Source organism: Notolepis coatsorum, assembly GCF_963971535.1.
Source record: "Notolepis coatsorum genome assembly, chromosome: 10".
Taxonomy (NCBI): domain Eukaryota; kingdom Metazoa; phylum Chordata; class Actinopteri; order Aulopiformes; family Paralepididae; genus Notolepis; species Notolepis coatsorum.
In genome coordinates, this window is record NC_140174.1 from 52215490 (window position 1) to 52344884 (window position 129395).

A 129395-nucleotide genomic window follows, 5' to 3' on the forward strand; every position below is an offset into this window, starting at 1 on the left:
CTCCAGTCTCTCCTTGATAGACTGTCGGCTTCGACGGTGAGGGTATATGCAGCAGCTATATCCTCCTATCATGAGGGATTTGAGGGGGATGTCTTGTTCAGCCACCCTCTTGTGAATCGTTTCCTGCTTGGCGCTCGACGCGTTAAGCCGGTGCAACGCTCTTTGGCTCCGAGTTGGGATCTTCAATTGGTCCTCGGTCGGTTGTCCTAGGCCCCGTTTGAGCCTCTTGAGCAAGCGCCGTTGGAACAGCTGTCGTTCAAGACCGCGTTCTTGCTGGCCGTCACCTCCGCTGAACGCGTGGGTGTGCTTTGTGCTCTCTCGGTACGACCAGAGTGCCTGTCTTTCGTTCCGATTGCGGTGCCACTCTGCGGCCTAATCCTGCCTTCGTGCCTGTAAATATCCGGAGTTCTTCCGCTCCAGGGATATTGTGGTTCAGGCGTTTCATCCGCCTCCTCACGCTAGTGAGTTAGATGCGGGCCTTCACCTGTCATGTCCGGTCCGTGCTTTGGGAATGACCTCAGCCGTACTCAGGACCTCGGGGTCACCGTTCAGCTTTTTGTCTGTCACGGTGGTTCTCATGCCGGTAAGGCACTATCGAACAACGCCTGTCCCATTGGTTGTGCGAGGGCATTGCCCTCTGCTACACGTTGGCCGGGCTGGATCCCCCTGGGGGCGTCAGGGCGCACTCCACTCGTGGGGTGGCTGCCTCTGCCGCTCTGCTGGGTGGGGCCTCGGTGGAGGACATCTGTGCTGCAGCTTCATGATCCTCCCCGGGCCCCTTTGTAAGGTTTTACCTCATGGACATGACCGGGGGTTCTGTCTCCCAGGCGGTTCTGGGGTCTATGGCCTTTCCTGCTTCCCGTCCTTTGGTAGGGTAGCAGGAGTGTGTGGGTATGGGCCACAGTGTGTTAGGTCACACGTGGTTCCGCCTGTGCTGTGTGTTCAAGGGGTTCTAGTTCCCTCTTGCTCGCACTCAGGTGGAGTTGACTGCGCCCCCCCTTCATTAGGAAGGATGGGGTGACGGGGCTCCCCAAACCCCTTGATGTGGGCTTACGGGTCCTCAGGGGGTGCATCTGTCGGGCCTTGCGTCCGCTCTAACCCATATCTCGATAGGCTTAAGAGCGGGACGCGATGGCCAAGTACGATAATATAACGTAAGGTTATGTATATACCCTAGTTATATGAGTACTGGCTAAGCGTCCCGCTCTTAAGCGGCCCTGAGTTCCCTTTTGAGGGATCTTTTACTGGAAACAGGATTTTTGGCGAGGAAGAGTGTTTGGTGACCATGCCTACTGTCTTATAGGCTACGCCTCCATAGGGGCGGGACCCGGCAGGTGTAGGTGTACTTGTTTTTTTCGTTGATGGAGTACAATAGGTACATGAGATGAGGTATATCTCGATAGGCTTAAGAGCGGGACGCTTAGCCAGTACTCATATAACTAGGTTATATACATAACCTTACGTTAACTAGCTAACGTTATTTTGTCAGCATCGCGTTAGCTGAGGTAAGCCCACATTGCTGTGAGTGACCTGACCTAGGTCCATATCGTATCATCATAATATTATTTAAAAAATCATTAGGATAAGGGTTCCTTGATAAAGATGCACAAAAAGGCTGTATAATATACAAGACCTGTGGCTCAACTGCAAAAACTGCTTTTTTGATTTGATTAGATTTGTATTTGGAAATTAAAAACACATCATAAAAACAAATTATCTGGACCAATTTGTATTCCTGAGGATATCACCTAAAAGCATTCATTAAAACACTTATTTCCAAGGTGGTCCTCGATGGAAGACATAAAAACATAAAAACACAGCACATAGCCTACTCAACTGAAAATGTTTGCACAACTGCAAAAATGTATGCCTACTTATGAAGCCTACAGAGAAAAACACATTCACAACAGACAGCAAAGTTTATTTTCAGCCAAGTATGGTAATAATGTAACTATTAGGATATGTATGGTATGGATTACTTACTCTTATAAATTATTACTATCTGTGGTAGCTCTAGTCTCCACCTACACAAATTGTTTTTGTGCTGTCCATTGAGCATGCACCTTCATGTGGTAGGCACATTAACTGTAGGTCAAACTCCCCAAACAAACAAGCACACCATTGCCATATAAATCACATACAAAGATCGACATTGGTATACGTTTATTGTTTAAGGCACTCTTAAACAAACGATGCATTTACATTATTACTTCACTACTAGATTTCAATGTAGGTGTTATGGGATGTGGTGGTGCGGGACCCAAATTGTGCAGACAGAGTACGAGGAAGTAGACTGGAGACGAACATTAAAAAATGAATATGTCTTTAGTACTGAGGTTGACAAAACATGATGCAAGACTGTTACAGAGACAGGAGAAAACAAAAGACTAACTAGACCTAACCAGAAAACACGGACTTAGACAACGAAAATGAAAGAGGACTAAAACAAGAACACTAACATACACTTACTGAAACGAGCAATACAAAACAGGTAACAAACACGAGGGCAGAGCGTAGACTCACAGGAACAAAACAATAAACTAAGACGAGCAGGGCGGAATACATACAGAGGCTCCAAACGAGCTGAGTTGCACTGATACGAGGATAATGCTCACACGAGCTGGGTTACGAATACCGATACAAGGTATGAAACCGTAACAGGAAACAATGAACGAGCGCCGAACATAGGCGGGGCAGGATCCTAAATACTAACACTGATTACCAAACAGAAACAGCTGGGACAAGACTAGGATACAGAACCCCTATCACTAGGGGTGTAACGGTACGTGTATTCGTCCCGCAAATTTACGGTACGGCCGTCACGGTGCGGTACGCGCACCCATGCGACGAATACGCCCCACAGCGCAAACACACAAGTCCCACATGCAGGCACTCGCGAGGTCCATGCGAGAACAGCGCACGTGGTCGGGCACAACGAGTCAGACTTCAGAGCGGGCGAAAGTGCACGGAGAAAGGCACATTTACATTGGAACAGCTGCTGCAGGGTCATTACAATTTACAGTTATATTATCGTACTTGGCCATCGCGTCCCGCTCTTAAGCCTATCGAGATATACCTCATCTCATGTACCTATTGTACTCCATCAACGAAAACAAAAATACGCCCATCACCTGCCAAACATGCCCCGAAGATTCCAGGGGTAAGCAAACCTCCGGTAAGCATTCAACATTACGCAATTTCTCTAATCTTTTAATAACAACTAGTTACATAAGGCGCCTTGCGACCGATTTATGATGGAAATGAAAATAGAGGAAGAGTGTTTGGTGACCATGCCGAGTATCTTATAGAGCACGCCTCTATAGGGGTGGGGCCCGGCAGGTGAATTTGGCGTATTTTTGTTTTCGTTGATGGAGTACAATAGGTACATGAGATGAGGTATATCTCGATAGGCTTAAGAGCGGGACGCTTAGCCAGTACTCATATAACTAGGTTATATACATAACCTGTCGTTTTCTTTCGTTTTCTTGTTCGCCCAATAACATTAACCAAATGAAACCAATGGAAAGAAACACACACGCGTCGCCGACACACACACGCGCGCCAACAAACACATCAACATTCTCCCCCGTCGGACTCACAGGCACAATCAAATAAAAAGAAGAAACATACTTTTCCGGACAGATCATCTGAGCTCCACTGTGTTTAAATCCAAATAATCCAGCCATTGTTGTAATATGTCATCTGTTCTCTAGTATTCAGTCTCGTCGTGAAGTTAAATTCTCTCTGGAAGTGAAACTGAAACTTAGCAAGGATAAGTTTAAAGGGGCAGTAGGCAAGTGGATGCCTGAACACAGAATGACACCAGTATCACTGACTACCACGGCAAGCCTATAGAAAATTATTATATTTAATAATAATAATTATTATAATAATTATCATAAATATATTATATACATTTTAAAAAATTAAGAAAATGCTAAAAAAGAATTTACAAAAGATTATATTAACACAGTGAGTGCCACGGACGCATTTTGTCGTTAGTTCATGCCGACCTTTGAGTCCCCCCGACGCTATATAGCGTTTGTTTGTCTTTTTTATTTATTGGCAGTTTGAATTCATATTTCATCAATCGAGCCTCGGGTTAGTGCTGCAGAGTCTCTCTGGGCTCAATTGGGACAATACCGCCCCCTATCATCTCTCCCTGTGTAACTGCACCCCATTACTTTACACTGCTGAAGGGGGGGGTGGCCAGTTTGCTCATTTTACTTTTCCCTCAAGCCAACTGAAGGATCGATTGTGCTCGCCGGCCCGGAAAACACGTGGATTATGTATTTACAGTACCCAACACTGTAATCAATAAGCGTGATCGATATTTGGAATGGCGATCAGGAATTGGAATAATCTTTTTGGATAACATCTGATCTCAGGTAAGGAATTTATTTTACCAGTCTTAGGATAATCAGAGCTGTTTTCACAGAGATATAAGCGTTTGCCCTATGCGTGTGTGTCTGTGTGTGCGCGATCAGGAAATGAGAGAATCGATATTTCAGCCCGCCTCTATAGCGTGCATAAGTACACATATACTATCGATAATCTAGCGTTTATTTGAAAACGATTCATGAATAGGCCGAAAATGACGTTTTTGTGTATGCTAGAATATTCCAGTAAATGCCTTTTATCACGGAATCTATATATTTTCCTGAAAAACGAGGGCTTTTCAAAATGCTATAAAACGAAAATGAACCGATTAAAAAACAATCCGTTTAGACAATGTTGACTGCAAACAAGTCATTGATAAGCGACAGGCAGATTATGAATGATTATAACATGGGGGCTCGAGCCGGTCTTCAAACAGGTGAGTATGCTCTTAATTTATAATTTGATTTGACTACTGGTATGCTTTAAAATATTTAGTTTAGTGGACACCACAGGTAGGTAATTTCATTGTTTTCTGGCTGTTGTTAGCTTCCTGTGTACCACTTAACCCTGGGGCAGTCATTGAAGGGATTAGTACCATATACTTGTCTTGTACTATACCATATACTTGATGGGTTTATGGTCGATATGATCTTTGGCTGGTAGCAGGGTTGGTTGAAGAAAGCTAGGTCTACAGTGCATTAGCTTTCAGTATAGGTAGGTTAGGGGGCTGGAGAATATAATTAGTGTGTTAGGACCTGATGTAAGTATTTGTTAGATTAGACATGTGGTGGGCCTAGCAGTCCTTCATTGACTGCAGTGTAGGTTTTAGAAGCTATTTGTGAGTCATATCAGATTGTAAGGAGCACCTGTTTGAATTGTTTGAATTTGTTTGTTGAATTTGTTTGTTGAATGTTGCTTGAGTGTAACACAAGAGGTTTTGCCTCACTTTGTTTGTGTGTCCACTAAACTAAATATTTTAAAGCATACCAGTAGTCAAATCAAATAATAAGAGCATACTCACCTGTTTGAAGACCGGCTCGAACCTCCATGTTACATTGAAGCCTAAAATATGGCTCGTGTAGGCCTTGAATGTAAAGTGGTGGACACAGGACACTGGACAAGAGTTTATCAAAAATAACAATATTTATTTGAACAGCTATCTAAATGGACAAAAGGAGTGGGAGCTGGGTGTTCCAGACTCCACAGTTCAATAACAAAAACTAATGCAATTGGGCAAAAGAGAACAAACAGCAAAAATAGACAGGTAAGCAGTGAGAGCAAGTGAGACTCTGGAGAGCTGAGATCTCTTGTGAAGTGGGAGACACTGCAGCCTGCACTCTGCTCTGCTTTGTAGGGCGTGGTGCCTCATCACCACACCTGGGACAATTACAAGAACGGCCATTTGAATTACATGGAAAACAAAAACAGGAAGAAACAGTGTGTCAATCACAGACCACCAATTAGTGACAGCACACTTAAACAGTCAGTCAACAGTCAGTCAGAGAAGAGCGCTATATAAATCCAATCCATTATTAAACACAATGTGAATATGCACCACAGACAGTAAGTATCCCTCCACCATGTGAAAGTAATACGTAACAGACACATAGCCATAATTTATTTTTCTGTTGTACCAAACTCGTACCGAACCGCGACCCCAATACCGAGGTACGTACCGAAACGTGGCTTCTGTGTACCGTTACACCCCTACCTATCACACAAGGAACACATGAGACTAGACTGGAACAATATTACAATAGACAGAATGAATACAACAGACAGGACTAATAGGGCAGGGAACATTACATACACATAACAATAGGCAGCAAGACTTGAGAGAACTTATTCTTTTTCTTTCGGCTTTTCCCGTCAGGGGTCGCCACGGCGGATAATCCGTTTCCATCTGTTTCTGTCATCTGCGTCATCCTCCGTCACTCCCACTGCCTGCATGTCCTCCTTCACTGTGTCCATAAACCTCCTCTTGGGCCTTCCCCTCCTCCTCTTTCCTGGCAGCTCCATCTCCAGCATCCTCCTCCCGATGTATCCCACCTCCCTCCTCCGCACATGTCCAAACCATCTCAGTCTTGCTTCTCTCACTTTCTGCCCGAACTGCTCAACATGGGCCGTTCCTCTGATGTAGACATTTTCGATTTTGTCCAACCTTGTTACTCCCAGAGAGAACCTTAACATCTTCATCTCTGCCACCTCCAGCTCCGCCACCTGCTTGTTGGTCAGCGCCACTGTTTCTAGACCATACAGCATAGCTGGTCTCACTACCGTGCTGTAGACCTTTCCCTTTACTCTTGCTGGTACCCTTCTATCGCAGATCACCCCTGTCATCCTTCTCCACCCGCACCACCCGGCCTGCACTCTCTTCTTCACCTCCCTACCACAGTCCCCATTACTTTGGACTGTTGACCCCAAGTACTTAAACTCATCCACTTTTGGTACCTCTACTCCTTGCATCATCACCACCCCTCCGTCTTCCTTCCCATTCACACACATATACTCAGTCTTGCTTCTGCTCACCCTCACCCCCCTTCTCTCCAGTGCATGCCTCCACTTCTCCAGGTTCTCTTCCACCTGCTCCCTGCTCTCACTACAGATCGCAATGTCATCTGCGAACATCATGGTCCACGGGGACTCCTGCCTGACCTCGTCTGTCAGCCTGTCCATCACTACTGCAAATAAGAAAGGACTGAGGGCCGACCCTTGGTGTAATCCTACCCCGACCTTGAACCCTTCCGTCACTCCCACTGCACACCTCACCACAGACTTAAGAGAACAAAGCAGAGATTAACAAGACAGAGTAAATAAGACGAGACATGAGCAGTAGCGCCAACAGGCCACCAAATGATAAATGTTCATGAGCAAAGCAAACCTGCTCTCAGGACATAGTTTAGTTTAGTTTTCACACAGTATAAAAACAAGATAAAAAAACAACAACACAATGGGTCTCATTGCCCAATATTTTCCAAAGAGTTCTCTTGGAAGACTTATCTTGGAACCGACTGAGACAGAATCAATGACAAGTTCACTCTGAGTCCTCAACACGCTGGGAACATGTCTTAATGACTCAAACTTGTCTCAGCTGAAGTGCCGCAATGAGGAATTTCACCGCTCTGAAACATGAACACGTGTTCCCGTCTGAAGCTCCTTATAAGGCAGCCAATACGGAAGTGTGCAGGTGAAATCGCAAAAAGTCAATAGTTAGACACACCTGGCCAGCTCATTAGAATGCAATTGACGATGCAGCCGTGTGAAAATGGTTGCCGATAGGAAGCGCTTTGCAACCGATCAAAATGAGATTAGATTAATACTTTGGTCGCCGGCCAGAAATCCGGAAATGACATTGCATGTGCATTGCCAGGAATCCTGGGCGATTTTAGCATATCTCATGATCTTAGCGGAGCTATTTCTATATTTTATATTATAACTATGGGGAAATGGTTTGGCTCATTTGACGACGACGAGTTGATGTACACAATGAAAAAAAACGTTTGTTTCCGCATGTCTTCGTTCGTTCACAATTACAAGTAAAAAAAAGGTAAACACAGGTAAAAATCCAGGTGGATTCTTTAGAAAGGGAGTTACAAGCCTTTTTATGAACGGTGCGCCGCCCCCTGGTGCTGCTGCTTGAAACAGACGAGAAGATGGGCGGGGGGGGGGGTGATAATAGTTACTGAACATGTTATAGAGCAATTTAGACTGGGATGGATGGATGGATGGTTTGATTGATAGATTGTTTTATTGGTTTGTTTGATAGATTGTTTTATTGTTTGATTGATAAATTGTTTTATTGTTTGATTGATCGATTGTTTTATTGTTTGATTGACAGATTGTTTTATTGGTTTGTTTGATAGATTGTTTTATTGTTTGATTGATAGATTGTTTTATTGTTTGATTGATAGATTGTTTTATTGGTTGATTGTTTTATTGTTTGATTGATAGATTGTTTTATTGTTTGATTGATAGATTGTTTTATTGGTTTGTTTGATAGATTGTTTTATTGTTTGATTGATAGATTGTTTGATTGATAGATTGTTTTATTGTTTGATTGATAGATTGTTTTATTGTTTGTTTGATAGATTGTGTTGTTTGATTGATAGATTGTTTTATTGTTTGATTGATAGATTGTTTTATTGTTTGATTGATAGATTTTTTGATTGTTTTATTGGTTTGTTTGATAGATTGTTTGATTGATAGATTGTTTTATTGTTTGATTGATAGATTGTTTTATTGTTTGATTGATAGATTGTTTTATTGGTTTGATTGATAGATTGTTTTATTGGTTTGTTTGATAGATTGTTTTATTGTTTGATTGATAGATTGTTGATAGATTGTTTTATTGTTTTATTGATAGATTGTTTTATTGGTTTGTTTGATAGATTGTTTTATTGTTTGATTGATAGATTGTTTTATTGTTTGATTGATAGATTGTTTGATTGGTATATTGTTTTATTGGTTTGTTTGATAGATTGTTTTATTGTTTGATTGATAGATTGTTTTATTGTTTGATAGATTGTTTTATTGGTTTGTTTGATAGATTGTTTTATTGGTTTGTTTGATATATTGTTTTATTGTTTGATTGATTGAATGTTTGATTGATTGAATGTTTGATGGTTTGTTTGATAGATTGTTTTATTGTTTGATTGATTGAATGTTTGATGGTTTGTTTGATAGATTGTTTTATTGTTTGATTGATTGAATGTTTCATGGTTTGTTTGATAGATTGTTTTATTGTTTGATTGATTGTTTGATTGAATGTTTGATGGTTTGTTTGATAGATTGTTTGATTGATTGAATGTTTGTTTGATTGATTGTTTGATGGTTTGTTTGATAGATTGTTTTATTGTTTGAATGTTTGATGGTTTGTTTGATAGAATGTTTTATTGTTTGATTGATTGAATGTTTGTTTGATTGATTGAATGTTTGATGGTTTGTTTGATAGATTGTTTTATTGTTTGATTGAATGTTTGATGGTTTGTTTGATTGATTTATTGTTTGATTGTTTGATTGACAGTCCGACTGACTGACTGACAAACTTGAAATGCAGTAATACTATTATATCGATCAGGTGGGAATATATTGTATTGATCAGGTTAGTAGATATTGTATCGATCAGGTATTATAGATCATGTGCATGCAATAAACTAAAAAAAAAACATTTTGACTGTTTCTCATTCATGTACTGTGCATAATCTGCTCCCGTGTTGTAGACACTGTGTTGCTCTGTACCTACCTGTTTTCCAATTTATTCGTCCATACATGATAAACACATTCATAAAGTAATAATAGCTTGTATTGATAATATATCAATTAGTTTCACTTGGAAATACTACTACCTTATCAACCACCATGCCTGGCGCTAATGAACAAGTAAGTTATAACTACTGGTGTAGGTCCAGAAAACATTATTATAAAATACAGAATACTTTACAATGCAGAAAACTTGAAACTTTGATGAAATGAACATTTTTATTTCAAAATATGTTCAATAAACTGGGTGACAAGTCATCAGTACCAACCATTGTTGCTGTGCATTAGACACATGCTGGTAACATTCACAGTATAAAATTATGGTAATTTACCAAGACAATACCTTATATAAAAAGTGAACACTGGCTGATGATAACCAACCATTGTTTCAGTGCATTTAGAAGTTTGGTGGTAACATTCACAGTATAGGATTATGGTAATTTACCAAGATAATACCTTATAAAAAGTGAACACTAGATGATAACCAACCATTGTTTCAGTGCATTTAGAAGTTTGCTGGTAACATTCACAGTATAAAATTATGGTAATTTACCAAGACAATACCTTATATAAAAAGTGAACACTGGCTGATGATAACCAACCATTGTTTCAGTGCATTTAGAAGTTTGGTGGTAACATTCACAGTATAGGATTATGGTAATTTACCAAGATAATACCTTATAAAAAGTGAACACTAGATGATAACCAACCATTGTTTCAGTGCATTTAGAAGTTTGCTGGTAACATTCACAGTATAGGATTATGGTAATTTGCCAAGACAATACCTTATAAAAAGTGAACACTGGCTGATGATAACCAACCATTGTTTCAGTGCATTTAGAAGTTTGCTGGTAACATTCACAGTATAGGATTATGGTAATTTACCAAGACAATACCTTATAAAAAGTGAACACTGGAGGATAACCAACCATTGTTTCAGTGCATTTAGAAGTTTGCTGGTAACATTCACAGTATAGGATTATGGTAATTTGCCAAGACAATACCTTATAAAAAGTGAACACTGGCTGATGATAACCAACCATTGTTTCAGTGCATTTAGAAGTTTGCTGGTAACATTCACAGTATAGGATTATGGTAATTTGCCAAGACAATACCTTATAAAAAGTTAACACTGGCTGATGATAACCAACCATTGTTTCAGTGCATTTAGAAGTTTGCTGGTAACATTCACAGTATAGGATTATGGTAATTTACCAAGACAATACCTTATAAAAAGTGAACACTGGAGGATAACCAACCATTGTTTCAGTGCATTTAGAAGTTTGCTGGTAACATTCACAGTATAGGATTATGGTAATTTACCAAGACAATACCTTATAAAAAGTGAAAACTGGAGGATAACCAACCATTGTTTCAGTGCATTTAGAAGTTTGCTGGTAACATTCACAGTACAGGCACATCACATGATCAACTACAGGGCATACCTTACAGTTGGTCTCTCGCATCAATGACTGCATTGTCCATTGATAAATGGATGAAGCGCCAGATGATCTGTCGACCAAAAAATATCCAATACATGCTTCCAAAGTATATAAATAAGAGGCCAATGGACTGCATTAGAAAAGCGTGGCATGTTACCTACAGTATATACTTTTATAAACTGGGTGACTGTCAGCAACCATTGGTTCTGTGCAAACGGTAAAAATGAGGGGGGAAAAAGATAAATAAAAAAATAAACTATATACACACACAATGCAAATGATGAATGGAGTCGACACAGCTAGATCGCTAACATAACGTCTCATCTGCAAGTGGTCCAAACATGCCTATGCAATATCGACAACCGTGGCCCAAATACATGTGTTCAACGCATTTGTCTTGTACAGAAAACAGTGCAACTACCGATACACTATACTATACTATACTATAATACACTATACTACACTATACTACTCTCAGCTAGCTATACTATGTACACATGGTTCTGTCTGTATCACACAATGATGGATTATTTAGAAGTAATCTGTACTTCTGTGTGCCGGATTATTTAGAAGTAGTCTGTACTTCTGTATGACAACTAATAAAGAAACTATTTAGAGAAATCCCTCTTTGTGTGGTACAGAGCGAAGCATTTGTCACGATGCAGGGGGACTTTGCACGATGTGCAAAAATATCTGGTCTCACTCCTGAGGCCACGCCTACTGCACACCCGACATTTCCTACATGGTAGCTTTTGCTTGGGGGTGGCTTTGTATGCAACCATTACATGCTTCACAAAGCCACCCACTAATCTGCTCTGCGGGTCCCCCGGTGGGGCCCTAGGGTCGCGCTGCCCGTCACGCCCCACCTGCTCAGCCCCTGCCTCCTCCTCACCCCCACCCCCTGCCTCCTCCTCACCCCCTGCCTCCGCCTCCATCTCCGCTGTCACCCCAGGAATCTTCTTCTCCTGACCCCCTGTGTAGGTCCGCGCCACAGCCCTGGTGAACCGGAAGAGGTTGTAATAATAGCCTTGTGGGTGCCTGGTTTTGTACAAGACAAAAGCGTTGAACATACATATTTGGATCAGATACATCACAAACTTTTTGGTCCACTTTCCAGTCTTACGTGCAGCCGGATAGTATGAGATGTTTTGATCCAGCTGGTCGACGCCGTTCATGAATTTATTGTACGACATGATGGATGACGGCTTGAGCATCTCCACCCTCAGCGCTTTGTCCTTCTTCTGCTTCTGCCACACTTTCGCCATTTCCATGGTGTCCTCGTGGTAGCTGCTGATGGTCTTCACGATCCTCTTATCGCGCTATGCCACGATCAGGACCTGCTTATTGTTGACCGCAATGCGCTCCCCCACACGGATGTCAGCTTTGGTCAGGTTCTTGATGATGGCTGGCTCCCCCCGGTGCTTCCTGAGGGTACCACAGACGTCGGTCCTCAACTGTCGGAGCCTGGCGGACATGTGTACACTGTTGTAAAAATTATCCATGTACAGCGTATAACCGGCCCCAGACAAACGTCCAAGCAGACCGACGACCGTGTCCCCCAGGTTCGCGCCATCCCGGCAATATGGCTTGAATGCAAAGCAATATCCTGTGCGTGATTCGCACTGGAAGTACGACTTGATGCCATACCGGGTTGGCTTGTTGGGGTTGTAGACCCGGAAGGTCAGGCGGCCTCGCCATGCCATCATCCCCTCGTCAATGGCGAGCTCACGTTCGGGTTGGTACAGTTCCTTGCACCTCGCGTTGACATGGTCGACTACAGGGCTTACCTTACACAATTTGTCTCTAACATCCAGGGATGTATTGTCCGCAAAGTGGAGGAATCGCCAGATCAACTCATACCGGTTGCGTGGCATGGTGTCTGAGTAGTATGGTGTGAACATCATATCGTCAGTGGTCCACATCATGTCCATGCGAGGCTTCCAAAGGACACTGCTCAGGAAATTGAGTCCAAGGAACTTCTTCAGCTCCTTCAATGTGAGGGCCGTCCAATGCAGTGCCCTGCTACTGGTTAGCGTGGGGTCCAGCCGGGCAATGCACTGATCAGCGTAGAGGTTGGTCTGGGCAACAATGGCATTGAGCAAAGCATCCGTCAGGAACAGATCTAGCCATTTTGCAGGCCGGTACGATTTCAGTGCCGCGGCGTCCTGGAGCAACCCCGGTTGGGCTGTGAAGGGGATCCTGTGAGGCACCCAGCCCTCACGAGACCAGGCATTCTCCTCTTCCTGACGGATCGCAGACCTGCTCTTCACTCCACGACCTGTCAATTATACAAATATACTATAACACCCCTACTGTAGACAAACATTCATATGCCACGTAGTTACAAACTGTGTGTGAGTGAATGAGTGAGTGTGTGTGGGGTTCAGATGTCAGAGCTGGACGTGGTGTGGGGGTCAGAGGTCAGAGCTGGAAGTGGTGTGCAGAGTGAGGCCAACTTACCGCGCTTAGATGTGCGTTTCCGCCCTGCAACGGGTTCCGGCATGTCCCGACTAGCATCCAGTTCTAGAATCACATGATGTAATACATTACACTAGGGCAACGTATTGTCATTTTATTTACATGATATATATATATATATATATATATAGCATTATGTGTTATATTTTATGTACAATTACCTGCAGGAGTAGAATGTGATGCTATGTCGTTGCCAGTCTCTGTGTCACTCTCTGCGGAGTCTGCGCCAGAATCTGAATTGGATTAAATTCATTCAGTAAGTAAGTCTCATAAAACACAATAGTAATACATTTACATACATGAATGTAGTTAGTACATACCCAAGTATGTTGGTGTACCACCGCCGGACTCGGTGTCGGATCCTGTAATGAACACAAAATAAATCAGTGGCCATTGTACATCAAAGCATGTACATGTGTGTGTGTGTGTGTGATATGCAGGTATTGATGCAGTGATCTGCTTATTTGATTTGGATGTTATTTCCATTATTATATTCCTGCATGTTCAAATCGATACATAGAGGCTAAGCTACATTATTGGATAGTATAGAAGCCTCGCCATGTGCTGTGAAGTTCAAAGGGGTTGGGGGAGTGTTCACTGCTTTGATCTTATAGGCCGTGTGTGTGTGTGATATGCAGGCATTGATTCAGTGATCTGCTTATTTGATTTGGATGTTATTTCCATTATTTTATTCCTGCATGTTCAAATCGATACATAGAGGCTAAGCTACATTATTGGATAGTATAGAGGCCTCGCCATGTGCTGTGAAGTTCAAATGGGTTGGGGGAGTGTTCATGGCTTTGATGTTATAGGCCTTGTGTGTTGTGTGTGTTGTGTGTGTGTGTGTGTGCTGTAGTAATCAATGCTATTGGGACTGTGCTAAATGCTATACACAGTAGAGGTTTTCTAGCATCAGATGTTGTTTGTAGGCCTGTTTGAAGTGTGAGATGGAGGGCGCCCGATCCGCTGTCGGTCTGTCGCCTCGCTTACCTACACTACGTCTCCTCATACTGATCTAAATGGAACTACTAACTGATCAAACTACTATTACTACTACTACAATATACTAACTAAACTGCACACTAATCCCTCACAAAAGTACTACTAGTTAGCACGACTAAGTACTTCTAAAGCACAGCTGAAACCTTACAATTATTCTGATACTACCACTATACTGTATAAAACTATAAATATAGACTATAGGCTGATCACAATACAAATATCTCTCTCTCAATCTCTCTCTCTCTATCGCTCTATCTATCTCTCTCTCTCTCTCTCCCCTACAAAACCTCGTCGATTCTGGGATGCCGCAAACTTTTATACCTCAGGTATGCTGGCCAATCAAATGCCAGCTTCATTGTGGGGTGCAATATTCATTCTCTTGTGATAGTGTTAGAAAATAGGGGGACACTGCCACCTAGTGTAATTTGAGAGGAACTGCAGTTTCCGGTCCAAACTCGCTGCCAAAAGCTCTGCGGTGAAGTTCAGACTGGGAAAATCGAAAATCGCGTTTTCGGCGATTAAAGTGTTAATTGTATTGTCATCATATAATAGAGCTTGTGGTGCGCGCGCGACACACACAAACACGCGCGTGCAGTACTGTATAGCCTACGCACGTAATGAATGAACGCAGTATAGGCTTATATTATTCTAATCATGACTTGTTTTATTAGGAGAGCAGCAAATATACTGCACTGCCCGCCCCGTAGACGTAGAGAGGAAGGCGCTCCAGAGGGTCGTCAACTCGGCCCAAAAGATTATCGGCTGCCCTCTCCCCTCACTGGAAGGACTATACAACTCCCGCTGTTAAAAACCCTTGTGCCTCCCTGGTCATGAAAACTACTTTCGTGTGTGTGTGTGTGTGTGAGCACAGCGGTGTTTATTATTATTTCATGAAATTGGGCAAATATCTTCATTTTACATATATGTTCATTGTGTCAAAGGCTTATAATTTGAAACACTCTAAAAAAATAGTTATAGTGGTTAGAACCAACGGGGGTCCTGGTCATGTTTTCTACTCCATCCGCTCCCATGTTAAACGGCATTTTTAATCTGCTCTCATTCGTTAAATTCTCGATATAATTACCAAATGCATTGCATATTCCACAACCTAAGGACCCCGTCTAACGTTAGGATGTGCTGTTACCGATGTAAAACACACGGTGGCGTAATTGCTCTACAGCTCACTTTGCCACAACTCAGGGGACCGTGGGAGGTGCTCAAGCGGGCCAAAGTGACTGAATGGTGGGATACAGGCATTCGGGGGGTGGGGGGGGGGAGCGAGCGGATTTTCAACATACTGTAGTGCACCAGGAGAACCGGACGCGAAACGGACCCCCGTGGTCTATAGCGTGTCACACGCTGAAACACGAGCCCCCCAGGGCCGCCTCGCTCCAACGAGGAAGTGCATTTCACGGAGGACCTCTGGTCGTCTGCCCACCAGCGACCAGTGTTCAAGATTCTACCGGGGGATTTACTTGAGACCGCCCGCAGGACTTTCTGGTATTTATAAGCGCCTACTAACGTTTAGCGTCTCTGCTATTTCTGGCCGAATTAGTCAACGTTTATTTTTTTTTCTTTCTGATTCTTATTCAGAGGTATTTCGTCGAGATTACATACCGTGTAATGTGGGATCGGAAATGTGTAGAAATATGATAAATATGGCTATTTATCAGTTTTTTTCGATAAAAACGGACGTGGTATCAAACAAACACAGATTTAAGTGGTTACTATTCCGAAATATATGTAATCTGTTAGAAATATATTGAGATTAGGCTATTACTGTTAATCATGGGGATTTTTTTTTTTTTTAAATAGTAAACAGTTAAAGTTATATGGCTTTGATCCAAGGCTCATTTTTGTCAAAATCCTTGGAAATCCTTAGGGAGTTACAAGGAAGCAGTAAAAATACTGAAAGACCCACATCACCTGGGCAACAAACACCTCGTACGGCTGAGCTCGGGCAGGCGTTTTAGCGTCATGCCCACCCGGACTAACAGACTGAAGTTTAGTTTTTATCCTAGGGCCATATGTGCACTAAACTCAGCTAAAATCTAAAACAAGTCTCCATTGCACCCCCCCCCCCCCCACGCACACACACAACATTAAGGGATAGTGCAATTATATTTTACACCCCCCTGTTTATGCTAATGTTATTTATGTCTTACTCTTACTCTTGTTTTTATATTTAATACTGTGTTTAGGACTGTGTTTTTATATTTTTAAGATCCAGGACTGTGTGACGGCTAGCACCTAGGGCTGCATTTTTTTATTTCGTTGTAACAACTGTAACAATGACAATAAAGATCATTCATTCATTCATACAGTCCACCATGCAGTCCGCTGGTACGCCCGACTCTGGCGGCCTTATGTGTATACTGTACTTACTGTACGTAGGTAGGGCAGAGCATATAGTATCTACTAAATCCTAATGAAACAAGTAATTAGAATAATATAAGCCTATATACTGTTCATTCATTAGACACGTAGGCTATATACTAGCGCCAGTGTTGGCGCCATGGGGGGGCATTCGCGGGCCATGCCCCCCCCAGATGGCGCACTGTGCCCCTCCAAACGTCATGGCAATTATTATAGAAAAATTAAATAATTAAACATTTAATTTTTTTTATTATAGTAAAAGTCAGATGTTTTCCTTTATAAATAGGCTATTTAGCCTATTATTAAACTAAATTAAACAAAAAAAAGTCTTAAAAGAAGTGTATGTTTGATCGCACGCTGATTGGTGTGTGTGTTTGAATTTGTTATTGCGTAATTGGTCACGTTGAGTTGATGGGTATAGGGTAGTCAGAGCGTGACTGCATGACTTGAGTGAGCGCGAAAAGTACAATAGAGTCAGTGGGTAAAATATAACACTTGGAGACGGACATAAAATGAATATACGAAAATGGTTGCATGGTGGGGCATGGGGGGCACTTAAGGCTTCTTCACGGCCTCCTCCAATGCCTCCTCCTGGTGACGGTCCTCCAACATCTAACGTTGAAGAGCTTTCGGTAAGGCCATGAAGACGAAGTCTGCCAAGAAGCGCCCGGTGCTGCAGCTGCATCTGTTACAGCAGAAGCTAACGTGGTCTATAATCATAATAATAATAATAATAATAATAATAATAATAATAATAATAATAATAATAATAATAATAATAATAATAATAATAATAATAATAATAATAATAATAATAATGGATAATATAATGGATCGCCTATAATTGAGGCAGAGTTTGAAGTTGCAAAAAGGTTTTTCAAGACGGAAAAGGAATCACAGCCAATCGAGGAGGGGATCTGGACCACAAAGTACATTTTGTCACACTAACACAAATCTCTTGTGGCAATGCCAGTGTATTGACTGCGTTCAAGCACGCATTAACCTTCGGCGCGTCCACTGCAATGTGCGAGAACTCGTTCTCAACGCTTTTCTTGATCCTTCAATCACAACTGTCGCTTACCTCGGACAAACAAAGTTTTTACCTCGGACAAACTTAAGCGACAGTTGTGATTGGAGGATCAAGAAAAGAGGGCAGGGTTTGAGATAGGTCCATTGGTTTAGCTGGCATTTGAGAAAGACCTCACGCGAAAGTGGGACACCGTCCTGAGGAGATTCAGTGCCACGACTCGCCACCTCCAACTCTTCTAATGGGTAAGTCATACGACTCATACTGTTTAATTTAAGCCCCTTGGCCCTTGTTATTATTAATAATACTTTCACTTGTTAATGAATTTAAGCTCAGCCTCGGGCTATTTCATACTGTTTAATTTAAGCCGCCTTGCCCCTTGTTATTATTAATAATACTTTCACTTGTTAACGAATTTACGCCCAGCCTCGGGCTATTTCATACTGTTTAATTTGTGTGTGTGTGCGCGAGACGCGAGTGTGTTTGTGACATGAGAGAGAGAAAGAAAGAGAGAGAGACTGTCTTATCTATTATGCGCACTCATGTTTTGAAATGTGTGTTGGTTTGCGGGAAATTCGTTTTCTGAAGCCTATATTTTATTTAGGGGATGTATGCCCCCCCGAAATTACCATATGCCCCCCCGTTAAATTGGTTCTGGCGCCGACTCTGACTGGCGCACACAAGACTTATGGAATATTAATGCAGTCTATTTCCACGCGATTAGCTTTAGTTCTTATTTATCCACTGTCATTTCAGTGTTGGTGTATTAGGCTATATAGTGTATTTCAATATAAGTTTAATTGATTAATGATATATTCGAAGGAATGCAGGTTTATAGCTATATCAAACAAAGGTCTGTCCCATTGTATACCAATATATTGCATGTTGACCTGCATTCTTTCAAATGTATAATTAATCATTAAAACAGATATGTAACAAATAAGAAATACAAATTCCACAGAAGGCATTAAATTATTATTATTTTCAATCATTTCACAATAATTGCATAATTGTGTTTGAATATCTGAGTAATTAAAGTAATTATACATTTGTCCAAAATAGCTGGTTCAGATATGGTTAATCCAGCTGCCCTGTGATCAGATGAATCCATATTATTTATTTTTCCGACATCAAATGCGTAATTTCTTATCGTACAAATATTGTCATATTTATTTTAATTATGATTAAGTAATAAATTCCAGCGAGGCCTGTAGCGTTGACATGAAGGAATCACTATGAGAACACAGTCTCTCAAGTTAATAAAATGTTAAATTAGTCAATCAATCATAAGTGTGCTCCTCAGCACTCTTAAATTATGCTCTCAGCCACAGTCAAATCCGATCTCAGGAACATTTGGGGAATCGCGCTACTAGCGCTAATATGTCTTAAATGGGCAGAAATCTGCCTAAGAGGAAATCTTTTGTCATAAATCCATTCGGGAATGACTCCCCAATAACGACAACTGTAAAGTACAAAAGATATAGGCCTACAGTGCAGGAAGAGGCAGAAAAGCCCAGAAGGCTTATAAGAAACCTCCACCTATAATACATTACATTTTACATTTTGTCATTTGACACTTTTATCCAAAGCGACTTACAAGTTCTGTATAACAAGTCAGTAGGAAGGGTACAACTCTTACAACTGAGTAATAATTTGCATTAAACAGTGCTGAAACTTGGGTGCTGCAGTGTTTAGTACTAGTAAAGATAATAATAATACTAATACTAATAATAATAAACATAATTATATTACATATAGCAAGTTGGAAAACAAGATCAATGTAAGGACCTTGTCGGAGTGTGTGAGAGTAAGTAAGTAAGTAAGTAAGTATGAGTGTGTGTGAGAGTGTGTAAGTAAGTACATGAGTGTACAAGTTAAAATACAATACACTGATTACAATACACAAGTTACTTTTTTGTACGTTTTTGAATTTTTTTTTGCCAGATGGAGAAAATCATTCCATAATTTCACAACTCTATATTTAATAGATGTAATGTAGATAATGTACCTCTGCATGTAAGAAATTGAAGATGAAGATGTAAAGATTGACGAGTAGAGTATGAGTGGGACAAATAGTAGGTCTTAAATTGCAGGAATGTTCCCTTCATTATAATGAATCTTTTAAATAAAAACACATGAAAATTGAAAAATATTTATATTATAGATATTTAGAATCTGAAGTTTCTGAAATAGAGGGCCAGATGAGGCACGAGACTCAGATCGAGATGCGATCCTAACAAAGCGTTTCTGGAGGACTAATATTTTGTGGAGACTAGTTGGGAAAGTGCTTGCCCATACTAAATTACAGTAATAAAGATAAGGATAAACACACATCTTCCCATCTTCCTACTCCTACTGCATGCACAGAGAAGAAAAAGGTATGTATCTTCTTGTCTAACTCCAGGGTAGATGGCAAATAAGCTAATTTCCCAAAATGTTGGAGTGTTCCTTTAACAAATACATGGCTTTTAGTGACCTCTGGTGGTGAACAGAGTGAGCTGCACCTTTCAAGGAACCAGTACAATGTTCATGGACACACCTGTTAGGTCTGTGCCCCAGCAGAGATGGTGAAGTGGTTAGGGGCCGGGCCCGTGCCTCTGGGACCACAACTACCCCTGTTGGCCTAGGATCCAATCCCACCAGAACCTTCTCTTATGTGTCTCCCCCTCTCAGTCTTACAACTGTCTCGATAAAATGCTTGGGTGAAAAGAGAGACCATACTCTTTAAACAAAAAACACTACACCTGTTACCTGTTAGTCCTGAAAACCTTATCTGACATCCACTCTTAGAGGGACCTGTACGGTCAGTTGTATTCTAGCTGGATATGGCATAACTAAGAGGGCCTTGACCTCTTAATGTCACACACACACTTGTCAAGTTATTTCTGTGAGATAAGTAAGCAATTGTTATTATTTTGTTATTTATAAACGTTTCCCCGGGTTCAGACATGACAACATTATTATGCAACAAACATTCACATTTGACACGATTCTTCGTTAATTGTGCGCTTTTTATATTATTTCTTGGACGAGAGTGAGCGGCAATTGACTCTCCTTTAAACACGCATGCTCAGCGTGAAGGGCGATATAAAGACCCATTTTTCTATCATTTGGTATCGCTGCCATCTAGTCACGTTTGCTTCATTCGCAATATATAGGATATTGCAATCAGGGAATGATTAAGAGTTAATGATGTCACACAGGTCAAGAATGTTCAATATTCAATATAATGGGAATGTTCAAAGGTTTGTTTTGACAAAGTTTATCAACATGGCCTATAATGAACCACGTTTAGACCCAGCTGTTTGTTGAGTAGATGAATAAGGAGAACAATGTCTTAGTATTAGTGATGATAATGATGTAAGAATCTTGATATCAAGGTGTCTGTGATGAGCTGAAACATGATGTTTTCAAAATTGATGGACAGACGAATGCACTATAGTCTACTCTGTCTTTAGTATTATAATGTATTTATTTACTTATTCATTGGAACTTTTCAACTTCAGCGCTTTTTGTCTGTCAACTGCACTGAGCTACCTGCATTTCCCAAAGGGGATGAATAAAGTATCTATTTATCTATGTGGATTTGCTATTGTAGAAGTCTTGCAAAAACCTTATTGACATTTCTTAATCACGTGCATGTTTCTTTGTCGTTTTCATTTAGAGCCTAGACGAGGGTGAGTTTTTTTTGTCTGTCATGTTGATTTGTAGGCCTAGGCTACATGAAAATTCAATTAGGGTGACTTTTTTGTTTTGTAATTGTTGCTTAAAATAGACCCTGGATCATTTTGTTTTGCCTGTCAGGCTTATTCATCATAGGCTATATTCCGTGATTGAAACAGACTGTCCTATAGCTGGTAGAGGCTCCAGGGCCAGTTATGATTGATGACCATGGTGTACTAACAACACTACTACAGCCTACATTTTTCACTAGCCATTATTATGGTTATGGACGGCTAAATACCGTGTCTGTGTTCCTCTCTCAGCAATGTTGTGTGCAAACAGGAATGTCAATCGAAGTGCAAACACTACAGCAGGTTGAGCAGCGGTCTCTCTGGTGTCTCTGCGTCCTCTCCGCCTTGTGTATCGGTCTCCGGGTTGTTCCTCTATCGGGGGAGTCTGACCGGCGGTGGGCGAGTCGGGGTGTGTCTGCGAGCCAGCGAGGGCGTGCGTTTCAGACACACACCGTGCATAGATAACAACAACAGGCGGCGACTCAAGTGAGTATAATAAAATGCTGCAAAATCAGACATTGACAAGACTCTGGCAGTAACCTGACACTTGTTTGTTCGGAGGTTAGAGAGAGAAGGGCAGCTAGTTGGAACCATGAAGAAGTACCAGAGTCCTGCGAAGCAGCAGCAGCAGCAACGAGCCCCGCCACCGGCTGCTGGTGTCCCCGCCGCGCCAGACAGCGAGGTCTCCGTGCAGCAACTCAACGAGCTTCTGTCAGACGGCAGCGGATTCTACAATTTACCAACACAGCATTTCAACGAGGTTTTCCCCCGCATATACATCGGTAACGCGTAAGTCGTTTTTGTTTTCATCAAATACGGGTTTAACATTCTCTTCTCCGTTCATTCCCCCCTCGCCTCCTCCAAATAGCAGCCCCCCATGTCTATCATGACACAGACAGGTAGCTACTAGCTGTTTCCGTGCTTTGTTGTGTCAGGATGTTGCAGAGCCAGGATCTACTTATAGGAGACGGCAGCCTGTTGTTGTAAACAAATATCTAGTAGTCTGAAATATTCCTCCGAGCAGAGCTACACCTGCAGATAGAGCGCCTCGTTAGAAAAAACACATCTCTAAATTGAATTTACTTTTATTCCCGCCACTATAGTCTATAGCCTCGTATACAACATTATTATTATGCTACAAACATTCGCATTTGACACGACTCTTGTTAATTGTGCGCTTTATATCTTGTACGAGAGTGAGTGGCAATTGACTCTCATTTTAAACACTGAGTCTTGCTCAGCGTGAAGGGCGATATAAAGATAAATTTTTCTTCAATGAACCCCCCCCCCCATCGTTTGGTATCGCTGCCATCTAGTCACGTTTGCTTCATTCACGACTCGAGCCCCCCCCCATCGTGTATCACGAATCACAATATTTAGAATATTTTTTTCACCTACGATCAATTAAAAACAAAACAATTTAAAACACTTCAAGTCCTCGTGATATCAAAAGGCACGTTGCGTTGACTGTCCTCCTGGTGAACATTTTGTGGAGAAATTGTGCAGTCGTGATCTTGAAGGGCTGCATTAATTACACTGTAGAGCCAAGAATAGAACACACTCACTGTCAAACTGACACCTTTGGCTGCTCTGGGCTCAAACAATAGTCTATAATCTATTTTGAAAACACATCACGTTTCAGCTCACCACACACACACGCACGCACGCACACACACACACACACACACACACACACACACACACACACACACACACACACACACACACACACACACACACACACACACACACACACACACTTTGATATGAAAGTTCTTATATCAATAATCATCACTAATTCCAGTTGGTGAAGACATTGTTCTCCTTATTCATCTACTACTCAACAGTCGGGTCTAAACTTTGTTCATTATAGACCACGTTGATAAACGTTGTCAAAACAAACCTTTAAACTTTGAACATTCCCATATAGATCTTGAGCTGTCCCAGGTGGCCAAAAAGTTCCGGCCCATTAATGGCCTGTATCCGGCAGGCCGGAAGAAATTAGTCGGCCCAAGTCCGGCTGCCAGAGTCGGCCAAGTAGGCGGCAATGACTGACTGGCCGATTCCGGCCCGAGTACACTGGGCCAGGTCCGGGGTTGCCGGAAGCGGTGAACGTCCGGATCGGCCGAGTAGGCGGCAATGACTGACTGGCCGATTCCGGCCCGAGTACACTGGGCCATGTCCGGGGTTGCCGGAAGCGGTGAACGTCGGGTTGCCTAAAGCAGCCCAGATGCGACCCACACACACTGGGCCAGGTTTGGTTGCCCGAAGCCTAGCCGACACTGCCAATGCAATGGTACTACACAGTAAATTCCGCAGAGTACATTTGACTCAAACTGAGTAAAGAAATTTTACTCAGTTTGAGTGAAATGTACTCAGTTTGAGTCAAATTTACTTTGCGGAATTTACTGTGTACCCAGTATTCTGCCAGAGCTACTCCACTATCTGCCTATGACCATACATTACCGGAAATACAGTAGGAAATGGTTGATTAGTAATACAATGCCACATATTTAAGGACCCTTCCCTTTACCAATGGAGTATTGGCATGTCCCGCATTGAACAATTCAGAAGTTTACATGCTGTCTCCTACCTCACTGAAATATATTCTCAGTGTATGTGCACATTGTACACAATTTATACAACGGCATGCAAATTTCTCTATTCTGATTGGCTGAAACAGTCCATTTACACGTATGTATCCTTCATAATCCACGCTCCTGGTCCCAGGACCCGCCCACCACCGAATCACATCACTCCGCCGGATCACTCCGTCGGAAAAAACAAGATGGCGGACAATAATCTTTAACAAATGGATATGTTGATAGCGTCATAACGACTAAATATAAAGCGATTCTGTCAAGGGGAACGTGTTAGTATTTTAAACAATGTTGGATGATGTAATTGATGGGTCTTGACTCAATCTAGAACAAAAGAAAAATCGCGGATTGATTGATAGATTAATTGATTGATTTAAATTTCTTCCTTCCTACTTTCCGACTGCAGCGTTCTCTCTCACACTGTCCGACGCTGGCGGATTGATTGATAGATTAATTGATTGATTTAAATTTCTTCCTTCCTACTTTCTTGCAGCGTTCTCTCTCACACTGTCCGACGCTGGCGTACCCACAAACACACACACACACATACACACACACACACACACACACACACACACACACACACATACACACACGCACACACACACTGTGACACACACACACACACACACACGCACACACACACACACACACTCCTGTCTGCAACAGCGGGGGAGTCAGACTGAGAGAGAAGCAGCGCTGTTTTAAGTGAGCATGGTCTATTGAATTGATTGATTGATTGATTGCTAATTTTATTACTGTACCCCTGGTTTCCAACTGGTTAAGTTTAGGCTAAAAGAAATAAATAAAAAAATAGGGCGAAGAAAACGTTTTTTTCCTATAGGGCAAAGAAAACGTTTTAATAAATTTTCAATCAATCATTCCAATAATACACAGTTGGATGTGTTAGTTGGTTGGATGCACTTCAAGCTGCTTCCACATGAGGCAACTTCTCTCAATCATTCCAATAATACACAGTTGGATGTGTTAGTTTGGTTGGATGCACTTCAAGCTGCTTCCACATGGAGTTGTGGGAACTACTTTTTCTGGCGGATGGTTTTTTCAATAAATCTTCGATTAATGTGTGTTTATTGTATAGAAATAAGGTTGGATGAATCTGGCAGTTGTATAAAAGCTTTACACCACGTGCAGTCGTGATTTGTGACCAATAAACCATGCCTAGGGGGGTCTAACGACCCTCGGCTGCGCCTCGGGCCTAACAACCACCCCTAGGCATGGTTTATTGGTCACAAACCACTCCTGCGTGTGATGTAATGCTTAAATACACCATTCTGCAGTGAAGCTCAAATATCAAGTAAAGTAACAATTACCCCCATACATGCTACTTTTTCCAGTTAAAAATGACAACTTGAATAGATATTTAAACATTTATTAACAAAAAAATATCACATCCTCCTCTCTGAACCCAACGACAAAGCCTCCAATGAAATTAACCCATTGTTCCCCTGCAACAGCTTCTCCCACAGGGGATCTTTGATTAAACACCTGCTATCAGAAGAATATAGACAGTCAGAAAAAAAGTTCAGTTTACTACTTAAGTACATTTAAAAGTAGAAACTTTGACTTTTACTCAAGTGTGTACTTTCACTTAAACTTTCATGTTAGTCTAGCTTAGCAAATTTTTTTAGGAGAATTAATACAAAAACGAGTGATATGGCCGTTCAGTTGTAAATGAAAGCCTGCATTTAGTAAGACGTTGTTTATAAATGTCTTTTGGTTTAGTTATGAATGAATGACAGCATCTCTATAGCACAGCTCTATTACTAGGACATAAAGTGCTTTGTAATGACTGTATACATCATTCACAACGGGTGGCCCCAGCAGGAATCAAACTCCTAACCGTGACAGTGTTAGTGCCATGCTCGGAGTGCCAAGCACAAGACCCCAATGTTATGCGGGGCTCTGCTCATAGGCGGGCGGCTCGTGGCGTGGCTCGTAGTCCTGGTTGTAGAAGCAACCGTCGCCCTCCATGGAGACCCCCCTCCTCCCGCGTCACCCCAGCGAGGTGGCGGGTGGCGACCCTGACGAGGTGAGCCATGGTGGGGTGGCGGGGGGCCGGCAGGGGGAGGCCCCTGGGGGGGGCTCCGGAGAAAAGCGCCAGGGGGCCGGGCCGGGAGGCGCCCCTGGGGCACCCCGGGAGGCGTGGGCATAGCCTTACGGACCACGGGGGAATAGGTGACGTGGGGGCGTAGCGTGGCGGGGGTCTGGGGGAGCTGTCGCCGGCCCCGGCGAGGCGTGCTGGTCCCCGACGTGGAGGGGACGGGACTTCCACTCACTGCCCTACACGAAAAGTGAAAAAGGCAAATAAAAAGAACGAACCACAAATTCAACGACAGAAGAGAAGAGGATGAGATAGAGAGAGAGAAGAGAGAGAGAAGAGAGAGAGAAGGAAAGCAAGATAACAAAATACAACAAGAGCCAGTATGGAAGCAAATGAGTGACAGAAGTATTTGAATTTGATCAGACACCGAATTTATAGCATTGAAAATAATTACTTTGAAAACATGTATCTGAATTGAATTTATAGCATTGAAAATAATTACTTTGAAAACATGTATCTGAATTTTTTCAGACACCAAATTTAAAGCATTGAAAATAATTACTTTGAAAACATGTATCTGATTTTTGAATTTTATCAGACACCGAATTTATAGCATTGAAAATAATTACTTTGAAAACATGTATCTGAATTTTTTCAGACACCGAATTTATAGCATTGAAAATAATTACTTTGAAAACATGTATCTGAATTTTTTCAGACACCGAATTTATAGCATTGAAAATAATTACTTTGAAAAATGTATCTGAATTTTTTCAGACACCGAATTTATAGCATTGAAAATAATTACTTTGAAAATCATGTATCTGAATTTTTTTGCTACGAATTTACCTATGTGAAATAAAAATTCAATGTAAAAAAATTCGAATGTATAATAAAATTCAATGTAAAAAAATTCGATGCATAATTGCGGTGTATAAAATTCGATGTAAAAAACCATCATCCGGGCTACCCAGACAGGATAAGCAATCGCGCCTGGATGCAATCGAATTGACTTCTGGCCTATCACTGCACGGCTTTGTCAGTCATGTGATCACACCAACCCGGGAGAAAGATGGCGGTATATATACATACGTTGGGGGGAGAATATACATACGGTGGGGAGGAGACTGTACATTAGGAGGGGGTGGGTGGGAGAGAAATATACATACGGTGGGGAGAGAATATATACATACGGTGGGGAGGAGACTGTACATTAGGAGGGGGTGGGTGGGAGAGAAATATACATACGGTGGGGAGAGAATATATAAATACGGTGGGGAGGAGACTGTATATTAGGAGGGGGTGGGAGAGAAATATACATATGGTGGGGAGAAAATATATACATACGGTGGGGAGGAGACTGTACATTAGGAGGGGGTGGGTGGGAGAGAAATATACATACGGTGGGGAGAGAATATATACATACGGTGGGGAGGAGACTGTATATTAGGAGGGGGTGGGAGAGAAATATACATACGGTGGGGAGAGAATATATACATACGGTGGGGAGGAGACTGTATATTAGGAGGGGGTGGGAGAGAAATATACATATGGTGGGGAGAGAAATATACATATGGTGGGGAGAGAATATATACATACGGTGGGGAGGAGACTGTACATTAGGAGGGGGTGGGAGAGAATATATACATACGGTAGGGAGGAGACTGTACATTACGAGGGGGTGGGAGAGAAATATACATATGGTGGGGAGAGAATATATACATATGGTGGGGAGAGAATATATACATACGGTGGGGAGGAGACTGTACATTAGGAGGGGGTGGGTGGGTGAGAGAGAAAATACATATGGTGGGGAGAGAATATATACATACGGTGGGGAGAAGACTGTACATTAGGAGGGGGTGGGAGAGAAATATACATATGGTGGGGAGAGAATATATACATATGGTGGGGAGAGAATATATACATACGGTGGGGAGGAGACTGTACATTAGGAGGGGGTGGGAGAGAAATATACATATGGTGGGGAGAGAATATATACATACGGTGGGGAGGAGACTGTCTATTATATGTATATTTCTCTCCCAACCACCCCCTCCTAATGTACAGTCTCCTCCCCACTGTATGTATATATTCTCTCCCCATCATATGTATATATTCTCTCCCCACCGTTCTCTTGGTGTAAAAAGTTTAAGACCAGGGTGAGGCCAGGCTATGGATGGCTTTGAAGGTGAGGAGTAGTGTTTTGAAGTTAATGCGTTCCTTGATCCGCAGCAGCAGCGATAGAAATATATGGCGAATGTAGCTGTGCATTCACTGTACATGTATTGCAGGACAATGTGTGTACTGCCTAATATCTGTGTTGGTACAATTATATATAAAACGATATATATATTTGAGCGACTAGCCCACTAGCGAGGCAACCTCCTGCACCATCGCAGCAGCGCCGAGCGTGGTGATACAAGCGGGCTGCTCTGAGGAAAGGAGCCCCTTCACGCTAGTGGGCTAGTCGCTCAAATATATATCGTTTTATATATAATTGTACCAACACAGATATTAGGCAGTACACACATTGTACTGCAATACATGTACAGTGAATGCACAGCTACATTCGCCATATATTTCTATCGCTGCTGCGGTCTACAGTGAAATGCAATATTATTATTATTGTAAAGATCATTACAATTATTATTTTGTGCACGTTGTGCAAATTGAGAGGCTGTGCTCTTTGCACACAACCCTCGTACACTTGTAACATTGCCTCTCCAGGCTGCGATTGTAATGATAATCTTTACAATAATAATAATAATAATAATATTGCATTTCACTGTAGACCGCAGCAGCGATAGAAATATATGGCGAATGTAGCTGTGCATTCACTGTATGTATTGCAGGACAATGTGTGTACTGCCTAATATCTGTGTTGGTACAATTATATATAAAACGATATATATTTTAGCGACTAGCCCACTAGCGTCCTGCTAGTTAAAGACAGCCGAGGTTGAGTAGTTTCTTCTGATATCACTTTCAAACTCCAAGTGATTCGTTGCAATGTACGCGGAAATGCTGCGTTGTGTTGCAATGTACTACATGCATTTGTCTGAGCGGGGCGAAAGGAAAGGCGCATTACCGTACTGGCGTGCGGTGACGAATGCGGAAGCATTCTTGCACTCTTCCGCTGGCAATAAGCTACACGCATACTGTCCTTCTGAAGCTCTGAAGTCATTAGTGGCCATGAACCTAAAGAGAGAGAGCGAGAATACGTTAGTAGATAGTCTAAGGCCAGTGATTCTCAATATTATTTTGCATATCTAGGACCTCTAATTTAGTCCATGTCATGCACATCTACATAAAATATACTGTAGCATTACAAACCATTTGACAGCCAGGTCCAGCACCTCTCCGTTCTTGTCTTCTAGGAGCCATCGCAGCATGGCCAAGACCTTCCTCATCCAGCATACTGTCCTTCTGAAGGTCTGAAGTCATTAGTGGCCATGAACCTAGAGAGAGCGAGAATACGTTAGTAGATAGTCTAAGGCCAGTGATTCTCAATATTATTTTGCATATCTAGGACCTCTAATTTAGTCCATGTCATGCACATCTACATAAAATATACTCTAGCATTACAAACCATTTGACAGCCAGGTCCAGCACCTCTCCGTTCTTGTCTTCTAGGAGCCATCGCAGCATGGCCAAGACCTTCCTCATCCAGCATACTGTCCTTCTGAAGGTCTGAAGTCATTAGTGGCCATGAACCTAGAGAGAGCGAGAATACGTTAGTAGATAGTCTAAGGCCAGTGATTCTCAATATTATTTTGCATATCTAGGACCTCTAATTTAGTCCATGTCATGCACATCTACATAAAATATACTCTAGCATTACAAACCATTTGACAGCCAGGTCCAGCACCTCTCCGTTCTTGTCTTCTAGGAGCCATCGCAGCATGGCCAAGACCTTCCTCATCCAGCATACTGTCCTTCTGAAGGTCTGAAGTCATTAGTGGCCATGAACCTAGAGAGAGCGAGAATACGTTAGTAGATAGTCTAAGGCCAGTGATTCTCAATATTATTTTGCATATCTAGGACCTCTAATTTAGTCCATGTCATGCACATCTACATACTGTAGCATCCATCAACACAGGATGACCCTTTCCAGCTGTTGAAATGAAAGTCCCAGATTGAAAAGTATATATATACACAGTCACACACACAATAAAACATTGTATACATCACTTACAAGCATGACCACTTGAAGATCTTGAAGACTTGGTAGATCTTGACCGTCTTGGGAGAGAGAGAGAAGGCATTACAGGATGACTCTTTGAAAATGATGTCCCAGATTAAAAAGTATATATTATATATACACAGTCACACACACAATAAAAACCACAACCACTTGAAGTATACGGGTAGTTGTTATTGAGCTGTCTTCTGCTTTCATGTCGTTGTTGAGAGACAGCACTGTAACAGTATTTGCTACATTAACAATGAAATTATATATTTTATAATTAAATTAAACCATGAAAGATCTGCGTGATATGCATTGGTTAGCTAACGTCAGTATTCTACAGTCTAGGCCTGCTAGCAGTAGTGCTTGTATTACAGATCCCGCCAGTTTCATAATATCGAGCAAATAACGTTACAGTAGACTAGTCACTGAAACACAGACTAAACAGCATTTATATCAGCAGCACGCATTACTTATAAATAATAAAATATATGTGTTGCACAATTACCCGAGATGAGAACAGTTGGTGACAACGTGAGGCTCTGCCTGTAGCAGTGTATGTAGCCTATATATGTGTTGCACAATTACCTGAGATGAGAACAGTTGGTGACAACGTGAGGCTCTGCCTGTAGCAGTGTATGTAGCCTATATAGCTAACGTGAGCTCGCGCTACACTCAGTGTATGTAGCATAGATATCTATAGATATCTGTGTTCTATAGATATCTATGGTATGTAGCCTATATAGCTAACGTGAGCTCGCGGCCTCGCGCTACACTCAGTGTATGTAGAGCTAGTAGCTAACGTGAGCTCGCGCTACACTCAGTGTATGTAGCCTATATAGCTAACGTGAGCTCGCGGCCTCGCGCTACACTCAGTGTATGTAGAGCTAGTAGCTAACGTGAGCTCGCGCTACACTCACTGAAACACAGACTAAACAGCACTCATTTATATTAGCGGTATTACTTATAAATAATCAAAAATATCTGCATAAATTACCTGAGATGAGAAGAAATGCAACCGTGTCATACTGGTCTGGTCTGACTGTGCCGCGCGCGACGCGCGTCAATTCAAAATTTCAAAAACCACAATGCATTGTGGGGATCCCCCCCCCCCCACAATGCAACGCAGCTGTTAGTCAGTGTTGCCAAATGACAATTATTATTTATATTATTTTATATAACAGTTACTCAATCAACTTGCTTTATGCCTACAATCTCTCTGACAAATCTCAATGGCACAAGAATAACTTAAAATAATACTAATAATAATAATAATAATAATAATAATAATAATAATAATAATAATAATAATAATAATAATAATAATAATAGCTCTCTTTTCAAGTAAAATAATATGAAATAATGTTCGAATTAATACATCTTTAACAAATTATAGGCAGTATAGTATTTGTTTCAAGTTTAAAGTTCAATAACTTCGTTTTTATATACTTTACAGTGAAAATGTTGGTTTTGATTGATTGATTGATTGATTGATTGATTGATTGAAAACTTTATTAACAGATTGCAGAATGGGTACAATACAGTACAGCTCAATACATACAATTGTTAAGGGCATGCAGACCAGAGAAAGACGTTCGTCTTGTTTACATCAGGGACCCCCATTTTCAATTCATCATAACATGACATGTGACATACAGATAGACACTTCTATACATTTATGACATACCAGATTTGCAAATACAGTAGGCCTACTGTTTGTGATACAAAAAGAGTCTAGAAAAGAGAGTATATATTTGACGTAGAACCGTACATTATAGGTGGGGGGGGGGTAGGAGGGGTGGGGGGGGGGGGGGCACTGTACAACTGCACAAGCACAACTGTACATTGGAATATTGACAAAACCATGTTTGGTACTTTACTGTACATTGGAGGGGGTTGGGTTAGGACATTTACAGGGGCCAGTTTCGAATTGCAGTCTCCCGTAGGTGTTCTTTGAGAGTGTTTTGAAAGTGGGTAGTGATTCACATTCCTTTACATCTTTGGGTAGGGCGTTCCACATTGATGTGGCATAATTGCAAAATGTGTTTAGTCCCTGTTTGAGCCGAATCTGGGTTTAACATGATTTGTGGAGCTCCCATGGTGTTGTGGTCGTGGTATTCACTGACCTTTGGGAAGTATTTTGACATGTACACATATACCTTGGTCGTGTATGTATCTTGTAGACAGGCCCATTGCAAGTTGCTGTACTCTGTCGTCTACTCTAAGCCATCCTAGGTTGTCACGTGGGCAGGGGCGAGGTGGGTTCTAGAAGTAAGGTCAAGCAGTAGTCTGACCAGTTTGTTTTGAGATGTTTGTGTAGCAGGGTGGATTATCCCTACTTTATGAGATGTACACTGTCACCAGGTAGGGGGGAACGCAGCAGATCTGATTCCAACTGAATCCCCGACTTTAGTGCAGGAGTGGAGCTTTAGCAGAGGGTCACAGCCTCTTCACCCTGCTCCCCTCTGGGAGAAGGCTGAGGATCCCAAAGGCTGTGAAAGCTCGACACAGACTGAGCTTCTTCCCCTCAGCCGCCAGGCTGATCAATGCCTCAGGTCCCCCCCCCCCCCCCCCTCGGTACCCCCCCCCCCCCTCCCCCCTCTGCCCCCAAGTGACACTGGCACAATGACACTGACTGCACTGCACTAGTCCGTACTGGATCCCTGCACTCTTCACTTTATATATATATATGTATTTATTGATTAATCCCCCACTGCACTGTTTCGTTTCTTGTCTGTGTTGGTGTTGTTTTCTGTGAAAAAAGAAAGGAAATGCATACACTGTATTGCTGCAACAATTACCAATGTGTTTTACACAAATGGCTAAATAAAGGAATCTGAATCTGGGGCCTAGGATTTACTAACCTAGTGTGCTAGTCCAGCTTTAACAAATTATCTCTGTATCTTTTCAATGTAAATAATAAATCAGTAACCAGTATTGTTATGTTAGCGTACTGAGCTGCGGTTAAAGGCCTTAACCACAGGTTAAAGGCCTTAACCACAGTTGTTATGTTAGCTACTGAGCTGCTGCAGGCCTTAACCACAGTATTATGTTAGCTATGAGCTGCTAACTATAGAGGCCATAACCACAGTATTACATATACTCTTGTTAGCTTTATGAGGCTACATCAACACGCTCCTATGAGTGCAGCATATGCAGCTTTATGAGGCTACATCAACATCCTATGAGTGCAGCTATAATGTTAGCTTTATGAGGCTACATCAACATGCAGGCTCCTATGAGTGCAGCTATTTAAAGGCCTTAACCACAGTTGTTATGTTAGCTACTGAGCTGCTGGTTAAAGGCATTAACTACAGTGTTGTTATGTTAGCTACTGAGCTGCTGCAGGCCTTAACCACAGTATTATGTTAGCTATGAGCTGCTAACTATAGAGGCCATAACCACAGTATTACATATACTCTTGTTAGCTTTATGAGGCTACATCAACACGCTCCTATGAGTGCAGCATATGCAGCTTTATGAGGCTACATCAACATCCTATGAGTGCAGCTATAATATTAGCTTTATGAGGCTACATCAACATGCAGGCTCCTATGAGTGCAGCTATTTAAAGGCCTTAACCACAGTTGTTATGTTAGCTACTGAACTGCTGGTTAAAGGCCTTAACTACAGTGTTGTTATGTTAGCTACTGAGCTGCTGCAGGCCTTAACCACAGTATTATGTTAGCTATGAGCTGCTAACTATAGAGGCCATAACCACAGTATTACATATACTCTTGTTAGCTTTATGAGGCTACATCAACACGCTCCTATGAGTGCAGCATATGCAGCTTTATGAGGCTACATCAACATCCTATGAGTGCAGCTATAATATTAGCTTTATGAGGCTACATCAACATGCAGGCTCCTATGAGTGCAGCTATTTAAAGGCCTTAACCACAGTTGTTATGTTAGCTACTGAGCTGCTGGTTAAAGGCCTTAACTACAGTGTTGTTATGTTAGCTACTGAGCTGCTGCAGGCCTTAACCACAGTATTATGTTAGCTATGAGCTGCTAACTATAGAGGCCATAACCACAGTATTACATATACTCTTGTTAGCTTTATGAGGCTACATCAACACGCTCCTATGAGTGCAGCATATGCAGCTTTATGAGGCTACATCAACATCCTATGAGTGCAGCTATAATATTAGCTTTATGAGGCTACATCAACATGCAGGCTCCTATGAGTGCAGCTATTTAAAGGCCTTAACCACAGTTGTTATGTTAGCTACTGAGCTGCTGGTTAAAGGCCTTAACTAAAGTGTTGTTATGTTAGCTACTGAGCTGCTGGTTAAAGGCCTTAACTACAGTGTTGTTATGTTAGCTACTGAGCTGCTGCAGGCCTTAACCACAGTATTATGTTAGCTATGAGCTGCTAACTATAGAGGCCATAACCACAGTATTACATATACTCTTGTTAGCTTTATGAGGCTACATCAACACGCTCCTATGAGTGCAGCATATGCAGCTTTATGAGGCTACATCAACATCCTATGAGTGCAGCTATAATGTTAGCTTTATGAGGCTACATCAACATGCAGGCTCCTATGAGTGCAGCTAATGTTAGCTTTATGAGGCTCTGCCCCCCCCCCCCCCTCCACTCCTATAACACCCACCTCGCTCTGCCCCCCCCCCCCTCCACTCCTCTAACATTTTATTTATTAATTTTATTATTATTATTTTATTTGTTGCCATTAAAATAATAGGCAAGCATAGGGCTAAAACATTTTCATAAACAATAATATAATCTTTTGTTATTTGGTTATAATAAGGGCTTTTCTATGCATTTGTCTGATTGATTGATTGATTGATTGAAAGCTTTATTGACAGACTGCAGAGTGGGTACAGTACAGCTGTATTCACTTGTTGCGGTGGTCTCAACGGAACAATTTTGATTGACAGTCGATTCTGCCAATCACACCGCTGTTGTGTGTGGGGGCGGCGTCGCTTGACTGAAACTTCGGCTCTGCCCCGGCAACCATTGCCGGGCCAGAGCCGGTTTATCTTTGGCGAGCCCGAGTCGGCTCTGCCCCGGCAAGCCGAGCCGGGCCAGAGCCGGTTTATCTTTGGCGAGCCCGAGTCGGCTCTGCCCCGGCAAGCAGAGCCGGGCCAGAGCCGGTTTATCTTTGGCGAGCCCGAGTCGGCTCTGCCCCGGCAACCATTGCCGGGCCAGAGCCGGTTTATCTTTGGCGAGCCCGAGTCGGCTCGGGCACGGCAACCATTGCCGGGCCAGAGCCGGTTTAGCTTTGGCGAGCCCGAGTCGGCTCTGCCCCGGCAACCAGAGCCGGGCCAGAGCCGGTTTATCTTTGGCGAGCCCGAGTCGGCTCTGCCCCGGCAACCATTACCGAGCCAGATCCGGCTCATCGTTGGCGTGCCGTGCCGGACATATGCCGAGTGTGCCGACCGGTAGCCGGAATTGGGCCGAGTATGCTGGCCACCTGGGGTGTGACATCATTAACTCTTAATCATTCCCTGATTGGCTTTAGCCCCTGTATTGCTCTATAATAGCACAATTATAAAAATTCCTGCTATCATACCATGACCCCGGTATTGAATATCAAATCAAGTTGTGAGCTGAGCGTAGTTAGGTCACTACCCTAATACACAAGCACACACACACATGCATGCAAAGTTGCAAACACACACACACACACACACACACACACACACACACACACACACACACACACACACACACACACACACACACACACACACACACACACACACACACACACACACACACACACACACACACACACACGCACACACACACAATTAACATGATATTGCCCAAACCATAAATCCATGGTGGTTGGTTGACTGGATCCTATAGATATAATGAACTCAGGAAATTTATAACCCTCCGTTCCAGTAAGATCAGTTCCTGGTACTGTACCTCCTACAGCCTACTGGGTGGCCCACCATTTGTGCATGGGTTACTGGGTTAGTGTCTGCTGGGAAAAGGGAACCTATGGTACTGTTACTGTACTTGACAAACAAAAGAGTTTAACCCAGGAGTCTAGACGCCTTTGGCATATTGTATGATTCAAAGTGAGGTAAAAGAAAATAAATATGTAAAGTTTTATCCAGAGTTTTATAATTTCTTTGGTGTATTTCACATGCGGTTCACATCACAGTTTACAACAATAGGCCTTGTTACAGAAAATATGTTTGGAATATGTGTTCCACTGAGCTCTGTTGCAGTGTGTGATATTTTGGACTATACGGTTTATCCTCCCCTATTATAGATCCATATACTGTATAGAAACAATAGGACGCCCCCTGAGAAACCTAGTGTCTCTGTCCAATCCATCACTTGGCCCCTGCCGGTGCCAAGGGACCAGCTGGAAGGGGCGAGCGGGACTGAATGTGAGCACATTACCTCAGTTCTACTACAAAATCAATCTGAATATGCCACTTTCTGCAGCCAAGTCTTAAAGCAAGAGTGGTGGTAGCCTTGTCCTTAACTCATGTTAAAGACACAAGGCTATTCACCTCATGTCTCTACTCTCTAGGCCAGGGGTTCCCAAACTTTTCAGGCCGGGGCCCAGAAAATAAGGCGTCAGAGAGAGCCGCGGCCCAATGCACATCGTCTGGCTTTTTTTTTTTTTTTTTTTTGTCAGGCGACCGATTTTTTAAGCCAAATATCACTTCAATCCTATTAAGTTAGTTCAAGTTAGTTATTCATTTATATGTGCTATTTATGAGAGGGCTAACTTGTTGCAAAATAATAATGATAATAATAATAGCCTCATTAAAATACTATTGTTGCTTCGGTTGTTTTCAGCGTTTTATGTGCATAATCTGTTATTTAGTTTGAAATGTTCGTTGAAATAAGTAGATTTTTCGTTTTTGTTTATTTATTAAGTTAATATAAAACCATATAGTCACATTTTAGAATACAATAGAATAGAATTTTAGAATACAACTAGAAACACTGTCCTGGCCTGCTTCTAAGTTCAGTGGCCTGACAAAAAAATTTAAAATAAAAAAATAAAAAAATAAAACATTTTTTTTTTTTTTTTAAATCATCTCGCGGCCCACCCGTGGCTGCTCGCGGCCCACCTTTGGGTCGCGACCCCGACTTTGGGAACCACTGCTCTAGGCAACGAGGACGCTGCCAGCTCTCTTAACCCTTTCACTGCCACACTACAGAAGGTTAACCATTTACTATCACACTACCGACGGTTAGAGTAGACGACAGAGTACAGCAACTTGCAATGGGCCTGGTCTACAAGATACACTACACGACCAAGGTACCCATGTACATGTCAAAATACTTCCCAAATGTCAGTGAATACCACGATCACAACACCAGAGGGAGCTCCACAAATCATGTTAAACCCAGATTCGGCTCAAACAAGGGACTAAACACGTTTTGCAATTATGCCACATCAATGTGGAACGCCCTACCCAAAGCTGTAAAGGAATGTGAATCACTACCCACTTTCAAAACCACTCTCAAAGAACACCTACGGGAGACTGCAATTCGAAACTGGCCCCTGTAAATGTCCTAACCCAACCCCCTCCAATGTACAGTAAATGACCAAGTATGGTTTTGTCAATATTCCAATGTACAGTTTTGCTTGTACAGTTGTACAGTGTCCCCCACCCACCCACCCCTCCTACCCAACCTCCTACTCTACCTTTTTCTCCCATCCCCAATTGAGTTGTCCCCCCTCTGGTTGTTATGCTGCTCTACTATCAGTCTGGGGAGGGTATAGACTACCACATGCCTCCTCTGATCCATGTGGAGTCACCAGCCGCCTCCTTTAGCCTGACGAGTGAGGAGTTTCACTGGGAGAGCATAGTGCATACAGAGGTTTACGCTATCTTCCTCCAGATCCCCTCCCCACTGAACAGGTGCTGAATCGATCAGTAGGAGTTACTGTTTCTCATGTGCAATAATGAGTCTCTCTTTAAATCTCACACGTACCAGAGTTGTGCTTTTCATTAGGAAAGAAAATACACAAGAATCGACTAGTGTAATCGACTCATAATGTCTTGGTCGACTAAGACCAAAACAACCGATTCATTGATAAATCGACTGAGAGCGAACAGCTCTAATCTGCTACTGTGTTTTGAAATTCTATTTTGAAAATATATATATTTTTGGCACTTCTCAAGTATTTTCACAGAGATATAAGCCTGTATGTTATTTTGATGTAATTTACAGTAATGATTCACCGCATATTTCACAATCATATATCCTAGTCCGACTAACATAATTGAGTCAAACTGAAAGTGCAATGTGATATTGTGAGATACTATAGTCACATGATATTCCAAGTCTGATATTGTGAGATATTATGGTCACATAATACATGCGTGGAGAATGGCACAGAGAGAGGTTGTAGGCTATTGATTGTCGATTAAGGCCTACGCTCTGACCACTGTTTTCTCCTCTGGGATCTGTGGAGACAATGATGATCTATGTTCGCTCGGCTTTACGTTGTTACAACATGCTTTTTTGTGTAGTAGCTAAATGACACCACTGTCAATCCCAAAAACATGTTGCGCCATTATTTCAACACCAAAAAACTGCTATTGAGTACATCCTGTAGATGAGAAATACATTGTTTATCAACAGTTTTTACGTTTATTTATTTGCACAATGAAACAAAAGAAGAATATCAAAATGTGCAGGTGAGATACAAACAAAAAACCTAGAGGTTTATGAAGGTATCTAACCTAATAAGCAATACAAACAATAATGAAACAATCAACTGAAGAAAAAAAGATAAAATAAGGAAATAAATAAACAAGAACATAATGGGTTAATAGGTAAACGGTTTCTTTCTTCTTCTCTGGCTGTGAAAGTCTGTAGAATATAACCATGCTGTATCGCTGGCCCTGTGCAAAACAATTCTCTGTGCAAAACAACCACCTCCAATGCTTAGAATTGAATATTGATGGAGAGGATGATGTACAGTGAGCCTGGGCCGCTGCTGACAGGAGATGCTTTTATCAAAGCTCTCTTTGGCCCTCGTGTTATGAGAGTGCTCTTTCATAGGCTTTCATACAGCGCAGGCCACTTCCCTACAGTCATTAGCCTGGGTATGTTCCACCGGTAGAACGGTTGTGTTCTGGTGAAGTACTGGACGGACTGTATTCATCAATATTTATGAATAGCAATGCAGACCTGAGACCTGTTTTTAGAGCTGAGCAATATTTATTGTAAAAAAAAAATAATTCACGACCAAAGCTGTAGGTCTTTTCTTTATAGAAACATAGTCAGCCTAAAATACTTGCTCGGCTGTGAGGTTTTTTATTCATGCAAGTATCGAGAAAAAAAACAATCGTTGTGGTATCGCATGCAAGGTATAGGGAGGTGTAGTGGTTACGTCATTGGTGTTTCCTGCACGGTCCACCCTCCTTGAAATGGCCATGTATTTCCAATGGTCCCATTTCTAAATCGTCTCCTTTAAAACAAATAAAGCATGAACATTGGCATGGTGTACCTATCTGTGTGTTCATCCACAATCTATAGCTCAACATGAAAGAATTCGCAATTAATCGTAAAAGTAGCAAAATAACAACGTTTATGTTTTCGTTCACTGATGAACTACACTCACTTTGGTGCTGCTGACTGACATCACCACAGTGTAGATTCCTGACTGTATTAGGCGACAGCACTGAACGACAGGCGTTCTACTGGTAAGTGTAGTTCTTTTTTAATGACAAATCAAAAACCTTATAACTAACTTTATTTCAACCAAAAATGCTTAAACAATAATGTTAGTGATAGAGGGGAACTCATTTTGTGCAAAAATGAAAAGCTTGCCAATGTTCATGAGGCAGAATTATTACAATAGCCGATACTACATTTTCCCAATGATAAATCCCTATACGGGTGGACCGCGCGGGAAACCATAGTGATGTCAGACTACACCTCCCTATTGGTGTAGAACATTTCAAACGATACCGAGCTCATCTGCAAGGCTAGCTCTAGGACACCATGTTGAGGCCCCTCAGTTAAAACCCTAAGTAGGGTTGTGGATTATGTACGTGTTTATTTAAACACAAGCATAGATAATAGCATAGATAATAGGTTACATTTATGTTGTCAATATAAACAAGATTATTGGTACACTGTCTTTATTTGTCTGGCCTCGTGAGACAGGCCTGTCTAAGTCAAGGCCTTTATGGATGAATTTCCTCCTGACCATGTCACTACCGGTGTGCACACTGCGGACTCATCACCAGGGCAACAAGTGATGGCAATCAGAACAATGGGGAAGACTATAGGGATGCAAAGACACAGATACTGGTATTTAATATCGATGCATGCATATATATATATATAATATACAAGACTAAAATAAAGAATCTATGCATTTTTATACTGTGACACTGATGGTCTAATCTCTAATGTCTATACATTACTATAAAAGTAATGGATCGGAATGGGTCCTGGTATCAGCCAATACTGAAAGTTTACTAGGCTACTCAGAATCTGTATCAGGCAGCAGTGAAAAAGTGGTATTGGTGCATCCCTAGCCAGACTACAATGTCTTCACATTTGTTAGCCATGGTAGTGATGTAACAAATGTGTAACAGGTGAAAAAGTCACATCCATGCTGATTTGGCAAAATTTACCATATTCACATGGAAAGGAAGTATGTTTGCACGAAAGGAATCCCAACCTGAGCATGGCATAAGAGCAAAATGGCCACTGTGTGAATATGGTCAATGGCATCCAAAATATTTTCAGTGCAACAGTTGTTGAATATATTATTATTAACATATTTCAATAACAGACGGATACATGTTCATGATACAGTACAGTACCTTCCTAACCTTAAAGTCCCAATCAGTGATTTATTGGTCTGGATCATAAAAATAGGGCAGAATAGAGCCCATGATTGTTTGGTTTGAGGAACACTTTGGCTCTTTGTGAAACTGCTGTTGAATAATGGATGCCCTGGGACTGCAGAGACCAGGTTTATACTTTAGTTTAGGTAGTAAGTGAGGCTGGGTGATATCACAATATTGTTCTTATTTACTGTTTAGACATTATTTGCCGGTATTTAGTTTTTCAGTACAAATCAGAATGTGATATGACATCTTTTTACATTCGTATCGTGTCACGGTCCTATTCCTTTTACCTTTTTAATACTGCTGCAATTATGTCATTACGTCAAGTAGTAATGTTTTGATTAACTTAAAAATATATTTTACAATTAATTAAGCAATAATACATGAGAACCAGTGGAATATCAGCAATATTGCCACGGCTGTGAGAGCGAAGCTCGAGTGGCGTAGGCATCACAGAGTGGAAATATTGCTGATATTCCACTGGTTCAAGTGTATTATTGCTTTTATACAGCAAGTTGCACCGTCGGGGAAAATATAGGATGAATACAGACAATTCTAGGGTATTTTATATCGATTTCAGTGTTTCAAATGGAGTAGGCTATCAACCAGGCAGTTGGCAGTTGGCAGTTGAAACTTTCTACAACATTCTAAAGCCAGTGCAGTGGTATATTCATGGTGATTTAACCGTGAGTGTATCATGAATATACTCACGGCTTAAAACGCTTTCGACCAATCACAATGCGCGGTCGGACCTACTTGTTGTATAATATATATATATTTGGGAACAAGGGTTATTGCATGGATCTGTAGTAGAAAATGTACTAGTAGGGCTGGGCGATTCTTGCTCAAATGTGAATCACGATTTTTCTCTAAAATCATTTATTGCACTCTTTCTTAAACAGACAACATAACATATCAAAGTGCTTGACTTAAACTTAAACATATATGATATATAACATATATTGAGATCGCGATTTTATTTCGATTACTCGCCCAGCCCTAACTATTAGTATGTTCATAGAATCATAATTACTAGTATTAATCTACAATTCTGTGATATTGAAGTCATCTAAAGACACTGGCCTCCCCTCGAGCTCTGTAAACACTGACGTTGACAGATCTCTGTGTGAGGGGTTGTGTTTGTCTTCACCAAACAATATTCGAGGCAGTTGTGTACAAAGCAGGTCAAGATAACATAATCTAGAATGTTGAAGCCAGGTCACCAGGGTCTTGGGTCAGGATTAATTAAGGGGGGACTCGTCGAAGCCCGTGATCTTTGTCCGATGATGTAAGATCGCATGATTTGAGGGAGGACACACCTGTTTAGAATAGTCATTTGATCAGCTGGTCTTGAATGTCTATAAGTATCAGTATTGTGAAATGACTCACTTCCTTCTGGGGCACCGGCCGGTATCCCATTCTATCTTTCCATTCTTTTGTAAACTACAGTACCTATAATTGAATAAAGTACTAGATAATCTGATTAAGGTAGCCTCGTCTATTTCTCCTTCAGATCCATGATGATATACCTTCATATTCGGTACACCTTCCCAGCCCTAGTAGAGAAGCATTAGCCATGCACTCTGTTCCACCCTGTGTGCATATTATGCATTCAACCGTCTACTACTAGTAATAAATGTGTATATGCAAGTGCTTACTAGTATTCACACACGTTCAGATACGCATGCGTGTGCAAACACGTCAGTATACTCTCATACACACCGTACATTACGCACAATGAATGAATATACACAACCCACGTGGTTATGTGCATACGACGTGTCTGCGCACAAGTGTGCTAGTGTGCATACACACACACACACACACACCTGAGCATAAACACTCCAAAACGTCATATTCCTGTGGCGCACAGTATGTTCCTCTACTGCACACCCAGACATATTCATGCAAACATGCTTACAGTGCATAACGCACACGTTCTACACACATGAGTCATCAGCGTCGCAGGAGAAATATGACTGCAAGCTGGCTCCGTGAAGGCTATAACGTCACTATGGGATGATTGGGATGGGGAAAGAGTAGGATGTGTGTCTGTGCATGTGTGTGTGTGTGTGTGTGTGTGTGTGTGTGTGTGTGTGTGTGTGTGTGTGTGTGTGTGTGTGTGTGTGTGTGTGTGTGTGTGTGTGTGTGTGTGTGTGTGTGTGTGTGTGTGTGTGTGTGTGTGTGTGTGTGTGTGTGTGTGTGTGTGTGTGTGTGTGTGTGTGTGTGTGTGTGGTATAATGTGTCCTCATGTAAATATATCCCCCTCCCCTGTGTTCCCTTTACCTGTGCCCCCCCCCCCCTCTCTGTGGAATAATCACCCCCCTCCCCTGTGTCCCCAAACCTGTACCCCCTCCCCCCCATCTGACCTATCAAATGGGACCACACCCCCTCCTGTTAACTATATAGATCTCCTCTTGAGATCTATCCAGGGTTTCTTACCTGGGTAATTTCAGCTGATCACCTGGGGCGAGAGCCTCAGCCATTCTCTCTATGTATTCTATCTGTTTGGTTAATAAACCTTGTTATTATCCAAACCTCGGTTGACTGAGACATTCTTCATCAGGATATCCACAAATATCCCACAATTGGCGTCTACGAACTTGTGACGGACTTTTTGCGTCCTCCCGGCGTGCTGTATCATTCAACTATACAGAGAAAAGTGAGTATAATAGGATGGTCGACAAAATGTATGGAAAGGAATTGAAACCTTCCCGCTTTTCTCTGTGCCAGGTGAATATTACAGAATGTTGTCCAATATTGAGATCATGGCTGAGTAGAATAATGTGCATTAATATATCTGATCTGTATTGAGAATCGTTACCAGGGCGCGCGTGCACCTGGGTCCTTATCAGGAGGTTCTGAAAGGATGGGTTATATGTGCTAGTCCCAAAAAGTTTAGGCACAAAGGTTGAAGTGCTATTCCAGGTCGAGTCGGAGCCGACCAAAAGTTAAGGCACACAATACAGGTTGTTGGATTGCTACCCCAAGTCTAATTCAGACTAAAAAATAGGCAACAAGGCAAGAAACGTGGGCTTATTAGATGTGATATCCTTGAAAACGCTACTCTGTTAAAAAACGTTCTGTGATTCCTTTGCAAAGAGGCGGGAAGTAGGACCGAGAAGCTGATAGAATCATAATTAGAAATTACCAGAGTAGCGTCATAATATTCATTGTTTCAACCTCAAACTAAGCTCACAATCTTTTCCATTCCTGAAAACGATGTATTTTGGATTAAATTAACCAATTGATCAATACAGATAGCGGGAAGATGATCACGCGATGTCCTAGTTAGTACATGATTACGCGATGTCCCGGGAGTACGTAAATGTACATTAAACGGGACATCAATCGCGGAAAGTACATTAAACAGGACGTTAGTCGCGGGTTAAGAGGCCGAGAGTATGATTAAAAGGTATATATAATCTAATATATCGCTGGTAAATTTCGAAGTCAGGTTCGGTCGTTATGATTTTAATAACGATGTGTAGTTATATATCAAGGGTATGAATGCCTTGTCGCAACAGATGTTGGACGACTAAACGTACAGCGATCCAATACAGTCAGATATACACACACGTTAACTTATATGTATTATTGTTTGTTTGTCTGTTTAAGTCTCGTTTGTATGTGCACAAGTATTATAGGACCCGTCGCGTTGCTTTATTGAGTCAAGAACCGGCTGCGGATAGCGCGACGAGCATTGAGAGACGAGTTACCGTTATACAAAGAATAACATTGAAGTGCAGTTCACGAGAACAAACTAGGATAGTAATTTCCGGATTCCGCAGAACACCGACCCACGGGAACGGCCATTTGGGGAAGTATAGTTTTATCGTTTCAGTTTGTTTACGTTTCACATATGCACAGGCGCGTTCATTCGGTAACAAAACGCTGGTATAGGAATTCCAGGCTATTGAGAGCTCGTGGAAAAATACTGTATGAATTGCAAAGCGTTATTTCCGAGGCGAATGAGAACACACGAACATCGCATGGAGCAATGACGTGACGCTATGCGCGCCGTGAAGTTATTATTTTATATTAAACTATCCATAAGCGAACGTAAAGTGTAATGTACCCAAGGCCAAGGGTGCGTGAAATCCACGTGTAGTATATGTTTTATTTGTATATGTATGTGCGCGCTGCTATTGGAAAATGTTGAGTTGAGGTGGCGAGATGCGGGTTGCTGACGACACGTAACGGATCCAACCCAACACAACAGCTGTCCCCGGTGAGTATGAAAATCATAAATATAGATGCATTGATTGATTGAAAACTTTATTAACAGATTGCAGAATGGGTACAATACAGCACAGCTCAATACACAATTGTTAAGGGGATGCAGACCAGAGAGAGACTTTAGTCTTGTTTACATCAGGGTCCCCCATTTTCAATACCAGATTTGTTTACATCAGGGTCCCCCATTTTCAATTTATCAGAACATATTATGACATACATGACAGACAGATAGTCAGTACTGCTACATCTGTACATTTATGACATACCAGATTTGCAAATTCAGTACTTTTTGTGATACAAAAGGAGTCAAGAAAAGGGAGTCATTTGACGTAGAAACTGTACATATACACAACTATCAGTTAAAGCAAATTACAACTATCTCAGATCACTTGAGTGTTTATGTTGCTTTAATTTACACATTATAAGTCACATAAAGCTAATTACAATGTCTGTTTCAGAATTATAATACATCTGTGGGCGTACCTTGTAGTCCACATAAACAGCGTTAGATTAGACTTTATAAGCTTTCAATGTTGAAAAACTTGGGCACAAACAACATAGATCATGTTTAAAAGTAAGATGTTTAGGTTATATTCACTTGAGTTAATGTGTTTATCTAAAGAACCAATGAAAGATAACTAGCCCTTTCCATTGTAAGACATTTTAAACATGATTCAAAATGTGTGGGTCCACATTCATATGATGCTTGTGTACATATGCGATATGATTGATAAATGATAACACTATCATTACATCCAAGAACGGGATGGATGAGATCTAGCTAATGTTTGTTGAGCACACAGACAGTCAAAGAGGATTAAAATTAACATGTGTTTGTATTTACAGATCTGGCTCTGAGGCGAGATGCAAAACAGTGAATGACTACACCCAAATTGTATCACAAAAGACAGAAAATCCAACAATTTGCATGTCAACCGAGAGACAGTGCAGAGCTGAGAGACAATCGATTGACCATTTGGAACAAATCTACATCCAAATACCCACATGTAAATTCTTCAGAGTGGGCACTTGGGAGACAAAGCAATGCAAATGCCTACACTCGTGACCACAGACTTGATGAACTCACCTGGCGGTGGATGACAACAGAGAACCACTTAATTAACATGAATTAGACACCGGTGATGAATTTGCAGTTATGAAAATCTACCTAACTCCCATACTAACAATAACTAACCAGTCGTTTTCATCATCTCTTTTCAAAAGACACATGAATTAGAGAAGTGCCCGAGATGAAAGATTAATGATGAAAACAACTACTTACAATCCCCTCCTTCTATTCTCTGTTTATAACCAATAACATGCATGACTTTCCTTAGACTATTCTTTTAACAATTAATACTTTCCATGACTGCAAAATTATCAACCACCAAAATTGCAGCACAATTATCTAAATGTACAAGATATCAACAACATTGATCATGTAGCTGACACTTTTATCCAAAGCGACTCACAGGTTCTGTACGACAGGACATCAGGCAAGGCACACCTCTATCAGCTGAGTAACAATGGTCATCAAAGTGTTGAGTGCTACAGTGTAGGTTAGTTTATTAGGACAAATGCATGACAGTAAGGTTAATTAGGGTTAGATGACAAAACGAATGATTGTTATGCTATGATGAGCCACACTGAGATGTGAAGAACAACCGAGAAGTCATGGCGAGGTAAGTATCTTGAAGAAGCACACCATCGTACGCGGCCTGAGGTAAGATCAACTTCAATTTAAGACCCAATATGAAGACAAGGAGCTATTTTATCTGATTCAAGACTTTGGCCATTCATTTACAAATTTTATTTAAAGCCTAATGCTGTAAGATCTAGTTAGACACAAGATCTGATAAAATTGTAGTGAATGTGACCTTCTTGACGTAAGGAATCACTGCTAATGCAATTGGCTTGTATTTCCTATTGTCAATTAAGTGATTTTATTTACAATGAATTGAATTAATCCCAAAATGATTTTCCACTTTAGCAGAAAGGCGTTGAATCATTTATGTGAGGAGTTTTCTAAGGCAGTGTTTATCACCCTCAGATCACGAATTGATGAGAGGACAGGACGAGTGAGACGACGCGTGACCTGAACCACGAAGCTGCGGACACAACCAGAGGCGACGACAACAACCGTGGGAGAACCATCCAACCCAGCCCACAGACATCCCCAAGAAAGTGGAGCAGAGGACCACGAAGGAGACTGACCAAGGAGACACTGACGAAGAGGAGATCAACCTTTTGACGGCCTCCACCCCGGCACTGCATGACCACGACAGACCGAGATCAAGACGGAGTCTAACGTGGCTCTGTCGGACCACGGCGGGGAGCTGATCGTGGAGTCGGACAGCGGGATGGTGATCCACGAGACCCACGGCCTGGAGTGCAGCGAGTGCGGCGAGATCTTTGGCAGCATCGCCGACCTCCACCAGCACTTTGAGATCCACAAGGACATCAACCCGTACATCTGTGTCCACTGTGGCGAGAGCTTCGCCGTGGAGACCAGCCTCAAGCAGCACATGAAAATCCACACGAAAGGCGTACGCCCCCACCGGGGTCGAGATGGTCGGCAAGGGCGTCATCGACGCCTTCAACCTCAAGTCTCACCAGATGCCGGAGAAGCCCCATCAGTGCTCCGAGTGTAGCAAGAGCTTCGCGGCGGCCATCTCTCTCAGAGAACACATGAAGATGCACTCGGATGACAAGCCGTACAAGTGCACCCAGTGTAGGAAGAGCTTTGTACGCAGGAGGCATCTGAAGAAGCACCAGGAGCTCCACACACGCGAGAAGCCGTACACCTGTGGCCAGTGCAGTAAAGGCTTCACCACATCCTCCAACCTGAAGCAGCACCAGAAGACCCACGACGCGGGGGCCGGGGACAAGCCCCGTCGTAAAGGCTTCGCCACCGCGTCCAGCCCCAAGCAACACCAGAAGACCCACGCCGTGGGGGTAGTAGGGGACAAGCCCCATCGATGCACACAGTGCGCGAAGTGCTTTGCAACCGCGGCTAACTTGAAGGAGCACCAGAGGGGGGTCCACTCGGGAGAGAAGCCGTACAAATGCAACATGTGCCGGGAGAGTTTCGTTCGCAAGCGCCACCTGAAGAAGCAAACCCATCACCTGCAAACGGCAAGGTGGATTCCCATGACAAGATTGTCATCCGTGTGAGAGAGAGCGTCCTACTGACTAGCCACTACACCGGCGGGCCCTCGCCCTCCATCAAGTGGTACCGCAATGACGAGGAGAGGACAGCGAAACCAGCACAACACATTCAAAAACGCCCTGACCACCATGTCTCTGGGCCTGATGGGAGCCAAGCGTGAGCACAGTGGCGGATGTGTGGTGGTGATGGAGAGCAGCGCAGACAAGTGACCCTTGACAGGGAATGGACGGCGACCAGCCAATATTCCCGACTGCATCGTCAAGAAGAGACACATAGCAAATGAGACTGTCTTACTGCCACACGACAGGCTCACAGAAACATCAACTGAATGTACGATACGTTCAACACACAGCAGGTCACACAGAAGGACACATCCCCGACCGAGAACAGATGATCAACACTTCACAGCAACTGTCAGATTCACAAACAAGAACTGTAATTTTATAATGACAATGAGAAATGATCACAGAGTCACATTGCAAAATGGTATTGTTAAACAGGGCAGAACCAGTTGGATTGTTCCAAGACACCAAGTTTGTTTTGACCACAGAACAATGCATAACGATTATCATAATCACCTTTTATATTAACCACTAGGTTAACGGTTTTCAATTTTATTTTGACACATTAGCCACTAAGGTAATGTCTATTGTATGTATTTATTTAATTTTTATGTGTTACTGTTTGGCCCTGCCACACGACCGACAGAGAACACCTTGTCAACAACGACGCAACATCATTCAGATTAATACCTTCACAAGCAGGAAACTTTTCACACAATTGTATGTATCTGCAAAACGATGAACTAGGGATGTGATGAAAAGAAATCAATGAGAAAGCATTAACGATGGTTAGTAATAATGAGCTAAAATGTATTGCTGAAGGAAGAAGTGACCACATGATCACATTACATCACATTAGAATTACTTAGGTTACAAAATTGTATTGTCAGACAAGAAATAATCAGTTGTTTTATTCTCTCATAGAAGAGGACATGTAACGTTGTTTTGCACCTGTATGGTGAACCATTGATAGTATATGCACTAGAATTACATACAGAAGCGATGCATAAGACGTTTTATCTCCTCATTTATAGAGAAGAAATGGAGAAAATTGCCTGATTCTAAGTAAAGACCAACAAAGCTGAGGCAATCACAGATGAAAGTGACACTCAAACTCAGATTAAATACAACTGGATCCTAAGTAATTTCATCAAGAATCATCACAAAATGTGCAAAAATATATATATATATTTGTGAACAGTTTCCCATAAGCAATCATGTTAGTTTTATTAACCACCAGGTTAACGGTTGTTAAAATGTTTTTGTACACATTAGCCTTATGTGTAAATCCGATTCCTAATAATTATGAACACAATTTTGTTTTTTCACCCTGTGCACTCTGACCACACAGACAGTGCATGTATTTAATTGGTTTATTACGATGCCTGTATGCACAAACGATCACATTAGCTCCCCAGAGTCACGACATGAACGACTGAAGGTATGCCAAGATATTTGCACAGCGATAGCTTCTAATGATTATGTTAATTGTTGTTTGATATCAGAGATGAGGACCACTCATTGATATAGGTATTTTGAGCGATTAATAAAAGAAAAGGGTGATATCTATTCCCACATCTCTGATATCAAAATAACACAGTCCAGTCGATCATGTCATGAATCATGTATGTAAATAATTCTATTAATCATGTATGTAAATAAGTCTATTTTAAACTATTATCCCCACTTTTACCTGTTCCAAACAATCCTGGTATATTATACATTAATCTCACCCACATTATAAGAAAGAAAAGTGAGTATTGTGGTATAATGTGTCCTCATGTAAATATATCCCCCTCCCCTGTGTTCCCTTTACCTGTGCCCCCCCCCCTCTCTGTGGAATAATCACCCCCCTCCCCTGTGTCCCCAAACCTGTACCCCCTCCCCCCCATCTGACCTATCAAATGGGACCACACCCCCTCCTGTTAACTATATAGATCTCCTCTTGAGATCTATCCAGGGCTTCTTACCTGGGTAATTTCAGCTGATCACCTGGGGCGAGAGCCTCAGCCATTCTCTCTATGTATTCTATCTGTTTGGTTAATAAACCTTGTTATTATCCAAGCCTCGGTTGACTGAGACATTCTTCATCAGGATATCCACAAATATCCCACAGTGTGTGTGTGTGTGTGTGTGTGTGTGTGTGTGTGTGTGTGTGTGTGTGTGTCTGTTTATGCATGTGTGTGTGTGTGCGTTTGTGCTAGTCCCTATGTGTGCATGCATTGCACATGGTTGAGAAGGTTACTTTGAAAATGTAATCAATCAAAGATTACACAAGACTGGTTAGTACTACCAGTTACTCAATAACACAATCTTGTCCTGTACATCGTGTGTAGTTGATCCGGGTCCATGTGGAGCTCTGCGGAGCTCCATCACCTTTGAAGGAGCCTTGGCCCCTGCAGGCTGACATACAGACGGATGGGACGCCTTGACCCCCCTTCCCCTTGCCGTCGTAAAGCAAAATGGTGGCAGGCTTCATCTTTATTAGTCTATCCAGGGTCACCTATCCTCGCCTCGCCAGCATGATACCAACCTCAACGCACTGGGGAGCGCCATTATAAGACAGGGTTGGCAGGGCCTCTCAGGCATTTCACGCCTCTCGTAGTCAGAGCGCTGATATGAGACCAGTCATGGTGAGGTGTATTATGGTCGTATGACCAGAGCAATATGATCCTAGGTCTTTACTTACAGGTATGCTTCTGGTATTATCAAGAAAGTACCTTGCTATTACTCAGATATCTTGTTTTAATAGTACATTTAAAGTACACACAGTGGCTCAGGAGGTAGAGCGGTCGCCTGGCAATTGGAAGGTTCTCGCTTCGATTCCTGCTCCTCCCGGCAGTGTGTCGAAGTGTCCTTGAGCAAGACACTTAACCCAAAACTGCTCCCGATGAGCAGGTTGGCACCTTGCATGGTTTCTTCCGCCACTGTGGTGTGTGATTGAATGGGTGAATGTGAGGCACATGTTGGCGCTTTGGATAAAAAGCTCTATATAATGCAGATGCTGTCTTTGCTTTATCATTTGGGGGGGGGGGGGGGGGGGGGCACATGTGAGGCGCTTTGGATAAAAAGCTCTATATAATGCAGATGCTGTCTTTGCTTTATCATTGGGGGGGGGGGGGGGGGGGGGGGGGGGGGGAATAGGCAGCCCTCTGTTTTTAGGGGCAACACACCAAAAGACAAGTTGAGAACCACAGATACAGTATAGTAGATGTATATAGTAGATTTGAGAGGCAGGGATGGGGTGGAGGAGGAGGAGAGAGAGAGAGAGATTTATTGTAGAGTTGAGTAGATGAAGATGGAGGAGGTGGAGCTGGGTATCTAAAGAAGGATGGAGCTCTTAAGCCATCTCTATCTCGCTTTCCCTCTCACTTGCTCTCTGTTGGTGTCTTTCTTTTTCTTACCTAAAATATATGTTCTCTCTTTTTACATCTCTTGTTCTCCCTCTGTCACATTCTCTCTATCCTGTCTGCTTTGTGCCTCTCTATCCAACTCTTTTCTCCTCCTTCTCTCTTATTTTCTGTCTTCTCCTTCTCTCCCTTCCATTCCTTCCGCCTGGATGCAGTGTTTCCAGTGGAAAAAAATTCAACAGCGATGCTGTGCTGCGCGCACTCTGCCGGAATCCATATTTGTGCGTGCGCACGTGCCGCCGGAATCCATATTAGCGCACGCTGCCGGAGAAATAACTCAAAACGACCTTAGAATTGTTCGAGATAGGTTATTCATGTTCATGGAGTCATGTGCGTGTGAATTTGCTATGTTTTTGGTGTGTCCGCTGACACTAGAAGTGCTCTGGAGGCCCAGGCAGGTATACGCTGCATATTTGTACACTGCAAAAATAATGTATCTTATCAAGTGAACATATCTTGTATTTGGTATAATAAGTCTATATTGAGTAGAATTATCTTGAATTATCTTATTCCACAGATAATTTAGCTTATTTCTTTCTTGATTTTGGTCAATTTAATCTTGTTTTAAGAAAATGTTAATCTTGTTTTCTTAAAACAAGATTAAATTGACCAAAATCAGAAAAAAGCTAAATTATCTGCCAGTGGAATAAGATAATTCAAGATAATTTTACTCAATATAGACTTATTATACCAAATACAAGATATGTTCACTTGATAAGATAATTCCTTTTGCAGTGTAGTTGTAATCAAAGTAAATGTCAAGATTAATGACATGCCTCAACACTATTTGTATTGAACATAGATATAGATGATTTAATAGATTATATAAATACTAACATACTAACTGTCTAACATACACAAATCATAACACTACAACAGCACTTTACACCTAAGAAGTCTCAGTGGCATAGGCTACATTCTGCCTTAGGCTTAGAGCATTTCATTTCCCCTCATTTATCAACAATTCTTAGAAAGTGTTCTATCTTTGTTCTTAAGCACATAATTTAGAATGTGTGTACGCACAAAAAAAACTGGATTTATCACACGTGCGTACACAGGTCGTACGCACACCTGTCTTGATAAATATCACTTTGATCCTACGCTGCAGCTCGTGCACGGTTTTACGTATTTGCATATAGCACCGCCCGTAATTAACCATATACGGTAATGGAACACCCCCATGAAATGTTGAAAAGTGGACTAAGCCGAGGGAAGCGTGTTATGGAGAAATACGCAGGCTGACAGACATGTATACGTACGGTGATGTTGGATCTGATATCTATTAACTTAAAGACCATATTAACTAATAAAGACTGTGCTGGAATATGACTGCCTTTTTCCGTTTTGTTCGATTAATACCCAGGGATTAAACTTCTCCTCAATTTTATTCCAAATCGCGACGGATTTTCCGTAAATCTTCTACCTGCTGCATATGATTTGTAGATGCATACAATCTATTTTGATGTCGGTATTGGGTAGCCTATATAAACAATAATACGAGAGCATATACAAGAACAATGAATCTCACTGCCATGTATTGTAGCCTATACGCAATGTGTAGCCTGCCTATATGTGATCAATACAAACTTGCACTTGAATTCCATCATGTCTGTGTGCGGGAGCTCACAAGGCTGTTGTCACAATGTAAATAAGAACGTGCACTGAAAAGTTACAGTATGTAGTTGGTTGATTATTTGCATGACAGTCAGTAAACCCTTGCAAAAAGTATCAGTTTTATTTAATGAATTGAAAACATGCAGCATGCCTTTCCTCCCGGCAGCGACGACATTAAATGAATAAATTGTATCAGGCAAATGCCCATCACTGAGTGGAATCCCTTTCTATTCACATAACTGCATTTGTGATGGAGCTTTGACAGCTACATGGGTGGTACAGTAACAGTCTATTCATCTATTGCTCGATCCATCTACAATATCACAATGGACCGTGCCATGTATAGCCTGCCTATGTGATCAAAAAAAACTTGAACTTGAATCCCATAATCATATTTATATGTTGTGACTGTCCACTATGTTTATTACTTTGTTATTCCCCCCCTATCTATGTAAAGCGACATTGGGTCTCTTGAAAGGCACTATATAAAATGAAGCTATTATTATTATTATTATTGTTGTTATTATTATTATTATCACGTCTGTGCGCGGAGCTCACAGAAAGAAAAAAAATACTGTCTTTTACTTTTAGTCTCAGTGAAGTTTCAACGGAGGTATCTATTCTAACCAACAAATTGAAGTAGAAAGCATTTCGTTGTGGCTAATCTTATTTGGAAACATGACACAAAATAATAGTATGTCGCTTTTTATTTGAAACAATATTTAATCGCGTTTGGAGGTGGGTGTTCTGCGTCTGCCCCCCCCCATGCCAAACAAGCAGGCCAACCTGTTGTTCGCGCGTGAGCCCGTTATAATTACACTACTGTCGCTATTTTACAATGAACTATAATGAATTACGGATCATACAGAAGTTGAACACGCCAGTGTTGGAAGTAATGCACGGAAGCTTATTTCCGCGTTGCAGACATGCAGGCTTCATATTCTACCACCGGGCGTCAGCTACGCATGCTCCGAGCTGTGCTTAGATATACGCACAAAGTCAAGCACAAGTTCAATTTGATAAGTCTCACACTTTGCTTAGAAATGATCGTACGCAGGTGTTACGCACATATCTGTGCGTACGCAACGTTGATAAATGAGGGCCCTGGGCTTTTGAAAGAAAAGCTCCATGGGCCCTCATTTATCAATGTTGTGTACGCACAGATATGTGCGTAACCCGTGCGTACAATAATTTCTAAGCAAAGTGTGGGACTTATCAATTTGAACGTGTGCTTGACTTTGTGCGTATATATACGCACAGCTCCGACGTGCGTACCTGGCGCCCAGCGGTAGAATATGGAGACTGCAGACACGGAAATAAGCTTTCGTGCATTACTTCCAACACTGGCACGTGTTCTGTATGAACCGTAATTCATTATAGTTAATTGTAAAATAGCGACAGTAGTGTAATTATAACGTGCACTGCTCACACTCGAACAAGAGGTTGGCCTGCTTGTTTGGCACGGGGGGGCAGACGCAGAACACCCACCTCCAAACGCGATTAAATATTGTTTAAAATAAAAAGCTAAATACTATTATTTTGTGTGTTTCCAAATAAGATTGGTCACAACGAAATGCTTTCTACTTCAATTTGTTGGTTAGAATAGATGACCTCCGTTGAAACGTCACTGAGACTAAAAGACAGTCTCCCGCACAGACATGATAATAATAATAATAATAATAATAATAATAATAATAATAATAATAATAATAATAATAATAATAATAATAATAATAATAATAATAATAATAATAATAATAATAATAATAGCTTCATTTTATATAGCGCCTTTCAAGAGACCCAATGTCGCTTTACATAGGGGGGAAAATAACAAAGTAACAAACATAGTGGACAGACACAACATATAAATATGATGATGGGATTCAAGTTCGCGTTTTTATTTATCACATAGGCAGGCTATACATGGCGTAGGCTTCATGGCAGTGAGATTCATTGTTCTTGTATGCTCTCGTATTATTGTTATAGTATATGCTATTGTCAAGAAGGAAGTACATTATTTTCAATCGTGGCTTTAATTCGTATAGCCGAGAAGCAGTCTCCTATCAGCTTCATTAATCCCGACCCATCTCAGCCACAGCGCATAACTGAGACCGGCTATGGAAACAAATCATAAATAGACTACTGTAAATAAAATAGCCTATAACATTATAAAGGATAGGCTATAGCAGGGGTTCCCTTTCTTCCCTGAGCCCCGCGATTCCCTGGAGACATAATGAATATGATATAGGCTATACATGGGTCCGTCAGCGAGGAGATTTAGCCATTTGAGAATAGGCTATTATGGCCAAACGAGGGCCTATAGCCTATAAATATTATTAAATGTTTTCATAAGCGTAAAGGAACACCACAGCCCACTGGGAGGGGGGGGGGGGGGGGGGTAGGGTACCGTTTAGGCGTTTACCTCCACCGTCTGTTCTCTCCCCTCCAGGTAGGATTGCATCCAGCTCACTGATAAACTATCAAAACCAATTGTTTTTAGCTTGTCAATCAGAATGGAGTGATTGACAGTGTCGAAGGCCTTTTGTAGGTCCAGCATGACCATGCCGCAGTATTTGCCCGCGTCCACCTCTTGTTTGATGTGGTCGTTCAAATAGAGAAGGCATGTGTCAGTGGAGTGGGATGTTCTGAAGCCAGATTGGAATTCGTAGATTCGATTTTTTTCCGCAAGGTACTTTTCGACCTGTTCGTATACTATTTTTTCCATGACTTTCGAGATGGAGGTAAGAATAGAAACAGGGCGGTAGTTACCTGGGTCTAATTTGCTGCCCTTTTTGTGCAGGGGGGTTACTCTCGCAATTCTTTGGGTACGTGTCCCTGTTTTATGGAGAGGTGTGTGATGACTGGGGTGATGGCGGCTGCTGAGTCTCTGAGGAATTTGGAGGGGATATTGTCATGGCCAGTGGCCTTGTTTGGTTGGAGGGCGCTCAGTTTTTTGAGTACATCAGCTGTTTCAAGTTTGAAGTCGTCTTTAATAATAGTAATAATAATTCATTTATTTTGTATAGCGCTTTTCAAAGACCCAAAGTCGCTGACAATAGGCAAAAAAGAAACAAAGAAAACAAAGAAACATAGAACCACAGGGAAACGGAGGACAATAGGAATACACAGGAACATAAAACCACAAGTAACGGATAGCAAGTACGGGAGTGAGTAGGAGAGACAGTCGGGAGGAGAGTAAGGGAAAACCAAGGGGGGGTGGTGGGGGGGGGGGGGGGGGGGCAGGAGACGAGAGAACGTGGGGCAGGGGGAAATGGTGGCGAGTTGGAGGGTGGTTATGGCTTTGGGTTATGGTCTTGACTCTTTGCGGACCCCTAGTTTTTTGTGTGTGTTCTACCCCAAAATGCCCTGAGTGGGAGGGTAGTTTATTAACCAGTGTTGTGGCTATGTTTGTAAAGAATATGTTTAGGTATTGGCCACATCCAGTTTGTCTGTGATGAGAGTGTTTTCTGGCTTTATGTTTATGTTTGTAAATCTGGTTTTAAGCTTTTTGCTGCAGCCTAGTTTGTTGTTGAGTAATTTCCAAAGTTTGCGGGGTTTGTTTGTGTTTTCCTCTGTTTTGTTTTGAATTCTTTTTGCGGTTTTTATCATGGTGTTTACGTCATTTCTTCGTCTGTTTCTTTGAATTTTTTGTTCAACCACGTGAGCTTGGAGTTCACTGTTTGAGCTTTTGGTAAGATTTGTCTGACTTTTATCAAGTTCCGAGCATTTTTTGTCTCTGCTTTTCATTGCGGTCAGTATTTCAGTGTGCATCCATGGCTCAGCGCGGTTTTTAACCCTGGTGGTTCTTAGGGGTGCCATGTTGTTAAGTATTGTTGTGAATTTGGTTTTGAATCCAAGCCATGTTTCTTCAACTAGTGTACCACTGAGCTCATCTGACCAGTCCATGCTCTCCAGTTCTAGGTTAAAGGCCTCACTAGAGTAGGTTTTGAGGTCCCTAGATGTGACTGTTTTGTGACAGCCGGCCTTTTGTTTTAGCTTTTTGCGGGTACAGAATATCATGTAATGATCACTTAACCCGCAATGATCACTTAACCCGCATGCTATCACCCCTTTGTTGGAGATCATGGACTTGTCAGAGGTCAGAATTAGATCAATGGTAGTTTGTGTTGAATCACATATTCTTGTGGGTTGAGTGATTAGCTGGATGAAACCGTGCAGATCACAAAACCTACCGAAGGCCTTGAAGACGGGTGCTTCTTTACGACGTAGTAACTGTCGACCCTGGTTTTGGTCTCTCTCTCCCAAATACTTAGCTAACTTAACAGTATAAACCAGGGATGCCCCGATCGATCGGCCACCGATCGTTATCGGCCGATAATCAGTATAAATATGCGATCGGGGAATTCCGATAATTAGTCATATTCGCCGATCGCGGAAACTGATCAAGTGGATATCTCACTCGCTTGTCTCAGACGCACAGGACCTGCAAACTGCTCCTCCTCCCTAGCCCCGCCCGTACCCGTGTAGAGTTTGTAAACACAGAGGAGGCGGACCTCCTCTGCTGAGTCTAGATAGTGCATTCGACCTGAGCTAACGTTAGCTACCTAGCTATCGTTACTGTTTAAACAAAATTACCCAGTCAACTATTCACTTTTAGTAGGCATTGTCTAACGGTATTTAGCCGGCTAGCTACTGATAGCTCCGGATATCAACAAATGCCCCAGGAAGTCTAGTAGCCCATGTTGATATCTCCGTTAGCTTGCGTTAGCTTGCGTTAGCTGGCGTTATTTCACGGTTCAAAACGAAATGTCCGATTGAACTAAATAGTTGTCTTAACGTCATCTAGCCGGCTAGCAGTAGCTACAGATAGCTCCTGATATCAATGTCTTATAACATTGATTGAATGCGTATTCGAGCTGAGGGCTTGCTGAATGTGAAATGACCAAAGCATAACGTTACCAATAGGGTCCCGCTGCAGCGCCGGAGAATCCTTTTTGGAGCTAGGGCTACTAGAGTACACACAGACAGTGGAGCTGTTTGCAGATAGCGAGCATTTTGACTTGTTGCGTGGTGGCGATGTCTCGCAGATAATACAAGTACAAGTCTAATTATATAATATATATATTTTATAAAAAAAAAAAAAAAAAAAATTATATAAAATAATTTTTAATTTCTTTTTAATCAAAAACTATCGGTATCGGATCGGTATCGGCCCATATGGCTCACGACGATCGGTGATCGGTATCGGTGGCAAAAAACGTGATCGGGGCATCCCTAGTATAAACAAACACGGTTCAGAATATCAGTATCTCAAGTGTGCTCTGGGTACCCTGTGTTGACGTTGTGTGGACGTGTGAGTGTGATTGATGTTGATGTCAAGCTAATGCTTGTCGGACGCCACTAGGGGGCAGAGCGGCTGTGTGTGAGTAAATGAATACATTTAAGTTAAAAAAGAAAAGAAAAAAAAAATCTTACATGGATTCTTTGTGACATATATGTTGACAAAGGTGTAAAAACGCTATGGTATTGTAAAGTCGATGACAATACAATTGTAGAGCAGGCCAGGCGTATATATCCCTCTCATTGCTACTATGGCACATCCACTCTAGTCATTCTAGCTTTGTGGTCACAGCGCTCTGGGCAGCCGCCAAGGTCTCACTGGTATGTCTGCTCTGCTCCAGCCTAGAGCACTGTGTTGTTCCCCCCCTGGGGGACCTGCTAACACGGGCAGACCACTTCACCATCTAAACCATGTATTCCTTTCAAGCTCCAGGCAGCCATGGGCTGAGCAAGGCAGGCCAGACAGTGCAGTTCGGCAGGGTCAAGTAACGGTGATCTGATGGGCTTTAAGAAGGTTGCATTGAGGGGTTAACAGAACCTATGGCATTTAGTTGTTACTTAGAGTCACGTTGTAACTAGTCTTGCGTAGCCATACATCTCTCCGCACTACGTTACACTATGCTAGCGCAGTGTCAGCGCTGGAGAGAGGTCTGGCGGAACCCATTATCATTCTCATAGGGGGGGGGGGGGGGGAAACATTCTTGTTTGTATTTATTTAAACCATTAAACCAATTGTAACCTTCCTGGGTGGTGCTGGTGCTAAGCCCAGGATGCAGTGATGGTGCCCTTGCAAAATAGTGTAATAGCGAAAGGGGGGGGATTCCAACTCAGTCTATATCCTGTGAGTTAGACTATGTTGTAACTTATCTTCGTGGTGCAACCACTTTGATTGCATGTTAAGTATTTATGTTACTGACATTCTGAGCCTCTACATTAGTTAAGTATTTAAGTCACTGACATTCTGAGTCTTGTTTCGCTATTGGCTATTTGGTGATTTGGAGGAGAGAGAAGCCAGTTCAGTCTACATGAGAAATGCTTCGCCTCTATGTGTGTCCTAGTTATTTTATGGCCACATCAGGCTGATGCTATACAAGCACGTGGGTGCCGTTTGTCACTGATTGTCCCAAAAGGGTGACTACATCATTCTTGGAGGACGACATGTTTATTGTGTCCTTGTTTTTTATGGTAGTGTCTAGATCCCATCGCCTGAAAGGACATTGGATCATAATTCTCCCATAAAAACCTATCCCTTGATTGATTGATTGATTGAAAAGTTTATTAACAGATTGCAGAATGGGTACAGTACAGTACATCTCAATACATACAATTGTTAAGGGGATGCAGACCAGAGAAAGACTTTCGTCTTGTTTCCACCAGGGTCCCCCATTTTCAATTCATCATAACATATATGACATACATGACATACAGATAGACAGTACTGCTACATCTATACATTTATGACATATCAGATTTGCAAATGCAGTACTGTTTGTGATACAAAAGTGTCCAGAAAAGGAGTGTATATACATTTGGCGTAGAAACTGTACATTGGAGGAGGTTGGTGGGGTGGGGTTGGGTGGGTTGGGTGAGGGCTGTACATTGGAGGTGGGGGGGGGGGGGGGGGGGGGGGGGGGTTGGGTAGGGGACACATACACATTTTACACTGTACATTGGAATGTTGACAAAGCCTTACTTGGTCATTTACTGTACAACTAGGTTAGGACATTTGTAGGGGCCAGTTTCGAATTGCAGTCTCACGTAGGTGTTTTTTGAGAGTGTTTTTGAAGGTGGGTAGTGATTCACATTCCTTTACAGCTTTAGGCAGGGCGTTCCACATTGATGTGGCATAATTGCGAAACGTGTTTAGTCCCTTGTTTGAGCCGAATCTGGGTTTTACATGATTTGTGGAGCTCCCTCTGGTGTTGTGATCGTGGTATTCACTGACCTTTGGGAAGTATTTTGACATGTACATGGGTACCTTGGTCGCGTAGTGTATCTTGTAGACCAGGCCCATTGCAAGTTGCTGTACTCTGTCGTCTACTCTAAGCCATCCTAGGTTGTCAAAGTGGGCAGGGGTGAGGTGGGTTCTAGGAGTCAGGTCAAGTAGTAGTCTGACTAGCTTGTTTTGAGATGTTTGTAATTTGTTTTTTAGTGCCTTTGAGGTGCTTTGGTACCATGAGGTGCAAGCATAGTCGTAGTACCCTTGAATGAGTGCTCCTGCTAGAGTCTTCAGGGTATTCTTGTTTACCAGAGAGGAGATCCGGTACAAGAATCGCGTTCGTTGGTTGACTTTTTTTATTACATTGGATGCCATTTTGTCACAGGAAAGATTAGCCTCTAGGATGGAACCCAGGTAGGTAATTTCATCTTTCCTTGTGACAATATTGTCACCCACTGTAACCGAGAAGCCGTCAGTCTTGCTGAGTTTGTTATTTGAACCGAAGAGAATGGACTCTGTTTTGCCCATGTGTAATGATAGTTTGTTGTCGGCGAGCCATATGCAGATTTTGCCTAGTTCCGAGCTGAGGGCTTTTTCAACCTGTAACTTGTTCTTGTCAGAGACCAGCAGGGCTGAGTCGTCCGCAAACAGGAACAAGTTGCAGTCACAAGCTGACGACATGTCATTTGCATAAATTAGGAATAGTAGCGGTCCTAGTATGCTTCCTTGTGGAACACCACAGCTCACTGTGAGGGGGGGGGATAGGGTACCGTTTACTTCCACCATCTGTTCCCTCCCCTCCAGGTAGGATTGTATCCAGCTCACTGATAAACTATCAAAACCAATTGCTTTTAGCTTGTCAATCAGAATGGTGTGATTGACAGTGTCGAAGGCCTTTTGTAGGTCCAGCATGACCATGCCGCAGTATTTGCCCGCGTCCACCTCTTGTTTGATGTGGTCGTTCAAGTAGAGAAGGCATGTGTCAGTGGAGTGGGATGTTCTGAAGCCAGATTGGAATTCGTAGATTAGATTTTTTTCCGCGAGGTATTTTTCGATCTGTTCGTATACTATTTTTTCTATGACTTTCGAGATGGATGTAAGGATAGAAACAGGGCGGTAGTTACCCGGGTCTAATTTGCTGCCCTTTTTGTGCAGGGGTGTTACTCTCGCAATTTTGAAGTCCTTGGGGACGTGTCCCTGTTTTATGGAGAGGTTTATTATGTGTGTGATGACTGGGGTGATGGCTGCTGCTGAGTCTCTGAGGAATTTGGAGGGGATGTTGTCATGGCCAGTGGCCTTGTTTGGTTGGAGGGCGCTCAGTTTTTTGAGTACCTCATCTGTAGTTACTATTTCCAGTTTGAAGTCGTCTTTGTGGACGCCTAGGTTCATGTAGTATGCTACTATGTGTTCTACCCCATACTGCCCTGAGTGGGAGGGTAGTTTGTTTACCAGTGTTGTGGCTATGTTTGTGAAGAAAGTGTTTAAGTAATTGGCTACATCCAGCTTGTCTGTGATGAGCGTGTTGTCCGTCTTTATGTTTATGTTTGAGAACCTGGTTTTGAGTTTTTTACTGCAGCCTAGTTGATTGTTGAGTAATTTCCAAAGTTCACGTGGTTTATTTTTGTTTTCCTTATCTTAACCCTAACCATAACCTTAACCATTCCAACTACCTACATGTTTAAAATGCCTTCAAAAGCGCCCTGCCTAGCGATGGGATCTAGACACTACCTTGTTACCTGGTATTCTAGGCATCCCCTAATACAGTGTTTCTCAACGTGTGGGGCGTGACAGGCATGACAGGGGGGCCTTGAGATTTTATAAATAAAAAAAAATATTTATTTTTTTATTCTTTTTGGATTACAGAACATTTTCACTAAAGTGCTATCTGTTGCAGCTGCACTGTTCTCCATGAAAATACCATATTTGGATAAGTTTGACCATTTCTCAAAATCTGAAAATCATTATTTAATAAAACACAGAAAAGGATCACCAAGTTACTCTGGATAAAAAAAACTTTACAGACAACATTGAAGACAAAGCACAGGTCTAAGCTCAACATTGAGCATGACTTGAGACTGAGTGGCAGTATCAAGCCTGCAACCTCGTTTTGAAAAGATGTGCAGTGCAAAACAGGCTCATTGCAGCCACTAATGCTGTGATGACTCACATAATTTACTTACATGTTCTCTTTTTTTGCACAAATTGCAAAGTTCTTTCACAAGTTTTTTCACAAGTTCTTCACAAAGTTTTCTATCTATTTTCTTTTTAAAAGCAGTGTCCTTGAATTATATTGCAATGTTACAAGATGTCTCTATTTTTGAAAAAGCAGTCTTGAGTGTCCATTGGATTGTATTGCAATGTTACAAGATGTCTATTTTTGAAATAGCAGTCTTGAGTGTCCATTGAATTGTATTGCAATGTTACAAGATGTCTCTATTTTTGAAAAAGCAGTCTTGAGTGTCCATTGAATTGTATTGCAATGTTACAAGATGTCTATATAAAAAAAAAAAAAAAAAAGCAGTCTTGACTCTTGAGTGTCCATTGGATTGGATTGCAATGTTACAAGATGTCTGTATTTTTGAAAAATCACAGTCTTTGAGTGTATTGGACAGTATTGTTATGTTGTTGCACAATTGCACAGTTGTAAAGTGGTTGCACAATTTGAAAGGTCACGATATTGGTGTTATTTCAATACATTTTATCATGGCCCATTTCATGACTATTTCGTTGGGGGGCGGGGCGGGGGGGGGGGCCCAAAATATTTTGGTCCGCCAAGGGGGGGCCTGACAGAAAAAGTTTGAGAAGCACTGCCCTAATATAACTTATCTCCCCCCCCCCCCCTCCAGGTTCGTAGCTCAGAATGTGATGCGTCTGCAGAAACTGGGAGTGACGCACATCCTCAACGTGGCGGAGGGCAACTCCTTCATGCACGTCAACACCAACACAGAGTTCTACTCCGGCACTAGCATCACGTACCATGGCATCAAGGCCAACGACACAGTGCAGTTCAACATCAGCTCCCACTTTGAGGAGGGGGCCGACTTCATCGACCAGGCCCTGGCACACAATAATGGGAAAGGTGAGTTTTTTTTTCTTGTGCCATTGAAGTGGTTTTAGCTGGTAAAGCGTATCCTTCAGCTACTCAATGGGAACATGAGTAGAAGAACAGTAGAGGCTCTGAGGGATTGTGCTGTATTGTATTGTTTTTTCATATTGTAAGATCCTGATCAAACTGGCCAGTATCACGTCTTCGTCTGTTTGGCCCTCTATCCAATTCCTCTGCGTTGTGTACTTTTAATGGTCCTGACGTCTACGACACTGGCTGATAAGATCCTTATCTCCCCCGTTAGTGCAATCCATAAACCATACTAATTCTCCACCTCCGTAAGAATTCGACACTTCGACACTGTGAAATACCTTATGAGGAAAAGCGTTGTTTTATTGCTATAAACAGAACCTCATAATCAGATGTTATCAGATGTTATCAAATTGTATCGTCCTTGAAGAGTCTATTCTAATGATCTTTCGGTGTGTCCGTCTATCGTCCTTTTGTTATTCAGTCCAATAGTGGTCAGGCCTGTTCGTTAGCCGAGACCATCCTCGTGGTAGCCGAAGCTAATGCTGATGTGGCATTCTTCCTCCCCCCCCCCCCCCCTCTCAATGAGAGGAGAGAGTGTCTTCGTGTGATCTCAGTCCTACTCGCTCTTGGTCAGATTCTAGTCTGCCCTACCCGGAACCACTGTCAGCTTTATAGGATCTTCGTCATAACTATGATAGCCCACCCCTTTCTGGTTGTCATGTGCCGCGTTGTCATGACAACTGCTAACCTTTCACACATTAAAATGCAGTTTCTACTGTTTCATTAAAATAAACCGCTCTCCCTCGCTCTGGGAGACACTTGCTATCAGTGTTATGTCTCCGAGGAATTAAAAACAAACCCCCTCGCTGGCAGTGTGCTGTGACACCGCTTCTTCTCCACCGTCAATATCATCCCGTGATGATAATGATATTACCCTCTTAAAGCAGTTTATAAACCAAATATACATTGAAAAAACCACCATTTTCTCTCAATCCCCCCTTGATTCTTATCACCCCTTCAGAATCATAAATCATTATTTGGGTTTTTAATTAATTATGCCAAAAATAGACTGTGGTTGAAGCAAACCAACCTCATCTCTCGTGCACAAGAAATGAAGACGGCCCACGGTCAACCCAGTGATCTTGCTGCCTGATGTCTGTTTGCGCCCCCCTTCGTGCACAAAGGGAACCGAAACCGACCACCAACACCAACAACATCCAACGACTCATAACAATTAGAGCTCCTCTGTCTGCTCCCAATAATTCTATCCTGTTGTTTTACTGTTTTCCCTCTTATCTACCTTCTATATATATATATCCTTCTATACATATATCTTCTATATGAATCCTCCATTTATATCTCATACTCCTAATCAATGAACACAGGACTTCTCGCTGTTGTCTCGTCTCTCGTTCTCCTGATTGACTCTGAAAGGAAGTCCCTGCTTGTCCATGATTCACCGCCCGTGCTCTGTTGTTTCAAAGCGCTCTCTAAACAGCGTCTCCGCAGGGAAGCCCCCTCCGATGTCCGCCTCGTTCTCCCCTGGGCAACACCGCCTGCGACCGCTGGACTCCGCCCCGTCGGCCGTCTCCGCCCCGTTGGCCGTATCCGCCCCGTCGGTCATCTTGGTTGAGGCTCATCTCCACCGCCGTCGGCCTTCTCCAGACTCTGAAAGCAGAAACACCACGCCGGCAGTTTTTCTGTACACTCGACCCGGTGCTTTCTATTAGTCTACCGTGGCTTTGGGCCTGCAGCTCGTTCCATGGAGTTATCTCCAGTTCTCTATATATTTTTCCTCTGCAAGCCCCGGCCATGGCCACGCCCTTTCAGACTGTTGGACGGTGTGAGTGTCCTACAGCCCATGGCGCTATTTGTTCTCTATTAGTCCCCCCACCTTCTCAACACCCATATCTAATCCTACAGGGCTGTTCCCTGTTTTGTTGTCTTCCGGCGTGACACCAGCAGCTAAACGATACCCACTCGGCGCTCTATGTTCGTCCCACGGGTGACCCCCAGCGCGCGCCAGTTCTTTCTGGTGACGTGTCCCCTCAAGACTCTGCCTATTTATTAGGTGTGAGAAGGCCCCACTGGAGATCGAACTCCCTCTTATTTCATAATTAAACTTATTTAATTAACCGCATCTCCTCTCTCTCTGCAATTCTTATTTAACCCATTCAATAATTACACTCTTTAATTAACCCGTATATCGATATTATTATTATGATAATAACATCCAACCGAGCATCGCTCTAACATACAACAGAGCAGGTTGGTTCCCTGCCCCTAACTCACATACACATACTCGTACTATTATCTAACATACAACAGAGCTGTCCGTTGCTCTACCCTACGGGGCTGTCTACCGTCGCCCTGGAGCTGTCACGTCGCTCTATACCCTACGGGGCTGTCTACCGTCGCCCTGGAGCTGTCACCGTCGCTCTATACCCTACGGGGCTGTCTACCGTCGCCCTGGAGCTGTCACCGTCGCTCTATACCCTACGGGGCTGTCTACCGTCGCCCTGGAGCTGTCACCGTCGCTCTATACCCTACGGGGCTGTCTACCGTCGCCCTGGAGCTGTCACCGTCGCTCTATACCCTACGGGGCTGTCTACCGTCGCCCTGGAGCTGTCACCGTCGCTCTATACCACACTTTGAGTTCCTTTACAAAGTTCTCACATACACCATCGTGTATACACACAAGCAGTTGGTAATTTTGAAAAAATTAAACTCCTTAATTAACTTAAACTCTAAATATTCCCCTATGGGTAATGGAAACTCCCCAGTACTACCCCCCCCCTCCGCAATTAAACTCCTTAATTGAATTAAACTCTAAATATTCCCCTATGGGTAATGGAAACTCCCCAGCACTACCCCCCCCCCCCCCCCTCCGCGACCTACTCCTCCTCCATTTGCCTGTATTATCCCACCGCCCCCCTAGATGGCGGCCAAAACTCAGTCTAGAGGATTGTAGGTGACGTGTCACTTCCTGATTCTAAACCCCTCGTGGCTCTGCGGCCATTTTGTCTGCTCAATTTTTCCCTTCTTTTTTTCCCACCGTCCCTTTAATGTCTCAAACATTCTCTCGCTACCGACCACACCCGTAACGTTTGTTCACTGCTCCCTTCACGTCACAGTCCCGCTTCCCGCTTTCTGCGTTTTGAACAGTAATCAAACTAAATACGATGTTGCCCCTTTAACTGAATGAACATCTCCCCTTTGCCTCCCTTCCCATCTCCTATACAGTGGCTTCTGTGCTCTGTAGATAAGACTCTCGATTTTCAAAACAAAAACCGGTGCCGCTCTGCTGTTATTCAAACACACTATTACAGCTGGCATTCTCTGTGTCAAACTAATTACGTTTACGGATACACTATTGTTCGTTTTCTTATTGGCTTGTTAAGTTGTTGAGACTCACTTTATCTTTTCACCGTCAGTTGTTCTGGTCCATGGCGCTGTTTATCTCTCCGGCCTTGCTCGGCTCGCTCGCTGGGTCCATGGCGCTGGCCTTGCTCGCTCGCTGGCTTGGCTCGCGTCCACGGCTACCCCTTCACGCCTCGGCACTGCACACAGTCTCTTCCTTTCAAGCAACTTCAAAGCAAGCAATAATCCGGGTCCAAACGGCATCAACTGTAAGATCCTGATCAAACTGGCCAGTATCACGTCTTCGTCTGTTTGGCCCTCCATCCAATTCCTCTGCGTTGTGTACTTTTAATGGTCCTGACGTCTACGACACTGGCTGATAAGATCCTTATCTCCCCCGTTAGTGCAATCCATAAACCATACTAATTCTCCACCTCTGTAAGAATTCGACACTTCGACACCGTGAAATACCTTATGAGGAAAAGCGTTGTTTTATTGCTATAAACAGAACCTCATAATCAGATGTTATCAAATTGTATCGTCCTTGAAGAGTCTATTCTAATGATCTTTCGGTGTGTCCGTCTATCGTCCTTTTGTTATTCAGTCCAATAGTGGTCAGGCCTGTTCGTTAGCCGAGACCATCCTCGTGGTAGCCGAAGCTAATGCTGATGTGGCATTCTTCCTCCCCCCCCCCCCCTCTCAATGAGAGGAGAGAGTGTCTTCGTGTGATCTCAGTCCTACTCGCTCTTGGTCAGATTCTAGTCTGCCCTACCCGGAACCACTGTCAGCTTTATAGGATCTTCGTCATAACTATGATAGCCCACCCCTTTCTGGTTGTCATGTGCCGCGTTGTCATGACAACTGCTAACCTTTCACACATTAAAATGCAGTTTCTACTGTTTCATTAAAATAAACCGCTCTCCCTCGCTCTGGGAGACACTTGCTATCAGTGTTATGTCTCAGAGGAATTAAAAACAAACCCCCTCGCTGGCAGTGTGCTGTGACACCGCTTCTTCTCCACCGTCAATATCATCCTGTGATGATAATGATATTACCCTCTTAAAGCAGTTTATAAACCAAATATACATTGAAAAAACCACCATTTTCTCTCAATATGATCTATTTTTTTTTTTACTATTCCTTTGGTGAGGCAAAAGCCAAGTTACACTCTGTTCTGTTCAGTTCTGTTCTACTCAGTTCAGTTCTGTTCAGTTATACTCTTTCTGTTCAGTTCTGCTCCACTCTGTTCTGTTCTGCTCTGTTCTGTTTGTGGTCTGTTCTCTTCTTTTCTCCATTCTGTTCCCAGCTGTTATTGCTCATAAGAACGGGCCTTAGAACCAAACAGGGATTGAGAACGTATGTCCAGAGTGACACATTTCAAGCCCCCTCTTAACCCATTCTCTGCCACCACTTTGATCATCCTAAACCATCCTCTGCCAGCGCCATTTGTCTATGGAGATGTTCACCTTCTTTGCAGTGCTATAACTTTTTAAATTGTATTGCTAAATTGACATTACTATGGCCCATTCAACATCAATTGTCTATCGTTCAGGATGTAGGAACGTTTTACTTTTTCATTCACACATTCATACTAAAATACCGTCTAGAGTATAAATATGTTTTGATCGTTTTCTGCAGTATTTCATAGAACGTGAGATATAGGCATAAATGCATATATTAGATTATCAAATGCAGTTTGATACCGATCCATGCTATATAAAAAATTTCAACTGTACATGGTCCTAAACGTCATGACTGATCATCTGCGGGTGAACGGAGGGGGGGGGGGGGGGTCGTTTATAATTCAATGACCGACGTTAAATGATTTATGTAGTATGGGTGATATATTGATCAGAGCAGTTTGTATAGAAAATTATAAAGAAAAACGCTGAAACTCACCCCAGTCTCCTCGCAGCATTGGGTGATGAGAGTGGAGCAAACAGATCCCAATTATGGGATGTTGATCGATGCAATCCATTTCCGGTTTGTATATTACTAATACACGTCCAAATCATGTTGATTATTGAGTTATGGCAAAGATCCATATCGACGGTGTCTGTATTGAGCCACGGGACGATAAATGAGTGGCTGGACGAAAATAGGGGACGGACCGAGCTCCAATGGGCACTTCCGGTTTGGCAACTCGCCAATCGGCCACCAGGTGGCGGTATTGAACCGTTGCAGAGTTGTGATGGCTCAGACAGCATCAGCCAAGACTCCGTGGGTGAAATATGAATACCATGACGAAAATATGAAATATTGATCTCAAACACGCCTGGCAGACAACGCATGGCGGAGAAACCTGCCTTAACACGTGATTGGCGGAGAATGGGTTAAGGTGGAAAAGAGCAAAGGAGAACACATTGGGCCTCATTCATGAAGTGATATAAGAACAGATTTAGTTCTTAACACTTTCTCTGCCAATAACGTCATACAACGGGTTTCAAGTTCATGCGAATTCTGCCAGATCACGGCGTACGACGTTATTCTGATCATATTTCATATTTTCGCCATGTTATTCATATTTCACTCACGGAGCCTTGTGGGATGCTGTGGGACTCGGCACAACTCTGCAACGCTTCAATACTGCCACCTGGTGGATGATCGGCGAGTTGCCAAACCAGAAGTGGACGGTTGGGTCTCGGTGCGTCTCTGAAATCCGTCCGGCCACTTGCTTATCGTTGCGGGACTCAAGACACACGTCCATGTGTAGCGATCGCTGCCATAACTCAATAATCGACATGATTTGGGCATGTATTAGTATTATACATACCGGAAATGGATCGCCTCGATCCCCATCACATAACTGGGATCTGTTTGCTCCAGTATCATCGCCCAACGATAAGAGGAGGCTGCCGTGAGTTTTAGTGTTTTTGTTTATTATTATCGATGCAAACTGCCCTGATCTATATATCACCCATACTACATAAATCATTTAACGACGATCACAGAATTATAAACGACCCCCCCCCCCCCCCCCTCCGTTCACCCGCGCATGATCAGTCATAACGTTTAGGACCATGTACAGTTGACATTTTTAATATAGCGTGTATCGGCAACAAATGGCATTTGATAATGTATATATGCATTTATGCCTATATCTCATGTTCTAGGATTTACTGCAGAAAACGATAAAAACATATTTATATTCTAGACAGTATTTTTGTATGAATGTGTGAATGAAAAAGTAAAACGTTTCTACATCCTGAACGATAGATAATCGATGTTGAATGGGCCATAGTAATGTAAATTTAGCAATACAATTTAAAATGTTATAGCCCTGCAAAGAAGGTAAACATCTCCATAGGCTTAGGTCGCTTTCACATATAGTTTTGGTGGACTCGGTGCGGTTCTGGTGGTGAAGTTGCAACATTTTTGCATTCTTCATTTGGTTCGCCTGCGTTCACATTAGGGATGCACGATAATTATCGGGCCGATAATTATCGGGCCGATATCAGCAATTATGACGTCATTCCGATAAACTCGATAACGTTATTGATAGCTCCGATAACATATAATACATTTTTTGGTTAAAAGAAATCCGGTGTGGGTGGATTTGGATGAAGGGCGCTTGTTTTTATTATAGCCTCCTCCCGTTTTGCCAGTACTGTGGTAAAACTGATAGCGTGTGGTTTAGGAACAGGGAGTTTTTCACAAATCCAGCGCTCCCTTTCTTGGCTGTGACGTAGTCACGTTACATTCGGAGACAGACAGTCGATCTGCCAATTACGTCCCACGGCTTGCACCCACCTCTTCTTCTTACCACCAATCAGAAGCTCTCGTTCATTTATTTACCTCCGGATTGTCAGCCATTACTCTACTCGGAGCTAACGTTATCTCCCCGCCAGCCACATTGACAAGTACCAGCGCTTATACATTACTGGCAAATGTATTGTTGCACTTGTGGCAACGAGCGTTGTCAGCATCGACTTTAGTAAAATAGACCCAGACTTTTGAACATTTCGTTCTGTCCGCCATTATGAGAGCAGAGCTGTCTGTACTCCAGCGCAGCACCCGTGTGAGTGAGTGTGTGTGTGTGTGTGTGTGTGTGTGTGTGTGTGTGTGTGTGTGTGTGTGAGTGTGTGTGTGTGTGTGTGTGTGTGGGAGGGGAAGAGAGGAGAGAGCAGGCAGCCCGCTCCCCGCGCAGGCAGAGAGACACAGAGGCAGGAGAGATATAGACAACGGCCAACAAGATTAGTTTGCGACGTTTAAATTCCTCAAAAAAAACCTCCATAATTTCTCGAGTACCGATAGCAGTACCGATGACGTCGGAGCTTATAAATACTCAATATACACTATATATATATATACAGTTAAAAAAAATATTATAATACAATAAATATCGGTTATCGGTATCGGCTTGAGGAGCATAAAGTTATCGGTATCGGTGTCAAAAAATCAATATCGTGCATCCCTAGTTCACATAGCAATCTGTCAGGCGCACCAAACTATCTGAACAATGTCACGCGGTCGAAAAGGGCGCTCGTCTATTGGACAGTGGAAATGTGTGTGTGGCTGCGAGCCTGTGTGCGCTCGCGCGTGTGTGTGTGTGTGTCTGTGTGTGGACTGCGAGCCCTCCAGATCAGCGGAGGCGAGTTGTTCTATTGAAGCCGATTACCACCATCCTCTCGCTAAACAACTTGTACACCACGTTGTTATATATATATAATAATAACAATATAATAAGCCGCGTTTTTACTTCCTTCTTCCCAAGATGCACAGTTAGATATATAGATATATAGATAGATAGATAGATAGAGAGATAGATGCAGTGTGCTTGTTTTGCATTGAATGCTGCGAGCAGTGGTAATAATAAGCACTTCCTATATTTGGTTCGTGTTTGGTCCGATGAAGCGAACCGAGACCTACGTTTTCAGGCGGACCATTCACACAAACCCGAAAACCCGGACTATCGAATTCTGGTCCGATAATCCGGACCAAACAGCCCCTGTGTGAAAGCGACCTTAGACTGGTGGCAGTGATCAAACATTGATGGATATAAGCGTGGCAGAGAAATTGTTAACACTTTGATTACTACTGGTGAACATGGTAAAACGTGGTTAAATGCCAGCACCCACTTCAATTTGTGAACGCATAATCTCTGTTTTAAATTATGGCTATGTGTCTAATCTGCCCGTCGCTTATCAATGACTTGTTTTCAGTCAACATTGTCGAAACGGATTGTTTTTTAATCGGTTCATTTCCGTTTTATAGCATTTTGAAAAGCCCTCGTTTTTCAGGAAAATATATAGATTCCGTGATAAACAGCATTTACTGGAATATTCTGGCACACACAAAAACGTTGTAATTTTTCTGCCTATTTATGAATAGTTTTCAAATAAACGCTAGATTATCGATAGTATATGTGTATTTATGCACGCTATAGAAGCGATCTGAAAAGTATATTCTCTCATTTCCTGATCAGCGAGCACACACACACACACACACACACACACACACACGCACACACACACACACACACACACACACACACACACACACACACACACACACACACACACACACACACACACACACATATGGGAAACGTTGATATATCTGTGAAAAAAGCTCTGATTACCCCAAGACTGGTAAAATAGATTCCTTACCTCAGATCTGATGTAATCCAAAAAGATGATTCCAATTCCTGATCGCCATTCCAAATATCGATCACGTTTATTGATTCAGCGTTGGGTGCTGGAAATACATAATCCACGCTGTTCTGAGGGCCGGCGATCACTTGGTCTCTTCAGTTGGCTTGACGGAAAAGTAAAATGAGTAAACTGCCCCTCCCCCCCCCCCCCCCCCCCCTTCATCAGTCTAAACTAATGGGGTGCAGTTACACAGGGAGAGACGATAGGGGGCGGTATCTTCCCAATTGAGCTCAGAGAGACTCTGCAACACTAGCGTGAGGCTCGATTGATGAAATATGAATTCAAATCGCCAATAAAAAAAATACGACAAACAAACGCTATATAGCGTTGCCGGCACTCAACTGGCGGCATGAACTAACGACAAAACGCGTCGCTAACATCCAAAGTGTTAACTAGCATTTCCTCTTATTTTGTTCTTACCTGGGATTCAGCAATGTTTTCTTATTGTTGCTTTTCTCTCAGGCAAGATCAAATTCTAAGTGTGGTCGAGAGCACTCTTACCCAGATAAGAAACTCTTACCCAGATGAGAACTAGGGCTGTACCGAATGTCATTTTTTAACATTCGAAGCTTCGATTGAAGTATTCGAACGAAGCTTCGAATGTCTATAAATTTTTTTTTACTTCAAACTTTCTCAAACTAAATCCTCAATTTTAATAAAGTGATTAATCTGATAAGTCTTTTTCTTTTATTAAATCAACTTTCTTTAATGAATATAACTCATCAGTTTCGTCAACATAAATAATCCAATAAGGGCACGGTTGGTATGAAAGTGATGGTGTCGTCTTATGTATAATATTATTAATATTAGTGTAGCCAAAAAGGGAGTGTGTCTGAAAGGAGAGAGCATAGGATCAGCGGCATATACATAATAATAATACATACATATAATACTGCGCGATTGGTTCTTGACATACTGTAGCCTACTTTGCTGGAACGATTTATTTCGCACTATACAGTACGTATACGTATAAGTACAAGTATAAGTCTTTATTTGTCATCAGATTAACACACACACACATGCGATGAGCGACCCACAGGAACACACACACACACACACATGCACTGAGTCGCAAGTCGTGAGACGTGAGTGTGTGTCATTTTGAGACTAGTCGCAAATCGCTTCCTGTTGAATATATCAGACAGGGATCAGATGCCGAATACATGCAAATCTATTTAGCGCGAGCGCGCATTTCAGTTTAAGAATGAGTGGGATTCATCATGCAAATCTCTGGGTAAGCACAGATTTCGACGTCAAGAACGGCTTGATGAATGTGGCGGTGGCTTTACTTATTGTTCTCTTAACAGACAGGTAAGCAAGAATATAAGAAAAATAATAAGAGAGTATTCTTGAATGAGGCCCATTGTGTATTGCACTTCCGCTGCTTCTTCTATCAGAATAGTTTCTGCCCGCGTGCCGCGACGTGAGAAAGAGCCTCCCGTTGTTGCTGCGGACGGTACAAAAATACAGAGGTGTTCTTCTTCCCCGCCAATGAAGTATTCACCGCCCAAAGACCCAATACCGTGGCAACAACTACCGCACTACCGGTAGAATAAGTGCCGAGAACCGTGGGAAGTGATGCAAACTGTCTTGTCGTGTTTTGAACATTTATGTTGTGTTGATGGAATCACGTTAATATAGAGAGGCGAAAACAATACGTTATTTCGATTGATATGAATTGGATAATGCTGGCTGCAGGCTGTTAGCAGAACTAGCGTAACGTGCTGTTTGGGCGTAGAGTCAGTGGCCAATCAGATCGCGCAAACCGAACGCGGAAGTGCAACTCCGTTAGGGAAAATATACACGCGTTCGGGACACCGAGCCTGACATTTTTTCTTTTGACCTGGGAATCGATACCGGTACCCAACGGTACCTTTTTTCTGTGCTTTACTCTCCCTCTCTGAAGTCTAAACTTCACAACACACAATCTAAAACCCCTTACCTCCCTCTCCCAAACTTCCTGGTTAAATAAAAAAAATATATATATATTTTCTTTATTTTTTATTTTTTTTATGATTTACTAATTGCATCATTCCAAATCGCGATTTCGATTTAAAATCGATTAATCGTTCAGCCCTATACCACACTACATACGGTTAACCCTTTGTCGTGTGGCAGTGAAAGTGTTAACCTTCTGTATTGTCACAGTGAAAGGGTTAACCCTTTGGTAGTGAGGTAGTGAAAGGGTTAATGATGCAATCACCTTCTCATCATTCCTGTGGATCTAACGATGTGAAGACGGAGGAGGGAAGAGGCAGTGCTGAATACAGCAGAGCCGAGGTGTCTCGGGCTAAATCCGACACACTCCCGAGTCCTGCCCTACATTCCATAACGAGGTCATGTCCCCGTCTGTCAGACATTCCGCGAGTGATGCACCTGTTGAGCAGAGAGGAACCAGATCTGCCACATTGTTCGAGGCTCGTTATGTCAAACAAGTGCAGCAGGTATTGTTCACCTGCGGTGGAACAGGTGACAGAATAACAAGGGCAGCGTTTGTAGCTGAGACGATAAAACATCTCGTTTAGGCATCGTGTGCTGATTAGTTGAGCAGTTCATAAGCATTTGTCTTGTAGAAAAACACTAGCTGACATTTCTGATAGCGGAACATACTGACGATATGGTTCACTTCAAAGATCGATCCCAGAAAGCTGTGGTTTCCCCCCACACACACGCACGCACGCACACATACATACGTATACATTAGGAGACCAGAACGCGTCTATATTAATGCCAGCCCAAGAGTGCAAGAGTGCTTCCGCATTCGCCGGTAACCAATGCGCATTTTCTTTTTGACGCCCCACAAACGCATGCTTCCCTTGTAACATTAACACAGCCCAGCTGTCAACTGTACTTTGTAACGTTGTTATTTCGGGCATTCATAACATTATTTCGCGCGACTGTACATTGTAATGTTAACACAGCCCAGCTGTCAACTGTACTTTGTAACGTTATGTTATTTCGGGCGTTTTATTCATAACAAACATTGACGCGATTCCGCCAACACATATGTAATATTAATAGGTTTTGCTCACAGAGAGATAGACATAATCACGGTTATCTACCTCAACAACTGCATGTACTGTAGAAATGTATGTTTCAGTGCAGATAAAGGTACTGTACAAAATAACCTCTAAAACACTGCTAGAATACACAAGAGAGATAGATAAATAAATAAACATAATCGCAGTTATCTACCTCAACAACTGCATGTACTGTAGAAATGTATGTTTCAGTGCAGATAAAGGTACTGTACAAAATAACCTCTAAAACACTGCTAGAATACACAAGCAGTTAGGGTGCGCTGTGTTAACATTACAATGTACAGTCGCGCGAAATAACATAATAACGTTATGGCGTTATGAGTGAATCTGGTCCTCGTTTGGATAATATGTAAAGTAACAGTTGACAGCTGCGTTGTGTTAACGTTACAATGTACAGCGAAATAACGTTATCCCGTTATGGGTGAATCTGGTCCTCGTTTGGATAATATGTATTCCATTTCCGTGTGTGAGTGGCAAAAAAGAAAATGCGCATTGGATTGGGGCCAATCAGGCGAATGCGGAAGCACTCTTGGGCTGGCATTAATATAGACGCGACCAGAACAGTCACAGGTTCCATTCACACCAATGGGGATGTAGAGGTCTTTCTTTCTGTGAAGGTGCACTGAATGGACAGTAAGTTAATGTATTTCTGACTTGTAGATCCAGTAGAAAACTACTTTTTCAGCTATCTCAGACTGTCTGAAATAGCGCCAGTGTGAGAGTGAGAGACCACCACGCCCAGTCGCCCACTTAAGAAGCAGTAGCCATGGCCGTTCATCCTATTTGGCATTAATCGTCATCTTCCCATATATCCAACATCTTTTCTCTCAGCCCTTCCAACAACCTTCCAGTTTGCCCGAGACACCCCTCCCTCTATAAGGAAGAACAACAATCTCTGTCAGAGCCGGAGCCCTGAGACCTCTCTCCCAAATTTACTCAGAGTGTTGACACTCTCGGGGGATGCATTTAATTGGTGTCCTGAACCCTGTGTTTTATGGCATGGATTTAATGTCATCTTTGACACAGAGGAGCAATTATAAAGCATCTTAATTCCCAGGCAATTTGGCAGCGGCTCCCTAACACCACAATAAATCAGGAATGATGGGCTACAGTAGCAGGGAGAAGAGCGAGGAGGAGAAAGAGAAGTAAAGGAACAAAGGAGAGAGGGGAAAGGAGGAAAAGAGAAGACTAGAGGAGGGAGAGAGGAGAAGAGAGGGGAAAGTAGGGCAGAAGAAAAGAGGGAAGAGGAGAGAGAAAAGGAGAAGACAGAGAGAGTAGAGGGGAAATGGCTGCTTTTTTATATAGCGCTTTTATCCAAAGCGCTTTACAATTTGTTACTCAAATTTTTTACACATTCACACACTGACGGCGGAGGCAACCATGCAAGGTGCCAACCTGCTCATCGGGAGCAATTAGGGGTTAAGTGTCTTGCTCAAGGACACATCGACAAGCTGCCCAGGAGGAGCGGGAATCGAACCGGGAACCTCTGGATTGCCAGACAACCGCTCTACCTCCTGAGCCACTGTCGCCCCTGGAGTGGAACAAGGGAGGAGAAGAAATGAGAAGACTAATCTTTCTAATGAGATGCCTTGTGCTGCAGCGCTGCCTGTTACACTGTGTCTTCCTGTAGCATGACAACATGCTGCCTGTTACACTGTGTCTTCCTGTAGCATGACAACATGCTGCCTGTTACACAGTGTCTTCCTGTAGCATGACACCATGCTGCCTGTTACACTGTGTCTTCCTGTAGCATGACACCATGCTGCCTGTTACACTGTGTCTTCCTGTAGCATGACACCATGCTGCCTGTTACACTGTGTCTTCCTGTAGCATGACAACATGCTGCCTGTTACACTGTGTCTTCCTGTAGCATGACAACATGCTGCCTGTTACACTGTGTCTTCCTGTAGCATGACAACATGCTGCCTGTTACACTGTGTCTTCCTGTAGCATGACACCATGCTGCCTGTTACACTGTGTCTTCCTGTAGCATGACAACATGCTGCCTGTTACACAGTGTCTTCCTGTAGCATGACACCATGCTGCCTGTTACACTGTGTCTTCCTGTAGCATGACACCATGCTGCCTGTTACACTGTGTCTTCCTGTAGCATGACAACATGCTGCCTGTTACACTGTGTCTTCCTGTAGCATGACAACATGCTGCCTGTTACACAGTGTCTTCCTGTAGCATGACAACATTCTGCCTGTTACACTGTGTCTTCCTGTAGCATGACAACATGCTGCCTGTTACACTGTGTCTTCCTGTAGCATGACACCATGCTGCCTGTTACACTGTGTCTTCCTGTAGCATGACAACATGCTGCCTGTTACACTGTGTCTTCCTGTAGCATGACAACATGCTGCCTGTTACACAGTGTCTTCCTGTAGCATGACACCATGCTGCCTGTTACACAGTGTCTTCCTGTAGCATGACAACATGCTGCCTGTTACACTGTGTCTTCCTGTAGCATGACACCATGCTGCCTGTTACACTGTGTCTTCCTGTAGCATGACAACATGCTGCCTGTTACACTGTGTCTTCCTGTAGCATGACAACATGCTGCCTGTTACACTGTGTCTTCCTGTAGCATGACAACATGCTGCCTGTTACACAGTGTCTTCCTGTAGCATGACAACATGCTGCCTGTTACACTGTGTCTTCCTGTAGCATGACACCATGCTGCCTGTTACACTGTGTCTTCCTGTAGCATGACAACATGCTGCCTGTTACACTGTGTCTTCCTGTAGCATGACAACATGCTGCCTGTTACACTGTGTCTTCCTGTAGCATGACAACATGCTGCCTGTTACACTGTGTCTTCCTGTAGCATGACAACATGCTGCCTGTTACACTGTGTCTTCCTGTAGCATGACAACATGCTGCCTGTTACACTGTGTCTTCCTGTAGCATGACAACATGCTGCATTACACTGTACGTTAATTTACGTTATAAATTAAAACTTTATTCTGGAGCATATAAGTGCAGGTTCTATTCTCTTTATTGTGATTACCTAACCCATACAGCACCCAATGGAGTGATGTGCTTTGGGGGGAATATATAGCATTGCCCCACCGCTACGATCCAGGCATCTAAGCTGGCTTTTTAAGATGCCAAATGTGCGCTCGATCAAATGTGAGCGTTCTGACTTCTGATGTGAGTCCGATTGTACGCCGCCTCTCCAACGTTGGCAGGATTACGCAAGGCAAGTGGACCCAGGGAATCTGGCAACCACATTCGTTATTAAATTACTGGTGCTGCACACTACCTGTGTTGATTGAATACGTTTGCTTCCTATTTCTAAAAACATGTTCGTTCTCGCTTGGTGGTACAATTGGAACCTGAGTGCAGTCAATAATAATAATAAACTGTATTTATATAGCACCTTTCATACAAGGATTACAGTTCAATGGGCTTTATATAATGAAGACATAATAAAACAAGGAGCAAGAGCAATGCATAACACAAATAAAAATTGCAGCATGATGCATCATGCAAAATCAAAATCTCGTTACAAAATCAATCAATCAATAGCGCCGACAACATTGGGGAAGCCGACAACGTTAAATAACAATATTTTAATAATAAATAAGATTCCATGGGATCTCTGGGTGGCTGGCTCATTGTGGCTCAATATCATCCTTGATCGAGTAGATCAAGAATAGCTTGAGCTGGCAACCTGTGTCTCTGGTCTCGCTTAAATCAAAAAGGGATATTCTCCTTAGAAATATTCTTTCACAAGCACGCCTGGCATTACGATGCCTTCGCCTGGCAACAATTACTGCTGCCATGATCACCTGAGACGCTGGCAATGGCACCCCTTTATAAATGTGTTTATTTACCTCCAAATCTCTCAAGGCGTAAATAGAGTCGCTTTAACTGCGCGTGGCAATTAGCGCTGACCTTTGTGAATTGGGAGTGTTTTTGGATTAGACTAATTTGCATAGAAAGGGGCACATGTTCCGCCCATATTACCTCATTTAAATACCCGCAAATACCACCGAGACGCAATGCTGATTGCAACGCAATTACCACCGCATTTCACCCTTTGCGCTTGCTTTGTGAATAGTAAACAGTGTTTCAGAGCTATTTGCGCCGGCATAGCATCAGAAAAAGCCACGCAATCCCTTCGTGAATTCACCCTTGTGTCTTTCTGTAGCATAACAACACGTTGTCTGTGACATTAACTCCAGCAACAAGCTCTGGAATGAGTGAGCGAATGAGTGAGTAATGCTAACTTATAAAGTCAGTGAGTATGTGAGTACAGTATGTACTGTAAATGAGTTGGTGTGAGAAAATGAGTGTGTGCATATGAGAAAGCAAGCAAGTGAGAATGCTGAAATGATCTGTTCAGGCTGTAATTAGCATTTTGTGTAGGGGTCAAAGGGCTCAGGTTACAGTCTGCATGCTATGACACAGCCCCCATCTACTGAATAGACCACTGATGACTGACCGGAGATCAGAGAAGCTCGTCATGGCAACAGCAGTCGAACGGGAATTTAACCCCTAACCCTGGCTGCGTTGGAACCTCACGCAGAGCTCCAAGCCCTCAGCTACACCGGAGGAGGACCTCAGTGTGGCTAGGTGAGGGGAGGGGAGGAGAAGAGATGAGAGGTCAATGGGGGGGACCATAGGAGAGGGGAGAGGAGAGAGTAGATGAGAGGAGAGGGGAGAGGAGAGAGTAGATGAGAGGACAGGGGAGAGGAGAGAGTAGATGAGAGGACAGAGGAGAGGAGAGAGTAGATGAGAGGAGAGAGTAGATGAGAGGACAGGGAAGAGGAGAGACTAGATGAGAGGAGAGGAGAGAGTAGATGAGAGGAGAGGAGAGAGTAGATGAGAGGACAGGGGAGAGGAGAGGAGAGAGTAGATGAGAGGAGAGGAGAGAGTAGATGAGAGGACAGGGAAGAGGAGAGACTAGATGAGAGGAGAGGAGAGAGGAGAGGAGAGGAGAGGAGAGAGTAGATGAGAGGAGAGGAGAGGGTAGATGAGAGGACAGGGGAGAGGAGAGACTAGATGAGAGGAGAGGGAAAAGGAGAGACTAGATGAGAGGACAGGGGAGAGTAGAGAGTAGATGAGAGGAGAGGGAAGAGGAGAGATGAGAGGACAGGGGAGAGTAGAGAGTAGATGAGAGGAGAGGAGAGAGGAGAGACTAGATGAGAGGAGAGGAGAGAGTAGATGAGAGGAGAGAGTAGATGAGAGGAGAGGAGAGAGTAGATGAGAGGACAGGGGAGAGGAGAGGAGAGAGTAGATGAGAGGACAGGGGAGAGGAGAGAGGAGATGAGAGGACAGGGGAGAGGAGAGAGGAGATGAGAGGACAGGGGAGAGTAGAGAGTAGATGAGAGGAGAGGGGAGAGGAGAGAGTAGATGAGAGGAGAGGAGAGAGTAGATGAGAGGACAGGGAAGAGGAGAGACTAGATGAGAGGAGAGGAGAGAGTAGATGAGGACATGGGAGAGGAGAGAGTAGATGAGAGGACAGGGGAGAGGAGAGAGGAGATGAGAGGAGAGGAGAGAGTAGATGAGAGGACAGGGGAGAGGAGAGAGGAGATGAGAGGAGAGGAGAGAGTAGATGAGAGGACAGGGAAGAGGAGAGACTAGATGAGAGGACAGGGGAGAGTAGAGAGTAGATGAGAGGACAGGGAAGAGGAGAGAGTAGATGAGAGGAGAGGAGAGAGTAGATGAGAGGACAGGGGAGAGGAGAGGAGAGAGTAGATGACAGGACAGGGGAGAGGAGAGAGTAGATGAGAGGACAGGGGAGAGGAGAGAGTAGATGAGAGGACGGGAGAGGAGAGAGTAGTTGAGAGGACAGGGGAGAGGAGAGAGTAGATGAGGACAGGGGAGAGGAGAGAGTAGATGAGGACAGGGGAGAGGAGAGAGTAGATGAGGACAGGGGAGAGGAGAGAGTAGATGAGGACAGGGGAGAAAGCGAGGATAGGAATGGTGAGGAGGGGAGAGGAAAGGACAAAGGAGATGAAACAGAAAGCGAGGAGAGAGAGAATGCAGGAGATGAGGGGAGAGGAGATGGGGGGGGTTCTTGTGTGAGTTGGCAGGGTGACAACCTCCAGGGGCGAAGGCCAGTCGATAATGAATGTATGAGTTTGGGGGTGGGGGTGGGAGAAGATACACACTCAACAGACACACTGAAGAGCGCCCATGTACAGTACACACACACACACACACACACACATACACACACACACACACACACACACACACACACACACACACACACACACACACACACACACACACACACACACACACACACACACACACACACACACACACACACACACACACACACACACACACACACACACACACACACACACTGATTTACAAAGACAGATGTTCTGCAGAGCAAATACAGGCACACACACGCAGGTGCATGCACACACTACTTTACACAGACACACTGCAGAGAACATGCCAGCATGCACATACGTACACACACACTGAAGGGCAAAAACTCACAGAGATGTACACATTATTTAAAATCACAAATATATGCAAAAGTCATACTGTACATTAATCCTTCTCTGTTCATACAGATGAACACACACACACACACACGGCACAAACCTGCGTCGGAGCAGGTGGGGTGTTGGTTTGAACCGAGCATCTGTTTATTTATCTTTTTCCCTCCTCTTTCTTCTCTCTTTCTCTTTGTTCTTCAGTCCCAGTCTGTATTTCAGACTGCACTGTACTTGAGTCTGTTTGTATTTGGTCATTAGTGTAGAATAGTGACCACCTCGCCCCTTTCCACCAAAACACATCAACTTTGAAGGTGGTGCTCGGTGGAAGCAGCGTGATGGGATCTCTGTGATTGAGTTTGCGGCCCACTCTTTGTTTAAAGGTTCCTTCCTACAGTCATGGAAAATCTGGAGAAGTTGTGGAATGTTAAAGATCCCCTCCACGCATGTTATTTTCTTTTTTAAAACACTTTAAAAATGTTGTATATTGAATAACAATTTGTTTGGTGTGTTCAATAAACTACTGAAAATGGCTTAGCAGCGTCCCTACTAGGGACTGTAATGCAACATTTGAAGCCCGAGCCCTGTCCAAGTGCTGAAAGACACAGCAGCAGCATGGGCTAAACTGGCTTATTTTATTTTTGATTTACAATATTCACAAGCTAAATGTTACACACACATACAGGGCGGGATATGCTGCAATTGCATAACGCTTTGTGTCGCTGCTTTGTAAATATGGGAAGGAAATTAATTAACTAGGCCAATAAAATGTTTTAAACTTAATTGAAGGCTATCTTGAATCTTCCTTGACACACACACACAAAACAAATAGCCTACTCAATCACTATACAAACAAACAGAAATCAGCAATCACAAAACATTAAAAAAATATATAGAAAGATTTTGAGTTGCAACATGTGCAACGTTTATTATATAAGCCTTACTAAAGCAGACCAGGTCAGTGGCGGCCCCACACCACTTATAATAATAAATCAGAAATAATAATAAAATATTTGCCTTATGGCGTTGGCCTACCTCTTTGAAGAAAGTCCGGCAACAGTCCAAAATCCAATAACAAAGAACTTTGCCATAACTAGGCTAATAATACATCATCTTTGCCCATTCAGGGCAACAGTTAGGCCTAATGCCTGATTGGCCAACTTTTCCTGCCCCACCGAAGGCAAAAACAATAACCAATCACAGGCTGAGGGAGGTGTGTGTCACCTTGCGTAGTCATACATACGCTTCAACAAGGAGCATAGACTTATAGGACTAGCTCGCTCAGCCCAAAAGAGCAGGGAGCAGCCCAGCCTGACCGAGCCCAAATTATTTATTTAAAAACAAAGCCCTACCAGTCGGGTCAGGTCCTGTCGGGCTCGGCCAGGGATGCAGACCTCTAGTCCCTACTTTGCCCTCATTGAGAATGCAAGAATCTTTGATATATTTTTTTTCTAGATACAGTACGTTAGCATTTCACATTAGATGTTAGCCTTTCCTGGATGAAAGGGTCAGGCGGGCGGGCGATAGTGACCATGATAGGTTCGCAGGATTAGTTGCGTAACATAAGGCAGCTTTTGAGGAGGTATGGAGAAACACCCCTCCCTCCAGTGGAAGAATGTGAAATTGGAGGCTCTGGTTCTGCACAAATAACAATCTGTATATGCCTCTAAGAGGAGTTAATTGCAGGAAAAAAACAATTGTTTTTACCTTAAACATTTTGTAAAAAATTTGACATAATGTGGTCCAGTGAAAGGCTAAATGCCAAGCTTGGCTGCTGGTAGACATAATAAGGAAACGAAAGAAATAGTAACTATAATAAGAATAACACAATTCCTGATTACTGAAATTGCAGTCCAGTGAAGTGATTGTTGTAGCTGCCCAAAATAAAGAGCTGACCATTCAAATGAACTATTCAGCAAAATTTCCTTCCAATCTTTATCTATGTCTAGAGGCGATAAATTCCTCGATTGCATTTGTTAGTTTTAGCTCACGGCTGTGTGAGTGACGAGGCTGCCCTTGTCTTACCGCCGGCGTCACTGGCAAAGATAGGCTTGCGTTGTAGACAGCAGGCTACTTCAAAACCAGAGGAACGAGTTGAAACCCTGTGAACCAAGTCGAGAGACATTTAACCGTAATAATGGGCCATGCAAATAAATTTGACTTAGATTTAGCTTACTGTATATGCATACAATTATCAAAGGATACTTTTGGAAGATTTTTTCTTTACTCTTACAGCAGTTGCTATATAGAGGTTATAGGTTTATAGGTGTGCAGGGTGCCTTTATTTTTAAAGTGACATTTGGAACTCTCTCTCTCTGTACGTTCTCCAGGGAAGGTGTATGTCCACTGCAGAGAAGGCTACAGCCGCTCGCCCACCATGGTCGTCGCCTACCTCATGCTGCGCCACAAAATGGACGCCCGGACAGGCGTGGCGACGGTGAGGCACAAGAGGGAGATCGGCCCCAACGACGGCTTCCTCCGCCAGCTGTGCCAACTCAATGAGAATCTGGCGAAGGAGGGCAAGCTCAACAGGGAGGTGGGCAAACTAAAGACCAAATGAAGAGAGGGAGAGGCCTCCCCTCCCCTCCCTTCTCCTTCCATCCTGCCTTCCACTGGTCTCTGAGACTGGCCCCGACCACGCCAGCACAACACAACACAACACAACACAGATCAGTGCACACACACATGTCTACACAGAAACATGCATACACATGCATTATACACATACCATATGTCGGTTACATGCACATACACACATTTCTATGTGCGCACACATACAGACACACACACCTGTCCTCATTTCCCACCTTCAGTCCCCTCTGTCTCTGCTGCTTTGCAAGGACACATGTGTCAGCCTCCACCCTGATCCTACAGACAGGCCTAGAGGCTGACCGCTTACTATCTCAACTCCCTTTCCCCTTTCCAAGTCCATCCCACACACACACTGTATGTACACACATCCCATTGTTCCAAATTACTACCAATCCCAATTTCTCTTTTCTGACCTGAGCTACTTACAAAGAATTCCCTGGATTCCCACAGGTCGCGAAGACGGAATTCCATGCTCCTTTCTGAGTGTGTGCAACTCTTCAAAGCAGTTGGTACAAAATCGTAACTAGATTATAGCACAATCATTCCATAGTTTCCCACTGCCGTGAATGTTACGAGACAACGATGATGTCACGGGAATGTTACCAGTTGATGATGATGTCACAATGCCAGCAGAAGTGCTCCCTAAACTCCTATAGAGACACTGAGATGCTGTGCTTTAGCAAAAAAACAGATAACATACACCGGATATGACATCATACAGGAAGTGACATCAAATGGTAGGGTATATATAATGTAACAGGACGTCCTGTGAAAATGTGGGTAGATCGTTTTACTATAGAACTCTGGGGGGTAAAAAAAAAAAAAACATTCCATAAAAATAGGAACGACAGCTCTCAGACTTTTGCCCGTTCATATCCGTACGTAGCCCCACGACCACAGAGACCACTGCAGCACGTATATAAAAGCAAGCCACAACTTGTACACACCATTACATTCAAGTACAAACGGCTCTATGCAGCAGAATCCCTGTCATTCCTACGACCTCTACTTGCTCCTGGTTTCAGCTGCTGAACGTGTCAACAAAGATGGATGCTGACCCATTGACAAATCCGCACACTGGATGAAAGCTCCCGTTAGCATTTCACGTTTTGGCGGATAAGGTCCTCCTCATCGAGCAAGTCCTGATGGACTTTATTGGTTAGGGTTTTTTTATCCGCTATTTTTTCCGTTGGATCGTGCGCAAACAAGCGCCCTCCTGAATATCATGAACAGTTTGTCTGAGGCCCATACACTTCAGCTGCCTTGTTCCTAACGTGTGCCATAATGCTGTACAGTGGCGTTATGCACACACACAGGATGGGGTCACAAGGTCTTTTTATTTCATTTCTTTGTTCGTCTGTATTAGTACATTGCAATGTATGTCAATACCCCATCAATCCAATAGAATGTAATCTAGATAGCCCAGACATGGCATCAGTGTATTTTCCATTTTACGTAATAGGCCTAGTTACTATTACATGTGTAGACAACAGTAGTTCCATCAACAATTCATTTGGGGAATCACTATATCTATTATTATTATTGAGTATGTCACTGTATTTACATCGTGTAGACTTTAGAGTGCTAAGAGCGCATTTTTGGGGTGCGTTTTAAAACGTAGTATCGCCGCCAGGGTTTCTCTTTGAGAGAGAGAGAGGAGGGGAGAGAGAGGGAGAGAGAGGGAGAGATGTGATGTGATTAGCTGGATGATGACCCGCATCACTTAAAGTTTTCCACTGCTCGCACTAAAGAGTGCAATCAGTTCACTCGTGGCGTCCTACACGTCACCTCGCATAGCGCTCAGGAGCGAGTGGCCCGGGCCGTATCACTTGCCAAGACCGAAAACGCTTTAGCTACTGTAAGTTGTCATGTCATTAAAGGGAGAATCCACCCTAAAATATAATTCACGTGTTATTCCTATAATGTTGTACAGCTCTGTTTTTTGATTTGTGACGATGACAAGACTAGTGATGATGTCATCAAGAGATAAATCTCCAAAACGGCTCCATAGACGTCAAATAATGGAACAACTCCCAGGACACTATGACTAACCATGTTGATTTTACTGGGACATGAGGACACTATGATAGTAACCATGGTGCTTCTACTGGGATACGAGTACACTTTATGATTTAGAGCTTTAAAACTCCAAAAAAGTGTCACTTGATAACATCACAATTTCAAGTCTTGATGCTCCGGTTTCCAACTTGGGAGACGGACTTTAACAAGTTAATTTGGAATAACACATTTGGTTTTAGGTTGGATATTCCCTTTTTAACGGCACTATTTATTCTCTTTTGATATATCTATATACATACTGTATGAATATATACATGTATATATACATATTTAAGTGTTGACATATATGAATGTATGCGCAATGTGTCTATAATGCGTAGGTATTGTTAGTACATGTGTTAGTCGTTATATATCAACCATATTGTATTTGTGTATGACATCATAGGGTAATTGACTCTTACGTGGCTCTCTTTGCCATGTGTCGCCATGGCTTTCTACTTGTCTCTTTTCCACATGTTACACTCACGTCATTGCCTCTCTATTCGGTGCATTCAGGACATTTTCTTTCTTTTCTTTTTTTTGCCGGCGTGCGTTCATGAAGGACAAGGAGTTGGTGTAAGTTGATCTCACCGAGATCAATGGCTCGGGTTTTGTGGATAAGAGCGTATTGATTCTCTGACCCATTATGATCCAGGAGGAAAACTGGGAGAGGCTAATATTATCGTCGGGAGGAGCCACATTTTTTTTTACAGCACAGTGAGAACAGAATTCTATTTGCACGGAATGTTTAGAATGCCCTTTTTGTCCTCCATGTTGGAAGAAACGGGGACCAGTAGTAGCCACTGTTGCATCATCAGTTCTCTAAATGATAATGGTGTGATCGCTCACCTCAAAGGGTTAAGCAGTAAGTCCTTATCCACTCTGAACTCTGACCTCCTACGCAGCCAGCACCAAGAAAACATAGCACTCAAATATATTTTAAATATTTGGACCAAACCCAGAAGTGTGCTCGATTCCTCTCATCCAAGTGATGTTTTCTCCTTTTGAGGTTGGCGAATTGTCCTGGAGAGACACATTGAGTGCACCTAAAGTGCTTTTAAATATTTGGAGCCATTTTCAACTTAGACTTTCTTGTCCATTTCATACTTCGCTCTGTGGTCCATTCACACGCGACCTCATTACCAACCAGAATCACGCCAAACCGCATAACAACTGAGTTCCTCCTGGTATATCAACGGGATAAGAAGACACTATATTCAAAACACACCACTTGACATTCGTGTGCAATCTAAAGGCCTCGAAATGTATACAACCCTAACAGCTACTGTAGATGTAGAGGGAAAGAGAGAGAGAAAAGCCTTTTTTACGCAGTGCACAAAGATTGTCTGTGCCAAGCGACCTGTTGTACAATAATCTGTTTACAAATGTTTATGCCTGGCTTTCTTGTCACATGGATGGACTGTGTTGATTTTTCTTGATATTTGTGTCTGCTCTGAAGTCCATCCTCTGAAAACAGAAGAAGCAACAACTCAGTCTCTCTTCATCCTTTTCTATTTTTCTATCTTTATTTTTTCCTGCGACTAATTCCTTACAAAATGGTCAACGATGAGGGTATTTACTTTAGAGCATCAACTGCCTACACAACACTGCTTGTTGTCGGATGTCTTGACAGATTATGAGAAATTTTTACTCATCCTCCATAAAGTTAACAACTCCTTGCAAGATAAGGGGCTAAAATATGGAGGAAACCAGCTCATATATCAAACACTCTTTTTATGTTTGTGAAGAGGACACACCTCTGCCCTTCTACTTGGCCACAGTTGAAGGAACGAGAAAGCTGCCAGTCTGAATCATAGGTATATAACGTTTAATAGGATAAAAGGCACTTTCCAAAGGTAGCCCACAACTAGGCTACAGTTACAACTGAGCATGCCCACTTCTTCACGCAACAGTACATTTTACTGTATAGCTACTGACCTCTCGGGAGGAAGTGACCGGTAGGCATTGAAACATCAGGGATGAGTTGGTTGAAGAGGTCAGTGTGCTCGTATTTACTACGGACGGTTTCACTGGAATCCTTTCGCTAGGGAACCGTTTGGACCCAAATGTATTTCCTGTCAGTTATTGCATTAGCAAACATTGCAACAGGAAATTAACTTGTGTCCTTTTCTGAATGTTATTGTTGTCACTTTGAAACTGCCTATAAGCTCCTTTTCGACTGCGGGTCTACTACCTGTGAAAAGCCTATTGTCGTGTTAAAATACCCCCTTTTTTTGGTTTCTTGAAAAACGGAGAAACACTGCCATCTGCTGTGCAATGATTCCAGTGGTTTTGCACAAGTTGTGAGTTTATTGACAAGAAAACGGTAATTTTAATTTACGACAACTATGTTTACAAGGTTATGAATAGCATATTTTAAGTGCCCACAGTTTAGTACAGCAAGATCCATAGATATTTAACCAAGGCACCCGGTGGGACTGTATTGTTGTCCAGAATGTGACACCCGTCTAATGTCGATGCCAAAACACACCACGGGTTTCCGTTGGTTAAAACGTGGCCCCAGCGTCATGTTCTAGGTAATGCTCATGGTACAGTTTGTGATGTATTTGTCGAGAATGTCAAAATGTGACCTGCCGTTACTGTATATTGTTATATATACTGAGTATGTTAACGCGCACTGAGGCTATTGTGATCGCTATCGCTGCATTAATTAGCTGCTTTTCTTTTCTTTTAGTTAAGAGTGTAAAAATGACATGTTGTACTTTCTCTCCCCTCCCCCAGATATTGTTTGATTAACGTTCATTTAGACGTCTTTTTTTAAGTTTAGACTTTTAAGTTTATGGTTATACTTCATAGGTTGATAATTTAACTAATAGATGATGATCTCTTATTGTTCTTGTACTAAACACTGAACTGTGTCACCGCGGACGTGTCATTCTGACCTCCCTGACCCCTCTTTACCATTGACATAGCTTTTTAGGTGAGTTGCCCACAATGGTAGCCATTGTAGAGGGTCCCCCACTCCCTACACCTATATCCTGTACAAGTACTGCAGGATTTCCAAGGAGCTCTTGTGTCATGTCAAGGTACAGTAGTGTCTAGATCTGATCACCCGGGAAGGACGTCCTTAAATGTATCTGATTTTTAGGTGGCGGGGATGGTTATGGTAAGGGTTAAGGTAAGGGATAAGGTTTATAAGCATGTTTTTAGGTGAACATTATGACGGGTTATGGCTTTGCAACTTAGTCAAAACGTGACTAGTGACTACCCATCAAAATGTCTGGGCGGTGGGATCTTGACATTACCACGTCAACAGCAGGACTTGGAACTAGGGACGTTTACATCTGTAGGGACATCAAAGCCTCTACCTTCATTCTGGTTCGATCATTGACATTTTAACTTGCAGCAAGGAGTTTTAGCACAAAATGAAGCCACTGCCTGACTGGCTTGGACTCCACACACAACGCACACACCCACCCCAGTTGAACCTCCCACTGGTGTCACAAACATTTTGTGTTTATGTTAATGTACTGATGTCACTGAGGATGTTGTCGTCGGGTCGTGGATTTGGTTGTTTATGGGTTTTACTACGGGAAGAGACACCGTGACAGCATCCCACCTAAAGCCTTACACTGAAGATTGATTCTTTAGATCTATTTTTTTCCCTCACTTCACACAGCCGGAGGGCGAAGCTCCGCTTTGCAGAACGGAGACACGTGTTTGTGTTGAAGTGCAATTGATTTTAAAATCGCAACGTTATTTTTCTTACCTTGGAAGAAGTTGTTTCTTTCTTATGTTGTACAATAAATGGCTAAGATGTTAACCTCTTTGTCGACGTCGTGGCACATTTTTTGTTGACTCCTCGAAAATGCATGTTTTTCCTCCACAAGAATGAAGAAGACTATTATTATATTATTATTATTCTCATAAAATATCTTAAGACCCCGGATTTCTCTAATTACTATCTACCATGTCGGTTATCATGTAATGTACTATAATATTCTCTTAATGCTTTTGGTTTCTCGGTTGGGTGCGTAAGACCATGAGAAGGGCTCATGTGTTAACATGGGGCAGCTGTACTTTGCATGACACCAGCCCATTACCCTGATGTTGTTCCATTATGCTGCAAGCTATCCCTTCCCTTATTTGCCGTGATGGCTCAGAGTTGAGAAATGCACATGGCAGGGGGAAAAAAATCTAAACATTTTCCAGCTATTTTCCTGAAACAAACAAAATGAACGAGGAGGGGATGCTTCATGTGGTCAAATCCTGCAACGTGACCTAAAGCGGAAATCTTGAGAGACAGACGTCTGTGTGATGATTTGAAAACAGGTCGTCATAAATAACGAGAGGAAATCCCTGTGTTTTCATTCCTAGGAGAGGAGGGAATATATGACTCCCTGCTTGGGCTTAGCTGAAACTGGAGGATTATAACCTTATTTTTCTACCGTTCTTGTATAAAAGGGAAAGTTATTTGCACTATAGTCTGTCTTTTTTTTATACATTTTTTAGTTCTTTGCTAATGTTTTTGATATTGGTACTAGTCCTTTTCTCATGTTGTGAAGGCCTGTCATTGGTGCACCATGTGTGGCCACTGGGTGGAGACAAACTCCCACCGAGGACCTGGTTGAACTGAGAGGATGATGGGGAGTGAGTGAGAGAAAGAAATAGTAGAGAGAGAGGGAGAGAGCTCCAAGTCTCCCAGATTTGATGTGAATGTTCTTTTATGTTTCACAAGGCCTGTAGATACACCTGGACCTGCAGATGGACCTGTCAAATAGGCTGATGTCCACCAGGACTATTGAAAAGGCTCAAGTCATGTTAACCTGATTCTGCCTGAGTTACTCTCCCTACTTTCCACTTAGTATTTTCTCCCCTTGCAATTATTCCATCCCAGCTGTGTGGTCCCAGAGGGGCCCCAGTGAACCAGGGGCCTCCTCCCTACTCTGGCTCAATATGCGCTACAGACTTAAACTAGAAAGGTGCGCTCAGTGGAGCTCAATATATATTTGTAATTTCTATGATGCATATCTGTTAGGATTGTGCCTGTATTCTCGAGGCGTTCCACAGGTTATGCTATTGGCCTACTTTGGTTTGCATTGTAAATTAATTGGCAAATAAAAATCCCTGCCTGCTATCAGAAATACTTGCTGAGGCCACAATGAGACATAAAAAGTCTCATTCAGGCAATCCAGTATCAGATTAAAAGGACAGATCAATGTTCTCTGTATACTCTTTTGCCATATGTTGGGCCTCGCATTGAACAGGAACGTGCAACAGACTTCACAATGCAATGGTGTAGACTAGACATACGTTATGGAACATTAATGAGAGACATTACAACGGACCACAGTTGTCACAGGTATATCCATGACGCGTCTATACTTTCCGTAGCCGCATTTCTGGCAAGACGCTCTCTGATTGGCCGACGCCTGTTTCTACACTGGTTAAGCTTAGGCACTCTTTCGAAGTTGGTTAAGGTTAGAGTTTGTCTTAGAGCGTGACGGCAAGTTCTTTCGACGGTTAAGCGTAGGCACTCTTTCGAAGTTGGTTAAGGTTAGAGTTTGTCTTAGAGCATGGCGATAGAACGCCAGGTAGTTTGCAGGCTGTTCGACGCGGAAATGGGCAAAGACACAGCTCGTCACGCGATTGGGCAACAGTGGCCAATCAGAGAGCGTCTGCCAGAAATGCGGCTACGGAAAGTATAGACGCATGAATGTTGTACACAGGTGCCAGAGAGTTGTGTAGTATCGCCCTCTGGTGTGCAAAAGGTGTAACGTCACAGTGGATGTAATATTTCAATGGAAAATTATGGAAATTAATACAAATAAAATACTTGTTGTAGTCCGATGTAAAATTATTCAATGATTCGGGTCATTGTTCTGCTGTGTGCAACGTTTCATCCAAATTGGCCCTGTAGTTTGTGAGATTAGCTGGGGATAGACAGACATACAGTATTACGCACACCCTTTTTTTTCCAGATGAATTCAGTGTATGAAGAAAAAGTCAGAACTCTGACAATATCTATTTAGACGCAATTTTAGAATGCTAAAATAAAGGATTTATGTAGCCTACATGGTGAAGAAAACGTGGTATATTGAAATTCTTTATTCGGAATAACCCCTTGATGTAGCATCTCGTTTTCGAGGGGATCCTAACACAATACAGCGTATGTACATTTTCAGAGAAAGAAAAAAAACACACAAAAAAACATTGGACATCGAAACAGTCTACAACAACAAAATCAACTGAGAAATGAAATTACAAAATAAGTAAATTATAAAAAAGAAACAGGACAAACAAACAAAACAAAATCCAGCAAGGATAGGAATGGATCGTTACTTCGTACGAGATAAGTAATGAAAGTCATGATAGTATGCAATATATAAATGATAAAACTAAAAATAATAAACTAAAAATGATAACTAAAAACATGTACATGTACTATGGAAGTAAGAAGACAGCGCATTTTTTAATAAATAAAAAGATGAGATGGAACGAGTATTTGCAGGTAAGTTATTCCAATCAGAAGGGGCTTTGAACAAAAAGGCTTTCTTGGCTGTTGCTTTTGAGAGTGTTGAAAGTGTAGGTATGCAAAAATAGAGTTGGCTAGAATGCCTTAAATAATAATTGGAATAATATGGAGTCAAGTATTGTTTTAGATATTGTGGATAATTAAGATGAATACATTTGAAAATAAATTGTAACCAGTGGCGCTGTCTTCTTACAGTGGGAGAGGGCAAATTCAGTGTTTCATACATTAGACAGTGATGAGTTGTAAAAGGGCATCCAAGAGCAAATCTGCATAATTTATTGTAAGATGTATTGAGAGGAATGAGATTTGTTTTGGATGCAACCTGGTAGACAATATCTGCATAATCCATAAGTGGCAAAATAAGTTGAATTACAAGCTTTTTTCTAACAGAAAGAGTTAAACAGTTTCTGGAGCGGTAGAGAATACCCACACTAAGATACATTTTTCTTACAATATGATCAATGTGACACTTAAATGATAATTCAGAGTCAAGCCAAACACCCAAGTATTTTGTATGTTCGACTCTTTGCAAAGGTGTACCATCTAAACTATGAATAGCACATACACGAGATTTGGCTTTAAATTTGATGCACTGGGGGGTGGGGGGTGAACATTTCGGTGACCAAGACCATAATTGCCATGCATTTTCCTGCTATTTTCCAGATTAGCAACGAAACGGTTCGATCTGTGTCACCCATGTGGGGAAAAGTGTGATTTGAGCCAGCATGTGTAAACACAGTATACTGTATGTCACATATCATTAGCCTACGTCCATAGCTCCATATCCAGGGGTGTCTGATGGAGAAATATACCAGGAACAGGAGGGAGGGAGAGCTTGGGGTCAAGGACCGGCAAAGTAAAGTGTGGGGGGGGGGGGGATTACGTGTTGGATGTACCGGTAACATGTTATGTGTCTCTCTGCAGCTCATTTGAAGAAACCCAGAATGCTTGCTTCCAGGATCCCATCAATAACAGTTCGGGTTTTGTGATGAAGTGTCATTTATTTCAGCTATGTGCAGCGCTGTTCCCCCCCCCCCACCTTCTTCTGTATCTGAGTGGAAATGTTTATAGAAATGGAAGGAGCAAAAGCAGACTTATTCTCAATAAAGGAATGTGTGGGTTCGAAAATGATGGTTGTTTTCTATGTTCCCTGGTGAGGTGACACTTGCTGTGGCCCAGGGAGGACTTGTTCTCAGTTGGTATAAACACATCCAACCATGCAGAGGAAACCATGATCCAGGTGCCGGAGACTGCGGCTACATTGATCCGTTTGTGTTTGTCTGTCTACGTCTGTTTTTAATCCCTTTTCAATGAGGAGTATCTGTTTGTTGGACATGGTTGAGCTGTGTCCGTGTCGACGGACAGAAAAGTTAGAAGATTGTGAACTTTTGGGAACCGACAGATACATTACCATCCGCAACACTGTAGTTCCTGCAAAGGCACGATTAAGGTAGGTTCTAATTTAAAACTAAATCAACGGACAGTAATACCTTCTGTCAAATTTCTGTCCATTCAGTGACGGGTCAAAGCCTACAGTAAGTCATTGCAAAATGTGGATTGTTTGGGTCAAAATTTTAGCTCTGTTTTTTAGGGATGCACAGCTACACAGATTCTGTTTTGGGATAGTGGACCGATACCAGGCTAAAGCAGGGTATCAGAGAATCTTCACAATACTAAAACACAATACCATAAGATGTGTGTAACATGTCAGAAATGAAAGCTAAAGCCACATTGTATTCTGCATTTCTCAATAGATTTTTGTCCAAAGAGCCCAAACTATTGGTCTCAGTCTGTTAATTAAAACTAAGCGGATTGGATCAGTACTCCCACCTACCCACTCCACCCACCCAACCAACCACCTCCAATGTACAGTTTTCCCCCACCTACCCAACCCCACCCCACCTACCCAACCTCCTCCAATGTACAGTTTCTTCCCCCTCAAATGTATATACCGGTACTCTCTTTTTTAGACTATTTTTGTATCACAAACTACTGTATTTGTAGATCTGGTATGTCATAAATGTCTAGATGTAGTACTGTCTATCTGTATGTCATGTATGTCATATATGTTATGATGAATTGAAAATGGGGGACCCTGATGTAAACAAGACGAAAGTCTTTCTCTGGTCTGCATCCCCTTAACAATTGTGTGTATTGAGCTGTATACTGTAATTGTACCCATTCTGCAATCTGTTAATAAAATGTTCAATCAATCAATACTCAATAGTGTAATACTCAGGTTATGGCAAGTTTGCCCCGATGAAGGTCTTCTGACCGAAAGGGTGGCGTTTGTTTGATTAAAGAAGCCAGCATGGACCAAAGTCTGCAGGCTTCTCAAAGAATGCATTCCTAATCAAAGTAATGCAGAGACTGGTGTGAGTCACCTCAAGGATGAAAGAGGTCCACTGAATCATTCGTCTTGTTCATCAACGGAGGCCTCACATGACATCAGATTTACGGTTTGGGTGGAAAATGTTTGAGACTTGTTTATATGTATCAATGGTGAGTAACAGGATGTCCAATTAACCGTTTGAGGTGCAAGTCTCCTCTGGACCTGTATTGTATTACTAATCAACCATTTCCTACTGTATGTACGGTCATAAGGAGATAGTGGGGTAGCTCTGGCAGAATACTGGGTCAATACCAGTATTGCATGGGCAAGTTCTGGTAGTTTCTCTGGGGAGATTCCGGCCCAATGCTGGCAGTGTCGTCTAGGCTTCGGGCAGCCGGAACTGGCCCAGTGTACTTGGGCCGATTCTGGGGCGTCAGTCAAACCGCACCGGACTTGGGCCGAGTCATTTCTTCTGGCCTGACGGATCCGGGCCATTATTGGGCCAAAACCTTTTGGCCACCTGGGGATGGCGAGAAGACGGCAAGTTATGGGAGCTAAAGTACAACATCCCAGGTTGTTTGGTGTAACAGACTGTCTGGTGTGTCAGGTTAGGAATTCTAGAGCACCATATTCTTCCTCAGAATTCTGTTATTAGTCTTAGGCAGGTGAGCTGCAGAACCAACGTGTCTCCCTCTATAATACCAACCAAATGAGTCGCCCTTGGAGCATTTGTTGTTGGTTTATCAAATGACCCCTTCCAGGTTTTTTCTTTTTACAAAGGCAAAATCCCTACCGGTCTGGTTGATTCTTAAGGTTCCAAGAAGTGGCTTACTTTCTTTATTTCGCACATGTGGTTGGGTTCATCAAACAACTTGAGTATATGAACTCCAATCCTCAAATGGGTTCCCAAGTAATTCTTAACAGCTTTTTTTGTGTACGCCTCTCTCAGCTTTCATCTTTGTCCTCTTTTTAATGGCTTTATCAAATAGAAAGCACATGATGGTCTCCTTAAAACCCCATTCCGTTTTTCTTTTTACCGTTTCAATGTTGGGTTTACTCAAATTTTTTATCTATGGATGGAAAAAGAATTAGGAACTTTCCAAAAACCTATTGTAAATCAGAATTTGGATCTAATTCACTCTGGTGTTTACAGACATTACCAAATGTAAAGCAAATGCAATTGAAAAACTCACATAATGTCTAGTGTCTAGTGCTTATCGAGCGCTCACTCAATCAAATGGAGAGGGAAAACGTGGCTCCATTCTTATTTGTGGTGGTGGGGCTACACCTTTGTTTACATTCGGATCACTAACTGGGGCTTTAACGCCTCACATCCTAATATCACAGACACACGCACATACAAACACACACACACACACACCCTTGCATCACAAACGCAGGACTGAGTGGTGGAATGGTGGAGGGAGGAGGGAGAGAGACATGCACATCTGTGGCGCAGCGCTAATTATTAGGAAATATTGAGAGAGAGAGAGAGAGAGAGGGGGGAGTGAGGGAGAGAGAGAGAGAGGGATGGCTCTCAGATCCTCTTCCAGGCGCCTCGGCCCGGTGATGTTTCTTGTTTCATCTCCTGCTCAGTGGTTTTACAGCGCTTTGGTTTGCTGTGCCACATACAGGTCCTGCACGGCTGTTCACTGAGCGCACACACATACATAGACATGCATGCACGTGCACACACACACATACACTACAGTACACATGGACATACACACATACTGTAGACATTCAATTAAATTAAATTCAAACCTTTATTTATTCTCAAAAAGGACAATTGAGGTCACCCTTATTTTCAATGTCGTCGAGACTTACAGACATTTCAATACATACATTTTTTATAATATAATAATAATAAATACATTACATAATTACAAAATATAAATGTGCACAAGCACACTCTCACATACACAGGACACACTCACATACACAGGTGCACACATGCACTCCTGTTTATGTGAAATATGAGGGCATCACATCAGTACAATAGCTCATCAAACACAATCAGGACGTTGAATCATTTGTCCTCATTTGGTAGCGTGTTTTGATTTTGTGTGTAGTCTTGAAATAATCCAGATTTTTCACATAAACAAGCACACACACACAGTTTGTTGTAACTGCCATGTAAGGCTTGACACAAGATGGCTGGGACCACATTGAATATTTCTAAAGAGAGAGAGGAAGAAAGAGAAAGAGAGAGAACAAGAGAGAGAGAGAAGGGGGTTTGGGGTGGGGATGATGTTTCTCGGTTCCTTTCACCTCCAGCTCCGTCTGTTAGTTTGTGGGATGCTGTTATTGTCTGCTATAGGCAGTCATCATAATGATGCCAATTACTTCATAGGGATCACTTGATTATTGTCGGAGAACAAACTCGACGTTCTCAATTATGGACAAACAAAAACATCCGGACTTATTGCCGGCTGAGCCGCGGAGTAACATTTCAGTGGAAAGCACAATGACATTCAATACAGACTGCGACTTAACCAATCCGTGATCCAAATGCAAACAAATTGGGTACACAACCCGACAACCAAAAATGGAAAAGAAGTATGAATGTTTTGACTTTAGCTCTCTCTGATTTCTAATGTTAGGAGAGAGTGATGCGTGTTCAGAAATATTGACTGAACCATTGTGAGGAGGACCAAGAACTCCCAGCTAGCAAGCTAGTGCTCTGGGAGCCAAACAACCAAGAGGACCAAGAGGACGTCCCACGCCAACATACATGGATGTACTGAGGAAGGACGCAGGAGTGGAGAGCTCTATGGAACTGCATGGCCGGATGTATGGAGGACCACGATGATTGGAATCTCTGCTGGCAAACTTGTCTGAGGATGACCAAATGAATAACTCACCAACGTGTTCTGTGACTCGAGAGCTCAGCCACATCCCTGCGAGGAGAGCAGACCTCTTGCGAACTGCAGACACTATTTCCTCAACTATTTTCAACTGTAGTAGGTCCAACTCGATGACGATTGAAGAAATATATGGTTCACCAGGAGGAATCCCTCTGGGTGCCGATGCGGCTGAACACATTAGGGAGTTCCATGTCCGATTATCACAAGTCCTCCTCACAATAAAACGATAGGATTAAGGTTGAAAATTGGCAACGTGCCCTTTTAAAATGGGTGGCATTTCATTTTAATCTGCAGGTTATATGAGGCCCATGTCATTTGGGGCTACCAATTAATGAACAGCTGTGGAATATCACTGAGTGGTCATATTTATTTTATGCACTCCAGATGGCTATTTAGGGTGTGTTTGTATGTATTTAGGGTGTGTTTAGTGTGTTACCACCACCCAAATAGCATTGCCCGGGCCACGTTTGTTAGATTATGAGTATTTAAGCTTTCTTGTCTCATTTTAAAGGAACATGCCAACTTTTTGTGAAATTAGCTTATTTGCCATCTACCCTGGAGTTAGAGAAGCAGATACATACCCCTTTCTTCATGCATGCATTAGGCTTAGGGAACAGCTGCACCGTTAGCCTAGCTTAGCGTCATTCACTGGAAGTAGGTGTGCCAGTGTAGCCTAGTTCCCAACAGTCATGAAATACACTCCAAATACAACTCCAAAACGTTCCTGTAAACATGTTGTGACCTGTGTATTTACCACATGGAGAAATAAAACAAAATTTACATTTTCGTTTTCTAAGCAGATATATTCTCGGAATTTTTTTTTGCCGAACCACTGCTGCCTGGGCGCAGTGATTTCATCACCTCAAAAGCCCTGTTGTTTTTTGAAAAATGGGTAAAAGAATAAAAAATAGCCCTGTGTACATGTGACGTTCCAATGTAATGGTTAGCATCAGGCACGCGGTTGACCGGGCTCTCATGTGAGGTTAAAGCTACCACCCTGTTTACGTAGGAATCATCCTTAACACACTAACATCAGAACACCACAAGCATGACCAATGAAAGGTTTGTTGTAATATGTTCTACGGTATCATGCATGTGACCACGTCTAACCAATAAGCCTGCCGTTATGGCTAATCCAGAGCTAAACCACAAGAGAGACCTCCGCCGTGGAACGAAAACATGACAAGGTGGAACAGAACGCAGCGTTTTACCTTATAACTTCTGTTTAAACTGGTCTCTAACCGCCTGCGATTTGTTTTTACACCCACTGCCTGTATAGATTAAGAAAGGTAAAGGACTTTTTCGGGGAAACCGCACAGTGGGTGGGCTGTGTGTGGGGAAATGGCTTTTTATGCTCCGGCGATATCACCCGGCGAACTCCCTTTACGTGACAAGTCGAGGCGTGACCCCCGTTTATTATCCCTGCTCATAATTAGACTTTATTAGATTAGATACCAAAGCTGTGGATTACTTTCACATGCTTGTTATCTCGTTTTATTCATCCCATAAAAAAGCAAACTTGTGAGAGACTTTCTGAGTCGCTCCAAAACAAGCATCCCTCTGCCACATGGAGCGGGTGTGAACTCTGGTCTGCTCAGCAGCCGAGGGTGTTTGTACTTTCATGCTTAATTAGCGCACCTTGCGAGGTGTTCTGGGAGATTATGACATTGATGAAGAATGTGCTTGTACCCTTGTGCAGTAACAGTGCCAGGGTTCTCATGGTTGATGCCGGATTGGACAGGGTCGTCTCCGTTTTATTGGGGGTCGTAATTTTTTGGGCCAAGCTGCAATGCCGCAAGTCGTCATCATTTTTACTTTAAAGGTTGTTTACAAACCTATCCCATAACCCTAACCCCTAACCTTAACCACTTCGACCTACCTGGAAATAAAAAATAAATGTAAAGGGAAGTTTTTAAGCCTGGCCTTCCTTTCCTGGAATGGGACACTGATTTAGCACTTGGGTCCATGAAATGTTTGTGTGAGCTTTCATACCCAAATGTAAACCTCGGGCATCCACTGTTTCTCATCCATCATCTGCATACGGAGCTTTCTGTATTTTTAGGGCTTGGATCGGTAATATCTTAAGCTCGCAAAAACACTTGTCAGCAAATATTTGACACCTGATACTTTACTTTGAAAAGGCCACCATAGGAGGAACAACACAGGCACATGAGGACACAAACAAGTAGCAGTCGGCAGGCCTGTTAGTGCATTCAAAATCCTGTTTAATAACCCCTTAAAAAACATTAGCCAGGTCATTGTTTAATGTGAAAAACACAGAAGCACTCTCTGCAAGTTGTGTCGTGTGTGCGAGAGCTTCTGGTTGCAGCAGGATTCTGTGTGCAGGAAGGAAGTTAAAGGCTGTAAAGGTAAGGTTTTAAGCCTGGCCTTTCTTTCCTTGAATGGGACACTGAATTTATGGATCCATGAAATGTTTGTGTGAGCTCTCATACCCAAACAGGCTTTGAATCCTGGTTAGTAGACTATAAACCTACCTATAAGAACTCAATGGAAAAGTCTCATATTATGGAAAATGAGTTTTGCTTACTCTTTTTTTTTCTTTTTTTTTTAATGTTTGGGGGGGGGGGGGGGGGGGGGGGGGTTTGGTGTCCAAGCAGGGAAGGGAATAACAGATGTAAGATTTGACATGTGCTACACCCACCAAAAACAGCCTGTTGCATGTAAGAAGCAGAAGAACGTAGTGCTGGAAAATAAATAATTGAAATTAGATTTAGACTAGTTTCTTCTGAAAGAATGTCCACAGATTCAAGGAAAATAAACTAAATACATATTATGGGAACTTTAAAGGGGCATTCTGCCAATTTTGAACCTGAATCCTATCGTTCTGGTGTTAGGACGTCATGCGATTATCTGACATAAATGATATGTGACATATGTGACGGTAAAAATAGCAATCCCTATTGAATTCCTTATTTCCTTATTTCTCCTTATTTCTATTTTGTCGTCTACATGATTCAGTGTTCTCTGATGACATCACAGGAGGAGATATTCAAACTCATTAACTCTCAATAACTGTCAACCCAAAATAATGTGTGCAGAACAGTTCAGAGCCTTTGGGTTATGTGAGATTACATTCTAAATAAATCGGCTTTGTTTTTTCCAGTGAAGTGCCCCTTTAATTACCATCTCCCTGCCACCCTCGCCCTTCGCTCCCTCTTAAAAATGCCACCATCTCCACTGGGCACCTCATTCACCCACAACGATACACCCAGAGAGGGATGGTGCACAGTGCACACAGTGCAGAGCGTTCATTAATGAACCCATATGGCTACAATCCCACTAGCAGACCGCCTCCTGCCTTCTGCAGGGCCCAGCCGGCCTACACATGCGGCACCAGCCGCCGGAGCTTTCCTTGTGCGGCAGTGGGGGTTAAATAAACACTGCGCACACATAATTTATGGCTGATGTATAATACAGACTTGTAAACCTACGACCAACCCATCTAATAAAGAACGTTGACATTGAACATCAAATGGCAAGCATAGGTCACTGGGAAACTGACAATGCCAAACTAATTAAGCCGGGGGATTTCAAGGTTTGGGAAAACGAGCGTGGTTGTGTGTGCGCTGCTGAATCTCAGTTGCCAACCCTGGTCCCTTCTGATAAAGCCCTATGCAATCTGGGCTGTAACAAAATCCCAAGAGTGCGGAAAGGCAACGCGGAGGAGCATTCTGAGAGGATCCGGAGAGAGAGGAAAACACTGGATATGATTCGTTTTTATTTTGGAAGGATAGTTAAGTCTGGTTTTCGTAACCTCGACGATGTTGCGTGCAAACTGTTTAGCTCTTCCCCCAAACATCGCTGTCTGAAATCTTCACCTCCGGCCCAGGGGACTGTGTTGATACAGCCTGACATGTCATCCTAGAGGCATGTTCCTCTCAGAGAGAGTGAGAGAGAGCGAAAGAAAGAAAGAAAGAAAGAAAGAAAGAAAGAAAGAAAGAAAGAAAGAAAGAAAGAAAGAAAGAAAGAAAGAAAGAAAGAAAGAAAGAAAAAAGAAAGAAAGAAAAAGAAAGAAAGAAAAGAAAAAAACATTCTGCTGTGAATAATCTGCTGGGTAATTACTCGTACATCTAGGAATAGGCCTTGTGGCAGAACGTGTGGCGGTGTGCTGTGAGGCCTCGGGTGGTTAGTGTACGACCCAGTGGGGACTCTGAGATACAGCCAGCCACAGCTCCACTTCCCACAATCCGTGCTGCTGCTACTACTACTACTAAACGGCGCTACAGGAATAAAATTGAACTCCAATATGAACAGGCTGACTCCAGAGCTATGTGGCAGGGCCTCAAAACGATGACAGATTACAAAGGCACCTCCCTCAAACTGAACAGTGACATCTCCTTAGCAAATGATCTTAATACCTTCTATGCAAGGTTTGAGTTTGGGAATAACAACACCAGCCTACAAGCCACGGCAATGGGGGGGGGGGGGGGTCTGCTGATGGAGACTCAGTGTTCAGGGTAACAGAGCATGAGGTGAGGTGGACCTTTAAAAAATTGAATATCAGGAAGGCAGCAGGACCGGACGGCATCCCCGGCCGCGTCCTAAAAGTCTGTGCCGACCAACTGGCCCCGGTATTCACTGACATATTTAACCTGTCCTTAGAACAGGCTGTCATCCCCACCTGCCTGAAGAAGTCCACTATCATCCCTGTACCTAAAAAATCCAAGCCTGCTTGCCTCAACGACTACCGCCCTGTAGCTCTCACCTCCATAGCCATGAAGTGCTTTGAGAAGCTAGTAAAGGGCTACATCTGCTCCTCTCTCCCCATCAACCTGGACCCCCTGCAATTTGCATATCGCCCCAACAGGTCCACGGAGGACGCCATAGCCCATGTGCTGCACACAGCAGCATCGCACCTGGACAAGAGACAGGGGAACTATGTGAGAATGCTATTTATCGACTACAGCTCAGCATTCAATACCATAGTCCCCTCCAAACTCATAGCCAAGCTCAGGGACCTGGGCTTGAACTATGACCTCTGCCAGTGGGTCTTGGACTTCCTGACGGGCAGACCCCAGGTGGTGAGAGCAGGCAACTGCACCTCCTCATCCATCACCCTCAACATAGGGGCCCCCCAGGGCTGTGTTCTGAGTCCCCTCCTCTACTCCCTGTACACACATGACTGTGTGGCTCAGCGGAACAACAACACAATCATCAAATTTGCTGACGACACAGTAGTGGTGACCGAAGCAGACTACAGAGAGTGGCACGTTCAGCCGAACGCACAATTGGAGGGGGGCTTCCCACTCTCCAGAACATTTACAACAAGCGGTGCAAAGGTAAGGCTAAGAGAATTATCAAGGACTCCAGCCACCCAAACAACTGCCTCTTTGAACTGCTGCGGTCAGGCAAGCGATACCGGAGTCTCATGGCAAGCACAGAAAGACTCAGAAGAAGCTTCTATCCCCAGGCCATCAAGTTGCTCAATGAACAATAACACTATGCAACAACCATCAAATGTACTCACAGCACACACATCCACATGCACACACTCACTTTAAACAAACAACACACTGCAGCACCCACTCTCCACACTTTAGAACACCTAAACACACTTTATATTTATTGGTAAAGGATTTGCACTACAACTAGGGATGCTCGATATTGGCTTTTTTACCGATACCGATATACCGATATTGTCCAACTCTTAATTTCCGATACCGATATCAACCGATACCGATATATGTAGGGTTTCCCCCCCCCAAAAACTGAATAATTTCAGGTAATTAACCCTTTGATCGCCGGGGTTAAATTCATAATTTACCATCCCTCGCCAGCCCTATTTAACATGGAGAAGTTCCCCTTCTTTGCAGGGCTATAACTTTTTTAATTGTATTGCTAAATTGACATTATTATGGCCCATTCAACGTCTTATATCTATTGTTCAGGGTGTAGCAACGTTATACTTTTTCATTCACATATTCATACTAAAATACGGTCTAAAGTATAAGTATGTTTTTATCGTTTTCTGCAGCTTTCTCCAGAACTTGATTTATAGCCCTAAATGCATTATATTGATGATCAAATACAGTTTGGTAGGAATCTGTGCGAGATAAAAAAATTTCAACTGGAGATGCTTCTAGGAGTTACTACGTATGATCTGATGATGACCGGATGGGCGGGGGGTCATTTATAATTCCGTGGGCAACGTTATATCATTCATCTAGTGTGGGTGATATGATCATCAGAGCAGTTAGTATAGAATACATTAGAAAAGAACGCTGAAACTCACCGTACCTTCCTCGCGGCGTTGGGAGATGAGCGTGGAACAGAATTTTTTCTATTATGGGATGTCGAAATATCCGATCCATTTCCAGGTTGTATAATAGTATATACGTCCAAATCATGTTTATCGAGTTATTTGCACCGATCGGTGTTCACTGTGTCAAGATGGAGTCCTGCTAACGATCGCGAGTGCCCGGACGAAATATGGGTGAGCACTTCCTGTTTGGCGCGTCACTTCCTGTTGGGCGATCTGCCGATCGGCCACCAGATGGCGGTCTTAGAGAGTTGAGAGGGACTCACCAGTACATATAATGTCTCCGGGAGAGAAATATGATTTCGATCACAGATTTTTGAAATATTGATATCAAAGACGTGTTACGGCGTCTTCGGCAGAATGAGCATGGCGGGGAATGACGAGTTTCGGCGTCTTCGGCGATCAAAGGGTTAACATTACATGTCTCTTGTTGTGGAATTAACACAACATTATGCATACTTTTGACAATAAATAAAATCAGAATTTGTTCTTACTTGCTTGCCTGGGTAAATAAAGGTTATAGAAATGTAAAAAAAAATTATAAAAAAAATGTGAAAACCGATACCGATATTTTCCGATATCAAATTTGAATGCCGATATCGGCCGATAATATCGGTAGGCCGATAATATCGGACATCCCTAACTACAACCCATACCTCAGTACACCTTACTGTAAATTGTACCTAAATTGTACCTCATCCCATTTCTGCTTTGCACTATATAGTATTGTATATTAGTATATTGCATAGTATATTGTATATTGTATGGTAACTCAGTTACTTCTATTCTGCATCGAACATTGTACATATGTATATACTACTGAACACTGTGTCTACGTACGTGACTTCTATTTTTACTTCAATTTTTACATGCTATACTATTTTATTTCATACTTATCTTTTGTCTAGCACAGTCTCTGGAGCGTAACAGAAAGAAGCATTTTGTATAAAAGTATTCTGTACTTCTGTATGACAACTATTAAAGAAACTTGAACTACTACTACTACTACTACTACTACTACTACTACTACTACTACTACTACTACTACTACTACTACTACTACTACTACTACTGCTGCTACTACTACTGCTGTTACTACTACTACTACTACTACTACTACTACTACTACTACTACTACTACTACTACTACTACTACTACTACTACTACTACTACTACTACTACTACTACTACTACTACTACAACTACTGCTACTACTACTACTGCTGCTGCTACTACTACTAATGACCTGGCGCAAGAAATCAAGCAAGCCAATCTTGGTATTCCAATAGATAATATAATCCGAAGTATTTTATTGTACGCTGATGATATTGTTCTGTTTGCAGAAAATGAAGCAAATTTACAAAACATGTTGAATATTATGAGTTCTTGGTGCATGAAATGGAGACTTGCGATTAACAGTGAAAAAACACAGATTATGCACTTCAGGAAAAAACATGAACAGCAGAGTAGCCATAAGTTTCAATTTGGACCAACGCCCCTGATTTACACACATTCTTATAAATATCTTGGTTTCACCTTTAATGAGTACATGAGCTTCATAGAAGGAAGGAAAATAATGTCTGAGTCAGCAGGAAGGGCGCTAGGGGGTGTGTTGAGTAAAATGAAAGTGTGCACTGACCTTGGGTTTTCAACATTTACACAATTATTTGATTCAATGGTGGGTTCTGTTTTATTTTATGCTGCTGGAGTCTGGGGTTTTGATGATGCACCTGAATGTAATGCGATCCAGAACCGGGCCATAAGATACTTTTTAGGAGTCCATAAATACACACCAAAAGGGGCTATAGAAGGGGACATGGGGTGGGACTCTTGCTTGGTCAAGCAAAAAGGTGAAATGGTGAGGTTATGGAACCGCCTGGTCCAGCTGCCAAATGGCAGGGTGACTAAAAAGATTTTTAATTGGGACAGAGCACACGGTCATCCCTGGTCAAGAGAGATGTCCATGATTTTTTCGTCTACTGACTTGAGTATGATTTTTATGAACAATCTGCAGTGTAAGGTTCACATAATTAAAACAAAATTATCAACAATCCATCAGGATAAGTGGAAGGTGGAGATTTGGAAAAAACCTAAACTTAGAAAATATGTTGCAATTAAAAATGAGTATTTTACTAAACCTTATGTAATGTTAAACTTAAAGAGAAGACAGAGGTCTCTGTGTGCCCAGTTGAGGTCTGGCACCCTACCATTGGCTGTGGAAGTGGGTAGATTCCAGGGTAAACCTGAGGAGGAGCGGTTGTGTGTTCTGTGTGATCTGGGAGTGGTGGAGGATGAATATCATTTTGTTTTTTATTGCCCTTTGTACACCGCTTTGAGGAGGGCTTTTTTTGAGAAAATTCTAATTGTAAATCCGGATTTGTTTTGGCAGTCTGAGAGTTGTATGTTGAGTTTTTTTTTTGTGGAGGACATCTTTGGTTTTGCAGGATTTTTGGAGAAGGCATGGCACTTGAGACAAAACACACTGTATCCTATATATTGTATTTGAATTCATCTTGTTTTTCTGTTTATTTACATTGAGTACAGCTTGTGTTATATTACGTTTTATTGTATTTTCTTATAGCCATCTTGGTCTATATGTCATTTGTTAAGTAATTGGTAAAGTATATTATTATATACTTATTGTTATGTGTCTTGTAAGCCCATATGGGCTGGGCATACATCTGTATGTAAGACGAAAATAAAAAAATATCAAATCAAATCAAACTACTACTACTACTACTACTACTACTACTACTACTACTACTACTACTACTACTACTACTACTACTACTACTACTACTACTACTACTACTACTACTACTACTACTACTACTACTACTACTACTGCTACTACTACTGCTGCTGCTACTACTACTACTACTACTACTACTACTACTACTACTACTACTACTACTACTACTACTACTACTACTACTACTACTACTACTACTACTACTACTACTACTACTATTACTACTACTACTGCTGCGGCTGCTACTACTACTACTTGGCTGCCTGCGAGGCTGTATCAGTGGACATATTTCCTGGTGATTGCTCTGTGAGAAGTCCTCAGACAAACATTTGAAATGGAGAAGGGGTTTGAATGGAGAACAGCCAATCTCTCCCACATGGAAACCACATGAAAACACCTTGCAGTAGAGCCAAGGAAGAATCCCTCTCATGACTTACGGCCTCATAATGCCTCAAGCGGAGCTACCTTGAGGCACACTCAATCAGTGGCATGATTAGGTGGGGGCGGCGGGGGTAGAGACTAACTGCCCCAACTGCAACTGCCCTTTTTGTCTTAGTTCCCCAAATGCCCTTTTCAGACTGGCTGAAGCGGTCACCCAAAAATACTTTTTCAATGCATAACCAAAAATGCATGCCAGAGGATCACTTTGTAATTTATAAGAGGTACTCATACTGTACAGGTAGGGAGGGACCAGAGCCTGAAGTCCTGAGCAAAGACCGTGCCTGGGCCTCGTAGAGACCAGATCCTTAAGCCCTGAGCAGAGACCGTGCCTGGGCCTCCTCTCCGATAGGCTGCTCCAGGACAGTGGATTTAGACGTTTGGTGTCTCAAGCTGGACTAGGAGAACTATTGCTAGAGCTAACTGTTATTTTCTAACTGTTTCCCATTCAAGGCCTTTGTAAGGTTTGCTGAAACTGGACTGTGAAAGCATGCAGCAAGGTGCTACTGAAAGGTATAACCACTACAGTCATGACCAAAGCTAAGACCTTGGCTTCATTTTTGTACACCAGAGCCTTTTTAAACGCGGTTCGTTTACACTCACAGAACAGCGACGGGGTTGTCAGCTAGGGACTACTGAAAGGTTTTTTCCCCCGAATGGGAAATGCCTTCTTCAAAGTGTGTTACTTTTTACAGTCACGGCTGCACAATGCTCTACTTACTGTATGTTAATAAATCATTTTCAGTGTGTGACAATGTGCAGATATGGGTTAGAATGAACAATGTATATATATGAACAGTTGATGGATCTTATTGTCAAGGCTGGAGGAAAGCAAAGAGAAAAAGTGGTCTTGGAAACCTCAGTGAGAAATTGATACAGAGCAGAATGGTCATCAATACCAGGATATTTTCAAAGAGGTCCAGGGTGCAGCAATTGATCAATATTATGCTTCTCTTTGTAGTTGACACTAATTTTTATGTTATTTTCACATGTGCAAAGTAATGAATGTAGTACTCATACAGGGATACAAAAATAAAATAGCTAAGCCCAAGAATGCATTTGTTGCTGATAAATTCAAGACCCCTTAAGAGGAATCACTCTAGTGTTAAAGGTACACTCTGTAAACATTTGGATAATTTACAATGAAGACTGTATTAGACTTGGCCACATACAATTTTGTGGAATTAGCACGTCATTTAACAGTTACTAGGCCGTCCTCATTTTTACAGGCGTATTTCACGTATTGTCGAGTCTATGCCGTCCTCATTACGAAAAATCTAGCTTTGGATAAGTTCAGGCTAAGACGTTGGCTCGTGTTGAGATATTTGACCTTTTCAGAATATGTGGCTCATGATGACAATTTTGCCCCTTGGTAGGGGCGACAGTGGCTCAGGAGGTAGAGCAGTCTCACCATACACACATAGAAAGACACACACACAAATACACACTCTACACACACACACATGCGCGCGCGCACATACACACACACACACACACTCACCACACACACATAGAAAGACACACACACACTCACCACACACACACACTCACCACACACACATAGAAAGACACACACACACACACACACACACACACACACACACACACACACACACACACACATACACACACACACACACACACACGTTGTCCCGGCTCTGCTTTTTTGGACCACAGAACGAGCTCCAGATTTAATAAACAACATCACTGGCAAAACTATTTCTAGCTATTTAGAGGATGTCACATTTGAAATGTTCTGTAGAAGTCTCACACAAGGCACATTAATTAATCTTTACAGATTAAAGCAATGAATTCAGTCTTAATGCTGCGACTACACTCAAGTCTTTCCAACAACATCTTTTCTCCATTCTGTGTACATCACAGTAAGCCCTTAATGACTTTGTAATGGCGACTTGGATAGCTTTTGTGCAGTTTCTCCCATCTCCCGCTGGGACACAACCTTGCAATGTGTTTGACCTATGCTGAAAATATTGAGAAGGGTCTATATGTTTCACAAGAACATTTACATTTGCATGTTTACATCCTCTCCAGGGATCCTCTAACAATGCTTCCTAGAGTGGAAATGCTGATCTAAGTCAGTGACAAAGTCTGCACGACCTCTTCTAACTTGGAATTTTCATGACGCATAATTACACTTAGAAGAAAAACACCACCACCAACAACAACAGCAACAAACAAGCAGACCACATAAGACAAGAAAAGATACAAACACAGACAGATACACAAATGCTCGAGACAAAAGATACACAAAATAAATAAATAGAATAAAATAAATAAATAGGAGGAGGGGGTAGAACAACAGTACAATGATGTAAGACTTGAGGCGACAGTACCCTTGTGAAAAAGGCCCCATGGCAGTTTGATGGCAATTTTTGTTCCACCATTGTACTGGCCACTGTACAAGATAATCTACCATACATCAGACCATTGTACTGGCCACTGTACAAGATAATCTACCATACATCAGACCATTGTACTGGCCACTGTACAAGATAATCTGCCATACATCAGACCAGCATATCCAGGTACTTTTGTGGGAAACACAGACACTGTTCCTACTGTGCGCTTATATTGTTTGAAAAGTTTATTTTGTTTGTGCATCATGTTAAATCAACCACTTTTCACCATTGAGCATTCACACCACCATAAGTTAGGTTTGATCCATTTTCAGGCATGACATGTTTCCTCAGTCAGCTGCAGGATATGTCCTCATTTCCCTACCTGGACATTTAATATTACACTTGTGAATCTCCAAGTGACCTGAAACTACTTCTACTTCTGCACCCAAACAGTGCAGTAGAGCAGTCATCTGGTTATCTGGAGGTTCCCGGTTCGATTCCTGCTCCTCCCGGGAAGCGCGTCGAGGTGTCCTTGAGCAAGACACTTAACCCCTAACTGCTCCCGATGAGCAGGTTGGCTCCTTGTTGCACCGTCAGTGTGTGAATGTGTGAGTGAATGGGTAAAATGTGAGGAACAAATAATTGTAAAGCGCTTTGGATAAAAGCCCTATATAAATGCACCATTTCCCATTTATTTACCATTTACTCCTCGGGCCACCACCCTGATCATAGTGTCGTCTTCTAACGGGTCGAGGCTGACTCTAGATCACCACTTTGAGAAGCTGTTGTGAATATGGACCCAGACTATACTACTCCCAATGCAACTTGGAGAGAACCTGCCAGTAATACCTTTCCAGGAACGGACGCCGGGAGGCCCTGAAATCTGGGGTTTGATGCTACTTTGCATAACCACCCCAGACACGTTAAATGAAATATACTGAAAATATTTACCTTTCCAACTTGAAGTTAAACATAGTAGAGTTTTGGGCACACAATGTTGCAACAATATCTCGTTATTTACTTTCAGGGCTCTGTGATTATCCTGTGAAAGGAAACGACCATCTATTTCAAACCTGTGTGGTCAAGACAGCTCTGTGACCTATAGTGTGATGAATCACTCACTTTCACAACATTAATCACGAGGAGTTTAATGTTTTGTTTATGTACCTCAGACATTTTGTTTTTCTCCTACGCCATAATAAATACCCCCTCCTCCCCACCCCCCCCCCCCCTCCACCCCACCACCTTATCCCTCTCTCTCTCTCTCTCTCTCTCTCTCTCTCTCTCTCTCTCTCTCTCTCTCTCTCTCTCTCTTTCTCTCTCTCTCTCTCTCTCTCTCTCTCTCTCTCTCTCTCTCTCTCTCTCTCTCTCTCTCTCTCTCTCTCTCTCTCTCTCTCTCTCTCTCTCTCTCTCTCTCTCTCTCTATCTTTCTTTTTCACTCAGTGCTGGCAGTCCTCTCACAAATCTGGCCAGCATCTGATTGTTATTTAGACCTCTCTCTCTCTCCCTCCCTCTCTCTCTCTCTCTCTCTCCCTCTCTCTCGCCTCTCCCTCTCTACTGTTATCATGATAAAACACTGGAGCTGGAGAAGCCAGAAAACTCTTGTGAAGAAACCCAACAAGGTCTAAATTGAGACTGTGATTGACATGCGTCGGACAGAAGGCTATAATCAGCGCCGACTCTGTGGCGGACAGTGGGACCATCCGCTCCTCTAGAATCTCAGCACAACCTCTGTAAGGGTTCTACACACTAGGAGGGCACAGATGTCTCCTCAGATTACTGCAGAGAGGGAGAGTCTGTGCTTATAAGATACATTTACATATAGATTCTTAAAGAATTTGACTTGTATATGACATTTTTTATTTCATAATTCATCGCAACTCAAAATAACGGTCCTGTTTTTACTTTGATGTTTATGAACATTACAAATGTGAACAAACCTTTTACAGGCCACATTTATAAGTAACACATCATTTTCAGTCCTTTATTCAATGGTTCGGACAATAACCTTGAGTGTTAAAATAAATCGTGTTCAGTGGACTTTCAAGATTGCAGAGTGGTCCTAGAGGGGAGTATTTCACAAAGCAGCAAGTTGGCCACATAACTTGAAAAAGATTGAACTATATCTCTATGTTTTGGATTTGAAATCCATAAAAGTAAACTTGAATATTTTAGGAATTGGTTTTGGAATATAGAGTAGAATGGGACACACTCCCTAAAACCTTGCTATCTCATTTATAACCTTAACCTTATAAATGCCCTATACCTCAACCCCCCATTGGATTTGGCGCATGATACTGTACATGACACACCATGTTTTAGTCATGTAGAATGTATTAAACACAACATATGTTACGAATTCCATATGGAGCAAATTAATTTAGTTTGAGACAACGTGTAATGCAGGGGCACATTTTCCACTAGGGACAGGGGGGGACATGTCCCCCTCACTTTTCAAAATCTTGTTTTTGTTCCTCTCACTTTTTACAGTCCAAAAAAATTACATTATATAATGTTAATTAATATGCAAGCCTTTTTCTGTGATGTGTGCGTTTGTGCAATGACATGTCGAGAGGAGTACTATGGCTAATTAAAAAGACAACAGGGCTTTTGAGGTGATGAAATCACTGCGCCCAGGTAGCAGTGGTTCAGCAAAAAAAAAAATCAGAGTATATATCTGCTTAGAAAAACTGTAGAATCGTTTTTTATTTTTATTTCTCCATGTGGTAAATACACAGGTCACAACATGTTTACAGAAAGTTTTGGAGTTGTATTTGGAATGTATTTCGTGACTGTTGGGAACTAGGCTACACTGGCATACCTACTTCAGTGAATGGACGCTAAGCTAGGCTAATGGTGCGGACGTTCCCTAAGCCTCCAGGGTAGATGGCAAATAAGCTAATTTCCCAAATAGTTGGCGTGTTCCTTTAAATGGAAATCATCGTGGGTATTATTTGAGCTTCACGCGAGTGCGTTCTTCACATGCATGGAAAAATCAATCACGCAATAATTGTGTGCCCCCCCCCCCCCTTCTCAGATGAAAGGTACGCCCTTGGAATGTACCGTCTGATGAATCTTTGAAAGTAATCAGTTACATCACTCGCCATTTCAGAACAAATAAATAAATAAAATAAAAATCCTCCCTTCTCCCAGAGAAAAGTGACGCTTCGCTCACTCCATCCTTCACGAGACACATGATAAAAGCTCCCATTGTCAGCATAAAGTGTGACCGGCCGCTGCGGATGGGAAAAGAACAACCAAAAGAATGATCCCCGCTGCGCTGACTGACAGACGTTATATTTACGACTCTGCGTACAATATCATTATTTTAATTCTGTGTTATCCTCAATCATGTCCACCACTGTGATGTGTGATAGATGGCCAGTTGGCCACGGTCGTTTGTGCCCTGATTTAGGGCTTGAATAAAAGTAGATGGACCGTGAGGCCTGCATGTATCATTATGGAAGCGTCTGCGTCCCTCAAATGAATGGGTATGAGGATGTGTCAAAACAATGATATCGACCGTGAATATGAGTGTATGTATAAGAGCGCTCTCTCATATCGGCGCCTTTATTTTTACCATTTGAGTTATTCTCTTTTGGCTCGTCCCCCCGCATGCCTGTGTCCTAAAAAGGGACTTTGACAGTTTGATCACAAGGAAAGGCCCTAATCTTAATTCTATCTTTCCCCTCAGAAGACATGACCTGTTTATCCTTTGCCTCTAGGGGGCAGTGTTTGAACAAAGGAGCCTTCGTCTTTCAGCACTCTCAGACCAAAGCCCTGTCTCAGACCTGTGATTCCAAGGATGCCAAGGCTTTTCAGATTGTACAAACAGTCTGTCCAAATAGTATTATTTAAACCAGACCTTTTTAGTTCTTCGATAATTGGGGGGGGGGGGGGGGAATACATCATGAGGGTAGAAAAAAAGAAATTATCTTGGCGTGAATAACTTCTATAGATTGAAAAATTCTTTGGTGGTAATTTTTCCATGGGCTGAATTTGTTTGTATAATTATTTGGCCTATTGGGCTTCCTTTTTGCCATAATTTTGAGTCCTATCTGAATTGTGGAGAAAATACACCTCTTGGAGTGAACTTGGTCAGGACCAGTGAATTTATTTGCTTTGTGAAATTAATTCAGGTTTGAACATTTAAATCTTTAAAATTGCTTACCCCTTTAATTGTTGAATTAATTAATTAAGAAACAAAATGTTCCCCGGAGAGTGGCATTGCTGGCATAATCAATGAGACCTGTGTTGATGTTATCAAACATAATCAGCTTATTGTGTGGCATATTAGATAGCTTCTGTGGAACATCTCTCTCTCTCTCTCTCTCTCTCTCTCTCTCTCTCTCTCTCTCTCTCTCTCTCTCTCTCTCTCTCTCTCTCTCTCTCTCTCTCTCTCTCTCTCTCTCTCTCTCTCTCCCCACTGCGCCCGGGGACGCATTCCATGCTAAACCACTTCAAAAAACAGTCAAATACTTTCGAGACGCGTAGTGCCGCGTGAATCACTGGGGCAGGAGAGGAAGATACACAAATTCCAACAACAACAACTCAGTCAGATGTGTGGATGCGCTGTCTCACTCAACACGTTCCCAAACACGCGGCGCGCTGCGCTCCTCTCCTCTCTTCTTGTCCTTGCGCACGACGCACCCCCCTCACCCCCCCACCACCAGTTTCTCAATGAATTTGAGCCGAGGCGCGACCCCTCCCACTTTGTGTAAGCGCCTAATTGTCCGTTTTGACGAAACCTGGGAAGGTTTAAATACCGCGTGCGCCTCTTGTAGGGGTGGAATTGACCAACTCGCCCCACAGTGTACATCTTGCCAACGTTTCCGCGCTCCGCCGCCGACCGATCAGCATGCAGGTGTCTCTGCCGCTCCTCGTCTCCAGCGCGCTGCTGCTGCTGCTCCAAGGATGCTGCACCGCCGTGCGCGGCTGGAAGGTGCTGAAGAACGACGCCACGGAGATCAGACCGGAGCTGTTGTCAGTAGATACCCGGACAAGCCAGGACGCAATACAGCAGGCATCTCAAAACAACAACAACAACAACAACAACAACAATAACAACAACAATAACAACAATACTATGAATAACAGGGCGAAAAACGGGGGGAGGAGGACAGCGAACACGGTCTCCTATAGTGAGTATTCTCCTTCTGAAATATGTGTCTTACTGAAATTAATATCTAGATTATTATGTGTCTTAATTATGCCGCCACTCAATGTGGAACGCAATGGATTCTGATTCATTTTGAAATTATTTGAGCAAACCTCGATGGCAATTAAAGAAATGTATCACCAAATTGACTAATTAAGGTTAAATAATCAAAATGGATTAGGAAGAATAAGCATATAGGCTATGGAAATGTTGTTTATACAATTAAATATAGGCTATGGAAATGTTGTTTATACAATTAAATAGGTTACTTAACGACGTCTCAATGTCTCAAATTCTGCTCAGTGGCCGGTGCGCTCGGCGGTCTATAATAACCACACACATCATTTTGGGAATACAAAAAAAAGTAATTCAATGAAATTATAATGCAATAGCCGTGCCTATTTTTTTTGTATATATCTATAACAATAAAAATACAATTTGAATATTGCTTTTCAGAGAAGTCCCAGAGGAGCCATATAAACAATTTACAAACAGTTTATAAAAGATCCGTATTTTGTCTTTCTCGTTCATTAAATTGTAGATTAAAACATTAGCGTGTGAAGCATGGAAATGAAATGGAATTCATCTGTGAACGTGCGACTGGCGTGTCAACGATATATCCACAGAACGTATTTAATATTTCTATTTCATTTCATGTTTACTTGTGATGTTCGGGATCAGAACATTGTTATTGTGTGTGGAGAGAGAGTGTTATTCTTGGCTCTTAATTCTGCACAGACACACATGTCTGTGGTTTGTTCTTCGCCACACATTCTGAAGTGGAACATTTTAGAGACAGAGAGGTTTTCACATCATCATCATTTCCCTCGCAGTTATACGATTAGTCAAGTTCTACTTACACCATAACTGTTTGATTGCAACAATATGTCTTCACAATAGGAACGCCACAATTTGTTCTTCGGGGGGATGTCTTGAGGGTATTTGGAAATAGTTTTTTGTTTTTTAATGCAACACTGACTTTGAGAATGACTCCCACCTGTGGTTCGTAATGCTTGCACTATACACCAATACATTATATTCTGATTAGCACAATATCCTGCTCGCTTCATCAATTCAAGATGGGCAGCTGTGCGATTTTTCCCATACTGCAGTTTTGCCTTAATTCAATAATGTCGACTCAAAGAAGACACCGTCACACTGGACAAGAAAATTAGATGCCGATTATGTTGATAGCTGATGGGTAGGCGATTTAACACGTGAGATTAAATTGTGATCGTCGTCGATTATTCAACGGATTGCCAAATCTCTCCCACAGGTGCTGGGTGTGGGAAAACACATGATAAAAAAACAACAAATCCACAGATTAAAATACGATCACATTTTGACAAAACAGTTGCACAATCTCTTCACACATGGCTCTTCCAAGTTCCCACAGTGGGGGGGGGGGGGGGGGGGGGGGGGGAGACATGTATCTCCCGCCCGCAATAAGGAACAATATCCATGGAGTCTCGCACAGGGAGACAACAATCTACTGGATCAAGTTCTCAGATAAATGTGTTGGTTGGTCTATATGCAGCCCTGTGGGGGGGGGTTGGCCAAGGTTTCCCATGGTCCCCATGGGGTCGTGGCAGGGCCGGTGACCCTTGTCTGGCCCCTCTCCACTGTTCTCCTCATCTCCCAACGCTGGGGAAAGGGGTGTTAAAGACAGCTCACTGATGTGTGATGAAAATGAACAGTGCCTTGTTTCTCATCAGGGGTGGTTTTTCAGACACAGGATAAAAGAGAGGTTTATCACCACTTCTTGGTCCAGGCTGCCAAGCCAGAACTTTGGTCACAGTTTTCCACCTAAAACGTTGTTTATTAACCTAAACCTCTTACCTTAACCCTAACCATTACCTTGACCCCTAATCTTAGCATCACTTAAACCTAGCCTCGAAACAGAGATAGGCTACAGTTTTTTCTACAACAAATCGATTTTAATCGATATTGTGTTTTTCATTTGTTTTCATTTGTGTAACAGAGCAAGCAGAGCCTATAGGATTCAAAAACACATGCTTTTGACGTAGCCTTCTAACCGACATCTTGGGGGGTACCGTGACCATTTATGAAAACTGCAGCACAATGTCAGGTTGTAGACAAAGCACACTGTGGAGCAGACCCTCAGCCCTGGCGACAGGACAAAAGCTAGATCAGGTTCATGCGGAGAGAGGGAGGGGGGGAAGTCATCTCACATAAATCCTTTGTTCAGCCCTTTTGTACAAAGAAAAGCCACGTAGGAAAACAGATCCCTGTTGGAGTGTATCAGACACTTCCTCTGCCCTTTCTTACACTCCGCTTGTAAAAAAAAAAAAAAAAAAAAGAAACGGACCAGGCATAACTCAGGCGTAAGGCTGTTAAAATGCAGCAGGTAAAATATCAGAGTATGGCTACACACAGAACGAGGTCTTTCGTATCAATTTGGAGGATGTCCAATATTGTGTCCAAAAATTGTATCCTTGAATTTTTTTACCTTAAAATAACCAGACAAACTATTTACTCGCGCATCGCCGCATTCGTTTCCTCCGGGTGCTCGTTTCGTGTGCCAGCTTTCGTTCCGACTCGCGTCCCCCTCTAGGTTTGATTGAGCTGTTAAATGGCACTCTGGTCTGGATTCGCCATCAGTTGATTACTGCCAGCTGGAGCACCTTGTTAAGCCCCATCGTCGGCTAATGATCAGACCATGCAACAAGTTCAGTTAATCTGATCAGACCTTGTACGCTGAGTCCTTAAACAAATGTACAAACATTGATATTACGCTGCATTTATAAATCTACAGTGCACAGTGTTCATATTATTTGAGTGTGTCAGAATCAAGATGAAAAGGCCTTGCTGGCTCAGCCCCCGTTTTGACGTTTAGCCCAACAGTGAAACAAAAAAAGAGTTTACAAACATTTGACATGAACCACAATCTGCTTTGTGGTACATTTAGAATCGTGTTGTGTTTTCCCACTAACGCTGAATAATACATACGTTAAAAGGAATAACAGCAAGCGCAGTTGAAACCCGACCCATGACAATACCACAAACGTTGACAAATTCAGCAGATATTGGAAAGAGACGCAGCTGTAGCGCCAGATACATTAACTGAAGATGGTCCCTCCAGTGTGTGGGACTTCAAAGGGGTTTTCTTGGACCGAGGCCCACGAGTGTAACTGTGATATCCTTCCCTCCAGGTGCCTCCGAGCTGAGCTGCAGGGAGCTCCGCTCCACCCGCTACATCACCGACGGCTCCTGCCGCAGCGCCAAGCCCGTCAAGGAGCTGGTGTGCTCGGGCCAGTGCATGCCCGCCCACCTCCTGCCCAACTCCATCGTCCGTGGCAAGTGGTGGAGGAGCAGCGCATCGGACTACCGCTGCATCCCCGCCCACTCCCGGACGCAGCGGGTCCAGCTGCAGTGCCCCAACGGCAACAGCCGGACTTACAAAATCCGCGTGGTCACCTCCTGCAAGTGCAAGCGCTACAGCCGCCACCACAACCAGTCGGAGGCCAAGGAGGTGCCCAAGCCGCGCCGCAACAAGAAGCACAGCCGCCTGTCCCAGGGCCGCGACAAGAACAACACGCCGCTGCTGGGCAACTCGTACTGAGGCCGCCACCCCGCCACGTCCTTCCGTACAAGGACAGAGACTGAAGCACACTCTGCTCACACACACACATACGCACATGTTAACCAACACGCCGACCAACATGGCTCCTTCCGTAGGAGGAGGAGGAGCAGCGTGAGACATTTCAAAGAAAGGGAATTCATAAGCTATTTGTTGGACTGATCTTATGTTGTGTGTTTAGCACCATAAAGGCACTATCCAATTTCTCCAGATGATTTTCAACATATTTCCGGGCTTTGTTTATTTGCATGACCGAATGAGTGGACATACAATGCCAGGGCTTGCCATGTGACCCGATCTGGAGAAGTAGTGATCCCTTCCGTAAGATATGAGTGTCTGGTGATCACACACGCCTGCTCCAAACATCCCTGGCCTTGCCTCCCCTCTCGCACTCTTGAGGCTTCCATCCCACCTGTACAAACACATAGCAGACACACACACACACACACACACACACACACACACACACACACACACACACACACACACACACACACACACACACACACACACACACACACACACACACACACACACACACACCACAGCTCTTGTTAAAGGTATATCTTAATGCTTCGACCCGGTTGTAATCCATCTCCTCTGCGGTGTATATTGGAGCATGTGGCAGCGCTGGGGCTTCAGGGGGCTCTGGAGATGGGATGCTGACGGGCCTGAAGAGCCCAGGCCCAGTCATCTGGCAGCCCGGCAAGGGCTTCACTCCACACCGGGACACTCCCTGATCATTCCCCAGACCGCGGCAACTCTGAACACAGAGCTGTCAGTCAAGATAGGGCCCTACTCCCATAGGACCTGATGGATAGAGAGTGAGAGGGAGAGAGAAAGAGATAGAGAGAGAGAGGGAGAGGGAGAGAGAGATAGAGAGAGTGAGAGAGGGAGAGAGAGAGAGAAATAGAGAGAGAGAGTGCGTGCGTTAGTGTAAGGGAACAGTTGTGTCAGCACCCCAATACGAAGGGGGCACTGGGCATTCCTGCAACTCGTCTTAATTGCTAAATGAGCCCATTCCTGTGTTTAGGATTTGAGTCATAAAAAGCCATTTCCTCTGGACATAGCCGGTTCCTGTTTGCTGGAATTGTACAAAAAGGGTCCACATGTGCGGAGGAGGCTTGGAGGGTTGCTTTGTTTCCTAGGGGCAGAGTATTCTCCAACACTCCCACACTGGAACACATTTTGTAACAAGCAAAATAACATTACAATCAGCTAGCCACGTCCACATCCCCCCTGTCCGTCGTGCTGTAGCCAGCGTTGTGAGATGCCTACAGCGAGAACGCCTCCGCTCCTCCTCTCAGTCCCAATTCTCGGAAATCTCAGAGACAGGAAAAATGAGAATTGAAAATAAGAAAAAATACAAAAACTGTCTAAATTTGAATTGTATTGGCTATCGCAGCACCTACAGGACGCAGAATGGAAGAGGCAGCTGCGTGATGCTCAGTCTGCCGATGCTGTCGGCAACGCGGCCTGCTCGCTCTGCGACTGCTGCCACAGACCGGGCCTGCATCTCATGAAGATTTGGAACCTTTCCGCTCATTGTCAGCATTCCGTTGTTTTCGCTCATATTGCTTCCTGATTTCGGTTTTCCAAACTGTACTGACAATGTTTGTTTTTTCTTTTCAATTGTGTGTTTGAAATAGCAACTGGAAGGGATTTCTTAGTGTAAGCAGAGAGTTACCATGTATAGCTTGATTGTACATATTGTATCTGTGTGGTCTCTTGGAACGGTGCCCTCTCATGACAGGGCGCTAAAATGCGGGGAGGGGGGATTGCTACAGACGCAAAGAAAGGACTGTTACAAAGAATGAACTGCATATTTATTTTTTATTTCCACATTTAAATTATTTATGCAACCTTTTGTAGTAAAAATTATAGTCATTATTGTCATATAGTATAATAGAGACTTTCAAAATGAAATACTGTACAGTACATGAATAAAAGTAAAGGCAGATATATTTGAAAAGGGCTGGCGTGCTTGTCATCATTTCTCTCCCAACGAGGCTTTCCCCTCCCTCTCTCTCGTCCGTACCTGTGCACATGTGTCTCGTGAAAACAAACACAAGCAATTAGGAAGTTGAGGTTTCGCTGCCCTTTGGGACGTCTGGCGAGGCTCACAAAAGGAAAGGAAGAGGGGGATTTGCACAAAGGAATTCACTCGTGAGACGTCCACCCGCGCAGTCACAACACTAACGTTCCTTTTGTTCAGGGGGGGGGGGGGGGGGGGGGGGATGCGAGCCGCAAGCCATCAGTCAGCCTGCTCCCCTCTCTTACCTTTCCTCCTGCCAGGCTTTAAGGCTCGAGACACCCGGAGAGATCAAGAGTTCAAAGCTCATCTCTCCTCACTTCATCTCAAGAAGCTTTCTGCGTGGCTCATCACAGGCCGCTCTTCCCCACAGCGCTGGCATCACTCAGCCGGAGCCTTTTAACTCGCAGACAAACGGCAGTTTCTGGAACCTAGGCACTGAAAATGTACCCGACAAAAAAAAAGGAGGTGTTTATGATGAGTTTTATCGACGCGCGTAATTTTTAATCATCACAGGCTCCAGCGAGAGAGCTCCTCGGCGGGCCCAACGAACGTTGGGTGTAAACACACACCAGAAACCCTCCATGGAAAGTCAGCGGCACACTGACGCATGAGGGCCTGTCCTCAGCCGTGCCAGTGGCTGACAATTGATATTCCGTTTCACTACATCATCCAGAGCGCTCACTCATTATGTCATTCTCAAGGCCCCGCTGTCCGAGGGAGAGGGAGCCGACGTGCCATGCTTTCACTCAAAAGCCCCTCGCATGGAGAAAAGTTTCCCCGAAAGTAATTCAAGAACACGTCCTTAAGTGCGCATGAGTCGCACCTAAATATATTGATGCTGACAAAGCATCTGCCCCGCGTTACCGCGTGTGTGTACGGGTCATTATTCCTCGAGGTGACCCACTGGTGACCCTTGCAGGCTTGGGGGAATACTGTGGCACGGAGGAGGTCAGATGGAATACATTCCCCTCGACGAGTAACACGTCCATGACAACTCAACTACACCCCCACTACCCCGCCCCTCCCCTACCCCATACGAGTGTCGTCAATGAAGTTTTTAACGCCAGGTGCAGAGATCTCAGTTGGGAACCGCATGCTGTTAAAAGTTCATGAGGCATGCTCAGATTAGGTACACACAAATCAACTTTAGAGAGTTCATGAGCGGTTCCTTGATTATCTCATGGCATGGATATGGAATATTTATAGAACTGACAGAGTTTTATGACCACTGTAAAATGATGGTGGCCTCCCTCATGTCCAAATCCGTGAGAGGAAGCACTCTCTATATGCCGTGTGGTGAAACCATACTGTCCTCGTCTGTGTACGTTTACATGGACTGCAATAATCCAACAACTGGCCTTATTCTAAATGAGACAACATTTTCACTAAGCTGTTTACATGGGTCGCTTGCTTATATAACCATTCCATTTATATTCCCATTGCATGCTAGGGAGCATAGCCCCGAACAATGACTGAACATTACATCCCTAATGTTTCCCTCCAGTATTAAACCCCAAACTCTTTCTGTTATTTAGTTATTTTGAAGGTATAGAGCATGTGTCGTCAAGCAGAACTCTGGAAGGTATATAGAGCATGTGTCATCAAGCAGAACTCTGGAAGGTATAGACTAGAGCATGTGTCATCAAGCAGAACTCTGGAAGGTATAGAGCATGTGTCGTCAAGCAGAACTCTGGAAGGTATAGAGCATGTGTCATCAAGCAGAACTCTGTAAGGTATAGAGCATGTGTCATCAAGCAGAACTCTGTAAGGTATAGAGCATGTGTCGTCAAGCAGAACTCTGTAAGGTAAGGTATAGAGCATGTGTCATCAAGCAGAACTCTGGAAGGTATAGAGCATGTGTCATCAAGCAGAACTCTGTAAGGTATAGAGCATGTGTCATCAAGCAGAACTCTGTAAGGTATAGAGCATGTGTCATCAAGCAGAACTCTGGAAGGTATAGATCATGTGTCATCAAGCAGAACTCTGGAAGGTATAGAGCATGTGTCATCAAGCAGAACTCTGGAAGGTATAGAGCATGTGTCATCAAGCAGAACTCTGGAAGGTATAGAGCATGTGTCGTCAATATCAGAATATGCCAGTCCATGTAAAAGTAGTTAATGACTCTACTATGAAGACTCTGCATTAAAGGCCCAATCCGTTTTCATTCTATAGATGATTGAGCTCTTGAAGACTAACATTAGACAACAGGTAAATATTTGTTTTTAATTGTATTGCTGTATTTTGTGGCTGTAAAAGGTCGATTTTACCTGTAAAATAAGTAAATATGATCTATAGTCCAATTTACGGTTACGGTTGCGAAAGTTACCAAATACCGTATTCTCCATCTAGTGATCAAACTTTTAAAAGAATGCATGTGAATATAACCAACGTTTAGATGATCTAATAAATACCAGATTGGGGCTTTAAAAACGTGATTTTTCAACTGCCAATTTCTCAAGATAGTCTCTCTGGAACCGGGCCCTCAACTCTATCCAGTCTCTGTCTCCCCACCTCGTCTTTTAAAATCTGCTGACTGAGGGAAGAGATACACATAAAATTTAACACACTGCACTCGCAAAATGCGTGTTTGGGGGCCTGCTTCCCCCTTTGATCTCGTGTAGTAAAATATCCTGTTTCAACTTTGTACGGCAAGGCCTTATTGTTCTGGGTCTTGCCAGGGCACTCTTTAAAATAGGCAAAACCACTTGAATGGATTAGATGCTGTCAACACAGACTTAACTGATGTCTCGCCAGGTTCAAATTAAACAGAGAAATAAAAAAGATTGTATATCATCTGCAAATAAAGAGATGCTCGTCTGCACGGCTGGCACCGATCTTGTCAAGCGAGCTTGTCTTGTCTGGTGACTGCAACGCCACGGAAAATTAAGTTGAGGAGACAGCCGTAGCATGAGAAGCACTTTCACTCATTAGGATCCGCCAAGGACCGAAACCGCCAAGACAATCTTTAACATATTATGTTTCTGGTCAGCTGCCCATGCAATTGCTTAAAACCCTCCTATTGTGTTAGGGTAAATTTCGACCCGTTTTCAAGTTAAGACATGTAATAAATACCATCAATTTAAAAAGAAAATTGGAACGAGGCTTCATGATATCGTCAGAAACAGCTATATAAACAATATTCAATATATTCAATTCTGAAAGTCTCTAAAAAAAATTGTTGCATCTGTGGTGTTATGGGTCAAATATGACTCGTCAGAGAATATTGGCTGTTGATAGTAAGGCATGCAGCAATGAAAGGTTGTGGGTAGTTCTGTGGATCAAACTCAAACAAGATTAATTCAAGATTGACTCAAACGAGATTAATGTTTGGTCTAGAAACCCCTTTCCCCCTGGGAACAATTATTTTCTCGCAGTATGGACCAGTACTCCCAATCCCTCTGGCATGCCTCCTCCCCCACCGGCAACCCCCCCCCCCCCCCCAACCAGCATCCCCTCCCCCCACAGGAACTCGAACTTTCTCGCAGAATATGGACATATACACTAAACATTTACTCAAACACACACACACTAAAGAGGAACTTGAACTTGAACTCTCCCCCGCTCTCTCTCCCACACACACACAAAAAGAATACCCCTTGCTCTGTCATCACAACTCCTCTCCTTCATAAATATTATTATGCCCACATACAGCACCATGGGAACACATTTTTCTCCCTCACAGACAAGCACAGTATCATCTTGTGGGGGGGTGTGGCATGAACAACATTACACAGTATCATCTTGTGGGGGGGCGTGGCATGAACAACATTACACAGTATCATCTTGTGGGGGGGCGTGGCATGAACAACATTACACAGTATCATCTGGGGGGGGGGGGGGGGGCATGAACAACATTACCCAGTATCATCTTGTGGGGGGGGGCGTGGCATGAACAACATTACACAGTATAATCTGGGGGGGGGGGGGGGGGGCATGGCATGAACAACATTACACAGTATCATTTGGGGGGGGGGGGGGGGGGGGCGTGGCATGAACAACATTACACAGATTTATAGAACATTGATATCTATAAACAAGGCTTGTTTGAGTTCTTGTCAATTTCATCCTGCAGCATCTGTCTGAGAGGCTATTGATCACATAGCAGAGAGAGCAGCTGAGCCTGAGAGGCTATTGATCACATAGCAGAGAGAGCAGCTGAGCCTGAAAGTGAGGAGGAAGGGTCATGAGGATGAGGATGATGTTGAGGATGATCCTGCTCACGATGAAGACACATCTGATGAGGATATAGATCAGTGAATGAGACAGAAGCTTAACGCAGTGGCGGCTCTGCCACTAGGGGCGCAAGGGCGCCGACCCACCTGCTGCCAGCTGCTGTTAAATCACAGAAGAAGAAAATAAAACGTTTTAGTTTTTTTGTTTTATAGCCCTATAAATAATATAAACATGTTTAAAATGAATAATATTTACTCATTTTAAGTATGTTTGTATTTCCAATGCACAATATAACGTTATTATCTCAAATAAAAAAACACTCGTTTTCCTGAGCAGGAAGTGACATCACGTTTTTTTTATTTTTTTTATTTTTTTGTATTTCTCTGCCCGGGCTAGACACGATAGCGCTCTGAGTGCGCGTCACAGTTTGATCGCTGTATCCGTCACAGCCAATCAGTGCATAACGCGTTGTGCGTTGAAATATGACTATTATGTTGGAATCCGGGCGCGATTTGAAGCGGTCTAGCCAGTAGCGTCAAGAATTTCTGTAGCCGCATTTCGCGGAGACGCTCTCTGATTGGCCAACGCCAGTATTTTTTTCCGTAGCAGAATTTCACAGAGACAATCTCTGATTGGCCGAATCCAATTTCTAATGTTCCAATTCTAGCTTATTCCGGCTAGGTTGGTTCCTAGGTTGGTCCTAGGTTGTTTGTCTTAGAGCGTGCCGTGACTGCAAGTTCTTTACACTGTTAAGCTTAGGCACTCTTTCAAAGTTGGTTAAGGTTAGAGTTTGTCTTAGAGCATGGCGATAGAACGCCAGGTAGTTTGCAGTCTGTTCGAGCGGAAAATGGACAAAGGAATGAAGTGCTTGTGACTGTTGTGTGGTGCTGCTAACAAGCTAACACTTGGCTAACAAGCTATATGGCGGATGCAGTCTGGACACAGTGGACAGTGGTCTGGAATACATGATCAACAGTGGATTATACACTTTATCAAGGCAAGCCCTGGACGTGTCAACTAAACAGTGAGTCTCTCTCTCTCTCTCTCTCTCTCTCTCTCTCTCTCTCTCTCTCTCTCTCTCTCTCTCTCTCTCTCTCTCTCTGTGGTTAACGTTAACGTTTGTAAATAGTTTTTTTTAGGAGCTGTTAGGCTACTGCTGGCCATTCATGAAGCGAGACATTGCTGATTGTTTATTTATTTTATAACACAAGACTATGACTACCAACTGCCTAGCCAGCCGTGTATCAATCTTGGATGCAATAATAACGTTACCACACTGACTGTGTCGATGGCTCATTGATTTAACTACTGCAGCTCTCTCGGATTGAAAATACGTGGATTATGGCTTGTTCAATATCGTCTATGTTTGAATGAATGAATGAATGAGAACTTTATTAACAGATTGCAGAATGGGTACAATACAGTACGGCTCAATACACACAATTGTTAAGGGGATGCAGACCAGAGAAAGACGTTTGTCTTGTTTACATCAGGGTCCCAGATTTTCGATTCATATCGATAGTTTAATAGCTAGCCTTGGCTCGTTTAACAATATGCAAAATATGTGTACAGCCCTGTACTCATACTGAAGTTATTCTTGGTATATAATAGGTCTGATTGTGTAACGAATCGATTCCACGTCGCGCTGTGTGTGAGAGAGAGAAGGAGAGAGGGAGAGATCTGCCTGTGTTTGGAGACGGGGCGAGTTTTGTTTCTAACTTTTCTATTTATATATTGTGTTTCAAGTTGTGAATTAGAGTCTAGACTATACTTTATTTGACTGGTTGTGTGTTGTTGTAGTAACAGCTGAGCGACTCGTTCATAAGAGCCGATTCATTGCCGTGAGTCGAATCGCTCACGTCTTGCCATGAGTCTGTTGCGTGGTACTACTGTACATGTTTGCAAAATGTTTGGTATAGCGCCCCTAGTGGCGAAGCACCCACCGGCCGCCACTGGCTTAACGGGAGGTCTTCATGTCTTATGAACAGAATAAGAATGACCCCTGACTAGATATGCAGTGTCACATGTCCAAGACTTTAACCTTTAAATCTATACGGGTACATTTTGAGCCATTGATTGATTGATTGAAAACTTTATTAACAGATTGCAGAATGGGTACAGTACAGTACAGCTCAATACATACAATTGTTAAGGGATGCAGACCAGAGAAAGACTTTCATCTTGTTTACATCAGATTCCAAGCTGTTTGGGCTGGGCTCCGCCCATAAGCGCTTTGAGTGACAGTCGCCCACAGTCTGCGACTGGCAGACAGAGAGAGAGGTAGAAAGAATGAGGGGGATACTAATTAATTTCGCCGCGGTGGGGGCATAACCCCACGGGACAATGCATTGGTAACTTGTTTCAAATGACAATATATACCGCTGTGAATATTATTGCACGGATCGGAATATGGGCGTGCGTGTGGGAGTCAAAGATATTTTGACAGTGATATGATAGTGATCCCAGGGAGAAGACCCTCCACACGCACCGGTCAGGTTGTGTGTAAAATGCGTGTGTGTTTCCCCGCGTGCCGATCAGGTTGTGTGTAAACGCCGGTCAGGTTGTGTGTAAAATGCGTGTGTTCCTCGCACGCCGGTCAGGTTGTGTGTAAAATGCGTGTGTTTGTTTCCCCGACAGAAGCTCCTGTCCCTCTCTATCTCTCTCTCTCCCTCTCTCTCTCTCCCTCTCTATCTCTCTCTCTCTCGCTTGCTCGTTCTCTGCCTCTCTCTGTCAAAACCCGCTTGAGTCGGGTATTTCCATTTGCTCTGCTGTTGAGCGAATGGTTGCGCTACAACCATAGATAGTTATGCAGATCAGTGCCTTATTCACGTCAGCAAAACAGTCAAATCAGAATGACCTAATTCACTGGGGGAGGAGATTGTCTCAACTGAATTAGAGCAATCCGCCAAAATGGTAATTAGAGACACAGACCCATTGATACTAACCCCCCATTGCTATAAAACAATGCTAAACACTGGAAAATGCCATTTATAAGACACAGGACATTTAAAAAAAATAATATATATATTAGAAATAGTCAGATAACATTATTAGATTGGATTGCATAGATTAAAATGTATTGTCATTATACAGCACAGTAAAGTACAGTACAATTACCCCTTGTCTTCACTATAGGAAATATAATGAATTTAGTGAATTTAGACATTTCTTCTTGGTATAAAAACCTTAAAAGTATAAAGAAAAAGTGGTATATTGAAAGGTAAATTGTCTTAAAGAGTGATTGTATAGTTATGAATAGATGTTAGTTGAGAGGTGTATATATATACACCTCTCAACTAACATCTATTCATAACTATACAATATATATATATATATATATATATATTGGATGATAATCATTGTTCTTTGTGTGTCTTTTCAGTGTTTTCTACTGAGTTAAAAAAGGCTATCCAAGGCATTTACTGAGATAGGATGTACTTACCGGGCAGTTAGAACACTGCTAATGGAACCCATGATATTCGGCGCCTGGTTGAGGAGGATTACATAAAGCCTGCTCCGCCCCGGTAGTTTCACCTCTGCA

At 42.8% G+C, this 129395-nt stretch overlaps 2 protein-coding genes across 2 annotated transcripts; both read left to right on the top strand.

Moving 5' to 3' along the window:
* Nucleotides 1-22202: 22202 nt before the first annotated feature.
* On the top strand, nt 22203-91139 carry dusp3a (dual specificity phosphatase 3a). Its single transcript, XM_084323884.1, has 3 exons — nt 22203-22487; nt 63954-64186; nt 85042-91139. The coding sequence occupies exons 1-3, from the start codon at nt 22291-22293 to the stop codon at nt 85269-85271; spliced, it is 660 nt and encodes a 219-aa protein (XP_084180010.1). The 5' UTR covers nt 22203-22290; the 3' UTR covers nt 85272-91139.
* A 24443-nt stretch (nt 91140-115582) lies between these two features.
* Nucleotides 115583-121620, top strand: sost (sclerostin). Its single transcript, XM_084322526.1, has 2 exons — nt 115583-116028; nt 119219-121620. The coding sequence occupies exons 1-2, from the start codon at nt 115746-115748 to the stop codon at nt 119626-119628; spliced, it is 693 nt and encodes a 230-aa protein (XP_084178652.1). The 5' UTR covers nt 115583-115745; the 3' UTR covers nt 119629-121620.
* Nucleotides 121621-129395: the final 7775 nt, after the last annotated feature.

Bases quoted from the DNA above. Each gene is read 5' to 3' on its own strand.
- dusp3a (XM_084323884.1), top strand. From the start codon at position 22,291: ATGAAGAAGTACCAGAGTCCTGCGAAGCAGCAGCAGCAGCAACGAGCC. The intron at 22,488-63,953 runs GTAAGTCGTTTT...CCCCCCCTCCAG, and splicing joins CGCATATACATCGGTAACGC to GTTCGTAGCTCAGAATGTGA. The intron at 64,187-85,041 runs GTGAGTTTTTTT...TACGTTCTCCAG, and splicing joins GGCACACAATAATGGGAAAG to GGAAGGTGTATGTCCACTGC.
- sost (XM_084322526.1), top strand. From the start codon at position 115,746: ATGCAGGTGTCTCTGCCGCTCCTCGTCTCCAGCGCGCTGCTGCTGCTG. The intron at 116,029-119,218 runs GTGAGTATTCTC...CCTTCCCTCCAG, and splicing joins AGCGAACACGGTCTCCTATA to GTGCCTCCGAGCTGAGCTGC.